Raw genomic sequence first — 144,179 nt, forward strand, 5'->3', positions numbered from 1 at the left:
GCAAATAAGGCCATTTTTTTAGTCCTTGTGTTAAAATGAATAAATGTCTACTAATATCTCTGATCAGACGTTATTTACAAGATATATGTCACAAGTTTTTCTTTGATTGTTTGAGATCAGATCCACTAATCTTCTAGATTACATTCACTTCATCATTTTCTTTGTCTATAAATATCATCCTTAAGCCAGATTTCTTTTAGAAGCATATTAGGTGTTTATAATTTAGTTTCTACTGAGACACATGAATGTTATGTTGTGTGGCTTTCTCAAACGAAAATATGCTTGACACTGATATTTTAACAGTAAAAACGCAGCATGCGGGGTGGCTTAAGTAATGTATTAAGTATATGTATATTTTAAAATATTATTCAAGGAGGTTTGACAGTATTGACATTTAAAAAGTCAGCACTTGGATTAAATGTAGCTGGTAGAATTAATTTGGATTTTAGTTAAGAGTCTGAGGACATCAAGAACACTGTTTATCAGTTTTGTAAGAGAAATGCACACATTCCTCAAAGGTCAGTCTTTGGTCCTCTGATTCACTGTATATGCTTTTCCTTAGCGATCTCATTCATTCTATTTCATATATCACCTCTCTGCCTTTGATTCCCAAATTCATCACCAAGCACTGTGTCTCTCCTAAGCTGTAGCATTAATTTCCATCTATCTGTCAAACATTGGATCTTCTGCAACTCCATGTCTGGAACTGGGTTCACATCTGCTCAGATCAGCTTCTTCCTCTTACATCCCTGTTCTGTTCATTGTACTACCTACCAGTTGCCCACACTCAAAATTCTGGTGTCATCCTTAATTCCTGGAGCTCCCTGGGTCCCCAGTCCAATCAGGCAGCAAACCCCATCCATTCTTTCTTAACAATGTCTCTTGCAGCTGTACCTTTCCATTTCTGCCACCACTATGCTCATTTACACCCCTATCAATCCACACAGGACTACCACGACAGCCTAATTAATCTCACAGCCTTCTAATTGTTGCCATGCTTCCAGATTTTCCAGTTGATCCTGCACATTCTCTTCAAATTCATCTTCCTAAAACACCTGTTTGATCATTTCATCCCCCTGATAAATTCCTTAGCCTGACATTTAAAGGCCTACACAATCTGGCCCCAACCTGGCCTCGTGCACCTAAACCCTTGGCTCCAGCCGGTCCAGGCTGTTCACTGCTTGCTGGGTTCTCTCTGCTACCTCCTGCCCGTCCTGATCACTCTCTGGGGATGCTCCCTCCCAATGTACTGTCTTCCCCTGCATTGAGACTTCACTCTAATTAAACCTGCTATTTGGAGCTAGTCCTGACCACTCCAGATGGCAGTCATTTCTCCTCGTGAGTGATTAGATCTATGCCCCTCCTCTGGCACAGACTCAGAAGTGACTTTGAGTCCAACAGTAGGTCCTCATATTGTCTCATTCTTGCACTAGAACTGAGTTTCTTACTAGTCTGAGCTGTGCCATTGTTCAAGTGTACTTGTCAATGGCTAAAACTACTTTTTGGGAAAGCCTCACATTCATCTCCAAAGGACACCTTTTGATCCCTGCAAGCACACTGGCTTTCCTTTTATGGCTAGACCTAAGAAGGAAGAAGCACTCCTGGGCCTGGACAGCTGCAGCAGGGGAACTGCTTGAAAAGTAAAGGTGTCAGGAAGATGATTTTACTCATTCCAGTGCTTCTGGGGGTCTTCCTTAGTAAGCTGGGGGTGAGGGCACTGCATTTATGTGCAGGAGCACAACGTTGCCCTAAATGCCACAGGGATCACTGGGGTCGGAAGGCAGGTAGGGCTAGCTGGCCTGTCTGTCCTGGGTGGCTTTAGTCACAGCTGTCCCTGGATGTGGTGAGGTCAAAAGTCTTCAAGGATAAGCAGCACACGGCTGAGCTCTCTGGCAGGAAGACCAGGGAAGGACCCATGTGGGGCTCTCTCTGCCCAGTTAGAATGAGAGTTTTGTACAATCAGCACCTACACCTCTTGGACCCCAGTGGCATTGCCATATCTCACTGGGTATACCAGTAGCTTTCTGCTGGGTGTGCAGGATTGTTAGGCATTAGCTCTGAGCCACATTATAATTTGATCCCTGTGTGTTCATCAATAATAACATTTTCCCACTGAATGAACTGCATTGATCTGGGATGGGACAAGTTACAGATTCTACAGAGGGCGGCACCTCAGTTGGAGTGAGGAAGGAGAGTCAACAGGTGGATGGGTGTGGAGAACAGCACTGCAGCCCTGCCTCGGACAGTGGCAACCCTGAGGATATTTCTTATCAAACTTGCATGCAGACAGTCCCAGGCACTACTGTGGATGAGATTTGTATGTAAATCCTTTTCTGCCTCAAACCAAAATGAGTATTTCAAAATCAGTCTGCTTAGAAAAGCCACTGGCCTCAATGCACTGAGCATTGTCATTAATTGGGAGCGGACAGCTAGTCTTTCACATTTATTTATTAAATTTTTATTTTTTTTGAGACACAGTCTTGCTCTGTCACCCAGGATGGAGTGCAGTGGCGTGATCTCAGCTCACTGCAAACTCTGCCTCCTGGGTTCAAGCGATTCTCATGCCTCCCGAGTAGCTGGGATTACAGATGCCTGCTACCACACCCAGCTAATTTTGTGGATTTTTTTTAATAGAGACGGGGTTTCACCATATTGGCCAGGCTGGTCTCAAACTCCTGACCTCAAGTGATCCACCTGCTGGGATTACTGGCATGAGCCACTGCACCCTACCCTACACTGATTTCTGATAAGATGGGCTGGATGTGGTGGTTCACCCCTGTAATCCCAGCACTTTGGGGGACTGAGGCAGAAGGATCACTTGAGCTCAGGAGTTGGAGACCAGCCTGGGCAACATAGTGAGACCCCGTCTCTTAAAAAATGATATGTGAAAAGATACTCTTTATACCTAGAGGTAATTGAGAAGCTCAAAGTGAAAATAGTGAATGGACTGCTTTTAGGTGAAGGAAAAAAGAGCAGATTAATATAAATCGGAAATGGCCCCTTTGGCACTGTAAAGCAGCTGTCTCATCCTTGGATCACGCTGAGCTGCAGATCTTCACGGCCTTGACACCCACTCCACCCCAACTGTGCTAGCCCAGCTTTCTCTGTCTCCTGCTCCCTCTGTCCTTCCCTTCCCGAGACCTGGCCATTCATTCCCCAGTCATAGACAGAAGCACCCTTGTATCCTGAAGGCTGGGCTTTCTGGCATACTAAGAAAACAGTCTCCTTCCTTTCCCGTTTCTAAATTAGAAGGAAAAAATAACACTCCCGAATCAGACTCTGCTTTCATGTGCTGCATCCCATAGGGGGAAAGGCAGAAGGTGGTGATCAGCTCCACTGGGGGCAAAGCTTGTTTTCTCAGGAGCAGCAGCCAGGAGTGATTCTTTCTCAAACACATGGTGTGTAGACTGGAATCAGGCAGCTCTGTGATAGTTTTGGCCCAGCATACAGGCACCAGCTTAATGAGCTCCAGCTCCAAAGAAAGGCCCCTTGTGTTCCTAGTGGGGAGGAGTGTGATCCACGGGACAGCCTGAGGAGTCCCCTGACTCGGGAAAGACTTGGCAGAAGGAAATCTGAACCTAAGCTGCCAGGCCTCAAACCTGGCAGTTTGAGAAGGTGTTACGTGGCTTCTATCTCAAAATTAAATTTAGTATGACACTCTCCTTCCAGTTAAATGGTCTACGTGAATTCTTTAAACGAAGCACCCCAAAACCACAATAACCATTTAGTACCTCTCTCCATGGGCCAGGAAGTCAGACAGGCCACAGTGGGGATGGCTCCTCTCTGCTCCACCATGTCTGCAAGTTCACATGTCTGGCAGTTGATGCTAGCTGCTGACTAGGAGCCTAACTGGAGATCTTGGCAGAACACCCACACTCAGCCTCCACTCACAGCCTGGGCTTCCTCACAACATGGTGTCTGAGTTCCAAGGGCCAGTGTCCTGAGAAAGTGAGAGAGGCAGAAGCATGTTGCCTTTTATTTATAGCTTAGCTTTGGAAGTACCATGTTTTGTTTTGTTTGATCGGAGTCTCGCTCTGTCGCCTGGGCTGGAGTGCAGTGGCACAATCTCAGTTCACTGCACCCTCTGCCTCCCAGATTCAAGCGATTCTCCTGCCTCAGCCTCCTGAGTAGCTGGGGTTTCAGGCACAAGCCGCCACGCCTGGCTAATTTTTTTATTTTTAGTAGAGATGGGGGTTTCACCATGTTGGTCAGGCTGGTCTCGAACGCCTAACCTTGTGATCCACCCACCTCAGCCCCCCAAGGTGCTGGGATTACAGGTGTGAGCCACCATGCCCGCTGGAAGTAACGTTTCTTCCACTGCATTCTCTTGGTCAAGGCAGCTACAAAGAACTGTCCAATGTCAAGGGGAAGGAACACAGACCTCTACCACTCAATGGAGGAATGTGCCATATCACAGCGTGTCAGATGGAACGTTTATTGGTGTGATCATTTTTGAAAAATACAATCTGCCATAATGTGCAGTGCCAAAAAAATATTAATGCCCTTTGACTCACTGATCTCAGGAAAATTTATCTTAGGAAAATATTCAACAGAAAAAAATAATTATGCCTAAAGGTATCCATCGTGAGCGCTTATTCATGTATTTACCCATACATCCAATACCTTTTTTTCTTTTTTTTGAGACAGAGTTTCACTCCGTTGCCCAGGCTGGAGTGCAGTGGTGTAATCTCAGCTCACTGCAACCTCCACTTCCTGGGTTCAAGTGATTCTCAAGCCTCAGCCTCCTGAGTAGCTGGGCTTATAGGCGCCCGCCACCACGCCCAGCTAATTTTTGTATTTTTAGTAGAGACACGATTTCACCACATTAGCCAGGCTGGTCTCAAACTTCTGACCTCAAGTGATCTGTCCACCTTGGCCTCCCAAAGTGCTGGGATTACAGGTGTGAGCCACCGTGCCTGGTCGATCCAATAAATATTGATTGAAGTATTTTGCTAGATGCTAGGAATACAAAGAAAACGCAAGATCTATTCTTCCTTTCAAACAGCTTCCAGTCTATGATAGCTAAAAATAAAACCTATCCAAATGTCCTGTGATAAGATGGTTAATAAATTCTATGTAAACTCGAGGAAATACAATCTCGAGATGCTATCATCACTTAAGGACTTTTATTTTGACCTCTTTTAAAAACTCTCTGCAGCTTTGAAAAGATTGTGGAAAGATGGGGGAAGTGTTGGCTAGAAGTGAAAACAAATCAAAGTCGTATGTCTACTGTGATTACAATTATGTAAAAATATGCATGCATGTCACCAAGGACTAGAAGAGAATATCCAAATGTGAACTCACTTGTTGAAATGGGAATATGCATGATTATCCTTACAGTTTTTTAAAAGTACTTTTCAGTGTTATATTGCTTTTATAATTGAAAAGTTACAGAAAAAAAATAATATGGTGCAAATTAAATTGTATAGGTCAAAGGGAGAGAAAGTGCTGCTGGGCGGGAAGCTGGTAGGAGGGACTTTATTAAAAAGGTGAAATTTGGGCTGGGTGTGGTGGTGGCGGCTCATGCCTATAATCTTAATCCTAGCACTTTGGGAGGCCCGAGGTCAGGAGTTTGAGACCAGCCTGGCTGGCCAACATGGTGAAACCCCGTCTCTACTAAAAAGACAAAAAAATTAGCTGGGCGTGGTGGCTTGTGCCTGTAGTCACTGCTACTCAGGAGGCCAAGGTAGGAGAATCACTTGAACCTGGGAGGTGAGGCTGCAGTGAGCCGAGGTTGTGCCACTGCACTCCAGCCTGGGCGACAGAGCAAGACTCCATCTCAAAAAGAAAAATTTAAAAAGGTGATATTTGGATTTCACTAGGAGGAAGAAGCAGGTGTACAGATGTAAGACAGGAAAGGAAGAAAGAAATGGGTTTCTTTTTTGGTGTTTTATTTTTTTTGAGACGCAGTCTTGCTCTGTCTCCCAGGCTAAAGTGGAATGGCGCGATCTTGGCTCACTGCAACCTTCACCTCCCAGGTTCAAGCAATTCTCCTGCCTCAGCTTCCTGAGTAGCTGGGATTACAGGCATGTGTCACCATGCCCAGCTAATTTTTTATATATGTATATTTTTAGTAGAGATGGGATTTTACCGTGTTGGTCGAGACTGGTCTCAAACTCCCAACCTCAGGTGATTCTGCCCTCCTGGGCCTTCCAAAGTGCTGGGATTACAGGCGTGAGCCACTGCGCCCAGCCTGGAAGGAAGAGATGTCTTTACAAAACCGCAAATAATCCAAACTGAGATGGGTTTAGAGGAGCACAGATAGGACTGGAAGGAAGAGGGGGCCTCAGATACTGGACACAGGATTTCAGACTGTATTCCGAGAGACTCCGAAGCTTTCTGAGCAGAGCATTAAAGAGTGCTAAAGGCAGATGAGCGACCACAGTCCTGAAGAAGGGCAGAGCTGGAGCTGCTGAAGTAGGGGAGACCCGTGAGGAGGCCCCTGCCTAGGCTGCAGAGGTGGCAAAAAAACCCAAAAAGACTGGAGAGCATTTGTGGAAGACAAATGGTCACAACTTGAGAGCTCAGTGCACACATCTAGGTGACTAGGAAGAGAATGGCACAAATACCAGCAATGGGGCAGTGAGGAAGAGGAACCGGTTTGCAGCAGAAGAGAAATTTTAAACGGGTTGCATTTGAGCAGCTTTGGAACATCAATGTGGAGATAGCAGAGAATTGGAAATGTGCGTCTTAACCTTAAGGAGGAAACCTCCACTTTTGGCAGAAAAACTGGAACATATCCCATCTTCCTGGAGTGCCCTTCCCTAGCTCTCTCCTTTTGGTCCTCAGCAAGGTCTCTGCTCAAGCACCCCTTCTTACCCTTTCTTGCCACCCTACAATGATGCCCCGTCGCACACGCACCACTGCCCTCGCCCTGCTCAGTTCTTCCTCTCAGCACCTACCTGAGATGTTGCTTCTTACCTGCTCCCCTCCTTGAGCATTGCCTTGAGAGTTGGGACACAAGTCTCAACTACCTGTTTGAAGAACTGAACATTAAAAGGCAACCATGTCAAGAATATTCAGAATGAAAGCCGGGCGCAGTGGCTCAGGTCTATAATCCCAACACTTTGGGAGGTGGAAGCAGACAGATCGCTTGCACCCAGGAGTTCGAGACCAGCCTGGGCAACATGGCAAGACCCCTTTGTGGTGGTGCATGCCTGTAGTCTCAGCTACCAGGGAGGCTGAGGTGGAAGGATTGCTTGAGCCTGGGAGGTGAGGCTGCAGTGAGCTGTGATGGTGCCACTGCACTCCAGCCTGGGTGACAGAGTGAGACTCTGTCCTCCCCCCACAACCAAAAAAAAGAAAAGAATATTCAGGATTAAAAAACAAACAAGTAAAAGGCAACCAATTCACTCTTAACAAAATTTATACTGTGAAACAATACAAGTAATACATTTTTCTGACTCCTTTAGTCTGAAGGTTTAAACATTCCTGCTAAGTTATAGATCAAATGTATGACTCGGAAGGAAGAATACAAACCAGCTCTTTCTTTAGAAAAAAATTTGGGCCGGGCCTGGTGGCTCACACCTGTAATCCCAGAACTTTGGGAGGCCGCGTTGGGCAGATCATGAGGTCAAGAGATTGAAACCATCCTGGCCAACATGGTGAAACCCCGTCTCTACTAAAAATACAAAAATGAGCCAGGCATGGCGGCACGCACCTGTGGTCCCAGCTACTTGGAAGGCTGAGGCAGAAGAATCACTTGAACCCAGGAGGTGGAGGTTGCAGTGAGCCGAGATTGCGCCACTGCACTCCACCTGGCGACAGAGCAAGACTGTCTCAAAAAAAAAAAAAAAAAATTTGGCCGGGTGCAGTGACTAACGCCTTTAATCCCAGCATTTAGGGAGGCCGAGGCTGGTGGATCACCTGAGGTCAGGAGTTCGAGACCAGCCTGGCCAACATGCTGAAACCCCATCTCTACTGAAAATACAAAAATTAGCTGGGTGTAGTGGTGGGTGCCTGTAATCCCAGCTACTCAGGAGGCTGAGGCATGAGAATGGCTTAAACCTGAGAGGCAGAGATTTCAGTTAGCCAAGATTGCACCATTGACCGATGACAAGTGTGAAACTCAATCTCAAAAAAATATTACATTTTATTTGTTTTTTGAGACAAGGTCTCATTCTGTCATCCAGGCTGGAGTGCAGTGGTGTAGTCATGACTCACTGCAGCCTCGACCTCCGGGGCTCAGGTGATACTCCTGCCTCAGCCTCCAGAGTACTTGGGACTATAGGCATATGCCACCATGTCCAGCTAATTTTTATATTTTTCATAGAGATGGGGTTCTTGCCCTATCATCCAGGCTAGTCTTGAACTCCTGGGCTTAAATAATCCTCCTGCCTCGGGCTCCCAAAGTATTGGGATCACAGGCATGAGCCACCTCACCCAGCCCACACCAGCTCTTTCTGAAGGAAGGTTCCAGAGTGGTGGCAGATGCTTCCACGTACATCCCGTGTGGCCTGCACTTGATCACGCAGATGCTTCTAGCAGCAGGGGAACCTGGGAAAAGTAATTTTGGTCTCTGTGGTCATGGCCAGCTAAGATTCTAACACAACAGAAGAAGAGGATGGATATGAGACAAGAGCCGCAGTCTGCCCCCTGCAGGAGATTCCTTTTTTTTTTTGAGACAGAGTCTCGATCCCTCGCCCAGACTGGAGTGCATTGGTGCAATCCTGGCTCACTGCAATCTGTGCCTTCCAGGTTCAAGCAATTCTTCTCCCTCAGCCTCCCGAGTAGCTGGGACTATAGGCACATGCCACCACACCCAGCTAATTTTTGAATTTTTAGTAGAGACAGAGTTTCACCATGTTGGTGAGGCTGGTCTTGAACTCCTGACCTTGTGATCTGCCCACCTTGGCCTCCCAAAGTGTTGGGATTACAGGCGTGAGCCACAGTGCCCGGCCCCTGCAGGAGATGTCTAAATAAACTCACAGAGCCTTGGCTACCCCTGAGTCCAAGGATGGTCACTGCTGCAGATGGAGGACTCATTCCTTAATTGGTTTATCTTCTGTCCCTTCCCCAAGCACTGGAAATGGAATGGTCAACATTTCCAAAATCCTGCACAGCAGAAACATTGCAGCCATGGCCACAGTGCTTCTGCTGCAACATTCCAAGTCTCTTTAGCCAGCACCAACCACATCATTTGTGAGAGACCCAGAGCAAAATGAAAATGCGGGACTTTTGTTCAAGAATTTCAAGACAGCCAGAGCAGGGCATGACGCCCAGCATGGGGCCCATGAGAGTGCCCAGGCTGCTGGCCTGTGAAGCCAGCTCAGTGGCCCACCCCACATGGACAGGTGCAATTATTACGGGCCGGGCGTGGTGGCTCACGCCTGTAATGCAAGCACTTTGGAGGCCAAGGCAGATGGATCACCTGAGGTTGGGAGTTGAAGACCAGCCTGACCAACATGGTGAAACCTCGTTTTATTATGAAGCACCTCATGCCAGCAGCATTGGCTTTTCTGGCTGCTTCAGGTTTTTGGTGAGATTTTGTCCTTGCCACAGCTCCGAAAGACTTAGAAGTGGTCTTGTCTTTCGGAGATCACACAGTTGGACCGTCTTGCTTTACACATGTCCCAGAAGCCCCGCATGGGCCTATGGGTGCCCGAGCCCTGCTGGGGCAAGGGTCCCAGGCCTTTCTAGAAGTACAGCGGTCAGGACGCTGCCACAACAGGGCCCGCTGGTGGTGCTGCAAGCCGGCTTGCTCCCTCCTCCGGGCTTTTCCTGCCTCTAAGCCTCCCTGCACCTCCTGCTGCCTACTTTGGTCAGACTCTTCTTCCAGCCTTTGGTCAAAGCAGAGACAAGAGGTCACCCTGTTGGGAGGGTCACAGGAAGGCCTGATGGTGGCCTGAAAAGGGAGAGCTGGGCCCCTGAGCTCTAATAATCCCCTCTGTGGCCACCTCCTCGCTGAGGGCTGTGGCCCTTGGCACTGAGCTGCATGGAGAACTTATAGGAGGACTTCCTGGCTGTACACAGCATGCCAGCCAGGTGCCAAGGACACCCTGATGGGCACACAGGACAGTCCTGGTGGAGGCTGGAACAAGAGGTGACAGGCTGGGACATGGGGGTTGCATGGAGCAGAGGCAGCAGTGAAGCCAGATGCCTGTGTCCCGGGGGGCAGGCAGGTGCCGAGGTGTCAGATAGGCACACTTGTCCCCGAGGGGAGGCAGGCACACAAAGCCAGGCCCAGGAGGAGGACAGAGGCAGGATGAGCACGTGGCCAGTCAGTCACACATGCTGTCCCCAGGCAACCGCAGGTGCTGTGGGCCCTCCTGGGCCTGGACTCCGGCCGGGCACACAGCTGGAGCTGGGAAAGCTGCCAGAGCCCCAGCGGGGCCCCCTGAGGAGGGGCTAGGAGCCTGGTTCCTCGTGGCCACCTGCTCCTGGCTGGAGCCCAAAGCTGGCTGGTGTCAGCCTTGGGCCTGGGTTGCCTCCGAACTTCTGACCAGGCCTAGCCTTCCCCACCACCCCCTACACCCCTGCCTGCCACCCCCCAACCCCACCACACAGAGTTCTAGCTTCTGAGGTGCTAAGCGCTGTGACCGAAGCAGAAGCAGTCAGGCCCCATGTCTCCTTCACGCCCTGGCCGCTCTGGCAGCACTGCCTGGCCTGGCTCCGTCTTGCTTTACAGATGGCCCAGAAGCCCAGCATGGGCCTATGGGTGCCCGAGCCCTGCTGGGGCAGGGGTCCCAGGCCTGGGGACAGCCCCTGGGCGCAGCACAAAGCCAGGCTAAACCTGTACCACATGGAACCTAGGAGCCCAGGCCGGGCGTGAGAAGGCACCTTTTTCTGTCTCACGCGGAGGCACTGTGGCCCTGCTAGGGAGGCCCTGAGGGCCTAGGGCCACACCACACAGCTGTCCTGCCTCTCTGAGGACATGGAGGCCGATAACCACTAGTTCCTGTAACATGGTGTGTTGTGAGCAAAAGAAACGCGACTGTTTCTCACCTGCTCCCTCGGCTCCAGAGCGGTGAGGGGTTTGCCAAGCAGCCAGGGCCCCTCAGCCCGCGGTGCCTGGATGCCCACGGCCCTACCCGAGGCCTCTGTGGCCTCTTTCTAAAAGATGCTTTGCAGAATTGACTGCCCCTCTCCCTCCTCTTCACAGCATCTCTCTGAGCTCTGGAGAAAGGGCCTGACAGGGCTCAGGAGGAGGGAGGCAGGGTGGCCGCGGCCAGAGAGAGGGCCTGAGGCCCAAGAGAAGATGGCAGGCTGAGGCAGCACCTCCCTGGAGCTGAGCGAGACCCTCGGGCCTGCAACAGGCTCTGTGCCTAAACCCTGCCCTCCACACGGCCACGGCTTTGTGCGTCTCGACCTGGGCAGGGAGATGAAGGAAAGGTAAAAAGCGGCCTCTCCTTCCTCCGTCCTCCTCCCGGGCCCATGGTTAGTCGGGCACTGGCTCCACTGCCTTCTCTGAGCTGCTCTTTGGAGCCAGGCGGTGCCCAGGTGCCAGTGCCAGGCCCAGCCTCTCCCAGCTGCGCCCACGGCCCCAGAGGCCAGAGAAGGTCGCACCCCAGTGGCGGTCACAAAAGTTGCCACTCTCCTGCCAGAAGCTTCTCTGCCCTGGCTGGGGTGGGGACAGAGGAGTCGGTGTGGTCTGGCTCCGGCCCGGGACTCTGCCCAAGAGCCCCCCAGGAGGACCCTGGCTACCAGCACGCCAGGCCTTTCCCCACAAGAGCCACTCAGTGCAGGCACCACAGAGTCTGCTCGGGGCCCAGTGGCTGCCACCTCTGGCTGATCTCTTTCCTTCCCCACATCCATGTTCTCCCTCTGCGAAATGAGATCAGTAAGTCCCAGCTGTGAGTCAGCGCCCCTGTCACCAAAAAGCCATTGCAGGGACTCAGCCAGGAGCCTCCACTTCTCCGCACGGCGTGGCTGAGGCTGAGGGAGGCAGGGACAGTTTGTCTCCAGTGGTGCAAACGGGCTGAGGGAGCCACTGTCATCCTGCCTGCACTGCCTGCCTGTGTGGGTGGCAAATGTGCCCTGCCTGGAGTCACAGTTCCTCAGTCCCAGTCACAGACTCCCACCCGTGCCAGGGGGCAATGGTCCTCTGGTGTATCTGGGGAATGTGAGTGCAGTGTGTGGGTGTGGTGTGCGGTGTGTGGTGCGCATGTGTGTTTGTGTGGGGTGTATGTGGTTTGTGGTGTATGTGGTTTGTGCAGGTGTGGGGTGTGTGGAGGGGTGTGAGGGTGTGTGTGGTGCATATGGTGTGTGCAATGCCTGTGTGGGACTGTGGAGTACATTGTGTATGTGTGTGTGTGTGTGTGTGTGTTTCTGGTTTGTGGTGTATGTGGTATGTGATGGTCTGATGTGTACAAATGGTATATGGTGTGTGGGGTTAGCAGGGTGTGTGGGTGAGTGTTGGGCGGTGTTTGTGTGATGTGATGTGTGTGGTTTGTGATATGTGTGGCTTGTATATGTGTGTTCTGCAGTGTGTGTGGCTTGTGGTGTGTGATGTGTGTGTGGTGTGTTTTCGTGTGTGATGTGTGGCTTGTGGTGTGTGTGGCTTGTGGTGTGTGATGTGTGTGTGGTGTGTTTTCGTGTGTGATGTGTGGCTTGTGGTGTGTGTGGCTTGTGGTGTGTGATGTGTGTGTGGTGTGTTTTCGTGTGTGATGTGTGGCTTGTGGTGTGTGTGGCTTGTGGTGTGTGATGTGTGTGTGGTGTGTTTTTGTGTGATGTGTGGCTTGTGGTGTGTGTGGCTTGTAGTGTGTGTTTGCGTGATGTGTGTGACTTGTGGTGTGTGTGGCTTGTAGTGTGTGGTAATGTGTGACCTGTGGTGTGCGTGACTCATAGTGTGTGTGTGATGTGTGTGTGGTTTGCGGTGTAGGTGCATGTGGCTTATGGTGTGTGTATGATGTGGTGTATGTGACTTGTGGTATGTGCTATGTGTGTGTGATGTGTGGTTTGTAGTCTGTGGTGTGTGTGGCTTATGATGTGTGTAATGTGGTCTTTGTGGCTTGTGTGTGTGATGTAGTGTGTGGCTTGTGTGTGTGTAATGTGTGTGTGATGCGTTTTTGTGATATGGTGTGTGTGCCTTGTGTGTGTGGTTTGTGTGGCTTATGGTGTGTGTGTGTGATGTGATGTGTGGGAGATGTGAGTGTGGCTTGTAGTATGTGTGATGTGGTGTCTGTGTGGCTTGTGGCATGTGTGGCTTGTGGTATGTGGTTTGTGGTTTGTGTGATGTGGTGTGTTTGTGTGATGTGGTGTGAGCATGGTTTGTAGTGTGTGTGGTGTGTTTGTGTGATATGTATGTGGCCTGTGATGTGTGATGTGGTGTGTGTGGCTTGTATGTGTGTATATGTGATGCATGTGTGGCCTGTGGTGTGTGTGGTTTGTGGTGTTGTGTGTGATGTGGTGTGTGGCTTGTGTTCTGTGTGATGCAGTGTGTGTGGTTTCTGGTGTGTGTGATGTGGCGTGTGTTTGTGTGATGTGTGATGTGGTGTGTGTGGTTTGTGGTGTTCTGTGTGTGATGTGGTTTGTGGTGTGTGTGATGTGATGTGTGTGTGGTTTGTGGTGTGTGTGGTTTGTCGTGCTGTGTGTGTGATGTGGTATGTGTGGTTTGTCGTGCTGTGTGTGTGATGTGGTATGTGTGATGTGTGATGTGGTATGTGTGGTTTGTGGTGCGTGTGATGTGTGTGTGGTTTGTGGTGAGTGTGTGATGTGGTATGTGTGGCCTGTGGCATGTGTTTGTGTGATATGACATGGTATGGCTTGTGCCTGGCATGGCCTTGCAGTGGAGTTCCCTAAGGGAAGCCTGAGGTACTGTACTTCCTAGGGTTGCTGCAGGGAAAGGCCTTGATGCCTTTCGAAGAGCAATTCTCTTATAAGTGTGGTTTCAAGGCCCGGCGCTGTGACTCTCACATGTAATCCCAGCTTTGGGAGACCAAGGTGAGTGGATCACCTGAGGTCAGGGGTTCGAGACCAGCCTGGCCAACATGGTGAAACCCTGTCTCTACTAAAAGTACAAAACTTAGCTGGGCGTGGGGGCACATGCCTGTAATCCCAGCTACTAGGGAGGCTGAGAGAGGAGAATTGCTTGAACCTGGGACGCAGAGGTTGCAGTGAGCCGAGATCGTGCCACTGCACTCCAGCCTGGGTGATGAGAGTGAAACTCTGTCTCAAAAAAAAAAAAAAAAGGTGTGGTTTTGGCCGAGCATGGTGGCTCACGCCTGTAATCCCAGCACTTTGGGAGGCTGAGGCAGGTGGATCACTTCAGGCCAGGAGTTCGAGACCAGCCTGGCAAACATGATGAAACCCCATCTCTACTAAAAATACAAAATTAGCCAGGCATGGTGGTGGGCGCCTGTTATCCCACCTACTCGAGAGACTGAGGCAGGAGAATCACTTGAACCTCAGAAGCAGAGGCTGCAGTGAGCCGAGATCATGCCATTGCCCTCCAGCCTGGGCAACAGAGGGAGACTCAAAAAAAAAAAAAAAAAAAAAAGAGAGAAAGTATGGTATGGTTTCAGCCCTTCCCACAGCACAGCTACCTGTGGCTCTTCCTTCTAATACAGATGTAGGCCCACCCTGATTTACTGAATCAGAAGCTGTAGACTTGGGGCCTCCTAACCTGCCTTTTTGGTTTTTTTTAGACGGCATCTCGCTCTCCTGTCATGAAGCTGGAGTGCAGTGGCACCATCTCTGCTCACTACCACCTCCGCCTCCTGGGTTCAAGTGATTCTCTTGCCTCGGCCTCCTGAGTAGCTGGGACTACAGTTGTGCGCGCCACCACACCCAGCTAATTTTTGTATTTTTAGTAGAGACGGGGTTTCACCATGTTGGCCAGGATGGTCTTGATCTCTTGACCTCATGATCCACCCCCCTCGACCTCCTAAAGTGCTGGGATTACAGGCGTGAGCCACCGCGCCCGGCCCTAAGCTGCCCTTTCTAACAAGCTTTCCTGGTAACTCTCCTGAGAGCCACTGCTACATCCAGTGGGTTCACACAGCGCCCACCTCGGAGAGCCAGCCCCGTCTTCCTCAGTACCTGCTGATGTGCCTTTCTGGGGTGGCAGGGCCCCACAGGATACTTGGAAGCAAATGTCTCCCTGGGTCACAGTTGTCCTTGAATGCTAGTGTTGTTGAGAATTTAATGTCACCTCTGATAATCCCCCCCTCACCCCACTGCCCCGTCCCTTCCGAAGCCTCCTGGTGTAAATAGTGTGAGTTTTGTGGCTACTGGGTGCGTTTTGTTTTCCGGCCATTTTGTGGGTAGATTTGTGTTTTCTCACCGTTTTAATAATATCCTTGAGAGCAGACGAATTTCCCGTTTTTGTTTCCTTTTCGCTCCCCAGGCTCTAATGTGTGTTCCGTACACAGCCGGTGCCTAACTGCGGGCGGAAATGAAACGGCGACAGCTCTGAGACCCTGGAGAGACTCTGAGAGCCTGTGGGAGTTCCTGGAGTTGGGGCAGGGCCCTCGCTGCAGCGGCCCCACATCTGTGGCCGCCTCTCCCACACCCACACCTGCCTGGGATGACTGCCTCCCCGCTTCACTAGATGAATGTGAGGATGAGGGCTGAGTGCCTCCTGGCAGACCCAGAGCAGAAATGGGCTCAGCAGAGGCCGAGGGGCAGGTGGCTGCAGGGGGCAGGGCCCCCACCCCTCCATCTGCTTGGCTGACAGTGAGGTGGAACAGGTACCAGCCTATGAGCCCGGTCACCTCCCCTGTCACCTTGCCAGGTCTCTGTGCCCAGCCCTTTGCCACCACTACTCCCGCTGCTGCCTCCACTAGCTCAGCAAGACTGAGAGCGGCCTTCTGCAGGGAGAGGGCCTCACTGTTGGTCCCCAGGTAGCAGGACTGGGAGGGGCAGCAGCACGTCTTCAACGCTGCTCTCCGCACGCCTGTGCCCAGCCACTGCTGGGGGAGCAGGGGGATTCGTAGACTCACAGGATCAAAATGTCTTGATAGGGCTTTAGTCTCTCCACCCACAAGCTAAGTCCAATTTTAATTAAAGCCTGTGAAGTACACGGTCCTACAGAAACCATTACAAGAATCTTCTGGAAAAATAGAGACAACACTCCCTGTAGGAAGGAGGATGAAAGTACTCACGGCTTGTCAAGCCCTCTGGGCAACAGGTACCAGGGTACCCAGCAGACGGCTCCACCAATTCTCTCCCAAAACTGGTCTCATGAAAAGAAAACCAAAAGGGCCATATTATTTGGCTCCCATCTGGCCTCTTGAAACTTCAAAACTTTAATCAGTAGAATGTTAAAAAAAAAAAAAAAAAAAAAGCCCGGGTGTAATGGCTCACACCTGTAATCCCAGCACTTTGGGAGGCCGAAGCAGGTGGATCACCTGAGGTCAGAAGTTCAAGACCAGCCTAGCCAACATGGTGAACCCTCTTCTCTACTAAAAATACAAAAAAAAAAAAAAATTAGCCAGGCACGATGTGCATGCCTGTAATCCCAGCTACTCAGGAGGCTGAGGCAGGAGAACTGCTTGAATCTGGGAGGCAGAGGTTGCAGTGATCTAAGATTGTGTAGCCTGGCCACAGAGTGAGACTCCTTCTCAAAAAAAAAATAAATAAATAAATAAGTGTGTGTGTGTGTGTGTGTGTGTGTGTGTGTATTATATAAAATAACTTTACAATAACAAGGAAGCCACCAGCTGGCCCTTACTATGACCTTGCCAGACTGGATGGGAAATGGATGACACCATCTGGGCCTGACTTTCCTCCCAGGGAAGAGTGAGCAATTCCATCATTCAACGACCCAAGTTTAAAAAAAAAAAAAAAAAGACTTTGCAAATGAAGAAGAGTTATACCCCTAAGCAGCTTAGGTTTAAAATATCATTGTCCCATTGCCAGCCCTCCTCTGTTCCCCATTCCAGGCCAAACATTTCAACACAGCATCTTCAGGAAGGGCTGGCAGGTCAAGGTACCACAGGAGGCCCCCAGTGCAGTAATGTGCAGACATCAGGAGCAGGAGATAAATTACACTAGTATAGTTGGGTGTGGTGGTGTGTGCCTGTAGTCCCAGATACTCGGGAGGCTGGGGCAGGAGAATCACTTGAACGCAGGAGGCGGAGGTTGCGGTGAGCCAAGATTGCACCACTGCACTGCACACCAGCCTGGATGACAGAGCGAGACTCCGTCTCAAGAAAAAAAAAATTACACTGGTAGAAAAGACAAACAATGGGTCTAATTCTTCCTCGAAGCCCCAGTCTACGATTTACACCTCTTGTTCCTGGAGCCACCTTGCTCTCACTAGGCAGAGCCTGAACCTAAGTCTGTATCAGGAAAGGCAGTGAAGAGGCACACCGTCCATGGTGACAGTCAAGCAGAGGAGAGAGCTTCCGTGGCTCGTGCTGGCTGGCCCTTTTTCAAGGAGCCGCGGCAAGGGAGCCTAGGTTTCTGGAGTTGGGAGGGCAATGCCTCCATGGAAGGTTCCCGTACATTCTTTTCTGGCAGTGGTGGAGGGGCCCCTGCCCCATCTGATGTGGCCCAGGAAACAAGAGGCCCCGGCAGGCGGGAAGACTGGACAGGACAGCAGAGTGGAAACCACAGCTGGGACTTGGGCTCTGCTCTCGGAAGCACAGCAAGGGAGCAGCTGGGCTCTTCTTCCCCAAGAGGGCTGTTGGGGAGGAGGCTGTTGGAGGTAGATCTCCCCTTTAAAGGCTCGCTGGCAGCCTGGAGCCACTAGGCTGGCCCCCCATACACCCCGCTTCCCCCTCAGACTCCTATGGAAGCTCCTCAGCCATGGAAGCTTCACCCTGGGCACTGGTTGTGTGTCACATGCAGGCCCCGGGGGTCGTCGGCCTCTTGGCCTCAAGTGCCCCTCCTGAAGGGGCCATCGTCATCCTCCCAGGGAGCACTCCAGGCTACAAAGGCAGGCGGGGGAGGCCAAACTGGTGGGAAGAGGTGGTTGTGAGGAGAGAGCCCGCTCCCCGAAGGGGGAGAAGCGCACCCTGGGAGAAGCCCCTGTAAGGCAGCGAGGGCTGAAGGCGCCCGAGTGGGTGGTACCGCTCAGGAGGCTGGGACCACGGCTCCTTTCAGGCTGTTCAGTGTGGCATCAGTGGCCCTGGGGAATCTAACCAGGCACCTACCATTGTTCTGGCACCCTCCTGCTCACCCTGACTTTAATCTGGGTGCTTGATTTGCACAGCCTTTTGAGGGTAGATTTTCTCTTTGGCAATAAGGTACGCCAAGCCCAGAATCTTTTTCTTTCCTTCTTTTTTTGAGACAGGGTCTCACTCTGAAGTGCAGTGGCGCTGTCTCGGCTCACCATTGCCTCTGTCTCCCAGGCTCAAGCAATCCTCCCACCTCAGCCCCTACTAGCTGGGATTACAGGAGCATACCACTGCACCCAGCTAATTTTTGTTTTTTTGTAGAAGTGGGTTTTTCGCCATGTTGCCCAGGCTTGTCTTGAAGTCCTGGGCTCAACTGATCCGCCTGCCTCAGCTTCCCAAAGTGCTGGGATGACAAGTGTGAGCCACCGCAATAGGCCAGAATATTACATTTCTAAGCAGAATTGCTGAGACCCCAATCCAAGTGCTGTTTAAAGCCAAAGAGGCTTTCCTGCAGAGCTCATGCCACTAGAACACCTGGCCAAGGGTGTGGGTCCAGGTGTGCGTGTGTCGTCAGAATCCGCTCTGCCTTGCCGGCTTGTTCTCTTCAGGGCAGGCTGTCCCCAAGCGGAGGTCACTCCTGTCAGCTCCAGGCTTAGAATCTTAGGTCAGCAACCCCAGGAAAAAGAACTGGAATCTTTTTTCTTTAGGTCTCGCTCATGTCACCCAGGCTGGTGTGCAGTGGCGTGATTTTGGCTTACTGCAGCCTTGACCTCTCAGGCTCAAGTGATCCTCCCACCTCAGCCTCCCAAGTAGCTGGGACTACAAGAGTGCACCACCAGGCCCAGCAAACTCTTTTGTATTTTTTTTACAGAGATGGGAAATCACCATGTTACCCAGGTTGGCTTCAAACTCCTGGGCTCAAGTGATCCACCAGCATGTCTCCTTAAGTGCTGGGTGTGAGTTGCCACACCCAGCCCTCTTTTAGTTCTTTAAGACACAGTACAGTGGGCCGAGCACAGTGGCTTACACCTGTAATCCCAGCACTTTGGAAGACTGAGGCGGGTAGATCACCTGAGGTCAGGGGTTTGAGACCAGCCTGGCCAACATGGCGAAACCCCATCTCTACTAAAAATATAAAAATTACCCAGGTGTGGTGGCGTGTGCCTGTAATCCCAGCTACTCAGGAGGCTGAGACAGGAGAATTGCTTGAACCTGGGAAAGCGGAGGTTGCAGAGAGCCAAGATCGCACCACTGCAGTGAGCTGAGATAGCGCCACTGCACTCCAGCCTGGGTGGACAGAGCAAGACTCCATCTCAAAAAAGAAAAAAAAATAGTGGGCTGGGCATGGTGGGTCATGCCTGTAATCCCAGCACTTTGGGAGGGCAAGGCAGGCAGATCCCCAGAGATCCGGAGTTCGAGACCAGCTTGGCCAACATAGTGAAAACTAAAAATACAAAATTAGCCAGGCGTGGTGGCAGGCACCTGTAATCACAGCTCCTCATGAGCCTGAGGCAGGAGAATTGCTTGAATCCAGGAGGGGGAGGTTGCAATGAGCTGAGATCCCACCACTGCACTCCAGCCCAGGCAACAGAGCAAAACTCTGTCTCGGAAAAACAAAACAAAAAAAAAAGTGACAAAAGTGATTAACATAGAGAATACTCTTGCACCTACTACAGAGATGCGTCATATCTTTACGTTCTGCCCCGAGCCTATGTTTAAAAAAAAGTTTAGAAAAACACAGGAACATTAGGAAGAAAGGCACCCAAGTTGCCTCTTTCCACAAGGCCCCACTGTGTGAGTTCCCCAGGGCTGCAAAATCAAAGTACCGCAAACTGAGCGGCTCATCCAAGAGAGTTGTATCCTTTCACGGTTCCGGGGCCTGGCAGTCACGGTCAAGGAGCCAGCAGCCTGGCTTCCCCTGAGGGCTGTGAGGGAGAATCTGCCATGCTTCTTTCCTGGCTCTGGTGGTCTAGTGGCAGCTTTAGTGTTTCTTGGTGTTTCTTTCTTTGGTATTTCTTTGGGTGACAGACCTGTTACCCAGATCTCTGCCTTCATCTTCATGCAATGGTGTATGAGTGTGTGTTCAAATTTTCCTTTTTCTTTTTGAGACGGAGTTTTGCTCTTGTTACCAGGCTGGAGTGCAATGGCACGATCTTGGCTTACCACAACCTCCACCTCCTGGGTTCAAGCAATTCTCCTGCCTCAGCCTCCCAAGTAGCTGGGACTACAGGCACACGCCACCATGCCTAGCTAACTTTTTTGTATTTTTAGTAGAGATGGGGTTTCACCATGTTGACCAGGATGGTCTTGATCTGTTGACTTCGTGATCCACCCGCCTCGGCCTCCCGAAATGCTGGGTGCTGGGATTACAGGCGTGAGCCACCAAGCCTGGCCTCAAATTTCCCTTTTCATAAGGATACCAGTTGTATCAAATTAAGGACCAGTCTAACAACCTCATTTTTTGTTTTGGGTCTTTTTTTTTTTTTTTTTTGAGAGCGTCTCACTCTGTTGCCCAGGCTGGAGTGCAGTGGCAACAATCTCAGCTCACTGCAACCTCTACCTCCTGGGTTCAAGAGATTCTCCCACCTCAGCTTTCAGAGTAGCTGAGATTACAGGCACACCCCACCACACCCGGCTAATTTTTGTATTTTTAGTAGAGACGGGGTTTCACCATGTTGGCCAGGTTGGTCTCAAATGCCTGAACTCAGGTGATATGCCCACCTAGGCTTTCCAAAGTGCTGGGACTACAGCCATGAACCTCATTTTAATTTACCTCCATAGAGACCCTATTTACAAACAAGGTTACATTCTGAGGTTCTGTGGGTTAGGATTCCAACATATATATTTTTGGGGGGGATAAGAGGGATACAATTCAATCCATAGCATCCATAAAGGACACAGCCCTGCCCTGCCATGTGGCAGCTGATTGGAGTGCGGTTGCTATGAAACAGTGAGGGGCTGTGTTTATAACCAGCCCAGGCGTTGATGGTATTCCACCTCAGAGCACCCACAGGTAATTTCACAAGCAGGCTGCAATTCACACGTGGATCTCCCATTAGAGCAACTTGTCAGCAGCTTGGTTGGTTAGACATATTTTCCAGATGTCACAGGACAATCCAACACGTGGCAGGTCAGCCTTTGCTCTGCGGGTACAGACAAGCCTCCAGCAGTCACGTCCCAAGGCTCTCTGGGAGACCTGGGCGCACCAAGAGCTTCTCACTTTCTGATTTTGTCTCTGTGCCAATGAGTGCACGCCTGACATTTCATCGGTGTAATTCCAAGAATTCTCTCAAGATCGATTGCCCAAAACATACTTACTGTCTGACACAGCCATTTGTATTCCTTTTAGAGTCCTTTTTTTGCATTGCTGACTTCAAGAAAGCTAATTAATTATTTGAGACACCACTATTAAATTGACATAGTGATTAATCTAATAATCCTTTTTATGAAATTACCTCTGAAATGCTAACTTTCCATCTTTTGAAACTCACTGTGTAAATTACTCTGCAGATTACATTGTACCAGCTTTCGGCTCTGTAAATCTTAATGGCAGTTTTTCGCCAAAAGCAGTAAAAGCTGTCCTGAATTTATCAGGTCAATCAGGAAAGAGGCAGGCCGGCAGGAAATTGAAGGTGACTCACACTGCAAGTGGGGGTTTCAAGGCACGGAACTGAAAAGCCTGTTGTTGCCGGTTACATACAGCGAGGAACAGGAAGCAGGGGGGCGCATGGAGCCCCTCCACATTCCCCCCCACCCCGTGGAGAAGTCAGGGCTGCCTGAGAGCTCGTGTGGTTCTAAGAGGGTCTTCTCCCCTCTTTCCTCTCCCCCCAACCCCTCCCAATGCGTTGCCAGGCTGAGCCTCTCGGTGGTGGTGGAGGCCTCTTGCACCTCCCACTTGGGCTAAACCCACAGAGAGCTGCCTTATTGCCACCGCCCCTGCACAATCCCCAAAAGTCCCGGGCGTGGAGTAGGGCTGGGCAATTGCCCTCCGCCCTGCTTGTCCCACCAGGCAGGGTCTTGGCCTCAGGATGAATTTAGTTTCTCCAATTGTGCTAGGGGTTGTCATGTAGAAGGACGTTTTTTTTTCTCTTTGAGATGGACTCTTGTTCTATTGCCCAGGCTGAAGTGCAGTGGCCCGATCTTGGTTCACTGCAACCTCCACCTCCCAGGTTCAAGCAATTCTCCTGCCTCAGCCTCCCGAGTAGCTGGGATTACAGGCGCCCACCACCATGCCTGGCTAATTTTTTTTTTTTGTATTTTTAGTAGAGATAGGTTTCGCCATGTTAGCCAGGCTGGTCTTGAACTCCTGACCTCAAGTGATCTGCCCACCTGGAAGTCCCAAAATGCTGGGATTATAGGCATGAGCCGCCTCGCCCGGTCGACAGAGAAGGAATCTTAAAGCCTGGCTGGAGCTACTAGACCTGGTGGAATTAGCAGCATCCACCTTTGCTAATTTTTTAAGGCCAGTCTGTTTTTCTTTTTAGTTGTAACCCCTGTGCCTCCCATGTGTGCCTCACCAGGAGTGTGTTAGCCGCTGTGTTAGCCACTCTGCCAGCTTCTTCTAAGGCCGCAGCACACATCCCACTTGTTTGAAGGGGAACCGATGAAGGACACAACCTACTGACCCCACATGGAGGGAGACTCCATGTATCCCTTCTTCCACCCTTCCACCTAACAGTGTACACTGAGCACCTTTTTTTTTTCTTTAATATTAAGATGGAGTTTCAACATGTTGGCCAGGCTGATCTCCACCTGCCTTGGCCTCCCGGAATGCTAGGATTACAGGAGTGAGCCACCCCGCCCGGCCTGAGGTCTGGGTTTTCTGGGCCTGGAAGCTCCATTGCCTGAAGCATTTGCCCCTTGGCCCAGAGAGACTGAGGTCAGAGGGCGCCTCCACCCAGGCTCCCCCAGGCGTTCCTGCTGCTTCTCTGGGCTGAAGCTACCCAACCCACGTTCACTCAGCTTTGCCAGGGCAGGGTGCTCCCTACGACCTCCCTCTGTGCCCAGTTTTCTCCTGTCCCTGGGCATGCAGGTGAAAGCTAAATGAGGAGAGACCCACCCCACACCCCAGTGCCGAGGCTGACTCCCGTCGTGGAATGAGTTCCTAATGAAATCAGAAGAGATATGCAGTCTCTTCACGCTGCTCCAGAGGGTGCTCCGGAGGGAAGACCCGAGTGTGACAGGGCTGTGGTCAGTGAGGGCTTCGGTCAGCAGCTGGAGAGTGCTGTAGTAACATGGTGACAGTCCTTCGCCCCTAGGAGGGGGAGGGGGCCACCCCTCTGGCACCCCCAGCCCTAGAATCCCATGCAGGAGTTACTCTGCTGTCTCATCACACCCACAGCCGCGGCAAGGACACCTTTCCAGCAGTCACACACACTCCCGCGCAGGAGTCAGCCCTCCTTCCAGGGGCGCAGGGCAGAGAGGGAGCCCATCCTCCCAGCACGCTGCAGCCGAACAGTCGTGCTTCAGAAGGCACCTGTCTTTGGGCAGCACCTGTCTTAGGTCCCACCTTTGTGGTTGTCCCCGGGCTGAGCTGCTCCCTGGAAGGGTTTTCTGGAAAGGACCAGCGACGCGTGGATTTGGGAAGCTCTGAGCGCTGTGGCACCTCTGTTTTCTGCTGCCTGGGTTGAGTGGCCAGAAGTGCGTGTGTGCTTGCATTTTCCATGTGGAAATGGCCCTTATGTGCCTGGCCCTTATGTGCCTCTGCGTCCCCAGGGGTCTGCTCAATTCTCCACTTCACCGAGGGGTGCCTGATCCCTCTCCTTCCCCCACAACCTCCCACTTCTGAACACACTCCACCGTGCGCATGAGAGGGTCCTTCCTCCCTGCGGCTTTTCCAGGGAGCCTTTTCTTCTACCCGAAGTCACTCGCACGTCCCGTCGCAGAGAGCCACACAGAGCCTGCCCTCTGGGTTGCCATGGAAACAGAGCCTTCATTCCTCCTCCCTCCTAAATTACCTTGGTCAGGGACTGCGGCAAAAACCAGCCTGTCGCTGAAGGAGAGGGAGGGCGGTGGGCGGGGGAGCAGGGAGGGGGCCAACCCGCTCCAAACCAGATCATTCCGGTCCTAGGAGCCTCTCTACCAAGGGGCACTGGGTTGCGCAGGGGGGCACTGGGTTGCGCAGGGAGGCCCTGGGCGGAGCGGGCGTTAGTGGGGAGGGTCTGAGACCACCCTGGCCAGCGCCCCCTCTCCAGTTCCGTCCTGCCTCCTTGCGTCCCTCCCGCGGGTGCTACTGCTGGCGGGACCTGGGGCGCTACCCCTGGTTGCTGGCTGTACCCCGCACAGGGGCGCCCTGCTGGGGCGGGGGTGATGGGAGCGAAGTGCCGCGGCCCCAAGGCTCTTTTGCCCTGCTAAAACCCCGCGCACACTCCTGCAGCAGATACAGGGATACTCTGCATGGCTCTGGCTTGAAGCTTCCCGCTGCTCTTAGAGAACCCAAACCCTTGGTCCCAGCCCCTAGAGATGCGCGAGGCCACCTCTTCTCGGGGTTTCCCCTGGCTCCCACCACACAGCTTCTTCCCCTTGCAGAAGACACCAGAAGCTGGTGAAGGACACAACCTACTGACTCCATACCCGCATGCATCCCTCCATCCTTCCCCCCTCCAGGGGCCAGGGCGGTCCGTGCTGCAGGTGGCTCCCCAAAGCCCCGAACACTGGTCACACTGGTCACACTTTCTAGCTCCCCGTGCACACCGGGCAGGTAGTCGGAGAGGCTTTCCCTGTTTCTAAGCCACACAGATCCTAGTCCCCCTCCCTGGGCCAGTCTGGTCACCCTGGTTTGCTGTGGTCTGATCAATCGCCTCCTCCCCTATGGAAGCTTCCCGAAGGCAAGGCCCGCTCCCGCTGCACCCCAGCAACTGCACGTGCCAGATGCTCGGCGAGCGACAGTGGACTGGAGGATGGGACGCGCGGTGGCGCCGGGCTGTGGGGGCCACCTCTCGGCACAGTCCCCTCCCTGATAGCTGGCGGCAGCTTTTTAGTTGTCTTGGCGCACACTAGGCAGTCTTGCTGCAGACTGAAATCCACAGCTCTTCCTCCCTTTGGAGGAAGCCAAGTGAGCCAAGTGCGCAGCAGGTGGCCAGGTGGGGACCAGTGGGGTAGGCAGCACAGCACACCAGGCTTGGGGGAGCCACCTGCAGCACGGACTGCCCTGGCCCCTGGCATCATCGCCCAGAATCCCAGGAAACCAGGGGTGACTTCACTTCTCCCAAAGCCCTTCTGAAAGAATCTCCTCTGTCACTAACCCAGGCTCCTGTGCCTGCCGCTGGTTCCCAAGTTGAAAGGCTTGCAGACTTGGACTCTCTTCTCTGAGCTTTGGCAAACCATGGAATTTGTCTTTTCTTGGCCTACCAGTCTGTGAAATGGGGATAAAACTTCTAGGCTTGTGATTCAGTACAGGCCTGCCGAGGAGAAAATGAACTGAAAATGCTTGGCTGACATGCCAGCAGGTGCAGAGGCTGGGCTCTGGGGTAGTGTGTGTGTCTGAGGTGCGGGGTTAGATGGGGTGTAAAGTGGCAGTTCTCGTCCACCCTCCTGCCCCCGCGCCTACTGTTCTTACAAACTGCATGGCTGTGGGCTCCAAGACTGGGCAGTGTAGGGTGAGCCCAGGCAGAGGCCAACATCCTGAACCATGACCTGACCTTAGCTGTTTCAAGGTGAGGTTTGGGCAGTAAATAACCCAGGTGCAGGAGATGCCAGGATGGTCTGGATGTATTTATTTTTCTCCTGGGGCTGGGAGAGTAACTAAGTTTGCTCCCTGACAGTGGGTTGGGGATCTTTAGTACACCCTTGGCCGTCACGGTGAGAGCCTCCTCAGCTCCCAGAGCCTGGTGGTTCTAGGTGGAAGGTTCGAGGATGAACTGGTCCTCTGACCTTCGCCTCTCAAGTAGCTTGGATCACAGGCATGCACCACCATGCCTGGCTCAGCTGTGATTTTATCCTGTTGCCCAAAGTCTATTCCCTCTAAGTCTGACCCCTCTAAGGTGACACAGGCAGCATGCCAGCTGCTTTCTCAAGAATGTCATCTGCAATACTCTAAAGCTCCTGGCCTGCTGTGGGGCCCAAAAATAGTAAGTGGCCACAGCTCCGGGCTGTCTCTACCTTCCTGCATGGGCTGCTGAGGGCCCCCTGCTGAGCTGGCTGCTGGAGAATCTGAGAAGCCTCTCGCTTTTACATTTGAGACGGCAAGGCCAGTGTAAGCCAAGCAGATTGGCTGGGTTGGCTTTGTATGTCACTCAAAACTTCCTCCTCTCACCTGGCTGTGGATGAAAGGAAAAAATCTCTGCCCTACAATAACGTTCTTGTTTGATTTTACGGACAGGATGGTAAGGAATAGGCTTTGGGTGACATGATGAAATCACAGGTAAGCCAGGCGTGGCAGTGCATGCCTGTGGTCCAAACTATTTGAGAGGCTGAGGGAAGAGGATCACTTGAGCCTGGGAGGTTGAGGCTGCAGTGAGCTGTGATCCAGCCACAGCACTCCAGCCTGGGTGGCACAACAAGACCCTATCGCAAATAAAAACAAACAAAAATCTCACACCTAATATTTGACAGAGTGTACTTTTTAAAAACCTCCTCCCTCCTCTCCATTTTTTCTTTCCACTAGCCTCTAGGATTGTCTTTTAAATCAAAGATTCCCAAGATTCCAGTCAGGCTGCATCTGAATCAGGGAGGACCTTGAAAATAGGAATACTCCAGCAGCACGCTTTGAATCACCCCTTCTTATGTGGTCAGAAGAGACCCAGGCTCGCAGTATTCTGAAGAAGAGTTCTGCTTTAAGAGCTGCAGAAGGTTCTGCTTTAAGAAGTGGGAAAAAGGCCGGACACGGTGGCTCATGCCTGTAATCCCAGCACTTTGGGAGGCAGAGGCGGGTGGATCACGAGGTCAAGAGATTGAGACTATCCTGGTCAACATGGTGAAACCCCGTCTCTACTAAAAATACAAAAATTAGCTGGGCACGGTGGCGTGCGCCTGTAGTCCCAGCTACTCGGGAGGCTGAGGCAGGAGAATTGCCTGAACCCAGGAGGTGGAGGTTGCGGTGAGCCGAGATCGTGCCATTGCACTCCAGCCTGGGTAACAAGAGCGAAACTCCGTCTCAAAAACAAACAAACAAACAAAAAAGAAGTGGGAAAAAGTAAAAAAAAAGACCAGGCACGGTGGCTCAGGCCTGTACAAATCCCAGGACTTTGGGAGGCTGAGGCGGGCGGATCACAAGTTCAAGAGATCAAGACCATCCTGGCCAACATGGTGAAACCTGTCTCTACTAAAATACAAAAATTAGCTGGGTGTGGTGGTGTGTGCCTGTAATCCCAGCTATTTGGGAGGCTAAGGCAGAAGAATTGCTTGAACCGGGGAGACGGAGGTTGCAGCGAGCCGAGATCACGCCACTGCACTCTAGCCTGGTGCCTAGCGACAGAGCGAGACTCTTGTCTAAAAATTAAAAACAAAAAACAAAAAAAACAGGTTCACACTCAAAAACCAGCAGTCCCTGCTGCAGCCCCTCTCTGCCTTGTGACTCTCACTACTGTGAGCTCTTGCAGCTTTTTTTTTAATACTCACTTTTTTTTTTTTGAGTCAGAATCTCGCTCTGTCACCCAGGCTGGAGTGTAGTGATATAATCTTGGCTCACTGCAACCTGTCTCCCGGGTTCAAGTGATTCTCCTGCCTCAGCCTCCCAAGTAGCTGGGACTACAATTGCACGCCACCAATGCCCGGCTAATTTTTTGAATTTTTAGTGCAGACGGGGTTTCACTGTGCTAGCCAGGATGGTCTCGATCTCCTGACCTTGTGATCCGCCCGCCTCAGCCTCCTAAAGTACTGGGATTACAGGCATCAGCCACCAAACCCGACCCTCTTTTTTGTTGTTGTTGGTGGGATGGAGTCTTGCTCTGTCGCCCAGGCTGGAGTGCAATGGTGCTGTCTCAGCTAACTGTAACCTCCAATTCCTGGGTTCAAGCAATTCTCCTGTCTCAGCCTCCCTGGGATTACAGGTGCTCACCACCATGCCTGGCTAATTTTTGTGTTTTTAATAGAGACAGGGTTTCACCATGTTGTCCAGGCTGGTTTCAAACTCCTGACCTCAAGTGATGTGCACGCCTTGGCCTCCCAAAGTGCTGGATTACAGGCGTGAGCCACCGTACCTGGTCAGATACCCACCTTTACCTCTCTGATCCACATGTGTTACCTGCTATTGCTTCGATCTGAGACATTCTGCGTATCCCCTTCCTGCTGTGGACAGCAGGACTCAGCTCACTTGCATCATCAGTCTCCCTCCCTGTCCTACATTTCATGTCTTCTTTATTGGTTAACTTTGTAATTTTTAGTAAAGATTTCACTTTTCTAATTCCACCAGCTAGACAGCAATCACAGTCAATCTCTCCATAATGCTTACTACATGCCAGGTGTCATTGGAAGCACTCTACCCATATCTGCTTATTTCAGCCACACAGTAGTATGGAGAGAGGTTACTATTATTAGCCCTATTTCAGAGAAAAGGAAACTCGGGCCATTTTGTTATTATTTTTAGTGGTTCTCCAAGAAGAAGCAGAGGAAACTTGTGTACTCAGTCTGTCGCTGAGTTCTAATGGGGCAAGGATTGGGAAATGTTCATTCTGGCCTTTGTGGTGAAGTCCCCTGCTGGACAATGAAATATGACAGTGAAAAGTAAGTAGCAAAGTCTCTCATCTTGGCCGGAACTGGCCAGTTAGGCCCAAATGTCTTAAACCAGCTGAATTGGAATCAATTAAAGAGTTTATTAAAATTGTACACCTAGATGGGGCGCAGTGGCTCATGCCTGTAATCCCCGCACTTTGAGAGGCTGAGGCGGGCAGAAGATCGAGACCATTCTGGCCAACATGATGAAACCCCATCTCCACTAAAAATACAAAAATTAACTGGGTGTGGCGGTGCACACCTGTAATCCCAGCTACTTGAGAGGCAGAGGCAGGAGAATTGCTTGAACATGGGAGGCAGAGGTTGCAGTGAGCTGAGATCACGCCACTGCACTCCAGCCTGACAGAGACTCCGTCTCAAAAAAAAAAAAAAAAAAATTACACACCTACTAAAGTTTAATCCTTGGGGTTTGGGCCCAGGAATCTGTATTTTTAACAAGTATGCATCATGGTTTTGAAACCAGTGATTACAGGTGGCCTGGCAGTGGCCTTGTTCTAGTCTCTCCTCCATTGTCAGTGCTTTTTCTTGAACCTTGCACTATGCAAGTGGAAATCCTGAGCGTGGCACTTGCTAAGGAACCACCTGGAGCAGGCAGCAGACCTCCCTCCACGGTGGGGTCAGTGATCTTCAGATCATGATCAAGTTGAGGGAGCTATAGTCCTAGTGCTGTGCACCTACGGTACTCAGCATTACGCTCCAGGCTTTTGGCCAAACATCCCAAATAAAAAATGTTAGATCTTGGGGATTATCTAGCCAACCTCCTCACATTTGATAGATGAGTAAACCAAGACCCAGAGAAAAGCAAGTTGCACACAGAACAGGGCCATTACGGACTGAGCCAAGAGCAGAGCCTCATCTCCTAACCCGCAGGTCATCTCTTCCTAGAACTGCACTAAGAGGCAGCCACTAGCCATGTGTGGCTATTTCTATATAAATATATGAAGATTAAATAAAAATTCAGTTCCTCAGCCATACTAGCCACATTTGAAGTACTTGAAAGCCCCATGTGACCTGTGGCTACCTACATATTGGACGGTGTAGATACAGAACATCTCCACCACTGCAGAAAGCTCTATTGGTCTAGCTCTGGGCTAGAACCTGGCCTTCATTTGAAGGCAGTAGGGAGAGTGGATGGTTTTACCAGTGCTTTCATTCCTCAAGCAATTGCTGCAGAAGATTAACTACAAGAGAATGTGGTTGTTCAGTTATAGTAGCCTAATAACATCATTTTTGATAAACTAGAATTTACACGTATAAACTGGAAGAACAAAACCATGCAAACCAACTAGGCCACTGAAGCCCGTCCCACTAGGCCAAGACGGCTCTCAGACGCCTTATCTAAGAACCAAATCAAATGCACAGACGAGTCCCTTTCAAAGCTCCGGCTGATCTAAAGACTAAAACGTATAGGGTCCATTCTCATTTCAGGTAAGTTGGAGGGGAGTACAGTTAAGAGGTAGGAGAAATAAACCCAAGGAAAGAAGACTACTCTGCATGATAAAAGTGTTAACGGTGGATGAACGGGTAGAAATTCTTTCTCTTCTTCCTCGTAGATGATTATTGTAATAGCTAATTTTTTTTTTTTTTTTTTTTTTTTTTTTGAGACAGAGTTTCGCTCGTTACCCAGGCTGGAGTGCAATGGCGCGATCTCGGCTCACCGCAACCTCCGCCTCCTGGGTTCAGGCAATTCTCCTGCCTCAGCCTCCTGAGTAGCTGGGATTACAGGCACGCGGCACCATGCCCAGCTAATTTTTTGTATTTTTAGTAGAGACGGGGTTTCACTGTGTTGACCAGGTTGGTCTCGATCTCTCGACCTCATGATCCACCCGCCTCGGCCTCCCAAAGTGCTGGGACTACAGGCTTGAGCCACCGCACCCGGCCAATAGCTAAGATTATTTGTCCATAGAGGATGTTTTCCATCCAACAGTTAACCAATGGAAACACTGAAAAATAAGAGGCATCTATGCAATTCTAGAAGGGAGACCTTAAAAGTGACCAGGCTTGGAGTATCCTTGCCTACCTACTCTGGACTAAACAGACGTGGAGAAAAGTCCTACAGGGAGAAGGGTTAGAGGATTAGAGATCACAGCATCATAAAACAGAGGTTTTGGTGAGGGAAGTATCTGGAAGACCAAGGGCAGAGCTAGGAAGTATAGTTTCATCCCCAAAGGACCCCTGCACAGGGCTCAGCTCCTCCTGGGGCTCTTCCCTCAGATCATAAAGTTAGTCCTATGACTGTACATACAGGTTCACATTTCCCCCTTGAACTCCCTGTAGCTCTTCCAGCCCTTCAGAAGAGTCTTGATATAACTATACAAACTTGTCTAGTTTTGGTTCGGGGAACAGGGGGGTGGGGTGGTAAGACGGAGTATGGGCTGCCCTACAGTTGCTCCCTTGTCCTTGTGGAGGGAGCAGTATGCTGGTGAGGGAACTCTTGTGTGTCCAGGAGTTCCAGATAGTGAGCGGATAAAGAACTCACAGTGGAATGGGGGTGGAAGGCAGATGACTCACAGATATTACAGAGAAAAGCTGAGCCTGGTGGGGGCGGTGGAGGCAGGGAGGACGGACGCTTCTATCATATAGGTGCACTCACGTACACACAAATTACCATCAGACAATCAAGGTGGCCGTGAACTGAATTGATTTGGATAAGATTTATTGATCAGATTGTTTTAGAAAACCAACAGCAAAACACTGACAAGGTACATAAATACAGATTGGACATTTTAGGGTAAATTCACTATATTTCCTACTTGTTTGTTTGTAGGAAACCGAGTAAAGTGGAAAAGCTGTCCTGATCATATGGCATGCACACCAGACTGCAAAAGGACATCCACACTATTTAACAAGACTGTGGCAAATAGCTTTAAAGTAAGGCGAGCATTGTGTGTGGCCCAAGCAAACCCTGTTGGAAGAGCAAAGCTAGGCTCGCCTCTCAAAGACGGTGTCTCAGAAAGAGGCTTCCTTTCTTGCCTAGGTTCTTCCAGGAAACTCGTCATTGGCAGGTGCTTTTCCAGGGAGATGCCTGTGCTCTCCCTGTGCAGACTGTGCACAAGGAAGTGGCTTTAGAGAGTGTTTTCTAATACCTCCTTTACATTCTAAATGTGTAACTGGTAAAACAACAATTACTACCGCTTGGTGAAATTTGTTTTTGTTTTTGTTTTTTCTGAAAACTGCCTCTGACTCACCTGTACACTGACTAAGCAGGGCCTTTAAAAAACTTACAAAAAGTTTTTTTTTTTCCAAATTAAAAACATGAAAATTACACTAGAAAGATGGAACTACCTTTGAAGCACAACTCAGAACTTCTGTTCATAATGCCACACTAGGGAAGAGGCCGCTTTTGGCTGAATCCAACGACCTTACAAGGGAAAGGCCATGGCTGGGCAGGATCTGGTGGCAATGCACACGGAGGTCCCAGAACTCTGTCGAGCCTACCTCAGGCCCTGCGAGTATGCCTGGTGTTCAAGGCATTTGGAGAACCAAAGCAATTTCAGCTAACAGGGACCAGTTTTTAGAGTGGAGCTTATGATCAGAGGACCATAAACCCTCATCCATCCTAGAGCTCAATGCCAGCAAAATTTTTAAAAAATACAAAAAATAAAGGAAAATGGGTTTTTGTGCTACATCAGAATGCTGGCAGGTAGACAGTTCAGTACCCTGTGCCACTTTCTAAACATCTGTAAGACCAAACAAAAAACAAATCGGTTTTACAGACTACTAAGACCAGCACAGTCTTAGAGGATCATTCAACCTTTCCTACAGGCCAAGCTGTGGAAAACGGCAGAGCCACGGCTCTTGCAAGATTAGAGGAAAAGCAAGTATTTGTTAAGAGCCAGATAAACATGTTCAAATAATGGAATTTCCTCTGTGTCGCACACAGCTTTCTCTTCCCATAGATACTAAGAGTTCTTTGGTAGTTAGAGAAGAGATGGCCTAGAGCTCAGGGCAGGAGATGATGCTGAAGAGTTACATCTAAACAGGATTACCACCTGTGGTTCCTAAGTTCAGCGTTCTAATTGTTCAGACTGACTGATTACAGGCAATCAGCTGCTTAAATGGTCACTGGTTGCCAGCTCCTCCCTGATTGTTCCTTTTCCTTTTCTAACTACTCATTAGCCCCATTCTAAGGAAAAAGAGGGAAATGATAGGGAGGAAAAAGAAATAAAAATGAATTGATTGTTTGATGGAAAAATGGATTCACTGATTATCTATGGAGTTCAATGATCTGTGCTTTACTCTTGATACTCTGGATAACCAGAGGTTACTCTTAAGATAATTTTTGCTTAAAAATGTTAATATGCTTATTATACTTTAAAATCTAGCTAAGTAAGAGCGTGAATGGCTTAAAGCAAATTTTTACATCATATCATTATGGACCTGATAAAAGGAGATTCTGCCAATGGAAAGCTTTTCTTCTAGCCTGGGAAGGATAGTTAAGATTTCAATCTATTCTGTATTGGTTTATAGTTTTTCCAAGATGTGGAAAGTATTAAATGTGGAAAGCATCATTTTCTTCATTTAAATTAGTGTATGCATGGGAGAACTAATCATATTGAATGCTAGGTTAAAATTCTCCATTTAGGAAATTCCTTACAGATGAACTTCCTTGTTCTTGGGCAACAAAATGTAAGACATGCAAACATGAGATAGTACAAAAATGACGGGAAAAAAAGTTCAGCTCTAACAAACTGAAGGAACAATGAGACTCTAAGAGCTGGAGTAAGAAAACATGGGCTTGAAAATCCAGCTTTACCATGAGTTGGCTTAAGCCAGCCGATCACACCTAAAATTCTTGGCATAATTTGACTCTAAAGTAATGAGCTAGCTTCCCCAGGACAGACACAAAAAAGTAGTCTACCTGCTTTATAGTTACACCCTATATATAATATGTATATATCCATATGTTTCTATATATTGCACTTAAATTTACAGGACTGTAGTAAGACGGCTGGGAGTACCTCAAAGAGGCAGAGAAGCAGCAGGCATAAACTTTCCTAAATCAAGTAAACAGTGTCAGGAATTCCGAGTGCTGGTTTTAGGTATACTGAATGCCTGATGACCCCTACCTAACTAGTTATCTACACTTCGTCATTCACACAGTCTCATTTGGCATCCAGAACATGTGCATGTGTGTGGTTCTATAGCACTCAGTGCTGGTCATACCACATCATTTTTACTAGTGTTATATTAAAAGAAGACACTTTAGACCAAGGATATATACTTTTTTGAAAATAACACACACAGGTCTTTGATGTCAGGCCTCCAAAGCCTACCTCAAAGACGACTACCCTCAGAAGGCTCAACAAAGGATGCCAGCAAGTGTGGCTGGAAGAGACCCCATCTCTCTTCACCTCTCTGGTGTAGCAGGGCTAGAGACTCACTTCTCTCCTGAGGACCATGAAAGTCTAAGCACAGAGGCTGAGCATTCAGTCTTTGGTCCCTGTATAAATCCGGGACAAGAATCCTCTTGCCACCCTAGACAGCCTGGCTAGTTCAATCTGGGATATATTTCCCGCAAATATCCAGAGGCAGGCTGACGTCATGCAGAAAAGCTCTGCTCTGGTCTGACGGAGTTGCTCAGGCTGACTTACCCTGGGAGAGCTCGGAGGAGCAAGCCAGGCAGTGGGTGCGGGAGGTTAGGTGCTACACAGACTGCTAATGGTGAGACGTGGGGGGATGGGCCCTAGAGGAGCTGCTCCTTCTCCTGCCTCTCTCCCACATCCCTCACTCCCCAGAAAGGACCCAAGTTCACAGATGCATGGCTATTGTAAGACTTTGCAGAATACAGGCTCCATCAACTCAACCCATCACAGAGGGGATGGTATGATAAGGCTTAGGAATTAGGAGCACACGTCTAGAGGCTGCGGTTTTCTCACTCCCAGAACTGAATACCAGATGGTAACTTTTTAACCATAGCTCAAAGGTAATTTCAAATCCACACAAAAGCTGAAGAGATCCCTTCTGAGATGAAGGAAAAAGAAGAACTTTAAAAGCTAGGTGAAAAAGAGGCACTTAAAGGAAAGATGTGTCCCCACTCTCCCACACGAGTCTCCTGCTGCCAGGCGGCCCCGGGAGGACGCTGCCCTTGCGCGCCTTCAGCACCTTGAATACACCTGCGGCTTACACATGCGCATGGCGAGCCTCTTGCTCAGCTCCCCTAGCAGCCTGATAGCGAAGCAAGTGAAAATGTATGTCATTCTTCTTTTTAGAATTAAAAAAAAAAAAAAAAAATCAAACCAGAATGAAAATTTCACACCAAAAAAAAAAAAAAAAAAAAAAAGAATGCTACTCAGTTTTATTCCTTCCTCGTGCTAGTTTTTAAATGATACTTGGTTCTTCAGGAAGGATGACCTGTGGCTTCACCCCCAAGACCTTTTATCCAATTACTAGACAATTATTCACAGCACCATGCACAATAAAGCAGACAGAAAAGAAGGCAACAAGCTAAGGGAAAAATCAAGGACCAGCTGCCTGAGAAAATGGCAGGTACCTACCTGGTCCAGAGATTAGAAAAGAAAATGGCCACGATGACAGCCAAAGACCAGCAGAAGCCAAGTTCACAAGCTCAGAGGATGCAGGCTTCCCCTGCCTGACTTTTCTCTGGCCTCTCTCCGGAGCTTGCGTTCACATTACACGGCATTTACACCACATGTTTAGGGTCTACAAGTCTTCGTGAAGAAGTCAAAGAGATATTTAAAACCGTTAATAAGCAGAAGAGTTTCAAAACTGCCAGAATGAAGAACTTTTGGCCACCACAGGTTTTTCTATTTGAAACATTCTTGGTGCCATAATTTCGAAGAGCAACAACGAACAGCACGACCACGACACACACACACAAGTCCTTTGACAAAGCCAGCTCTAACCAGTGCTGGCACCATGAAGATGAGAAAGAAACCACTAACCAAGAGTTGCTGGGCTGCTTAACCTTCCTTCAAAGCTAAAGGGTAGCTGTGAGTATCTATGCAACAAGATGGTAACCACTGCTGCCGTCAGATCCAGCTACTACTCAATTAGACACATCTTGAAAACACTCAGTGAAACATCTAGGTTCAAGTGTAACCTTCGAGATTCTCAAGGTTAGCCTTCTCAATCGATCCCCTAAACCTGTGGTTGTTGCTGTTGCTAGATGTAAAAATTCTTTAATTTCATGTTTGTTTATGTTGATGATGTTTTCATTTCTGGAAGATTGTATGACATGGAACTTCAGAATTCCTTTCAAAAGGAATCTGTCTTGATTGAAAATGTTGCTAAGGTACTTTCGGACTTTCCCTTAACTCCACCGAGAAGGAAGAGGGAATATGTGAGGTCATGTGCATGTAATAGGGCAGGAGAAATAGAAGCAAAGAAGAAGCACATGGGAAAGTGAGATGTCCATAAACTGAAAAACCAATTTACAGAAAGGCATCTGATGTATTTTCTAAATAAGGCCTTGATCAGGGTAACCAATCCTTTTTGTAGCACATTCTACACTGCTCATAAATAAAGGAGTCTTTTTAAATTAACATTTCCAGTATCAATGAACAGTCCAGAAATCCTCATTTCAAGCGTTCGATGAGTCCCTGTGTGAGTCCAAGGTGCAGAAGCTGTGTTCGGGAGAGGTTTGCAAGGTTAGGGAAGGCCGCAAGCAGCTTCTCCCATGCCAGTTCCAGCAGGCTAGGTACCACCAGCCAGATCTTAAACAGTGACCCAGTCCGTTTGTTTTCATGGATGTTCACCACTCCTCCATGAATGTACATGCAACCAGCCTATGAGTAGTCAAAAGAGGACAAATTCAAATGAGAGAGAAACAGACACAAGGCTGAAGACTCAGTGGGGAAAGAGTACAGTAGATGGAATCAAGAAGAAACAAGAATTCCTCACTGATTCCAATATCATGTGGAGATCAAGAGGGTTTAAATAATTAACGAATTACTAAGGGAAAAACTATATATATATGAATTTTTTTTACATCAACAAACAATTTCACTATTAACTAATATTAAACTAAGGCTATATTAAGTATCCAAGGTGCCAAATACTGGGAATACAAAGATGAAAATAAAGGCCTTCGCCTTCAAGAAACCAGTGGGATCTTCAATAATATGGTGTCAAGGAAGTAAAACTATTCCGCCCTTCCAGGAAACACCTTTGACGTCACGGTCAGGGCCAGAATGCCACAGGTACCATTTCTCTTACATTGATGTTATTCTCTCAAATTTGGGTGTGATGAATTTTCTCCTCTTTTCTCAGAGGAGGGCCTAGCTTTGGGAAGGAGGTTGGTGTGCCTATATCCGGGTTTTTTTCTTGCTAGTATCTCTAAAAAGATTTCCTTATCATCTGTAACTACATAAGGAAGGTATGAAAATCAAAACTTACTGGTGTAACAGCTGCACAGTGAAAATAAACTGGCTCGGGCATGGTAGCTGGGAGCTTCACCCACTGGAAAGTCTGCAGATTCAACTTCCAGATATCGCCCAGGATCACCTCTCCATTATAGCCCCCACAAATGAATACATCTATGAAGAAAAGAGAAAGCAAAGATCACATCAAGGAAAAGAGCCAAAGCTACGGAGTGTTTTATAGTAGATCACACAGCCAGCTGACATGTGACAGTGAAGTGGACTGCCCCATGACACAGAGGACTTCTGCTGTGCAGTCTCTCATGCTGTTGTCTTGCTCCTCAACAGAACTGAGACAGTATATCGGGGTCTTCAGTGGGACTAAGGATGCAAACCTCTAAGGAGTCTTCATGTCAAAGTTTCCAAATTCAAACACATACCTACAGATTCCAGGCACGGAAAGTGAATGAACAAGGGGGTCTAGGGAAGATAAACAGAAGTCTCAGGAAAACAGACAGGAATGCTCATGCTCTAAAAGTGGTGACAACTATGCAGCTCTAGCTGTTTGACACCATAAGAGACTTAAGGTTGGCAAGTGCCGGACTGTCTATTTTTTTCAAGGCAAGGTAGAAATCTGGGTATGTTTTTAAAGATGAAACATTTTGTGAGCCGGGCATGGTGGCTCATGCCTGCAATCCCAGCACTTTGGGAGGTTGGGGTAGGTGGATCACGAGGTCAGGAGTTCAAAACCAGCCTGACCAACATGGTGAAACCCCGTCTCTAAAAAAATACAAAAATTAGCTGGGCGAGTGGTGCACGCCTGTAGTCCCAGCTACTCAGGAAGCTGAGGCAGGAGAATCGCTTGAACCCAGGAAGCGGAGGTTGCAGCGAGCTGAGATCATACCACTGCACTCCAGCCTGGGTGACAGTGAGACTCTGTCTCAAAAAAAAGGGAAACATTTTGATTTTTTAGTTTTGGCTACTAATTTTTTTTTTTAAGACAAGGTCTCACTATGTTGTCCAGGCTGGTCTTGAACTCCTGGGCTCAAGTGATCCTCCCACTTCAGCCTCCCAAAGAGCTAGGATTATAGGCATGAGCCACCACAGCTGGCCTAAAAAAATTTTTTAATATACACATAAGCCAAACAAAACACATATGCAGGCCACCAGTTTGCAAACTCTTCTTTAAATAAGGTCCTGGAAAGAATAAACATTTATCTGCCCATAGAGACAAAAGTCTCCAGGTAGATTTAACCTGAGGAGGAACATTCACTGCAATGCTCAGTTTAGGAACACAAAAGAGGCTCTTCCAAGCTTTCAGAGAAAAGAGGACAAACTGAAGCTCTGTTTGAGCTGTACAGTTATTACGAATAACTTTCCCAAAATGAAAGGTGTGGGTTTTCTGGTAAAATCAGTTATAACTAATTAGACAACTTGTAACAAAGGCTACGCGAACCTTAAAATGAAATGTGGAGAACTAAGGTTGAATTCTATTTGTACGCTGCTTGGCCTTAAAGAAGTAAGTGAATAAATTTCCTAACTCAGGTCTAGACCAAGTTTAAGCCAATATGTAAGCTATAAAATGCACTGGCAACTTTTTTGGCTAGGATTCAAGGAAAACTTTAAAGTACAGTTCCATTCTCAGAGAGAGAAATGTGAACAATGTCGCTATCTATAAATCTCATTCAGAAAGCAAAGCATAATAGAAAATCCTTCTGTACTAGAGATGGCAGAACAATCCTAGTTATATCTGAACTAAGTTGCTGAAAGCTTACAGGCTATCTAACTCATACATACTTTCCTTTCAGAAAGAAATTTCAGAGCTATAGCAAACAATGAAGTAAGTTATAAATTAAAAGACAGGAAGGTTACCCAGAGAGGAGTCACTTATCACATTTAGTTAAAGTGGCTGCAGCTGCTTTCTGAAGCTATACAATGCTTTAGTTGTAATATGGCCAAAGAATGAGCTAAGAGTTCCATTTGGCATCAGAGAGAGAACAGAATCAACTCTATGAAATACCACTCTAAAGGAGTTATTACAATTTTAATACAATGTTCGCTGAGGTCTCCACAGTATAAACAGTGGAGATTATTAGTATTAGCTACCATAACCACAGACATCTGCTGAGGTGTGGGGTGCTGAAGTGGTACAATAAAACTTATTTATCACCATTTTTTGAGTTCTCTTATAACTGAGGGACCCAAACATCATACTAGTTTACATTATGAAAATGGCTGAGAGAGGCATAACTATGAATTTCCCTATAACTTTCTCAAAGTTATGAGCCTCTTTGAGGGGCTATCATTAGGAAATAAGATGTTTTCAGAAGACACAATTACAGAAATGGAAGCAACATGTTATTTAGAATCCTTACCATTTTTTATTTGAACACAACTGTGACACCTTCGGGCTGCAGGAAAGCCTGCCAAACACACAAACACAGAAGTCCCATTATTTACAGAAGGACTGGGAATCACACTGATATAACACAGTGAAAGAGACACTATCCGAAACTCAAAACAATCCCTTTGTTACATGGGATCAAGCTAACATTAACTAGTCCTTCCACTCCCTCCTTAATTCAAAAGCCTTCAGAAATCTCATCATAACAGTACAATGCTAAGGTGCCAGAAACAAAAGGTAAAGGACAGGAGTTGCTAGTGGCTTTCCCAAGCCATTTTACCCACAAGGAGGTAGGTAGATCTTTATTATTTTTTTATTTAATTTAGACAGAGTCTCACTCTGTTGCCCAGGCTGGAGTGCAGCGACACAATCTCGGCTCACTGCAGCCTCTGCTTCCTGGGCTCAAGTGATCCTCCCACTTCAGCCTCCTCAATATCTGGGACTACAGGTGCACGCCACCACACCCAGCTAATTTTTTGTAATGTTAGTGGAGACAGGGTTTTGCCATGTTGCCCAGGCTGATGTCTAACTCCTGGGCTCAAATGATCCGCCTGCCTTAGACTCCCAAAGTGCTGGGATTATAGGCATGAGCCACCACACTCAGCTGGTAGGTCTTTATTTAAGCTCCAATTTCTTATATCACCCATACTTCCCAGCTTCTGCCAAATAATTCAACAATCCCATTAAAAGCCTCTTTGTTCAATTGCTAAGGAAAAATTATTGTGTTTTTATTATTATTATTTGAGATGGAGTCTTGCTCTCTGTCTCTCAGGCAGGACTGCAGTGGTGCAATCTTGGCTCACTGCAATCTCCGCCTCCTGGGTTCAAATGATTCTCCTGCCTCAGCCTCCCAAGTAGCTGGGATTACAGGTACATGCCACCACCCCCAGCTAATTTTTACATTTTTAGTAGAGATGCAGTTTCACCATGATGGCCAGTTGGTCTCGAACTCCTGACCTCAAATGATCCACCTGCCTCGGCCTCCAAAAGTGCTGAGATTACAGGTGTGAGACACCATGCCCAGGGCTAAGGAAAAATTATAATTGGGCTAAGGAATACAAGTATTTTCTAATACCAGTTCAACAGATTTTTCTTTTTTTTTTTTGAGATAGGGTCTCATTCAGGTGCCCAAGCTGGAGTGTAGTGGCTCAATCATGGCTAACTATGGCCTCTATTTCCCAGGCTCAGGTGATTCTCCCACCTCCACCTCCTGAGTAGCTGGGACTATAGGTGCACACCACCACACTCAGCATATTTTTTTGTATTTTTTATAGAGACAGGCTCTCATGATGTTGCCCAGGTTGGTCTCAAACTCTTGGGCTTAAGTAATCTGCCCACCTTGGTCTCCCAAAGTGCTGAGATTATAGGCATGAGCCACTGCGCCCAGCCCAACAGATATTTTACTTGACACATAACTCAGTAAAATTACTTTTTCCTTCCAAAATGAGTAAAAGTGTAATATACATTTGTTAAAGATAAATTAATCAATACTTTAAATTTACCTATTTTTTCATGGGGTTTTGTTGCAATTTCCTCCCATGCATTCGTTTCAAGGTTGTATGCATGGATCTTGGAGAAAAAAAAGAACATATACACATACATAAATAATTATAATTTTAGCTAGCCTGAAAATGGATTTTTAAAAAATAGACTTTGTTTTTTAGAGCAGTTTTAGGTTCACAGCAAAACTGAGCAGAAGGTACAGTGATTTTCCATACAGAAAACTGGACTTTTAACAGCAGCAGCCTGTGTAAACATATATTCTTAGTTGAAAAGTCTTTCTTCTTTTCCTTTTTTCTGGTCTTTCCAAATATAAAGGAAAACATTAAATGAGGCAGTTGAAAATTAAATACATATGTGATTTCACTTCTTATTTTTATTTTTTATTTTGAGATGGAGTTTCACTCTATCACCCAGGCTGGAGTATAGTGACACCATCTCGGCTCACTGTGGCCTCCATCTCCCAGGTTCAAGCAATTCTCCTGCCTCAGCCTCCCAAGTAGCTGAGACTATAGGTGCCCGCCACCATGCCCAGCTAATTTTTTGTGTTTTTAATAGAGACGGGGTTTCACCATGTTGGCCACGCTGGTCTTGAACTCCTGACCTCAGGTGATCTACCTGCCTTGGCCTCCCAGAGTGCTGGGATTACAGGGATGAGCTACCACACCTGGCCTACTTTTTAAAATTCACAGAAAAAGTGAAAAAAGGGTTGGAATGAGAAGCTGCCATGCATGTGATTCTTGATTTTCTTCTGTATGTTGTAAGTGTTTGTAAGGGAATGTGGGAATTCAGTTTTGACAAAGCTCAAAGAAGACCATTAAGGTTTCAAGGCAGTCCAGGAGCTCTACAGCCTAATCTAGGTTTCCCCTGAGATATGTGACTATGACATTTTAGAAATGCCACAGGAATGGATGAATAACAGCCCTTCAGAGCTCAGCTTTCTGAAGTTCGTGACGTGCAGCTCTAAACAAGTCTGTTCTTTTTAGATACACAGCAAAGATAATGATAGGGATGTGACATTCTGAGAATGCTGGTTCCAATTCTAATTAGTTGCTCCATTCAAGCTACTATGCCTTCCTTTTAGTCACTTTCCTCATCCAACATAAGGGGATAATTTTCATAAAGTATTTTCAGTGTGTGATAAATAACACCTGTCAACTGAGAGCATATTGGGGCAGAGTTCAACCTTATAAAGCGCATCCAACACAAAATAGGTGTTAATGAGGAAAATGCTCAAAAAATTAAAATATCTAAAGTCACAGAATTATCTTGCTTAGTTGACATATGCCTCTTTCTGTCCTTCTGCCTCTCCCTTTTTTTCTTTTTTAAATACATACCTTGTTTAAGGAATATGCTGTCCAGGAAGTACCACCTCCCAAGATGTAAATCCTCTGCCCATCATGTGCAATTTCATGTCGGTATCTGAAAATACACAATAAAATTAGTTTATAATTAAGTGAAAATGATCTACCTAAGATTTAGCTGTAAGGTTTTTATTACATCATTATTTATAATAATAAATTATTGGAAATAACCCAAGTGCTTAACAATAGTGAATTGGTTATATGACTTACAGAATATACATAAAAGGCTTAGTAAGCAACCAATAACAATGTTGGCACCAGAGGGTGGTTAAGGTATCAAGAACTTTTTGTGTGTTATTACTATTTTTATTATTATTATTTTTTTGAGATGAAGTCTCCCTCTGTCACCAGGCTGCAGTGCAGTGGCAAGATCTCGGCTCACTGCAACCTCCAATCCCTGGTTCAAAGGATTCTCCTGCCTCAAGTAGCTGGGACTACAGGCACGCACCACTACACCCAGCTAATTTTTGTATTTTTAGTAGAGATGGGGTTTCACCATGTTGGCCAGGATGGTCTTGATCTCCTGACCTCATGATCCACTCACCTCAGCCTCCCAAAGTGCTGAGATTACAGGTGTGAGCCACCATGCCCAGCTGTGTCATTATTTTTTTAATCAATTGCATTAAAAATTTATAGATATATAAATATATACAAAAAATAACTATTAGGATATAATCTAAAACATTAAACCTGGTTATTTTTGAATTTAGAATTGGTTTTTTATTTTCTTCATTTTGCTTACTATTTTCTAAATTTTTCTATAATCTTTTGTGGTTATGTAAGTTATTACATAGTTTTAAAAAGTCATCTGCCTACATTTAGAGGCCTTAGACTATGAGTTTGCAAATTAAGATACTTATTTAGCAGAAAATTATGCTACATAGAACTGTAAATATAATATAAAACACCTACCAGAATTTTAGCCAAGCAGTCTAGCTAAAAGCTAAAATAATTTATAATATGTCCATAAAATGTCTCAAAGAAAGCAACCATGTGAAAATACTTTGAAAACTTAATCTATTTCCTTCTTTACCTAAAGGTCTTGTTGCTCAAAAAATGAATTATGTCAAAATCAGTGCAGTAAGAAGCCATCTCTCAAGTCCTCTCATGGTAGTTTTACAATGATCAGTCCACTAACATACTACAATTAAGAAAAATTCTTCCTTAGCACCTATACACTATTTTGTTTAAAGAGGCAACAAAGAGACACAGGGTTAGTCTAAACAGAGTTAATAAAAATGGTTTACTGTCTTTGCTTTCAAATTGGAAGAGAAAAAAAATCTCTTCGGGTCGGGCGCGGTGGCTCAAGCCTGTAATCCCAGCGCTTTGAAAGGCTGACGCGGGTGGATCACGAGGTCTAGAAATCGAGATCATCCTGGTCAACATGGTGAAACCCCATCTATACTAAAAATACAAAAAATTGGCTGGGCATGGTGGCGTGTGCCTGTAATCCCAGCTACTCGGGAGGCTGAGGCAGGAGAATTGCCTGAACCCAGGAGGCGGAGGTTGCGGTGAGCTGAGATTGCGCCATTGCCTGGGTAACAAAAGCAAAACTCCGTCTCAAAAAAAAAAGAAAAAAGAAAAAAAATCTCTTCAAGTGTTTCAGTGAGATTAATTCCAAGAGGCAACTGCTACTAGAAGGCAACTAGAGAGAATCATGTGATGTTTGAGTGTTTAACAGAACATTCATTTAAAATGAATGACCTTTCCATCATTCATCCACCCATCTATCCACATAACCTTCCTTCCATCTATCCAATCATCATTTACTGGGCATCACTGTGGGTATGGCCCTGTGTCCTATACTGAGGATATGTCGGTGAGTGAATGAGCCAAAGAATTCCAATATGCAAGTTAGGAAGGGAAATCAGGTTCAGCATGGTGGCTCACGCCTGTAATCCCAACACCCTGGGAAGCCAAGGTGGGCAGATCGCTTGAGCCTAGGAGTTTGAGAAGTAGCCTGGGCAACATGGTGAGACCTCAACTATATAAAAAAAATTTTTTTTTAAATTAGCTGGACATGGTGGCACAGGTCTGTAGTCCCAGCTACTTGGGGGACTGAGATGGGAGAATGGCTTGAGCCTAGGAGGTCGAGGTTGCAGTGAGCCATGATGATGTCACTGTGCTCCAGCCTAGGTGACAGAGTGAGACCCTTTCTCGGAAAAAAAAAAAAAAAAGGTGAAATCAAAAAGTAACTGGAAAGTAATTGTTTTGCCTGTAATATGAAATCTAGTTATAAATGCTACCACTGGTTTCTTCTTCAAAGTGTTACTATCTTAATGCAGAAAGACTAAGGTATAAGAGGAAATGCCATGGAAAAAATTGTATAGTTTAGAAGGAAGTACTATTTCCTCACCAGAAGAACTTTTTGTACTATAGCCCTTTCTTTACAACCTACCTGAGATCTAACATCCAGCAGCCAGTTAGTTATCCTAACTAGGGCTAAAGGGTTCTTCATATTGCCAGTGCTTTGAAAGAGTCAAATGCTAGCACGAAAGAATGAACCTGCCTTAACCCTAGATCCCCACCTCTCTTCCGGCAGATCACAGGATAGGTTGTTCGGTTTCAGCTGTGTCCACTCTCTGGTATTGAGATCTAACTTGTGCAGGTCTGTGCTGTAAATATAGCCGGTTGTCCCTCCAAAGACATAAAGGGAGCCGTTGATGATGGCCATAGCCTGGATAACAAGGAAAGGTGAGTAAGACTGACTTGTTAACACTTGATTAAAGAATGTAAACTTACCAGGTACCTCCAACTCAGGTTTTATGAAATTCTCTTGTACTTTTTAATCTTTTTAATATATCAGACTCTTAAAGGACTAAAGATTTTAGAGAACCCAGAGATCATTTTAAGAACCTGGAAAACACCTTTAGAAAGGTAAAGCTTTACTCAACTGGAAAGCGAGTCCTACCTGCCAAGATGTTTCTTAAGGGTCCTGGCCAATCAAATAATTTCTAGCCCATGCGCATAAGCATTTCCATTGAAAGCTGCTTCTCTCTATAAGCAGTCTGAAGAAAAATGCTCTCAAGAAGTAGCAGATATGAAAATAGGTCACTACAATCTCCTAAGTAAAAAGCCTAGTCAGGAGTTCAAGGAACTTGACCTTTTCCACTGGACTCTTTTCAGTGTAAGTTTCGGCTATTGTTATATCCACTTCTCAAAATTTACAGGCCTCGCCGGGCGCGGTGGCTCATGCCTGTAATCCCAGCACTTTGGGAGGCTGAGACGGGTGGATCATGAGGTCAAGAGATCAAGACCATCCTGGTCAACACAGTGAAACCCCGTCTCTACTAAAAATATAAAAAATTAGCTGGGCATGGTGGTGTGTGCCTATAATCCCAGCTACTCAGGAGGCTGAGGCAGGAGAATTGCCTGAACCCAGGAGGCGGAAGGTTGCGGTGAGCCGAGATCGCGCCATTGCACTCCAGCCTGGGTAACAAGAGCGAAACTCCATCTCAAAACAAAAACAAAAACACAAATTTACAGGCCTCTAGTGGAAGCAACAGAGTTATCTAGTGTGTGCTCCTTTAAAGTTAGGCTCAGAAGCTGTTTATCAGTACTAATGCCAGCGAGTCAAGACAGGAGCCAAAGCTTGGTTGTTTTAAGCTTAGACTCTCAGAGTCTCTGATGTGTGGTGGGTTGCTCCCTATCTTTCTGGATATAACTTTTCAGACCTAAAGTTTGAAGCACTGGAACCTAAACTAATCTCTGCATAATATATGTTTAGCTCAGACCCACATAAAAATTTCTTAACCAAGTGCTTTCTCATCTACTCAAGAATCACTCTAAAAGTTACCAGGACTCAAATCACAGTGGAGCCCAATCTCTTATTGGGAGTGAGGGTAGGGGTGGAGGTTGGGTTTTAACATTTAAAATAACTTCCATACATATCTATATCCTGAGCTAAATTGAATTAGAAACAGAAAGTTAAAAAAAAAAAAAAGAAAGAAAGAAGAGAAAAGAAGAAAAGAACATGGTAAGTAACCAGATTTAGAAATTATAATTTCACATCAGAACTAAAAATCAAGTACTAATCACAAAGAACACTTCTCCATTAAAATAAAATGGTAACAACTACAAATATTCTAACACCATCCCCAGGCTAGAAAAATATGAACAAATACACCATGATTGGCCATAGATTAGTACCTGTCCATATATACGACTGGGTTTCTTCCCCCGACAGCTGAGTAAAGCCCATCTCTTATACTTCACGTTACACACATGGACGTCATTGCCGTTGCTCTCTCCAAATGGGATGCCGGTACCTCCAAACACTAACAGGTTGTTTCCATGCAGCACAACTGAGGAAGGAGAAGCACAAATTCCATTCACATGATGGCTACCTGCAATGTGTTCCCACATAAACCCATAATATCTGAGAAGCTAACACGTATCTACCTTAATGATCTTATAAGATAGCTCAAACCACTGACATCTAACTACTAGCTGAGCATACCAAATCTAAAAATCTGAAATCTAAAATCCTTCAAAATCCAAAACTTTCTGTGTATCAACAATGATGCTTAAAGGAAATGCTCACTGGAACATGTTGGATTTCAAAGTTTTGGATTTGGGATACTAAGTACAATGCAAATATTTCAAAATAAAAAAAAATTATGAAATGTGAAATACTTTTGGTCCCAAATATTTCAGAGAAGGGATACATAGCCTATACTAGAAAGTTCTGCAGAAAAAGATCTAACTCCACTATACAGGATATATCATATAGTTCACTGCTAGTTACATATGACATTTTCAACACATGTTTATGGAATTCACTAAACACTGTGTACAACAATATTGAGTTCTATGAACTACAGTCTACCCAGTATACCACTGTTGCTAAAGACAGTTAAGTATGCAGCAAAGCAGAGAAAAATGAAGTATCATCTTTGATCTCAGCTTACCGCAGTCTTGATCTCTGGGGCTCAAGTGATCCTCCTGCCTCAGTTTCCCAAGTGGCTGGGACTACAGGTGTGTGCCACCATGCCTAGCTAACTTTTGTATTTTTTTGTAGAGACAAGGTTTTGCTATGTTGACCAGGCTGGTCTTGAACTCCTCTGCTCAAGCAATCTACCCACCTTGGCCTCCCAAAGTGCTGGGATTACAGGTGAGGCACCACATGGTGGTTTGGAACTAAACCCATGATATCTCTGAGGTGTGCCTGTACTTTGCTCAGCAGCTATTAACTGTCATCATCATGAGCCCCATTTGTTGACCTTATACTACATTTTGCCTAGCATATACATGATACTTTATGTTGAACCCTCTAAGATTTTATTAATCCCATTTTACAAGTTAGAAAATTAAAACTAAAACTCACCTGACAAGCAAATCATATACAGCTGAATTCAAACTCTGGACCTAAATAATTTGGAATCACCATGCTATATTATTGCCCTAGTAAAAGCCTATCCAACCGCAGAGCTAAATCACATTACAGTATTATAAATTATTAATGAGGAATATGGGACATTGAACCTGGCTTCTCAGATATTCCATAAAGTCTAGAGTTAAGAACTGCTTGCACTCACGTGACATAGATGCCAGTTCCCGGGGCATGTAGCCATCTGTCCCCATCTGGTGCCATACTCCTGTAGCAAAATGATACCTCCAGAGTTCCCTGAAGAGAGGATAGTCTTCATTATCAGGCCCTCCCGATTCATCATAATCTGGGTTATAACCTCCAAACACATATAGGTTGGTATTATCTGCCACGCAACGATGTCCACTTCGTGCTGGGGGAGGTCTGTGGCCTAGGAGAGAAGAGGACAGTTTTCCACCGGTTGTCCTGCCAGTTAAAAAGTCCAAACAAAATTAGGTAACAACCATTTTAGCCTTAAAAGGGGATCAGGAAAGAATTATAACATGGATATGCTTCTTATTTGTTTAGATTTATAACATGGATATACTTCTTAATAATATTTCTTCACATATAGCACTTAAGATTTTAAGGAGCTAGTCTCTACTATTTCATATGACTACCTTCAGATTTTGATAACTGTAAAAAGCATGATAAATTCAAGAAAATGGCTGACAACTTGAAATTTTCAAGAAAAATAGGAGGAAGTTTTAATAATCCAAAAGCTAACAGGACAAATTTTCTTATTTCCTTAGAGGAGAAAAAACACAGGCCAACTAAATCAAACTGTGAATTAGAGAACTAAATAAATATAATCACGAATATGAATGAGTCATGTATAAATAAAAATACACACACATAAAATCTTTGATTTTTCTGCAAGATATAATTATATACTTAAAGTGAAAACTGGCTGTTAAAGAGTTACAGCAAAATTTTGAATTTAAATAACATTCCAGATATTATGGTGGTTAACAAAGAATCTCCTTATATTTATCTCAGAGAGCGTCTTTCATCCTATTAAGAGGTTTACTAAGAAAAGTTATTTCTACAATTTATATTTGAGTGTTCTGAAGTCTAAATTATGTCAACTAGTTTACTAAAAATTACTTCAAGATTATTTTAGAGTAAAAAAAAAACAAACTCTATAATAATTTTTATCTTTAAAATTTTCATACCAATCTATACAAACCCTTGCCTAACTTCAGAACCAGAGATGCTTAAATATATAATGGGTGGAGTAAGAAGCTACTGTAGTTGTGACCCTACAGAGCAACCCACTTTTACGTGTTGGTAATAGATACTAGTATCAAGATAATACTAGGACAACACTAGACACCTAATAATCATGTTATACGTTTATTACCCACCTAATACAGGCCTTCTATATTTACTTTTTAACATCAAAATCCCACTTTCTAAGGTTATGTTTTTAAACAAGAACTGAAATTGTGCACAGATGGAGAGCAACTAAAAAAGAGTGAATCACTGAGTCACTCAGGTCCAACTCCTCGCCACTCAAGTACCAAGTCATCTGCTCAGCATGTTAGAGCTGTTCTCCTGCTAACCTTGTCCTACCATCAGTTTCTCACACTTCTCTCTGCTAGGAAAGCCCAGAGTCCCTCCCTTACCCCTTGGCCTAGTCTACCTACCTACCCTTCAATCTAGTTGGAAACAGACTTAGGAAATACCTAAGTCTAGTGCAAACAGCCCTTCTCATCAATAAAACCCTGGGACCCTTCCAGTTTAGTACCATACTACTCATATATTAGTGTATACATGTATAATTAATAAGATGATCACACATAACTATGTAAATACACGAATATCAGGCAAACTATAATCAGTTGGCAAATTTACTGAGCTATGATTTACCTTAAATGAAGAACTCAACTTCTCTTTCTAGGACTCTTGAAACAGGAAGTGTGGTGTGGAAGTAAAAATAAAAGCTCCTATAAATGTCTAAGTTTGAATCCCGGTTCTAATTGCTACTTTGAGCCAGTCACTGACCCTTGCATAGTCTCAGATTTCTCATTTGCATATTTGGATACTATTAATGTGCTTCAAACATTTGTTGTTTGTCATGTTGAAATGTTATTGGTTTACACATGTAACTTTCTAGGAGGCTGTGAGCTATCTGAGGGAGGGGGAATACATTTGTATTCACCTATAACCAAGCCTGGGGCACACATTAGACACTAACCAAACTGGGAACCAACTCATTTGGCATTTAATTTTCTCTACCCATTTTGCCAGTTTGTTTTTCTTCTCCAAATAGATGATAAGTTCCTTGAGGGTAAAGATCATGTATGATAATTATCCCGTATCACCTACAACACCTGAAACAGGTGGAGCTCCTAACAGGTACTAGAAGTTGGGCTGACTTTAAGGTCAGGTCAAAGTAAACAGTGACAGGGATGATTAAAACAGTGTTCAACTCTCAGTGGACTTTGATATTACTATGCCTAACAGATATATGGTTTAGGGAATGAGTGTTGCATTATGCAGTGTTCTCAAGACACAAATCCCTCTTTCTAAGAATTAGCAAGACAAATTTAAAGAAGAAATCTAACAGAGTTACTATGGTCAGCAGACAGGAACTCTAAAAATCTCTGTCATTTGCTGTATTGCTTAAAGCAAATAGATAATTTTTAAAGCCGCTTTTGGCCAAATATGAAAAGAAATACAGTCTATTCTACATTTTCTCTAAATGGCTATATAGTAGGTTAAAAGTGTATTGCCAACTATTTCTGTGACAAATATAATTCACAGATTACACAGTTGAGGAGTCTGTGAAATGGTAGTTTCATATTTCTCTACTCACTCATTCAGGTCAAAAATATTGGGCCAGACATGGTGGCTCACACATGTAATCCCAGCAGGTTGGGAGGCTGAGGCAGTTGGATCATCTGAGGTCAGGAGTTCAAGACCAGCCTGGCCAACATGGTGAAAACCCATCTCTTCTAAAAATATAAAAACTAGCTGGCATGGTGGCTGGGAGCTGTAATCCCAGCTACTCGGGAAGCTTAGGCAGGACAATTGCTTGAACCTGGGAGGCAGAGGTTGCAGTGAGCCGAGATTGCGTCACTGCATTCCAGCCTGCGTGACAACAGCAAAACTCCATCTCAAAAAAAAAAAAAGAAAAATTATTATTGGATGATGCCTATGTACTCAGTACCACGTACTGTGGTAGGTGCTGGGACACAATGATAAGGCAATGACTACCTCTGTCCTCAGGAGCTTACAGTATAGCCTGCACAGCACAAGTCAGTAGCCATTCCGTAACACGTGGCTCCTAAGCACTAGAAATGTGAGTGATCCAAACTGAGCTGTGCTTTACATGTAAAATACCCCCTGGATTTCAAAGACTTAGTACCCAAAAGTGAATGTAAAATTATTAGTTTTTATATTGATTAGATGTTGAAATGGTATTTTTTTAAATACTGGGTTAACTAAAAATATTAAAATTAATGTTACCTATTTGTTTTACTTTTTCAAATGTGGGTACTAGAAACATTTTAATTTTGTGGTTCACCTATTTCTGACACAGTGCTGATCCAGCCCAACTGTTGGCTTCTGTTAATAATTTCACAATCTCTGCAAATCACACTGTTGGGTAAAGAGCATCTAATCAATATTTGATAAATATTAAACATCCTGTCAAGGAATCTTATAGCTGGGAGTAAAAAGGCAACTCCTCTTCTCTGTCACCAGTAACTACAGATTTCTTTCTCATATTTATAGCCCAAGAGTGACTAACATATTAAAAAGCCATGTCATTTTGGATAAACCATGGGAATTTGTCTGGGTTAATGCCATGAAGACCAAGTATTAATTTTTATTAGGTGAAATATAGCATAGGCTCCTCGACCTTGACAAAACCGAAATTGGGTTTCAGAGTCTAAAGTAGTTCTTTAAATCCTCCCCCAAATTCTCCATGTGCAAATCCCATTTTCCTAAAAATTACTTACTGCTAATAAAATCTACCATAGAATTGGTTTACCTGATTCAGGAACTCCTACTGGAAAATGTAAAGTAAAAAATTAAAACAGAACCTGTATTCACAGATGAACACTTAATACCCAGAAGGGAACATGAAGCTAAAGGATTATGTACCTATGATGTCTGACCCATCTTCTCTTCCATGTCACAAGGACTTGCTCTTTACCCCAGGGAGCAAGCAAGAACTTACAGTAACCAGAGAAACGGGTTTTAATGTCTAGCCCAAAGGCAGAAAGAAGCTAGCTGTCTGAGATAATGTGACATAAGATTAGGTTGTTTCCAGTGTTTTCACTATTATAAATAATATTGTAATGAAGCTTCCTCTATATATATTTGTAAGCAAATGTATGAGAATTTCTGGGTCAAAGAAATATGCATTTAACATTTTTATAGAAAAAATGATAAATGCAAAAATACAAAACAAAAAAATTTTTATAGATATAATACTGTTATAGGGCCATATTGCTCTCCAAATAGAATGGACCAATTTATACTCCCAGCAATGTATATGCAAGTGCCCACTTCTTCATGCTTTCTTTAAACTTCTCACATTTGTGCCAATCTCATGGTACAAACTGGTGTCAGGTTAATTTCCATTTTCTTGATTTTACCAGTTCACATGTTTATCCGCCCATTTGTATTTCTTCTTTTTGGAACTGCCCGATTGTATCCTTTGTCTATTTTGGATCTATTAAGTTGTCTTCTCACCATTTTGTAATTTTTTTTTTTTCTTTTTCCTTTGAGACAGGGTCTTACTCTGTCACCCAGGCTGAGTGAGACCCTGCAGTAGCATAATCACAGAGCACTGAAGCTTGACCTCTCTTCCTCAAGAGATCCTCCCCCCTCAGCCTCTGGAGTAGCTGGGTCTATAGGCATCAGCCACCACACCAAGCTAATTTTTAAATTTTTTGTAAAGATGAGGTATTACTATGTTGCCCAGGCTGGTCTTGAACTTCTAAGCTCAAATGATCATGCTTCCCCAGCCTTCCAAAGTGCTGGGATCACAGGCATAAGCCACTGAGCCAGACCCCAAATGAATTATGTTTGTTTTTTCCAGGCTGCTCCTTGTCTTTTGTTTATGGCATCTATTAACATACAAAGGTGTTTATGTAACTGAGTCTGTCAATCTTGTCTTTTACAGCTCCCTTGTTCCATAACTCATTCACCTCTGAATTATAAAATGGTTAAAATATTCTCATTTATCCTGAATAATTTCATGTTTCGATTTTTTATATTCAGAATTTGAATACATCAGAATTTATATTTTTGTGTGTTGTATGCAGTAACGCTCTAATTTTTCCTCCCAAAATAGACAGGCTACTGTTCCCAAATCACTTAAAGAAAGCCACCCCTCCTATAATTATTTAAAATGACACCTTTATCATATACTAAATTGACATGTTCTAAACTGGCATTAGGAAAATCCCAATATTCGGGTCTAATCACCTTGGATACAAAATGTATTGCTCTTTAAGGATATATAAATATTAAAATATGTAAATAATATGCAAATATATAAAAGAACACAGAAGCTTAAATGCAAAAGCTTGCAAATCAAGTAGCATATAATATTTATTGCTTAATAAATCTATTACTCACAAGATGTAGCCATCTCCAGATGTGCTAATGAACATTTGTAGTGAGGCCATTTTTTAAAATAAAAACTTATTGCTAAAAGTATTTATTGGTTATAAATATCAAACAGGCTAAATGATAAATCAATTTAACTGGTTACTTCTTTCCAAAAATAAAGGCCACAACTACCTCTACCACAAAAGACAGGCTTCTGTTGGACCTAGAAGTCTTAAGGAAAGCCAAGGAAGTCTGATCCAGTTAGCTCCTCCATATCCCCCAAATGGCAGGTAAAACTTTTTACTACTCCCAGAGGCCAAGTTGCTCAGACCAAACAATCCATTCACACCAGCCCACAATATTACTTGTTGGTTATATAAGCATCTCCTACCACAGGGCTTCCCAAAGTGCTGGGATTACAGGTGTGAATTACCATGCCTGGCCCTCATTATCACATTGTTTTAATTATTATAGCTTTGAACTATCTTTCGATATCTAGAACAAATTTTTGTATTACTTTTTCCCAAAAACTTCTAGCTATTTTTCTCCACTTACTTTTGCAATGAATTTTAGAATGAGTCCGTTAAGTCTATAAAAAGTCCTGTGGACAGAGAGCATCTTAACCAGGTGATCAAAATTAAAATAACCAGTAACAGGACAAATCAATCAACATAATGTGCAATGTTATTTCAGTGGTAGTCCTGCCAAAAATACATAAGCTGAATATAATTATGAGACAACAGAGAAAAACCAAAACTAAGGGATGTTTTACAACATAACTAGTCTGCAACTGTTCAAAAATATCAATGTCAAAAAAGACAAATGCTGAGAAACTGTTCAACACTGAAAGAGGATAAAAACACATGAAAACAGAACGCAACACACAATCTCGGATTTTCTACTGCTATTAAAGAACATTATTAGCTGGGTGCAGTGGCTCACACCCAGCACTTTGGAAGGTCAAGGCAGAAAGATCGCCTGAGGTCAGGAGTTCCAGACCAGCCTGGCCAACATGGTGAAACCCCATCTCTACTAAAAATACAAAAATTAACCAGGTGTGGTGGTGGGCACCTGTGAACCCAGCTACTTGGGAGGCTGAGGCAGGTGAATCATTTGAACCCAAGAGGCAGAGGTTACAGTGAGCTGACACTGCACCATTGCACTCCACCCTGGTGATCGAACAAGACTCCGTCGCAAAACAAGCAAAACATTATTAGGATAGTGGCAAAATAATAATGGCAAAATCTGAAACAAGGTCTGTAACTTACATACTAGTATTAATTTTACCCATTATTTATGGGGTTAATAATCAGTGTTGATGCCTAATTTTGATACATGTTCTGCAGTTACTGAAGAGAATGTCTGTTTTACAGGAGCAAACACTTTAGTACTTAGACATGAAGAGATACGGCAAAATAATGAAACCCTAATTCTACCAACCCCGCCAAAAAAATTACCTGGGCATGGTGGTGTATTTCTGTAGTCCCAGCTACGTGGGTGGCTGAGGTGGGTGGGAGGATCACTTGAGTGCAGTAAGCTATGATTGCACCCCTGCACTTCAGCCTGGGTGATAGAACAAAATTTCATCTCTAAAATTTCTAATTTTTGAATTTTTTTTTTTTTAAAGAGACATCAGCTGGGCGCGGTGGCTCACATCTGTAATCCCAGCACTGCGGGAGGTCAAGGCAGGTGAATCACTTGAGGTCAGGAGCTCAAGACCAGCCTGGTCAACATGGTGAAACCCCGACCCTACTAAAAAAATACAGAGCATGGTGGCGCATAACAGCAGTCCTAGCAATTCAGGAGGTTGAGGCGGGAGAATCGCTTGAACCTGGGAGGCAGAGGTTGCGTGAGCCCAGATTGCGCCACTGCACTCCAGCCTGGGCGACAGGGTGAGACCCCGTCTCAAAAAAAAAAAAAGAGAGAGACATGTCTGCAATTTTCAAATGGTTGAAACAGAAAAATATGCATATATGTATTGTGTACAAAGTGGGGAAGGAGACAGGAGAGGGAGCAGGATAAAGCGAAAGAGAAAATAACATTTGGGGAATCTGGGTAAAAGATATAGGAGAATTTTTCTTTCTTTCTTTTTTTTTTTTTTTGAGATGGAGTCTCGCTCTGTCGCCCAGGCTGGAGTGCAGCGCCTCAATCTCAGCTCACTGCAACCTCCACCTCCAGCACTCAAGCAATCCTCCCACCACCTCAGCATTCCGAGTAGCTGGTACCACCGGCGCTCACCACCACGCCCAGCTATTATTTTGTATTTTTGGTAGAGACGGCGTTTCGCCTGGTTGCCCAGGCTGGTCTCGAGGCTGGTAACTCATGAGCCCAAATGATCCACCCATCTCAGCCTCCCAAAGTGCTGACATTACTGGCGTGACTCACCATGCCCAGACAGGATACAGGAGAATGTCTACCATTTTTGCTTTTTTTTTTAAATGGAGTTTCGCTCATTGCCCAGGCTGGAGTGCAATGGCGCCATCTCGGCTCATCGCAACCTCCGCCTCCAGGGTTCCAGCGCTTCTCCTGCCTTAGCCTCCCGATTAGCTGGGATTACAGGCATGCACCACCACGCCCGGCTAATTTTTGTATTTTTAGTAGAGACGGGGTATCACTATGTTGGTCAGGTTGGTCTCAAACTCCTGATGTTGTGATCTGCCATCCTCAGCCTCCCAAAGTGCTGGGAATCCAGGCGTGAGCATTTTTGCAATTTTTGTCAAACCGGAAGTTACGTGGAAATTAAAATGCAATTCTTAAAAAGTCCCTTGAGGATTTTATCGGAATAGCCCATTAAGGAACATAATCCCTAGCCACTTATTCTTTTTGCTTTTTTTTAATATCCATGAGTATAGCATTTTGTTTTTTTGTTTGTTGAGGCGCAGTCTCGCTCGGTCGCCTAGGCTGGTGCGCGATCTCAGCTCACTGCAACTTCCGCCCTCGGGTTCAGGCGATTCTCCCACCTGAGTGGCTGGAACTACGGGCACACGTGACCTCAACCCGCTAGTTTTTTCTTTTCTTTTCTTTTTTGAGTAGTCTTTCTTTGTCGCCCCAGATGGAGTGCAGTGGCGCGATCTAAACTCACCGCTACCTCCGCCTCCCGGTTCCAGTGATTCTACAACCTCAGCCTCCTGAGTAAGTAGAGACTATAGGCGCGGCCCACTGGGTCTGGGATTTTATCTTTTTGAGACGGGAGTCTCACTCCGTCGCCCAGGCTGGAGTACAGCGGCGCGATCTTGGCCAACCTCGGCCTCCTGGGTTTCAGCAATTCTCCTGCCTCAGCCTTCCGAGTAGCTGGGATTACAGGTGTGCGCGATGATGTTTGCCTAATTTTTGTATTTTTAATAGAGAGGGGGTTTGGGTTTCGCCATGTTGGCCAGGCTGGTCTTGAACTCCTAACCTCTCAGGTTATCCACCCACGTTGGCCTCTCAAAGAGCTGGGATTACAGGCGTAAGCTACCACACCCGGCCAATTTTTGTACTTTTCGTAGAAATGGAGTTTCACCATGTTGGCCAGGGTGGTCTTGAACTCCTGACCTCAGGCCATCCACCCACCTCGGCCTCCCAAGGTGTTCGGATTTCAGGCATGAGCCATAGCGCCTGGCTGTCCAGCTAGTTTCTGTATTTGATAAGTATAGTTTCATTTTCTTCTCTTTTCTAAATACTCTATAAATTTCCATACAATTTTAAATAGATAACCTCTTTTATCTTCTAACTGGTTGCTGTTAATATGTAGGAAGGTGATTTATTTTTGCACGTTTAAATTTTGTCCACCCAATTTTCTGAACTCTAGTGTTAGTTTATCATGTATTATCTTGAATTTTATAGGTACACAATCAGATCGTCTGTTGTTAATGCCAACTTTAACTCTTCCTTTCCAATATGTGTACCTCTTTTTCTTTTTTCTTTTCCTTGTCTTCTACTGTATTGGCTGAAAACTCCTGAACAAGGTTGAATAGTGGAAATGACAGTGGGCATCTTTATCTTGCTTTTTATTTATTTTTAATTCTTTGGCATGCACCTGCATGTCTTTTTTTTTTTTTTTTTTTTTTTTTTTACTTTCATGAGGATACTGTGATACCTCATATACAATGTTTACTACTGTTTTGTTTTTTGAGACGGAGTCCACTCTTGTTACCCAGGCGGGAGTGCAATGGGGCGATCTCGGCTCACCGCAACCCACTACTGTTTTTCTTTTTGTGTAGAGACGGGGTTTTCACGGTGTTAGCAAGTATGATCTCGATCTTCTGACGTCATGATCCGCCCACTCTGACCTCCCAAAGTGCTGGGATTACAGGCGTGAGCCACCGCACCCAGCCCTACAACTGATTTCTTTTTTTTCTGAGATGGAGTTTTGCTCTTGTTGCCCAGGCTGGAGTGCAATGGGGCGATCTCGGCTCACCACAACCTCCGCCTCCTGGGTTCAGGCAATTCTCCTGCCTCAGTCTCCTGAGTAGCCGGGATTACAGGCATGCGCCACCATGCCCAGCTAATTTTTTGTATTTTTAGTAGAGACGGGGTTTCACCATGTTGACCAGGATGGTCTCGATCTCTTGACCTCGTGATCCACCTGCCTCGGCCTCCCAAAGTGCTGGGATTACAGCTGTGAGCTACTGCGCCCGGCCCTACTGGTTTCTTATAGTATTCTGTCACAAAATAAATCTTTTATCCCTGGATGCTTAAGAATGTTTTCCCTTACCAGGAATGGATGTGGGGTACTTATCTATTTATACAATCACTGCTCACTGCAGCCTTGACCTCTCAGGCTTAAGCAATCCTCTATCTCAGTCTCCCAAGTAGCTGGGACCACAGGTGCGTACCACCACACCTGGCTAATTTAAAAAAATTTTTTTCCTCTTTTCCATCCGAGTCTGCTTGCCAGGGAAATTTTTAAATTTTTTTAAGAGACAAAGTGTTGCCTAGGCTGGTTTCCAACTCCTGGGCTCAAGAGATCCTCCTGCCTCAGCCTCCCAAAGTGCTGGGATTACAGGCATGAGCCACTGTGTGCCCAGCACAAAGTTTGTATTCAAATGTAACATACTGAAAAGCACATGTCATGTGGGCACTAGATACATTTTAACAAAACGAACACATTAAATATCAAAGTTTATTAAATGTTTTATTTAATACAGCAAAGTCACACTTTTTCTTTAAGCCTATTAAAATAGTAAACTAAATACATTCCAGAGATAAGGCCCATTTGATGATTTTATTTAGATTTGCCCCTGCAATCTTATGTTTTTTATTTACTTTATTGCTTTATTTTCCCACTTTTCTGATCTTATTGAAATAAGGTCTCTTTTCTCCCACAAAGATCTACATCTTATTACTCCTAATATTTTCTGAAAAACAAACTTTTATTTTTTTAACACTCTTCAGAATAAACCACATCTGGAAAGAAACTCGCCTGTTAATGGTGGTTGAGTGAAGATGTGAGGCAGGATCTTTGCTTTTAAAATTTAACTCCTTTTACTGTTAAATATGGTATGCATTAGAATTTACATAAATATAAATGCACAGTTTAACAAATTATTAAAAAGAGAAACCTAACTATCATCCAGCTCAAGAAACTGAATACTGCATCAAGACCTTAACAAATTACTAAAATAGGAACATATAATCATCATCCAGGTTAAGAAACAAAACAGCGCCAGCACCCAGATACTGGCAGCACTCCGCCTGCCCGTCTTGGTCACACCCTCCAGCCTTCACTTCTGGAGTATCCTACTTCCTAATTTTTAGGGCAATGATAAAATCTGTGTCTTTTTATAGCTTTATTATATCTAGGTATGCATCCCTAAACAATACTGTTTATTTTGACCTAGTTTTTTTTTTTTTTTTGTACTTTAGGTTCTGGGGTACATGTGCAGCTCATGCAGGATTGTTGCATAGGTACACACATGGCAATGTGGTTTGCTGCCTCCATCCCTGTCACCTACATCTGGCATTTCTCCCCATGTTATTCCTCCCTGACCTCCCCATGCCCCCACTGTCCTTCCCTTGGCCCTCCACCAACAGACCCCACTGTGTGCTGCTCCCCTCCCTGTGTCCATGCATTCTCATTGTTCAACACCCACCTATGACTGAGAACATGTGGTGTTTGATTTTCGGTTCTTGTGTCAGTTTGCTGAGAATGATGGTTTCCAGATTCATCCATGTCCCTACAAAGGACACGAACTCATCGTTTTTGTTTATGGCTGCTCAGTATCCCATGGTGTATATGTGCCACATTTTCCTTGTCCAGTCTATCATCGATGGGCATTTGGATTGGTTCCAAGCCTTTGCTATTGTAAACAGTGCCCCTGTGAACACACATGTGCATGTGTCTTTATAATAGAATGATTTATATTCCTTTGGGTATATACCCAGTAATGGGATTGCTGGGTCAAATGGAATTTCTCTTTCTAGGTCCTTGAGGAAACGCCACACTGTCTTCCACAATGGTTGAATTAACTTACACTCCCACTAACAGTGTAACAGTGTTCCTATTTCTCCACATCCTCTCCAGCATCTGTTGTCTCCAGACTTTTTTAATCATCACCATTCTAACTGGTGTGAGGTGGCATCTCAATGTGGTTTTGATTTGCATTTCTCTAATAATCAGTGATGATGAGCATTTTTTCCATATGTTTGTTGGCCTCATATATGTCTTCTTTTGAAAAGTGTCTGTTCATATCCTTCTCCCACTTTTGGATGAGTTTGTTTTTTTTCTTGTAAATCTGTTTTGGTTCTTTGTAGATTCTGGATATTAGCCCTTTGTCAGATGGGTAAATTGCAAAAATTTTTTCCCATTCTGTTGGTTGCTGGTTCACTCTAATGATTGTTTCTTTGGCTGTACAGAAGCTCTGGAGTTTAATTAGGTCCCATTTGTCTATTTTGGCTTTTGGTGTTTTAGTCATGTTTTAAAGCGTATTTGAATAGAATAATATAGTATGTAGCATAATATAGTATGTATTCTTCCCGGGCTCTTTTATTCGCAATTATGTTTTTGAGATTCATCCATGTTCTAGGGGAGCAGAGGTGGTCTTTTCATTTCCCTTGCCAAATACTATTTATTCGTATGACTATATACCACAATGTATCCAGTCTAAGTTGCATGAATAGGCATTTGGGGTTGTTTCAAATTTGTGGTTCTTAATGTTGCCATGAACATTTTTGCACACATTGCAAGCGCACAGGGGCTTGTATTTCTGTTGGCTATAAATCTAAACATGGTATTTCTGAATCTTAATGTAAACATTCACCTTCATTTGACAAAGCCAAAATGTTTTTCAAAATGGTTGTACCAATTTATACATCCAACAGCAGCATGTGAGAATTTGTTGCTCCACATCCTTGCCAATATTTTGTATTGCCATTGTCAGTCTTTTTAATTTGGCAATTCCTGCGAGTCTGTAAAGCTGTCTCGTCTCGTAGTTTTAATATTCATTTCTCTCATCACAATGAGGGTGAGCACCTTTTCGTGTTTATTGGCCATTTGAATGTTTCTTTTGGGAAACGTCTGCTGATACAGTTTGGATCTGTGGCCCCGCCCAAATCTAATGTTCAGTTGTCATCCCCAGTGTTGGAGATGGGGCATGGGCATGGTGGGAGGTGACTGGATCATGGCGCCGAAGTTCTCATGAATGGATTAGCACTATCTCTTCTTGGTACTGTAACGAGAATGAGTTCTCACAAGATCTGGTTGTTTAAAAAGCGCTTGGTACCTTCCCCTACCCCCTCTTGATCCAGCTCCTGCCATGTAAGACACCTGGTTCCACTTGTCTCCTGCCATGAGAAAAAGCTCTTTGGGGCCTCTCCAGAAGCAGATGCCACCATGTTTCCTATACAGCATGCAGAACCGTGAGTCAATTGAATTTCTTTATAAAGTACACAGTCTCAGGTATTTCTTTATGGCAGTGCAAGAACAGACTAATGCACCTGCTCCAGCCTCTTATATACATTCTCTCACTGAATTGTCGTTTTTGTTTTTGCGATGGAGTTTCGCTGTTGCCCAAGCTGGAGTGCAGTGGCTCGATCTTGACTTACTGGGTTCATTCTCCTGCCTCAGCCTCCCGAATAGCTGGGATTATAGGCACTCTCCTGCCTCAGCCTCCCGAATAGCTGGGATTATAGGCACTCTCCTGCCTCAGCCTCCCAAGTAGCTGGAATTACAGTTGCTTGCCACCACACCCGGCTAATAGTTTTGCATTTTTAGTAGAGATGGGGTTTCGTTATGTTGGCCAGGCTGGTCTTGATCTCCTGACCTCATGATCCACCCGCCTCAGCCTCCCAAAGTGCTGGGATTATAGACGTAAGCCACAGTGCCTGGCCTTCACCCTATGCATTTCTATATTATTTGAATTTCAATGAGGATGAAGACTTTTATGATGATCCACCTCCACTTAATGAATAGTAAATATATTTTATTTTTACTTTTTTTTTTGAGACAGTGTCTTGCTCTGTTGCCCAGGCTGGAGTGCAGTGGCATGATCCTGGCTCCCAGGTTAAAGTGATTCTCCTGCCTCAGCCTCCTCAGTAGCTGGGATTACAGGCGCCCGCCACCACACCCAACCAATTTTTTTGTATTTTTAGTAGAGATGGGATTTCATCATGTTGGCCAGGCTGGTTTTGAACTACTGACCTCAAGTGATCCGCCTGCCTCAGCCTCCCAGAGTGTTGGATTACAGGCATAAGCCGCTGAGCCTGGCCTATAATTTTCTTATCCTTCTTGGATAACGTTGAAAGATAATAAATAATAATAATATTTTCCTTGCCATGACAAGGATTATTGTCTTTCTTAAATTTTTTAGAATTAAAATGGAGGCAGGGTTTTGCCATGTTGCCCAGGCTGATCTCAAAATGGGCAACATGGCAGTTTGGACTCAAGCAATCCACCCACCTCAGCTTCCCAATGTGCTAGAATTACAGGTGTGAGCCACCATGACTGGCCACAAGGATATTGTTAAAAATATTTGTTTCCTTCCTCCAGTTTCCTTTATTGTAAGAATATAATATATAATATATATACAAAATATGTGTTAGCTTACTATGTTATCAGTAAGACTTCTGGTCAACCATAAACTATTAGTAGTCTAAAGCTATGCCCAGATTTTTTATTACATGGAGGTCAGCGTCTTTAACACCTGAATTGTTCAAGGGTCAAGTATATACATATATTCACACCTATGTGCATAATTTTACTTCTCTATATTTTAGCAATATCAACACTTACACTAGCCTTCCTGAATTTCTTGGCATACTCCACTTCTTATATTCAAATCTTCCTCTATTTTGGATTTTTCATTTTACCAGGAGTACATCTTCAAGTAATTTTATCAAAATGGGATGGCACAAACTTTCAGAGATCTTCCTCATTTTTACCCCCCACTTAAACATGATCCAGGCTGGATATAGAATTCTGTCTTGAGAATAATTTCCCCTCAGAACATTGAAGGCACTTATCTTCCAGCAAACCATACTATCTTTCATTACCTGCCCAGATAGTCCTCCAAAACTGCTCCATCTTCCTATCCTTGCTGCCTCTAGGCTTCGAGTTTAAGAAAAGAGCCCTGCTACATTCTCTGACCTCCATCGTGCAGCAGGACCATCTATTCTGGGTTGCATTTTACTCTGTGCTGGTTCCTCCATCAATGTAATTCCAATTGTTTTCTAGTACCCTAACATTTCTAAAAACTTCTGGTACCATAACAGTAACAATGATAGCTAACATTAATTCAGCATTTGCTACATGTAAAGAAACTCTCCTAAGTGCTCTGTACATATTGTCTCTCCTGATTTCACAGTAACTCCAGAAGGTAGGTCCTATTATCAACATTCTCATTTTACAGATGAGGCAGCTGAGGCCAAAAAAGAAAAAGCAACTTGCTCAAGGTCATGCAGTTGGTAAATGGCAGAGCTTGGATTCAGATCCAAGTCACCTCGTTTCAAAGTCTCCCTTTTCTGTTCTTCTTCTTCTTTTTATAATGACAATGATTTATTCTTTGTCTTATGTCTGTTTTGTCATCTCCAGTGATATCTGAGAAGCAGGGGAAGGGTATGTTAAGTCTGCCAATTTTTTTTTTTTTTTTTTGAGACGGAGTTTCACTCTTGTTTCCCAGGCTGGAGTGCAATGGTGCGATCTCGGCTCACCGCAACCTCTGCCTCCTGGGTTCAGGCAATTCTCCTGCCTCAGCCTCTTGGGTAGCTGGAATTATAGGCGTGTGCCACCATGCCCAGCTAATTTTTTGTATTTTTAGTAGAGACGGGGTTTCACCATGTTAACCAGGATGGTCTCGATCTCTTGACCTCGTGATCCACCGCACCCAGCAAGTCTGCCATTTTATAATAAAAACCAGTTTTCATTACACCATTACTGTTTTCACTACACCACAGTTCTAATTGGCAGAACTATGTTTTAGAGAGGATGCAGGATCTGGTGAAGGAATCTAGTGACCGAAAATGGGCCCTATGAAACTGTCTACAACCTGAACCAAGAGAGGTGATATAAAGAATTCCAAAATAAGAGGCCTGGAAGTGGCTATTTCAAAAGTATAGATAAGTTTAAAAATAAAACAAAAAACCTATTGAAGCATTAAACAATAGCATCTTCATGTTCTCAACAATTCATTAGTTCACTGTCACCAACACCAAAGAGAAGTTGAGAACATAATAAAATATTAGTCTCATCCTGTTTCCTGACTGGCCTTTATAATACTTTAATACATATGATATACCTGCTACATTCACTATGGGTAAGTGATATGAAAGGCATTGCCCTGCTGTCCCTGCCCTTACAGAGCTTACAGTCTAGTGGGAGGCACGGACAAGTACACAACTACAATTCAGTACAACAGTAAGTGCTATGATACAGGTAGGTACATGGAAGGTGCCATCAGAACAAAGAGGGGAGAGACCTGCCAAGGAAGTTTCCCTGGAAATAATCTTGAACTGAGTGTTAAAGGATATGCTATTATTGGCTTGGAGAGATTAAACTGAATTTATTATCCTTGGCCTAAAATCTACATCTAATTCCATTTCCACTTCCTGATATGTCAAATTAATTCTCTATTTTTTTTTTCTTATGAGACAGGGCCTCACTTTTTCACCCAGGCTGGAATGCAGTGGCATGATTATAGCTTACTGCAGCCTCAAACTCCTAGGTGCAAGTAATCTTCCTGCCTCAGCCTCCTGAGTAGCTGGGACTACAGGCATACCCCACCACACCTGGCTAATTGTACGTGTGTGTGTGTGTGTGTGTGTGTGTGTAAAGGGTTTCACTCTGCTAGGATTACAGGTATAAGCAACCATGCCCAGCCCCTACTCTCCATTCCTATTACAACTACCTCATTTCTGTCTTCATCATTTTGCACACTGATAACAGTAGTCATCTTATAATTCACCTTTAATTAAATCTCTTCACTATTGAAAAATCCAAATGTGATCCTGAGAACTCCACTTGGGCGATATCCACTTGATCTGTGCCCTCTCCAGCCTCTTTTGTCCACCCCGTTTCCCACTGTGCTGAACTTTCTCTAGATCTCTAAAAACACCATGTTCTGTTTTGCCTAAATGCCTTTACTCAAGCTGCCTAATCACCAGTTTGTGAGGATCCAACCTTCCTTTGCTGACACCTACTCAGCCTTTATCCACAACCCTTCTGATGTCATCCTCATGGCCACTCCTTGTCACCCTCCTCCAGCCAAGCTGAGTCAGGAACCTCTCCTTTGTGCTACCATAGCATGCTACTTCATCATAACACTTACCACAAAGAATTATGCTCAAATTATTCTGTGATTGTCTGTTTACCGGATTCTCTATTACTTAGATCATCAGGCTAGTACAATACAAAGGAAGCAATCAAGAAATACTGAAAGAATGAAAGAATGAAGGAACGAACAAACGAAGAGAGTTAAGCCTGTGAAAGTTGATGAGACAACCAAAGGAGATAATGGAGAAGACAGAACACTGGAGCAATACCCACCTTGAGGGGGTAGGAAGAAAGAAGCTAGAGAAGGAAACGGAATGAACAATCAAAAGAGGTAGGAAGAAAACATCTAGAACTATACAGTAAAGCAACCCAAAAAAAGAGAGAAATTTAAGAAGGGCAAGTAGTCAACAGCATCAAACACTACATAGAGGTTAAAGAAGGTGAGAACTAGTGAGAAGAAGGCCACTAGTGATCCTCATGTTGCTGATGCTGAGTTAATGCCCCCCTCAATTCCAGCACTATCAGGGGCCACCTTTCTCAACCACTGATTGAGGCTACTGAGGGCTTACAAATAACCAATGGTATAAAACTTACCTGTGCAATCTTTCTTTTTTACTATCAAAAAATTGAAAAACAGACACCATACAAAAGAAAATAAAATCCCCACCATTCAGATACAACCTGTTATGTCACTATTTCCTTTGTTTTTTATGTTTATATGTTTTATATCATTATGTTGAATTATATATCCTAAACAATTCCTTAATTAGTATACATAAAATTATTAATATAATTTAAAATGAAGCTTAATTTATGCTTTATTCAGCACAAGTTAGATTTCTCATTGGAAACTGGTAAATTAGTACTCCAATTTATAAATAGAATAAAGAAAAAATGCTATAGAATTAGACATGCCTGCTTGGCCATGTGTGTACAATGGGTTTCCTGTCATATAATACTACAATAACCTAATTTTTTTTTTTTTTTTTTTTTGAGACAAAGTTTCACTCTCTCGCTCAGGCTGGAATGCAGTGCTACAATCATGGCTTACTGCAACCTGTGCCTCCTGGGCTCAGGTGATCCTCCCACCTCAACCTCCTGAGTAGCTGGGACTATAAGTGTGCACCACCATGCCCGGCTAATTTTTGTATTTTTTGTGGAGACAGGGTTTCACTGTGTTGTCCAGGCTGGTCTTGAACTCCTGGACTCAAGCAATCTGCCCACCTTGGCCTCCTAAAGAGTGGGGATTACACGTATGAGCCACCCAGCCTGGCCTTTAGTTTTTACCAACAAAATTTACTCATGCTAAAAGGTGGTACACCATCTCAAGGATCTTATCTTGACCCATTTTACAGTTGATTTTATGCATGCTCTGCAGCTTGGCTGCCAAAAATAGGTTAGGAACTAGCTAGAGAAATATCTATAGCAGTTGCAGGAATTTTTCTTAGGTTACAAAAAAACAAACTCCAGTTAAAATTAGATATACTGGGTTGTAAATAATTTAATACAGCCTAAATTACATGAAGTACACTTGTGTGACAATTTGTTGTATCTAGAAAAATAGTGTGAACCAGAGTTTTCAACCTTCCTCTGAGATTTTCTTTTTTTCAGTATGGAGTATGTTTTAGTAGAAAAAATAAAAAGTAGAAGGAATGCAACATTTCTACAAGTAAAAAGTACTAGGTCAACGGGTATGAACATTTCTAAGGTTTTTAATACATATCACCAAACTAGTTTCAGAATAGCTATATAAAATTTACACTTTCTTCAATATATGAGGTTTATTTTCCCATACCCTTGCCAACACTGGGTATTCTTATTTTTATTTCTTTATTTTTTTCCTGAGAATATTCCAAGTAAGGTATTCTTATTTTTGGTCTTTGCTGATCTAATAGGTAAAAACACCTTATTGTTTTAATTGTGTTTATAATAATAGAAAAATAAATATTTGTTCATATTTATTGGTACTTCTTTTTAACAAATTGATAATTCTATATCTTTTACCTATTTTTCCAGTGGACATTTGTTTTTAACCTATCTTTTAATATGCGACATTTATAAGAACTCTTTATATAGTCATATTACCCCTTTGTTACAAATAACTTTTTTATCTTTTAATATGTGACATTTGACATAAAAGGTTTTTAATTTTATACCATCACATAATCTTTTATTTCTTCCTTAGAATCATATTTAGAAAATTCTTTCCCACATACATATTTTATAGATTTTCACTCAAAATTCTTTCTAATATGGCTACAGTGGAATACCATTTATATCAGCGAGATAATTTATCTCTACCATCTAATAACAAACTAAGTTACAATTACAATCCCAATAGTAGCCAATAAGAAACAGGTTTAAAATTAAGTTCTAGATTTTTCTTACTCCAATTGTTTCATTAGCTGTTTAGGTGACTTTTAAAAACCAGAGTTTTGAGTTTAGAAAATTCATTCAAAGTTCCCTTTAAATACGAAGCACAGATCTCTTGCTAGTTATCACCCACCTCTCAAAAACCTGTTAGGGATCCTTATGATGGGACAGGACTGAATGAAGCGCCTCCTAACTGGGTCCCATCGTATTTTCTTCTTACCTGTTACCACAATTATCAGCAATAAGTCAGACACATACAACACATGGCAAATAATACATAGTTACTGTAGTTATAAAGACAGAAAAACAGGAAACAAAACAATACCTGAATACAGAAAGAAAGTGATATAAAGTAGCATTTAACCCTGTTTTGGAAGTCAAAATTAAATTAATATATAAGCAGTGATGAAGGTTTTCAACTCTTACCCCCAAAAGAATACAATTTTGTGCACCGTTTTTCGGAATTCTGGTTCAATAGTATGTGCACTCAATAATCACCAATGCCATCTTGTGGCAAAAATTCACCAGGAGCTTTATGAATAGATTAGAAACGACATTTTAAAGTCAGTTAGTTTCAAAATGGAGCTCTGAAATAACTGGACATAACATAAGCTCCTGTTCTCTTCAAGGTTATAATAATTATATGGTTAAGAAGATAAAGCAATGGGCACCATTCCTTAAATATTAAATAAGCTGATTCTACTGTAATTAAATTTTAAAACGGCAACCAAATAAAACAAACATTTAATATCTTGGCACTTCCATGGAAGAAGGGAGGGAAGGAGCTCATCTGCCTTCCCAGGAAGCAAATCAGCTCCATGTTAACCCCAATTAAAATTTTTTGTCTTATAAAATAGAAGAAAAACCTAATAAATTAATAGTTAAATGGGGTAATTTAAATAACTGTTAAATGGGGTAATTTTCTCTTTTCCCAAAGTTTTGATAACTCCCAAAGATAACTCTTGACAATAAAAACAATTAACACTCGTGTAATGTTTAAGGTTTACAAACAGCTTTCACATATATTACCTCATGTAATTCTCACAACAATCCTGTATTGATTCAACAATCATTTTATTAAGCATCTGCTGTGTCTGGAGCCCTATTCTAGGACCGAGAGTTGCAAGGGTTGCAAAACAAGGACTGACTCCTGCTCTTCAGAACCCTTGGTCTCACGAGGAAGGCAGATGTGTAAACAAATAATTACATTACAGTGAAGAAACTGCTGTAACAGGAGCAATAAAAATACTTTGAAGAAAGTATCATCATCATTTTACAAATAAGCTAGGATTCAAGCTAGGCCTTCTGACTCTAAAAATTTGCCTTCTTTCCACTACACCATATTTATCCTGTCTTAAATTCCCTAGAAAAAGAACAGTTTTTGTTTTTGGCAACTGGAAATATATTCAGATGTCCATCAACAAGGTCTAGTTTGCTTGCTACAGAACATGTACATAGAGATATACAAATTCTGTATAATGAAATGACATCACCTGCACATATGCACTTAATTTTGTAGAGAATACAGACTCATGGGCAAGGGGAATAATTATTTATTCTGCAAAAGGGTTTATTTTTTAACATTCTAAGTCTTTTAAACCAGTGATTCCCAAATGTTGGTCTACAGACCACTACTAGGCTAAGGTGAAGATTCACTGATCCAACAAAAACATGATAAAAATATGGACAAGGCAATAAGTTTTTCAAAAAGCTAAAAGGTTCCATTTAAAGGCCTACCCTTTTTTCAGAGATTAGAACCTTTTTTGTTCTTAAATATTCTTTACCTTATGAAATGATGCTGCTAAGAAGTAGTTGGCTTTGTTTTTAATATTCTTTCGTGGAAAAACTGAAAATTTGCAAGTCCATATCTACTCTAAATATGCATACATAAATAAATCTAAGTGCATATAAATATATTTTAATGTACAGGTTTATGACATTCAACAGTCTAGAGAAACATTGTTTCAAATCAATACAGTATGTGTTGATGACTCCAGAGTCCAAAGCTGTAAACCACACTGTCAAAGGATACATAAGATGTGTAAGAAACCTCCCTTGCCCTTAAGAAGTTTATATTCTAATTAGGGAGACAAGACAGAGACATAAAACAATTAGCAATACAAGACAGAATATAACAAGTGATTAGCTCAAAATTTGACATTTTTATGTATCAAAAGTGTTAAAATGTACATACCCTTTGACCCAGCTATTCCACTTCTAGGAATCTATTCCTAAAGAAACAATCATAGATGCATGGAAAGATGTATGGACAAAGATATTAACTATGGTATTATTTGTAATGGTAAAAAAATTAGAAACACTTTCAATGTCCAATGATAGGGAGATGGTTAAAAGTATGCTAAATGAACATACTTAAATATGCTCATATTCAACACACCACTAAAGATATATACAAAATTATTCATTAACATGACAAAACATTCACAATATATTGCAAATGAAAAATACAATGTACAAAACAGTATTAAAGCATGATACCATTTTAGTAAAGAAAAAAGTATTTTTATGTTTTCATAAAAAATATAGGAAAGATTACATCAAATTAATGTATTTGGCTATAGTTATCTTTGGATGGTTATAAGGAATTATTATTATTTTTTTTTTTTTGAGACGGAGTTTCGCTCTTGTTACCCAGGCTGGAGTGCAATGGCGCGATCTCGGCTCACCGCAACCTCCGCCTCCTGGGTTCAGGCAATTCTCCTGCCTCAGCCTCCTGAGTAGCTGGGATTACAGGCACGCGCCACCGTGCCCAGCTAATTTTTTGTATTTTTAGTAGAGACGGGGTTTCACCATGTTGACCAGGATGGTCTCGATATCTTGACCTGGTAATCCACCCGCCTCGGCCTCCCAAAGTGCTGGGATTACAGGCTTGAGCCACCGCGCCCGGCCAGGAATTATTTTTGTTTTTTCCCTTTATGATGGTCTTTGTTTTCCAAGCTCTCTGAGTAGGCATGACTTTTAGACTGGAAGAAAAACAATACTGCATTTTTTTTTATTTTTAAAAAACTCATTACAAAAAAAAATGGAAAGAAACATACCAAAGTCTTAACACTGGTTATGACTGGGCCTGAGGTTTTATTACCCCTTTTATGTTATCCATAAATTCTATTATATATGATTTTATAAAGGAAAAATATTAAAAACTACTTTGGAGTAACACTGAGGGAATAACATTAAAAATTACCAAACCCGGACTGGTGTGGTGGCTTATGCCTGTAATCCCAGCATTCTGGGAGGCCAAGGCACGTGGATAACTTGAGGCCAGGAGTTTGAGACCAGCCTGGGCAACGTGGCAAAACTCCATCTCTACTAAAAATATACAAAAATTAGTCAGACGTGGTGGAAGGTGCCTGTAAACCCAGCAACTCAGAAGGCTGAGACAGGAAAATGCTGGAACCCAAAAGGCAGAGTTTGCAGTGAGTAGAGATAGTGCCACTGCACTCCAGCCTGGGCAACAGAGTGAAGCTCTGTCTCAAAAACAAAAACAAACAAAAATAATTAACAAACCCAAATTGTAATTAACAAAACCCCTTTTATGTTTTCTTAGAGCTTCTGTCAAACGTCTTTGTCATGTCTCTCTCTCAGCAACCAGCATAAGTCTATGCACAGACTCCTGTGGACTCTATGGAAGTTATTCAATTAAGGCAGGCACTGACTTCAGAACCCATGTTTTAATCTCTCACCCAAAGAGTAGAAAAAAGAGAAACCAGCAACATAGCAGTGTAATATCAATACAAATATACTTCTTAAAATTTTAAATAAATATATGCCTCTCCAGTTTCATATAAATATATTCCTGGTCTGAACTTTTATTTCGTTGATGTTTTAGTTTTTATATTATTCAAAGTGCCAATCTTCATAAGTGATAGCTTCAACTCTTCAAAACAAAAACATAGGCCAGGCATGGTGGCTCACACCTGTAATCACAGCACTTTTTGGAAGGCTGAGATGGGTGGATCACCTAAGGTCAGGAGTTCGAGACCAGCCTAGTCAATATGGTAAAACCCCATCTCTACTAACATACAAAAAAAAAAATTGCTGGGTATGGTGGCGGGCACCTGTAGTCCCAGCTACTCAGGAGGCTGAGGCAGGAGAACTGCCTGAGCCTCGGAGGTAGAGGTTGCAGTGAGCCGAGATAATCCACGGCACTCCAGTGTGGGCAACAGTGAGACTCCGTCTCAAAAAAAAAACAAAACACACACACACAAATCCATAATTTCTTCAATGATTTCATCAATATTTTGTTTTTTGCTAGGTTTTAAATTATTTTTCTCTTTTTTACTATGTTTACTTCACTATAAATACAACATAGTCATTGGCTAAATTAAGATGATAGGCTGAGCACACTGAGCAAGCTTACCTTCCCCTAAAATCTCCCAAATAACAGATCAGTTATTTAAAAAAAAAAAATCCCCTTTGCTGACTTTTTTGGAAAAACAAACAAACCCATAATCAAAAGAAAACAAGAAATGCCCTTAGTGGACTAATACTATGAGAAATCACTGGAAGATGAAAAGCTGATAGAAACGCCTAAAGGAAGAGACCACAGTCCTACACACCAAAAGAGGACCAGGGCAAGTGAAGGGATCAGCTTGCAGGGTAAACTAAGTCCAAGACAACAGGAAGAAGTGAAAACAGTCTGAAACACTTGCAGCCTAAGTGACTGAAGTGTAGCACAGAAGTTACATAGCAGGTGAACCCCTCCCAGACATTTACCGTTTTGAGTCAAGCATTATAGAAGAGAGGTATTTGCTCCCAGATGGGAACAGTAGCAAAAGCAACAAAGGTGTCACTTTCTAGCTAGAACAATGAATGTGGACCCTGGGATCAGAGAAGATAGAACCCTGCAGGGATATTAACACCCAGGCAGAAGAGGGGACAGTCACTGAAGAAGACTGGCAACTAGCACACTTCATCTCATTGCCACACATTCCATCCCTATCCACAATCCGTGGAGACCTGCTATGACAAACAGATGCAACACTCACCGGAAGGCTAACTAGGACTCACAGATAAAGATGAACGTGCATGAAACTAAAACCCAAGCATGAAGAAGTATTATAGAAAAGTATATTAAAAAGTTAAGACAAAAGAGAATCGAACAATACTAAAATTTCAACTATCTTTTTGTTTGTTTTGCCAAAATGAACAAGCTAATCCAATACTTCAGATGGAAAAAAGCAAGAAACCCAGAATACCAAAACAATCTTGAAAAAGAACTGAAAGTTAGAGGACTCACGCTTCCTAATTCCAAAACTTTCTGCAAAGATATAGTATTCAAAAACTGTGGTACTGCCACATGGATGGACACACAGATTAAATGAATGGAATTGAGAGTCCAAAAGTAAATCCTAACATCCACAGTCAATTGATTTTTTGACAAGGGTGACAAGACTATTCAGTGGGGAATAAACAGTCTTTTCAACAAATCGTCCTGGGACACTGGGATATACTTTTACATGTAGAAATCTATACCTACTCCAACTCTTGCTCAAGAAGTAGAGTGAAATAAAGAAAATTTTTTGAAAGATATTTATTAATTTATTTATTTTGAGATGGAGTCTCGCCCATCACTACACCTGGCTAATTTTTTGTATCTTTAGTAGAGATGGGTTTTCACCATGTTGGCCAGGCTGGTCTCAAACTCCTGACCTCGTGATCCACCTGCCTCGGCCTCCCAAAATGCTAGGATTACAGATGTGAGCCACTGTGTCTGGCCCAATAAAGACATTTTTTTTATATGCAAGGACCCAAAAAGTTTATTTCCTTCAGAATTCTGATGAAAGAATTACTCAAAGACATGTATCTGGATTTTCTTTAAAAAGTTAATGCAAGAAAAACAAAAAAAAAAAGAAAAACAAAGTTAATGCAAGAATAACAAGGCACAAGAAAAGAGTGAGCAGAGAAACCAGTAAAACCTTTAAGTCTAAATATGCACTGATTGGGGAAAAAAACGTTACTAATATTCTAAACTATAATCTCAGATGCTATCAACAGGAATATTAATAAGGGTAGAAAGGGAGGTTGAGAGAAAAAAACGAGAAGCACATTAAAGTATCTGTCTTATTCAGATGAAGGATACGAAAAATGACTAACATGGATACTGATAGAAACATATAAATGAAGTATTACGTAAAAGATCTAAGAAAACCAGATGGCTTCACTAGTGAATTCCTCCAAATATTTAAGGACCAATTGCCAAGTCAAATTGATAAAAGTAACCAAAGGTCTCATTCTAGGGAACCTGAAGACACATCTAAGAAGTCAGTTCTGATTTCCTTAAAATAAGAAAGACTAGTTAACTGTAGTTGCCAAAGTGTTTTATCAAATCTGATCATGTTGGTAAGGATGCAGAGGAACTGGATGAGTTATACTTTGCTTGTAGGAATGTAAAATAATACACACATACTCTGAGAGACAGTATGGTAGTTTCCTACAAAACTAAACATATGCTTACCATACAACTCAACAATTACATTCTTGGGCATTTATCCCAGAGAAATGAAAACTTATGTCCACACAAAGACCTGTACACAAACGTTCATAACACCTTTATTCACAATAGCCAAAACATGGAACCAATCTCAACATCCTTCAGTGAATGAATGGTTAAGCAAATGTGGTACAACCATGAACCATTGATTCATCCAACCAACAGAAAAAAAAGTGTCAAAAGGTTACATACTATATGATTTTACTCATATAACATTGTTGAAGTGACAAAATTTTAGAGAACAGATTAGTTGTCACCAGGGGTTTGCCAGGGAAGGTGGGTGTGGCTGTATCAGGGTACCACCAGAGATCCTTGTGATGAAATTGCTCTGTATCTTGACTGTGGTAGTCACATGAATCTTAATATATAATAAAACTATACAGAATATGATACACACACAGAGACACACACATACACGAGTACATGTAAAACTGATGAAATCTGAGTAAGGGCACTGGATTGTATCAATGTCAATTTCTTAGTTGTGTTACTGTACAATATTAACAGGATGTTATCATTCCAAGAAATTGCCTGGGGAAGGGTATATAAATCTCTCAATATTATTTCTTTCCTTTTTTTTAATTTTAATTTTTTGAGATAGGATCTTGCTCTGTCACCCAGTCTGGAGTACAGTGGCATGATCTCAGATCACTGCAACCTCCACCTCCTGGGCTCAAGTTATCCTCCCACCTCAGCCTCCCAAGTAGCTGGGATTACAGGTGTGTGCCACCATGCCTGGCTAATTTTTGTATTTTTTGTAGAGATGGCATTGTCTCACCAAGTCAGGCTGGTCTCAAACTCCTGAGCTCAAATGATCCACCTGCCTCAGTCTTCCGAGTACTGGGATCACATGCGTGAGCCACCACACCCAGCCAATATTATTTCTTAACACTACACGTCTCAAAGTAAAAGGTATAAAACTTAAATAAAAACCAAAATGAAGAAAAAACATAATATGGAACAGATTACATTCAAAAATCATATATCTAAACAATTATGAATATTTGACAATTCGAACTACTGAATCAGAGAAAATGATCCAAGAATTCTGGCTTAGGTGGCTACAACATGTGCTATGGTCCTACTGCTATATGTAATTCAGGATCTAGACAGATTTCAAAAGAGAAGCAAATTAATACTGCATCTGGAATCACCGCACGGCTGTACAGACTGCTTACTGCACAAGAGCTCCAGGCAAAGTGCTAAAGTGGAGGCTAAATTCAGCCTTCACTCTGTTCCCCAATATACCCATGGGATATGTCTACCTGGAAGAGGAATCCTTTCAAAATTTCACAGTGGCACACTTTGAGATAACAGTGATCTACTTGTTAAGTAAATGACTTACTTTTAAATTTAGGATAATCAACATTTATTATCTACTCCATGCCAAGCACCTTTATATACTGAGTATCTACTCTATGCTTACCCATTATAAATACTCTTTTTTGGAGGGGAGCAGGGGAAGTAGTCACAGGGTCTAGCTATGTTGCCCAAGGTGGTCTTGAACTCCTGGACTCAAGCATTCCACCTGCATCTGTCTCCCACGAGGAAGACAACAGGCATGCGCCATCACACCCGGCTAATTTTTGTTTATTTTGTAGATATGGGGCTGGGGTTTCATCATGTTACCCAGGCTAGTCTCAAACTCCTGGGATTACAGACATGAGCCACCATGCCCAGCAATCTTCTTCAGTTTCAACATTTTATGATTCTAAGAAGTTTCAGACAAGGAGAAAATATGAAAAAGATAAAAGTTCATTTTAAAATAGTTTTTTTTACTGTTCATGGCTTTCTTTTCTGTGTAAGATTTACCAAAAATCCTGCCTGTATTTGTACTTTACATGTACCTGTATGAACGTGCCTATCTTGAAATATTAACTATCACCAGAGAATGTTTTTCTTAATTGAGTATCACCTCCTTCCTTTTTATCTCCAGCAAAACTTCACTTAGAAAAATAGACTGAGGCCAGGCATAGTGGCTCAGGCCTGTAATCCCAACATTTGGGGAGACCGGGCAGGCCGATCACTTGAGGTCAGGAGTCAAGGCCAACCTGGCCAACATGGTGAAACCTCGTTTCTTCTAAAAGAGCTGAGCGTGGCAGTGGGCGCCTGTAATCCTAGCTACTCGGGAGGCTGAGGCAGGAGAGTCACTTGAACCTGGGAGGCGGAGGTTGCAGGGAGCCGAGATTGTGCCACTGCACTCCAGTGTGGGTCACAGAGTGCCACTCTGTCTCAAAAAAAAAAAAAAAAGAAAGAAAAACAACCAAATTAGAGAAGTAACCAATTTTGAAAGTGAAGACATGGCCAGGACTGGTGACTTCTGGCCTGTTATCCTAGCACTTTGGGAGGCTGAGGTAGGTGGGTCACTTGAGGTCAGGAGTTGGAGACCAGCCTGGCCAACATGGTAAAAACCCGTCTCTACTAAAAATACAGAAACTAGCTGGGTGTGGTGGTGGACACCTGTAATCCCAGCTACTCAGGAGGCTTGCCTTGAACCCACGAGGCAGAGGCTGCAGTGAGCTGTAATCATACCACTGCACTCCAGCCTGGGGACAGACCCAGACCAAGTCTCAGAAAGAAAACAAAAAAGAGGTTGGGCATGGTGGCTCAAGCCTGTAATGCCAGCACTTTGGGAGGCCAAGGCAGGCGGATCACGAGGTCTGGAGTTCAAGACCAGCCTGCCCAAAATAGTGAAACCCCGTCTCTACTAAAAATACAAAAAATTAGCAGGGCGTGGTGGTGGGCGCCTGTAATCCCAGTTTCTTGGGAGGCTGAGGCAGGAGAATCGCTTGAACTCGGGAGGCAGAGGCTGCAGTGAGCTGAGATCATGCCATTGCACTTCAGGCCAGGGAACACGGTGAGACTCTGGGAAAAAAAAGAGAAAAAAAAGACACAACTTCTCTCTATGAACTCACTTTCCCTTCTCTCGGGTCATTGTCTGCTGGCAAATGCAATGCCTTTCAAGAAAATACCTAGATCTGACTGAAGGACATAAAAACTTATACTGGACTAAATCCAGCAAAAAGTAATAGTCACTAATTAGCAAATTTTTAATATCTGATATTTTTAGAGCTGCTTTAAAAAGTATAATATGGGCTGAGTGTGGTGGCTCACGTCTGTAATCCCAGCACTTTGGGAGGCCAAGGCAGGCAAATCACGAGATAGAGACCATCCTGACTAACACAATGAAACCCTATATCTACTAAAAATACAAATAATTAGTCGAGCGTGGTGGCATGCACCAGTAGTCCCAGCTACTTGGGAGGCTAAGGCAGGAGAATCACTTGAACCTGGGAGGTGGAAGTTGAGTGAGCCAAGATCACACCACTGCACTCCAGCCTGGGTGACAGAATGAGACTCCGTCTCAAAAAAAAAAAAAAAAAAGAAAAGAAATTCCATATTTCTGTATTAGGTTAGTGTCTACGTGTGTGTTTTAAGGAATGTGTTTTATGTGACACCAAAGTATTTGTGGTTAGCATTTGATCAATTACACATCTGATTCAAATCAAATGAGTTGACAGTTCGTTGATGAAACCATATGGCAGGAGCTACTATGGGTAAAAAGGAAAACAACTCAAAGAAAAAACACCATTCAACTCCAAAGATCACTTACCTCATTTTTTTGCTAGTCAAAATACTTCTAATTTCACTTCACTATCTAGCCTTATTATGTCTTATGACACTTAATGCTTACATCCTAAAGATTGGAGCAAATTCAGGGACATATAGCAAATATAAAAGCACATGAGATTGGGCTGGATTCTAAATGCAGCAGGAAGCTACTGAAGATTCTTATCTGGGAAGCAACATAGCCATAGCCGTGCATTAGGATGATGAATCTTGTTTCAGTATACAGCATGGGTTAGGAAAGGAAGACGAGGAATAGCAAAGAAAAATTTTAGTATAGTCCAGTTCACAGCAGTGAAGGCCTGAATTACAGTACTAGTAACAAAAAAAAACTCGGAAGGACAGGAAGCAGAGGGGAGTGCAGTGCGGTACACTGCCTGGGTCTAAATCCTAGCTCTGTCCCTTGCTAGCTATATGCCCTTGGACAAGGTCTTATCCTGGTACCTGAGCTTCCTTAACTATAAAAAAAAGGGACAGCAATAGTATCTCTCCCCTTACTGGGTTATGAGTAAATGTTTATATAACTACCTAGCTAATATTATCACAGGGATAAAACATAAGGATGTAAAAGACTAGCTGAATGAGAAAGCTGAGTAAAATAAAGGGATGAGTTTTTAACTTCTATAACTTGAAGAAGACTTTAAAAACACAGATTTTAAAGGAAAGTTAGCAATATGTATCACTGTGTATTGCAGTGATGTTCTGAGGTAACAGAAACCAGAAACAAGCCAAACAGCCATCAGGCGGGTGGCTGGTAAATTACAGCACCTTGACACAACACAATACTTTCAGCCATGAGGAAGCATGAGATAGGTCTAAATGTGCTATATAGGATGATCCCCAAAGTATATTTTTAAGTTAAAAAAAAAAAGATAGATGCAGAAATGATACTTTGCTGTTGCACTCTGTTTTAATATAAAGATAACACATACCTATATGCATATATATGCAAATTCTATTTCTGGAAAAACACACCCGAAACTCTAGGGAGATGCTACTGCTAGGCAGACAGACTGGAAAATGAGGGATCTCAAGAGGAAGGGACACTTTGTCCTCCTGCATACTGTTTGAATCATATCAAGTTTATGAAATGTTCTTCCACTAAGAAAAAATTAGTGACAAAAAGACTTTTAGGAGAAAAGCTGGATGCATTCAATCACAGAAAATCATACTTACATATTTCAAGTAAGCGTAACGTTTATGTGTTCTACAAGCTTGCCCAGTATAGATACTAGTGAAAGTCTAATGATGCTGAGTGTTCAAAACCACTTAAAAATGGGCAGACTATAGAACTCTTGAGAGTGAGAAAGAAAGGAGAGGCAAAGGTGAATAAAGTAGAAGGAAGACAAGGAACTGCTTACTTTAAGAAGTGAGGGGATGGGCCAGGCACAGTGGCTCAGGCCTGTAATCTCAGCACTTTGGGAGGCCGAGGCGGGCGGATCATGAGGTCAGGAGTTCAAGACCAGACTGGCCAACATGGCAAAACCCCATCTCTACTTAAAAAAATAACAAAAATTAGCTGGGCGTGGTGGCTCGTGCCTGTAATCCCAACTACTTGGGAGGCTAAGGTAGGAGAATTGCTTGAACTGGGACCCGGGAGGTGGAGGTTGCAGTGAGCCGAGATCGTGCAACTGCACTCCAGCCGGGGCTATGGAGCGAGACTCCATCTCAAAAAAAAAAGGAGGGACGGCCTTAAAAATCATTTGGGGAAAATAAATCCTTAAAAAAGATGTAGGCTAATAAAAATTAGGCTGTAGCTCAAAATTCTAAGTGATTATGTCAATTTGTGATCTAAAATTCTTAACATATTTTCCAATGTTATACATAATTAATAGGTCAGTGCCTATTCAGTCCACAAAGGCCAACTATACCCTCAGTGATTACTTATAGTACTGTACTAATGGTAGTACAGAGTACACCATTTTTGTTGTTGCTGTTAATTTTTTTTTTCTTTTTTTTTTTTGGAGACAGAGTTTTACTCTGTCACCTCAGCTGGAGTGCAGTGGTGCAATGTCAGCTCACTGCAACCTCCATCTCCTGGGTTCAAGTAATTCTCATGTCTCAGCCTCCGGAGTAGCTGGGACTACAGGCAAGAGCCACCGTGCCCAGCTAATCTGTTGAATTTTTAGTAGAGATGGAGTTTCACCATGTTGACCAGGCTGGTCTCAAACTTCTGACCTCAGGTGACCCACCTGCCTCAGCCTCCCAAAGTGCGGGGATTATAGGCATGATCCACTGCACCCGGCTGAGTCCACCATTTTAAAACCCTATCCTACTCAAGCTCTCAGGTACATTTGACAAGGTAACCTCTCTCTCCTTCTTGAAACATGTTCTTCTCTTGACTGCTTGTGAAACCAAGCAGTGGTCTTCCTCCTATCTCACTGAACTTCTTTGCTTGTTTCTCCTTTCCTTCTCACTTTCAAGAGTTACATACTCTTCTGCCCAATTTTTAAAAATATTTGGTGAACTCATCCAGTCCAATGGCTTTAGATATCATCTGCATGCTGTTAATTCCAAAATATACTTTGTGAGCCTCACCATCTCCCTTGAGTTTGATTTTTATGTAAAGATTACTTACTCTGTATCCTTATTTGGAGGTCAAATAGGTGTCTCAAGCTTAACACTGTCAAAACAAAACTCTTGATTTGCCCCCTACAATCCTGCTGCTTCAGATCTGTTCCATCACATCTGATGAGCCCATCATCTGTCCAGTTGCTCAAGACAGTAACTTAGGAGCCATCTTTTTTTTTTTTTTTTTCCAGAGTCTCACTCTGTCACCTAGACTGGAGTGCAATGGTGCATAATGACTCACTGCAAGCTCCGCCTTCTGGGTTCAAGCAATTCTTGTGCCTCAGCCTCCTGAATGGCTGGGACTAAAGGCACACGCCACCACGCCGAGCTAATTTTTGTATTTTTAGTAGAGACTGGGTTTTACCATGTTGGCCAGGCTAGCCTCAAACTCCTGGCCTCAAGTGATCTGCCCACCTTGGCCTCCCAAAGTGCTCGATTACGGCGTGAACACCACATCTAGCCTTGTTAGGAATCATCCTGACTCCTCTCTTTCCTTCACACCTCACAGCAAATTCTATTAATGCTACTTTCAAAATATATCTCATATTTAACCACTTCCAACAACCAATATACCACCATATCCTAGTCCAAGCCACGGTCTTTTTAGGAAAGTACTTCTATAGTTTTCTAAATGACCTCCATGCTTCCTTGTCACCATGTCCCACTATCCATTCTCCAACCAGCAGTAAAGGGAGCTTTAGAAAAGTAAATCATATCACATCACTCCTCTGCTTAAAACTGCCCAATAGTTACCGTTCAAATTTATAATAAAGATTGCAAATTCAGTTTCGACTTGTTGAGCTTGAGGAATATAAAGCATGTAATTGTAGATAGGAGAAAGCAAGGAAATGACTCTCAAAAGAGATTTGGGCTGAAATTACAGTAAGTGGCATGACTTACTGGCATATGGATAGATACTGAAAATCACAGATTTGGAAGAGAACACCTCAAGTAAGTTGAAAAGAGAAGGGAGGGACACAGAACCAAGAATTGGGAACTCCCACACATAAAGTCCAGGTAGAAGGGAAAGAGCTGACAAAGATGAGACTAAGGATGAGGCCAAACACTTAAATGAAAAACGAGACCTGACTTCCAGGAAACCAAAAGGGAAAAGGATTTTTCAAAATGAAGAGAGATCAAGGCAGATGGAGATTTTAAAATGTCTATTGACTTCATACACATAAGTCATTTGCGGGTTTTTCTGTTTGTTTGTTTTTGAGATGGAGTCTGTCGCCCAGGCAGGAGTGCAGTGACTGCAATCTCAGCTCACTACAATCTCCGCCTCCTGGGTTCAAGCAATTGTCCTGCCTTGGCCTCCCAAAGTGCTGGGATTAAGAGAGAATAGGAAAAAAATGCTATGTAGATTAAAGTATGCATGGGTGGGTCTTAGAAGAAGACTAGGAGAATGGCACTTTAGAAAGAAGAAATGGTACACAGCTAACTACAATCACCATGTCAAGAAAAAAATAGAAAGAAAAATATGTACAGAATCAAGAACAATGTAGCACAGGAAATTCCAGGTTTTTTTTTTTTTTTTAAATCTCTCCTCTCAACCTACCTTGTTCCAAGAATTTAAGGCAACTAACTTAAATTTCAACTATACAGGCTGGGCGCGGTGGCTCATGCCTGTAATCCCAGCACTTTGGGAGGCCGAGGCAGGTGGATCATGAGGTCAAGAGATCGAGACCATCCTAGTCAACATGGTGAAACCCCATCTCTACTAAAAATACAAAAAATTAGCTGGGCATGGTGGCACGTGCCTGTAATCCCAGCTACTCAGGAGGCTGAGGCAGGAGAATTGCCTGAACCCAGGAGGCAGAGGTTGCGGTGAGCCGAGATTGCGCCACTGCACTCCAGCCTGGGTAACAAGAGTAAAACTCCATCTCAAAAAAAAAAAGAAAAAATTTCAACTATACAGAGAATACTTCTGTATAGCTGAAATATAAAATGCAAGGCATAAATGGGGAGGGTAGAGAGGTAGAAAGGGACAAACAGAGTGAGAGTAAGGAAGAAGAATCAACAACACAATTCCTTATCGAATTGTAACCAATTCAACAGAACTGTGGACAATTCTAAAAGGAATAAGGAAAAGAAAGGAATCTAATGTGTTTCCCACATTTCTGGCCTGACTCACTAAACTGATGATATAGTCATTACATTAGTCAGGATAAGGAGCACAGGATGAAGTAACAGGTTTGGCAGGAAATGATAAAATTGTTTTTTTGAAAATGTTGTATTTAAGGTACTCATCAGTCAGTTGGTACAAACATCTAGAGGCTGTTGGCAAACAGGCCAGAAAGAGAGGTGTGGGTTGGACAGAGATATAGGTTTGACCAGGGCATTGATATCTTACTAAGGGTAAAAAGGGAAAACAAACAAAGATATATTCTTGGATACCAATATTAAGCGGCAGATAAAGGAAACCTCTAGAAAGGCAGACAATAGAAGGAAATATCAACAAAGAACAGAAAAGAAATAGAAGGGAAAAATAAAACCAATACAAAAATGAAATCTTCATTGAAAGTAGCATAAAGGAGTACCGACACTGCTAAAAACATAACAAGGGACATATTAATACATGACAGAATTGAGAAAGGCAAGCGAAACATAAATGACCTCTGAAAACCACAAAACATTGTTAACATAAATAGAAGATCTAAATAAATGGAAATACATCTCATGTTCACAGACTGGAAGACTTAACATTATCAAAATGTCAATACTGTCCAAACTGATCTACAGACTCAAAGCAATCCCTATCAGAACTCTAGCTGACAAAACGACAATCCCTTGTACAAACTGAATCCTCTGTACAAAATGACAAGCTGACACTCAAATTTATATGGCATTGCAAGGGACCTAGAATAGCCGAAATAACCCTAAAAGGGAGGAATAAATTGGGGGACTCAAACTGTCCTGTCAAAACTTACTGCAAAGCAGCAATAACTGAGGCAGCATGGTGTTGGCACACGAACAGACATACAGATCAATGCAATGGAACTAAGAGTCCAGAAATCAACCCTTACATTTATGGTTAATCGAGGTTTGACAGGAGTGCCAAAACCCGTTCAGCGGGGAAAGAACAGTCTTTCAAATTGGATGGGCCGTTGAGATAACCCTTATCTCACACCAAATACACAAGTTAAAATGGATCAAAGACATAAGTAAGAGCAAAACTATGAAGCTCTTAGAGAAAACCAGGAACAAGTCTTCACGATCTTGGATTTGGCAAAAGATTCTAAGATATGACACCAAAATGAAAGCAACAAAATAATATTAGACTTCATCAACATTAAAAAGTCTTGTGCCTTAAAGTGAACAATCAAGAAAATGAAAAGACAACAAGAAGGGAGAAAATATATGCAAATCATACATAGGACAACGGTGTATCTAGAATATATAAAGAACTCCTATAACAACAATGAAAAGACAACCCAATTAAAAATTGGGCAAAGGATCTGAATAAATACTTCAAATCCAAATCCAAAGAAGAGATGGCCAATACATACAAATGAGCAGCAAGCACATAAAATGATGCTCGGCATCATTAGTCATCAGGAAAATACAAAGCAATGAGGTACTGATACCTCTTACAACATGCATGAACCTTGAAAACATTATCCAAAGTAAAAGAAGCCAGACACAAAAGGCCACATACTATTATTATACGTTTCCATTCATATGAGAAAGTTTGTAACAGGGAAATCTATAGAGACAAAAAATAGATGAATAGTTGCTTAGGACTAACTAGGGTAAGGGGACAGGGGAAGGGAACAGGAGGATAAAGGGATGATGGCTAAAGGATAAAAAGAGGTTGCTCTTGAGGAGATGAACTGTTCTAGAATTGACTACAGGGATGGTTGGGCATATCTGCGAATATACTAGAAACCACTGATGTTCACACTTCCAAAGTATGAATTGCATGACATGTGAATTACATAAAGCTGTTAAAATACATACAAATAGAATTTTTTTTTTTTTTTTTTTTTTTTTTAAGGGCCAGGCATAGTGGCTCACCTCTGTAATCCCAGTATTTTGGGAGGCTGAAGCAGAAGGATGGCTTGAGGCCAGGAGTTCAAAACCAGCCTGGGTAACACAGCAAGACCCCAATCTCTACAAAAAGTTAAAAAATTAGCTAGGCATGGTGGCATGTACCTGTCATCCCAGCTACTTGGAAGACTGAGGTGGGAGGATTGCTTCAGTCCAGGAGACTGAGGCTGCTGTAAGTCATGACTGCACCACTGCACTCAAGCCTGGGCTAGAGAATGAGATCTTGTTTCTAAACAAAACAAAAAATAGAACAAAACACAAAACAAAACAAAAAACACTTGAAAAGGATAAATTAGTCTGTGTTTAAAAAAAAAAAAAAATCAGCCAGGCACAGTGGCTCACACCTATAATCCCAGCATTGTGGGAGGCTAAGGAAGGCGGATCACTTGAGGTCAGGAGTTCAAGACCAGCCTGACCAACATGGAGAAGCCCTCTCTCTACTAAAACTCCAAAATTAGCCGGGTATGGTGGTGCATGCCTGTAGTCCCAGCTACTAGGGAGGCTGAGGCAAGAGAATCACTTGAACCCAGGAGGCAGAGGTTGCGGTGAGCCGAGATCACGCCACCGCACTCCAGCCTAGGCAACAAGATCGAAACTCCATCTCAAAAAAAAAAAGTCAAAATGAAATGACAAAATATTTAGAAAATAATTACAACGAGAAGCCTACAACTAACAGGAAACAGTTAAAGCAGGGCTCAGAAGAAATCACGTTTAAACATATGGAAAGAAATATTAAGCATCCAATATTAGAAGACAGAAATACAAACAATGAAATAGAGCTGTGTGTGGAAAGCTAAAGGGAGGATTTAAAACTGAAAGAAAAAAAATAATAAAAAGAGAAAACAGGGCTGGGCGTAGTGGCTCACGTCTGTAATCCCAGCACTTTGGGAGGCAGAGGTGGACAGATCACAAGGTCAAGAAATCGAGACCATCCCGGCCAACATGGTGAAATCCCATCTCTACTAAAAATACAAAAATTAGCTGGGCATGGTGGCACAAGCCTGTAGTCCCAATTACTCGGGAGGCTGAGGCAGGAGAATAGCTTGAACCAGGAGGCAGAGGCTGCAGTGAGCTGAGTTCAAACCACTGCACTCCAGGCTGGTGACACAGCAAGACTCCGCCTCAAAAAAAAAAAAAAAGAAAGAAAGAAAAGAAAAGAAAATAGTGAAACTAATTTTTAAAAATCCAAGAGCTGGTTATGAACAAAAAAGGGCAAAGCCTCACATATACAAGATAAGAAATGATAATGAGTAGTCACAGACCCAAGAAATAATTCTTTAATCATAAAAGAATACCTTGCTCAATTCACACAAATAATTTTGAAAATCTGGATGAATAGGATAATTTTCTAGGGTAACATAAATTATCAAAGCTACCCCCAAAGGATATAAATTGTAAGCAGCCAAACTATCAGAGAATAATGATATAATTGGGCTGGATGCAGTAGCTCACACCTATAATCCCAGCATTTCGGGAGGTTGAGGCAGGAGGATTGCTTGAGCTTGGGAAGTTAAGACCAGTCTGGACAACATAGTGAGACCCTGTTGCTACAAAAAAATTTTTTTTAATTAGCCAGGTGTGGTGGTGTACACCTGTAGTCCCAGCTACTCAGGTGGCTGGGGCAGGAGAATCAAGCCGAGGAGGTTGAGGCAGCAGTGAGCCATGATCATGTCACTACACTCCAGCCTGGGCAACAGAGACGCTGTCTCAAAAAAACTAAGAAGTATGATATAACTGGACAATATAATTGAGAGCTACTTCTACCCCCTAAAAAAGAGGAGGTCCAAATGACTTCATGGGGAATTCAACAAAATCTTTTAACTTCAATCTTTAACCACATAGGGGAAAAAATACATATAAAAATAAAGTAAGGGCCAGGTACAGTGGCTCATGCCTGTAATGCCAGCACTTTGAGAGGCTGAGGTGGGAGGATGGCTTGAGGCCAGGAGTTTGCAACCAGCCTAGGCAACATAGCAAGACCTTATCTCTACAAAAAATTTAAAAATAAGCTGGTTGTAGTGGTGCTCGCCTGTACTCCTAGCTACTTGGGAGGCTAAAGCAAGAGGTTGGCTTGTGTCCTGCAGTTTGATGCTGTAGTGAGCTATGACTGCACCACTGCACTACAACCTGGGTGACAGAGGGAGGAAGGGAGGGAGGAATAAAAGGAGGAAGGGAGGGAGGAATAAAGGGAGGAAGGGAGGGAGGAAGGGAAGGAAGGAGGAAGGAACGCAGGGAGCAAGGGAGGGAGGAGGAGTGGGGAGGGGGGATGGAGGAAGAGAGGAAGGGAGAGAGGGAAGGGGAAAGGAGGTGAGGGAGGAAGGAAGGAAGGCAGCAGACAGGCAGGCAAGCTTTGAAGTAGTTTTATAAAAGTGGAATAATCAAACAAAAATAACATGATAAAAAAATAACCTGAGGGATATAAAATTTCTAAGTAAAGTTCAGCAAACAGAACCCAGCATTACATTTAAAATAATAATAACCATGACAAAGTAAGTTAATTCAGGAACACAAGAACGGTTCAGTAACAATAAATCCATTACTACAATCTACCACATAATCGACCAAAGGACAAAAATCACATTATAATTCCCATAGATGCTGAAAAGGCATTAACAATATTACTTCCATTTATTTAAAAAAAAAAAAACTTTAGGCCTGGTGTGGTGGCTCACACCTGTAATCCCACCATTTTGGGAGGCCGAGGCAAGTGGATCACTTGAGGTCAGGAGTTTGAGACCAGCCTGGCCAACACTGTGAAACCCGTCTCTACTAAAAATACAAAAGTTAGCCAGATGTGGTGGTGGGTACCTGTAATCCCAGTCAGCTGGGAGGCTGAGCCAGGAGAATCACTTGAACCCAGGAGGCAGACATTGCAGTGAACCAAGATGGAGCCACTGCACTCCAGCCTGGGCAACAGAGTGAGACTCTGCCTTGAAGGAAAAAAAAAACAACTTTAAAAATGGTAACAGCTGAATACTTTAACATGTACGCTTCAATCTAAAGACAGATCTAATCTTAAAAGGAAAGCATTAAAAATACCTGTTGAAGTAAGGAATAGGACAAAGCTCCACTACTATCTTATTGTTTGATATTTTTGGAAAGTACTAACCAAAGCAACTGAGCAAAATAAAGAACTAAGTATAAAAAGTGGAAAGGAGGGCAGGCCATGGAGGCTTACTCCTGTAATCCCAGCACTTTGGGAGGCCAAGACAGAATGATCACTTGAGCCTAGGAGTTTGAGATCAGCCTGGGCAACATAGCAAGATTCCAGCTCTATTTTATTTATTTATTTACATATATATATATATTTTTTTTTTGTTGTTTGTTTGTTTTTCTTTGGAGACAGAGTCTTGTTCTGTCACCCAGGATGAAGTGCAGTAACACAATCTTGTCTCACTGCAACCCCTCTGCCTCCGGTATTCAAGCAATTCTCCTGTCTCAGCCTCCTGAGCAGCTGGGACTAAGGCATGTACCAACAAGCCCTAATTTTTGTTTGTATGTGTTTTCAGTAGAGATGGGGTTTCACCATATCGGCCAGTCTGGCCTCGAACTCCTGACCTCAAGTGATTCGCCCGCCTCGGCCTCCCAAAGTGCAAGGATTACAGGCATGAGCCAACATGCCTGGCCTATTTTTAAAAAAGAAAAAAAATGAAAAGGAGAAGATAAAATTATCCTTATTCCATAATGATATGATTATTTAGCTATACCTGTTATTCTCTAGAAAAACAACTGAGAAACTATTACAGATATTATTAGAATTCTTAAGGTGGCTAGGTACAAAATTAACACTCAAAATTTAATAGCATTCCCATATTCAAACAACAACATAAAAGTTGTAAAAGAAGTAGAAACCCCATTTACAATAGCAACAACAAAAATAAGCACCAAGGAATAAACATAATGAGAAATGTGAGAGGCCTACATAAAAAAACCCTTTAAAATGTTGATAGATGCAAAACAAGACTTGAACAACAATAAATACATAAACTGTTTTTTTGTTTTTTTTTTTTTTCTTGAGACCGAGTCTTGCTCTGTCGTCCAGGCTGGAGTGCAGTGGTGCAATCTTGGCTCATTGCAATCTCTGCCTCCAGGATTCAAGCAATTTTCCTGCCTCAGCCTCCTGAGTAGCTGGGATTACAGGTACCTGCAACCACTGCTAGTTTTTATATTTTTAGCAGAGACGGGGTTTCCCCATGTTGGCCAGGCTGGTCTCGAACTCCTGGCCTCAAGTGATCTGCCCGCCTCAACATCCCAAAGTGCTAGAATTATAGGCATGAGCCACAGTGCCTGGCCACATATACTGTTCTTGAACATAAGGAAATGAATATAGACCCTGTTCCTGAACCTCAAAAAGATGTCAATTATCTCTAAATTAATCTATAAATATACTACAATACCAACAAAAATACCAACAGGACAGAGGAATGGGACTTGGCTGGCTAATTCTAAGTCAGATAGAAAAATAAACAAGGAAAACTTTCCAGGAAAACTCTGGGAAGTGGAATGAGGGAAGATTATAACCAAAGTATGGAGTCATTAGGTATAAATGGGTAATCTGATCAATGAAACAGAATAAAAGTCCAGTAATAACCTCAAATTATATGTAGGAACTAAGTACACCTGGAGACAGGGCAAAGCTGAACTAAACGAAGGACACTGTGATAACTGGGCAGCCACCTGGAAGGAAAGTAAAGCTGGATTCCTACCTCAACACTTTATTCAACTTAAATTTGTGTAGGTAGGCGCATTTAACTTAAGAATAAAAGTATAGAAGTACCCGGAGAAAACACAAGAATATTTCATTCTAATTAGAAATAATATTGAAATAGGAAAGGCCTTTATTATGACATAAAACCTAGAGTCTGAAAATACTGATAAATTTGACAACGAAACATTCAATCTCTGCTGAAAAAATAGATCATAAACAAAGTCAAAAGACATATGAAAAACTGTGAAAAATATCTGCAACATATGTCAAAGGCTAAGAACTGATTTCATTAAAATACAGAGTTCTGGGCCGTGCGCGGTGGCTCATGCCTGTAATCCCAGCAATTTGGGAGGCCGAGGCAGGCAGATCACCTGAGGTTTGGAGTCCGAGACCGGCCTGACTAATATGGTGAAACCCTGTCTCAAAAACAAACAAACAAGCAAAAAACAGAGTTCCTATAAACTAGGGGTCTTCAACCCCCAGGCCACCGACCCTTGGTACTGGTCCATGGCCTGTTAGGAATCTGACAATACAGCAGGAGGTGAGTGGTGGACGAGTGAGCATTCTTGCCCTGGCTCTGCCTCCTGTCAGATCAGGCATTAGATTCTCACAGGAGTGCAAACTCTATGGTGAAGTGTGCATGCAAGGGATCTAGGCTGTGTGCTCCTTATGAGTCTCTAGTGCCTGATGGCCTGAGGTAGAACAGTTTCATCCCAAAAGAATTCCCCCTACTCTTCCACCCCGCCATCCCCATCCATGGAAAAATTGTCTTTCATGAAACCGGTCCCTGGTGCCAAAAAGGTTGGGGACCGCCTTTATAAACAATAAGAACCATCCCAATAGAAAAATGAACAAAAAATATAAACAGGTCTATAGATAAAGGAAACAAATAAATGGCTCTTACATCTACCTATTGAAAAGATGCTTAAGAAAAATATTCCTATTAAACTGACAATTTAAATAACGTTTGATAACCCACTCTGTTACCAAGAGAACAAGGAGGACAGCACTCTAACACCAAGAGAGAAACATAAACTCGTAATTTGACAGTATCTATCAGTTTAAACAGTACATACCCTTTGACCCAGAAACTGTACTTCTACAAATGTATCCTAAAGAGAGAGTCTCTCTTGTGCAAAAATTATATATGTATAGGGATATTCATTGTATCACTATTTGCATTAGCAAGACTGTAAACATCTTAAATACCCATCCAAACAAAGGAATGTTACCATCTCCACAAAGTCCTTCCCATCCCCTATACCAGGAAAAAATACACAAAAAATGTTTCACTGGTTGCTTCTAGGGAAGGAAGTCAATTAGCTGGGGTCTAAGATAGAAGAAAAACTTCATTTTACCATATTTTTTTTGGCACTATTTGAATTTTATACACCTTACTTATTTAAAAATTTTAAGTTAAGACTACCATATTATTTTTACCCAGCTTTACCAACTGTTACATTTTTCCTTCTTTTCCTTTGTCCCTTTTCCAGTTCCCACGTTAGCAACAATTTTTAGCTGTTTCCCTAGCTAATCACAGCATTTAATCAAACTCACACAGTTAAATCACAACAGCTACTTGGTTCCATTGCCCGTGATCCCCTTGCTCCTGGGGGGCTCTATCTGCATACTTATTCTACAAACAGCACAATTCCCTGTTCGTTACTGGGTGTAGAGAAATTATGAATTAGTAAAAATCCAGGAGTAAAAAGCTATTAATTTCTTGGCAAACTCATAATCACTACTGAACTTTAGAATACAGCAGAAAGGCAAGTGCTCAACAAAAGGCTTCACAAACTTATCGTTTGTGCTGTCACAATGGATGCAGAGTCTAATCCACTACTTTACATTAATTTTGGCCAGGCACAGTGGCTTGTCTGTAATCACAGCACTTTGGGAGGCCAAGGTGAGTAGATCACAAGGTCAGGAGTTTGAGACCAGCCCAGCCAACATGATGAAACCCTGTCTCTACTAAAAATACAAAAATTAGCTGGGAGCAGTGGCACGTGCCTGTAATCCCAGCTACTCAGAAGGCTGAAGCAGAAGAACTGCTTGAACCTGGTAGGCGGAGGTCACAGTGAGCCAAGATCGTGCCACTGCACTCCAGCCTGGGCAACGGAGCTCGACTCCATCTTAGGAAAAGAGCCAAAATAAAAACCCGATTTTAACCATCTGTCCAGAGTCAGTGGGGCTAGAAAGGATTGAACCACACAAGGAATCACACATAAATGATAAAGTATGCTCAAGGAGACCCACCTGATCCTATGAGTGTTACAGAGAGAAGAGACCAAGTCAGAAACATCAGGGAAGGCTTCCCTGCAAAAAATTGTAATCAAACTGAGCTCTAATGGAAGAGAAGTTAACACAAGAGAATGGAATGAGGAGTATTTAAGAAAGTTCTTGGATGATGAAAAAGTTTGTGCAATGGCCCTGGGGCAGGAAGAAGCAAGATACATCTGAGGAGGCAGAAAAAGATCAATGAGCAAGATAACATAACACAGGGTTAACTGGAGACTTACAGAGGAGTCAGATGACACAGTGCCTTTTAGGCCATGTTAAAGATTTTTGCCTTATCCTAAGAGCAATAAAGAGACTGTGAGTGGGGATGAGAATGCATTTGTCCTTGCAAAGACTGGTGTGATATATCAATCGGAAGGCAAGAGCAGAAGCAGGAATACTGCTTAAAAAGCTCCTACAGGAGACCTAAGTCAGGGATGGTGGCCCCATGGATTAGAGTTATGGCAGGAGTAAAAGAAATAGGACTTGGTAAATGATTACACCTGAAGCACAAGGGAGAAGACAATATTGAGGAGGATGCCCAAGTTGCAGGTTTGCACAACTGGATGGATAAAGAAGCTAACACCGAAAGAGACTGAGAACACTCCAAGAAGACTAGATCGTTTTGTTTGGTTTCATTGGGGGCTGGATGAAGGGTTGAGACGTAAAAAGTAAGAAAAGGTTCTAGGTATCAGTAACTGGAAGTCTTGGTAGAGAAGGATGAAAAATGGAACATGGGGCTGGCTGGGCACCATGGCTCATGCCTACAATCCCAACACTTTGGGAGGCCAAGGGCCTCACTTTGGGAGGATCACTTGAGGCCAGGAGTTCAAGCCCAGCCTGGCCAACGTGGCAAAACCCTATCTCTACCAAAATACAAAAAATTAGCGAGGCTTGGTGGCCTAAGCCTCTAATCCTAGTAACTTGGGAGACTGAGACAGAATTGCTTGAGCTCCGGAGGCAGAGATTGCAGTAAACTGAGATTGTGCCAGTGTACTCCAGCCTGGGCCACAGAGTGAGACTCTGTCTCAAAAATAATAATAATAATAATAAAGAAAGAAAGAAAGAAAAAGACAAATGGGGATTAGAGGTCAAAAGAGAGAAAATTAGCTATAGTACATTTTTTTTTTTTGAGACGGAGTTTCACTCTTGTTACCCAGGCTGGAGTGCAATGGCGTGATCTCGGCTCACTGCAACCTCCACCTCCTGGGTTCAGGCAGTTTCCCTGCCTCAGCCTCCTGAGTAGCTGGGATTACAGGCACGCGCCACCATGCCCAGCTAATTTGTTGTAGTTTTAGTAGAGACGGAGTTTCACCACGTTGACCAGGATGGTCTCGATCTCTTGACCTTGTGATCCACCCGCCTCGGCCTCTCAAAGTGCTGGGATTACAGGCTTGAGCCACCGCGCCCGGCCCACATTTTTTTTTTTTTTAATATTTAACTTGAGATTTGGTATTGCTTTGTTGCTCAGGCTGGTCTTGAACTCCTAGGCTCAAGCGATCCTCCCACCTTGACCTTCGAAAGTGCTGGGGTTACAGGCATGAGCCACCTCAACCAACCGCCATAATACACTAAAAAAAAAAAAATGTTTGGCTGAGTGAGGTGGCTAACACCTCAAATCTCAGCACTTTGAAAGGCCGAGGCAGGCAGATCACCTGAGGTCAGGAGTTCAAGACCAGCCTGGCCAACACGGTGAAACCCCGACCCTACTAAAAATACAAAAACTAAGGGTGGGAGTGGGCACCTGTAATCCCAGCTACTCAGGAGGTTGAGGCAGGAGAATCAGTTGAACCCGGGAGGTGGAGGTTGCAGTGAGCCAAGATCACGCCACTGCACTCCAGCCCGGGGGACAGAGCAAGATTCCATCTCAAAAAATGAATAAAATTTTTTTTAAAAAAGTTTTATCTCCAGGGCCCATCAAAAAGCAAGCCTAGACATTCCATGCCTCCCCATCACCTAAAATCTTTAAAAATCTATCAAAATACAAGAGAAAGGGAAAGGCTAAGAATGCAGTACGTGGGAGAATAAAGAATTGGTAGCAAAGAATTTCAAACTATATAATATATTGAGATATCAGATGTGTTCCAATTTTGAGAATGAGTAAAGGGACAATGAAGAGTCAGTCAAGAGAAAAGGGAAGCAGAAAAAAGAGACTGATGACCCTACTTTACAAATTTTCACAGTTTAGACACGTTTATCTTTACCTCCGGATAAATGTCTGTTCTCGGCCTTATGTGCTAAGGGAATGCAGAAATAGCTCCACATTGAAGCCCCTTAACAGAAATCATGGTTTCCACTGCCATCACGTGGTCACAGCTAGGAAGTGCACCAACCAGGTTCTAAGAACCCAGGAATGACTACATGAATAATTAATCCGTGATCAAAGACCTAAAGATTGTGGTGGCAGAAGGCAAAGTGGTGACAGTGCTTGCTAAGAGACTCATTTTCTAAGCTATCAATACACAAAAATCTAAGTTTTTATCATTAATTGGGAGTAAGAAAAATGATTGCTCCTTTATGTTAAAGATCATATATTTAGCAATTCTAGGGTGCACAGCCTAATACTAACATCTCAAACTCAACTGCTGGTATATTATATGACTACTTACAAATGCCTCGATTTAATTTTAATGGTGCATATAAATGGAGTAATGTACATTTCCAGCACACATCAATTACCTCATCACAAACACAAGCAATTGTCTCATTAAATGTGCTAAATTCCCTTTGTCATCTTCAATTTAATCAAATAATAATTGACTACTTACAAGTATAAGGTACAGTCATAAACACAATTCAAAACAATTCATCATGTTCTCAAAACTCATCAGCTAAATAAATATATCACTAATATAATCAGGATTATTCACAAAAAAACACGGTGAATAATTAACACATAATTCCTGATAGTTCTTTTCATAGTAAAAATAAGCTTGCCCAGTGGAATATTTGACATTCTGTGCATTCCTTGATTCCCTATCTTTCTTCTACTAGATTGAACATTCGATTACAAATGTATCTCTTTAAAACTGTCTACACACCCATATCCAGTTGATTTTTGTTTTCAAAAACATCTTAACTCAAGGCTAGGGCACTGTAGACCAAAATGTGAAATAATTGTGTTGGGTACATTTTTCCAATTCTCAATTGTTTTTATATCGTAAACACAGCATAATTTTGTCACTGAATATATTTTTGAGATTCACTCGCTCCTCTTAAAACCTAGACACCATTATCTATTCTGTCTCTGGACATTCCAAAATATTAATAATCCAACTAGTTTTCCGTAATCCCCTCGGTTCTCTTTCCCATACACTCCCCAGCCAACACTCCCCCACTCCCTTCTTCCCTTTCAGAATGCCTAACTCTTACACACACACCCGGGGTGGTTTTTTACAAAATCACTCCTTGGAATGCGCTTCCCTCTTCTCTCCTTAACTTGGCACCCTTTTTGAAATAATTTCCCACAGCTAGGCGTCAATGTCTTTCATTTACGAGTTCAAACTGCGGAAGGGGAAGAGACTGGGAATCGAGTAAGTGAAACATTTGGAAATGTCAATGAGACAGTGGCCTCTCCTTTGAAAAGAAAACACAACTCTCGGCACAAAGCTTTCAACAGAGCAAAGATACTTTTCTTCGCTGTGCTCCTGTTCTCTCCCTGACCTCAAAGGCACCTTCCCTTTTCTCTGTTCCCCAATCCCTCTGCTACGCGTGGGGCCTGCCTTTCCTCCTCCCAAGGAAAAGAAAGGCAGGGAGAAAAAGAAAAGGTAGCAGTCACCTTCCCGCCCGCCGCGCCCGCAAGCGGTCAGAACCCTGTCCCACGACTCACCTGGCAGGTGCGGCCGCCCGGAGAGTTGCACGAACCGATTGAGCTGGCCAGTCCCCCGACCCCCGCTGCCCCCACTGCCCCCGCCGGCCCCGCTACCTCCGCCACCAGCGCCGGCAGCGCCTCCTCCCCTCCGGCGGTTCCTGTCCCAGCCCTGGGCGGCCGACATGACCCGCTAACGATTGCCGCAGCCCGGTCCCGGCAGCGCCTGACCCGGCGGCACCAGCGAAGCCTCCTTCCTGGGCTCCTCCGGAGACCCAGGAGACAGGGGAAAGGGGCAGCGCCCGGTCCTACCAGAGACCAATGACTGACCGCATTGGTGAAAGGCAACCAATGGACAATTGTTTTCTTGGCAGGTGGAGGGAGGCGGAGAGAAACGTGGTAACCATAGCTATGGCTAAAAAAAAAAAAAAAAAAAAAAAAAAGTCGGGGGAGAGAAAGCCAGAAGCAGACACTCCTCGCTCGCATCGTCCGCGCTGGGCAGGCCGGCGATTCCGGACTCCGGCGGGACCAGGAGGGCCAATCGAAGGCCGAGTGGCAGAGGCCGCGCCTGCTGAAAGACACCCGGTACCGCCAGTGCCCCAGGCTTGGTTAGGATTCAGGATCTCTTTCCCATAAACATTACAATCAGACACAGGATATACGCATAACACACATATTTGGGGGCAATACGGCATTCTACCAGCTTTTCGGTCTAAGATCCCATTCCCTGACGGTTGATACACACAAAGGGCTTGCTTGGGGTGGCGGTGGGTGAGGGGACCCGGGGCGGAGTCAAAGCTAAAATGTGAGAACTATATATTCCTGGATATCATTTGTCTTTCAGTCAGGTTAGCAGCACTCGTCTCTGAATAAGTCACACCCCAAGCAAACAGTTTTAAACCTGGTTAACAAATATGGGAAAATGTTCACTCTCACCAGTAATCTTAGAAATACAAATTAAAACCTCAATGAGAAACCATTTCTGGCTTACTACATCAGTAAAGATTTTTCAAATAACACCCGGCAGTGTGTGGAATGCCAAGAAAAGGTACTCTCTTAGATGGCTGATGGCTCTGTAAATGTTTTTGTCACTCAAACTCCTTTTTGCTAGTGGAATATATATAATCAAACGGAAACATAAAATTAAATAAAAGGCAGCAACGAGTATGGAAGATCGAGATAGAAGAAAACTTTAGATGTGCCGATCAGGAGTTCCTATTGTTCCAAAATTAAACAGAAATTTTGGCTTGAAATTTATAGGGCGCAGTGCAAACTGGGAAAACAGACTGTTTCTGAATGATAAGGAAAAAGCATATCAAATTTCTCAAGGGAAACAAAACTTTGCAACGTCCTTAGATATGACGGATTTTTTCTTTTTCTTTTTTTCTCTTTTGCATAAGAAGAACGTTTCACGGTTGCAGAGAAAAAAGGTGAGAAACTCTGCTGGAGCTAAGGACAAATACCCTTTGCTCCTGCTGTGAAAATTTCTGGTCACCACTGGCCCTGCCGCCTTGTTTTTCTACTTCCAGTCTCTGTAGGCAGAGATGTTTTAGCTACTAGCACTGTAGCACACTGCTTATGAAAATGTTTGAGACTTCAAAAAAAAAAAAAAAAAAAACCTGGGCCGGGTGTGGTGGCTCAAGCCTGTAATCCCAGCACTTTGGGAGGCCGAGGTGGGTGGATCACGAGGTCAAGAGATCAAGACCATCCTGGTCAACATGGTGAAACCCCGTCTGTACTAAAAATACAAAAAATTAGCTGGGCATGGTGGCGCGTGCCTGTAATCCCAGCTACTCAGGAGGCTGAGGCAGGAGAATTGCCTGAACCCAGGAGACGGAGGTTGCGGTGAGCCAAGATCACGCCTTTGCACTCCAGCCTGGGTAACAAGAGCGAAACTCCATCTCTGAAAAGGAAAAAAAAAAAAAAAGCCTATAGTTCAAAGTATAAAAACCAAAATTAATGTATGTTAACTTTTCTTTTTTGAGATGGAGTCTCACTCTGTCGCCCAGGCTGGAGTGCAAAAGCGTGATCTTGGTTCACTGCAACCTCCACCCCTCTCAGGTTCAAGCAATTCTCCTGCCTCAGCCTCCCAAGTAGCTGGGATTATAGGCACAAGCCACCACACCCAGCTAATTTTAATATTTTTAGTAGAGACAGGGTTTCGCCTTGTTGGCCAGGCTGGTCTTGAACTCCCAACCTCAGGTGATCTACCTGCCTCTGCCTCCCAAAGTGCTGGGATTACAGGCATGAGCCACCGAGTCCAGCCTGTGTTAACTTTTCTAAGGAATCTATACCTTTAAGTACCCAAAGAGTAAATGAGGGAAATTTTCTTTTATAAGAGTATTCCGGGCTGGGCACGGTGGCTCATGCCTATAATCCCAGCACTTTGGGAGGCCGAGGCGGGTGGATCACGAGGTCAAGAGATCGAGACCATCCTGGTCAACGAGGTGAAACACCGTCTCTACTAAAAATACAAAAATTAGCTGGGCATGGTGGCACACGCCTGTAGTCCCAGCTACTCAGGAGGCTGAGGCAGGAGAATTGCTTGAACCCAGGAGGCAGAGGTTGCGGTGAGCCAAGATCGGGCCATTGCACTCCAGCCTGGGTAACAAGAGCGAAACTCTGTTTCGGAAAAAACAACAACAACAACAACAACAAAAAAGAGTATTCCAGCCGGGCATGGTAGATCATGCCTGTAATCCCAGAACTTCGGGAGGCCGAAGGGGACAGATCACAAGGTCAGGAGTTCAAGACCAGACTGGCCAACATGGTGAAACCCCGTCTCTACTAAAAAATACCAAAATTAGATGGGCATGATGGCTCATGCCTGTAATCCCAGCTACTTTGGAGGCTAAGGTAGAATTGCTTGAACCGGGACCCTGGAGGCAGAGGTTTCCGTGAGCTGAGATCGACCCACTGCATTCCAGCCTGGGCTACAGAGCCAGACTCCATCTCCAAAAAAAAAAAAAAAAAAAAAGAGTATTCCAAGAAACAAATAAATAAGGAATGATAGAATGTCACCATTTTGCAACCTCTAATGAATTAAGAGATCTACCCACTGAGCATCATCCACTGCTAGCACCACAAAATAAGAGGTGAGACATAATGTGCCATTCTAGAGTGGGGAAGCAGTTGAACAATTCTCCTCAAGATGACACTGAAAAGGTAAACCTCATCAAGGAGCTGAGATTGAATTCTAACGAAGTGAGGAGCATTGAAGGCTTCAAGCAGAGACGTGACATGATCAGATTGTTTTCAAAGATCTCTCCAGCTACAGTGAATTGAGTTGGGTGTTTATAATGGAGAATGGAGGTGCCTATAAGCAGCAGCCTGAGGAAAAAAACCTCTGCTCCCAAATATCTTCTAACTGCCACATTAAGATCTATCTATCACAGGCCTAGCACGGTGGCTCACACCTGCAATCCCAGCACTTCGGGAGGCTGAGGCAGGCGGATCAGGAGGTCAGGAGATTGAGACCATCCTGGCTAACATGGTGAAACCCCATCTCTTAAAAAACAACAACAAAAAAAGATCTATCACATTGAGTGTGTTTGAGAGCAATGTAACTAAAAATTAAAATTCTTGTTTAGACTATGATTTAATTGCCATACAATTCTACCACTAAGTCACGTGGTTTTATAATCATCAATTATAATGGCAATGCTCTTGTTTTGTAACACAAAGACCGAAACAGAGTAACAGAATTAAACTTTAGTTTTTTAAGTTATTAGATTTGTTTTTCTTTGTTTTCCTTTCTTTCTTTCTTTTTTCTTTTTTTTCAGAGATGGAGTCTCGCTCTGTCACCCAGGCTGGAGTGCAGTGGCACAATCTCAGCTCACTGCAACCTCTGCCTTCCAGGATCAAGCAATTCTCATGCCTCAGCCTCCCAGGAAGCTGGGAATACAGGTGCCCATCACCACACGCAGCTAATTTTTGTATTTTTAGTAGAGTTGAGTCTTGACCACGTTGCCCAGGCTGGTTCCAAACTCCTGACCTGAGGTGATTTGCCTGCCTCAGCCTCCCAAAGTGCTGAGATTACAGGTGTGAGCTACTGCTATTTATTTATTGCCGGGACAGGGTCGCCCTCTTCAAACTTCTAGGCTCAAGGGATCCTCCTACCTCAGCCTCCCAAGTAGCTGGGTCTGCAGGTGCATGCCATCATGCCCGGCTAATTTTTTTTTTTCCGTAGAGATGGGGTTTCACCATATTGCCCAAGCTGGTCCTGAACTCCTAGGCTCAAGCAATCCACCTGCCTCAGCCTCCCAAAGTCCTGGGATTACTTTGAGCCACTGAGCCCAATCTGAATTTAGTTTTGTACTCAGCATCATGAAAATGACATAAGGTAATGCAGCACTATATTACTTTAGCTGTTGTAGGCTAATGAGAAGAGCAGAGGTCCCCAACCCCCTCCCCCCCTCACTGGGGGCCAGTCCCAAGGCCTATTAGGAACTGGGCTGCGCAGCAGGAGGTGAGCAGCTGGTGGGCAAGAAAGATTCATCTGTATTTACAGGCACTCCACCTAAGCTCCGCCTCCTGTCAGATCAGCAGCAGCACTAGATTCTCATAGGAGCAGGAATTCTGTGAGCTGTGCATGTGAGGGATCTAGGCTGTCAGATCCTTGAGAATCTAATGCATGATGATCTGTCACTGGGACCATCTAGTTGCAGAAAAACAAGCTCAGGGCTCCCACTGATTCTAAATTATGGTGAGTCGTACAATTATTTCATTATATATTATGATGTAATAATAATAGAAATAAAGTGCACAATAAATATAATCCGCTTGAATCATCCAAAAACCATATCCACCCCACCACCCCTTCCACTAAGCTGGTCCCTGGTGCCAACAAGGTTGGGGCCACTGGAGAAGAGGATACACACAGGCAGGAATGAAGCCTGCATGGCATCACAGTGGAAAGTATAAAATCAAGCTTAGCACTAGTCCCAGTGTTCCAAGTCCAATAAAAACCGGACGTTTGAAGAAAAAAAAAAAAAAACTGGGCTCACGCCTGTAATCCCAGCACTTTGGGAGGCCGAGGTGCGTGGATCACTTGAGGTCAGGAGTTCAAGACCAGCCTGGCCAACATGGTGAAACCCCATCTCTACTAAACATACAAAAATTAGCTGGGTGTGGCGTCAGGCATCTGTAATCCTCGCTACTTGGGGCAGGGCGGAGGGCAAGGTGGGAAAATCCCTGGAACTGGTGAGGTAGAGGCTGCAGTGAGCCATGATCATGCCACTGCCCTCCATCCTGGGCAGTAGAGAGAGACTCTGTCTCAAAAAAGAAAAAAGAAAACTGATTAATAGCCAATCATTTAAAAAAATTATGTGAATGTGTCATTGGAGTACTCACCTCCTTCAACAATCTAATAGTAACTTCCAGGCTAACCCTAGACATTTTTTCAACATCTGCAGTAATTGAACTTGAAGTCCAGATATTATTTCCTGTTCCCTATGCCAACAATAATTCATTTAGATATTCATTTAATGCAGATTTAAGTAACACTAACTTAACTATGAGGGAACAAGACTGTTTTTATGAAGACAAAAGTCACATCTCATTAAATTGACATTTAAAAAATGCTTTCTTGCAAAGTTTTTTTTAAAAACAGAGTCTCACTCTGTCAACAGGCTGGAGTGCAGTGGTGCAATCTCAGCTCACTGCAACCTCCGCCTCCTGGGTTCAAGCAACTCTTCTGCCTTAGTCTTCTGAGTAGCTGGGATTACAGGTGCCCACCACCATGCCTGGCTAATTTTTGTATTTTTAATAAAGTCAGGGTTTCTTTATGTAGGCCAGGATGGTCTCCAACTCCTGGGCTCAAGTGATCCACTCACTTTGGACTCCCAGAGTGTTGGGATTACAGGTGTGAGCCACTGTGCCCAGACTATTTAATTTATAAATTTGTTCTGATTTCAAATTTCAAATTTACTTATATGCATAAATTATTTATAAGCTCCTTATGCTTATTGAGAAAGGGGTTTTTCTGTAGAACAGGAAGAACAAAATTAAAAGGTGGAGTGAACATTTCTCAATTTTAAGAAACACTGTTCTACTAAGTTTTCCTTCTTCCGTAGGCTAGATTAAATTGGATTTGTTACCTGAAGGCAATAAAATTATAATTAATACACTATCTCTAGAGTTGTGAGAAGTAGATGCAAACCATAAAGAACAATGGATCGAGATTGTTTGTTCACAGAGGTGTGTGTGTGTGTGTGCGCGTGTGCGTGTGTGTTGTGAGATAAGGTCTCCTCTGTCACGCAGCCTGGAGTGCAGTGGCCCCATCATAGCTCACTGCAACCTCGAACTCTGGGCTCAAAGGATCCTCCTGCCTCGCTCCTAAGTACAAGTACCTGGCTAATTTTTTACTTTTTTGTAGAGATGGGGCAGTGTTGGTGAATGAGAGGGTGGTCTTACCTTGTTGCTCCAACTGGTCTAGAACTTCTGGCCTCAAGCCATCCTCCTGCCTTGGCTTCTAAAGCACTGGGTTACAGGCATGAGCCACCATACCCAGCCAAAGTAGATTCTTAAGCAGTGCTTTTTAATTAATCAACTGGGAGAGATGAAATAAGACAATAACATATAACATTTTCATAGTCCCAAGATTTGGCTCCATAGCTATATGGGTAACTGCTATGATTCGAATGTGTCCCCCACAGTTCATGTGTTGGAAACTTAATCCCCAATCTGTAAAATTGGGAATTTTTTTTGAGGCAGAGTCTCACTCTGTCACCCCAGCTTGAAGAGCAGTGCTACGATCTTGGCTCACTGCAACCTTCATCACCTGGGTTCAAGTGATTCTCTTGCCTTAGGCTCCCTAGTAGCTGGGATTACAGTAGCCCGCTACCACGCACAACTAATTTTTTGTATTACTATTACTTTTTTAGTAGAGACAGGGTTTCACCATGTTGGCCAGGTTGGTCTTGAACTCCTGACCTCACGTGATCCACCCACCTTGGCCTCTCAAAGTGCTGGGATTACTGGTGTGAGCCACTGCACCCAGCTGAAGTGGGACCTTTAAGAGTGATTAGGACCTAAGGGTTCTGCCCTCATGAATGGATTAATGCTGTTATTGCAGGAATGGCTTAGTTATCTCAGGAGTGGGTTCCCAGTAAAAGGATAACTTTGGCGCCTCTCTCTCTCTCTCTCTCTCTCTCTCTCTCTCTCTTCCTCCTTTCCTCTGCCTTTCCCCCTCACTTTCTTTCACCCAATGTGATGCTTTCTACCATGTTAAGATGCAGCCAGAAGGCCCTATCCAGATGTGGCTTCGGGTTCTCAGGCTTCTGGGCCTCCAGAACCATGAGCCTAATAGATTTCTGTTCATTATAAATTATTCAGTCTGTGGTATTCTCTTACAGAAGCATAAAATGGACTAAGACAGTAACTCTACTGTCTTTAAATTCAATTCTAATGTTAAAAATAATGAGTACAGGCCAGGCATGGTGGCTCACCCCTGTAATCCAAGCACTTTGGAGGCCAAGGTGGGTGGATCACCTGAGGTCGGGAGTTCAAGACCAGCCTGACCAACATGGTGAAACTCCGTCTTTAAAAAAAAGAAAAAAATTGGAAAAAGAAAAAATAATGAGCCAGGCACAGTGGCTCATAATCTCAGCACTTTGGGAGGCCAAGGCGGGTGGATCACAATGTCAGGAGTTCGAGACCAGTCTGGCCAATATGGTGAAACCCCATGTCTACTTCAAATTTAAAAATTAGCCGGGAGTGGTGGTATGCACCTGTAGTTCCAGCTACTCAGGAGGCTGAGGCAGAAGAATCACTTGAACCCAGGAGGCAGAGATTGAGGTGAGCCAAGATCATGCCACTGTACTCTAGCCTGGGTGACAGAGCAAGACTCTGTCTCAAAAAAAAAAAAAAAAAAAGGGCCGGGCGCGGTGGCTCACGCCTGTAATCCCAGCACTTTGGGAGGCCGAGGTGGGTGGATCATGAGGTCAAGAGATCGAGACCATCCTGATCAACATAGTGAAACCCCATCTCTACTAAACATACAAAAAATTAGCTGGGCATGATGGCGCATGCCTGTAATCCCAGCTACTCAGGAGGCTGAGGCAGGAGAATTGCCTGAACCCAGGAGGCGGAGGTTGCGGTGAGCCGAGATCGCGCCATTGCACTCCAGTCTGGGTAACAAGAGCGAAACTCCGTCTCAAAAAAAAAAAAAAAAAAAAAAGAAGAAGAATGAGTACTTCTTTACTGTATAATCTTAGAGGAATATAAAGAAAAAGTGAAATTTTTCACTTCACCCTTCCCCCAATCTTATTCTCCTCTTCAAAAGACTATTAGCAGTTTGATGGCTAGGCTCAGTGGCTCATGCCAGTAATCCCAGCACTTTGGGAGGCTGAGGCAGACAGAATGCTTGAGGTCAAAAGTTCCAGACCAGCCTGGGGAATGTGGTGAAATCCCACCTCTACAAAAACACAAAAATGGCTGGGCGCTGTGGCTCATGCCTATAATCCCAGCACTTTGGGAGGCTGAGGCGGCTGGATCAGCTGAGGTCAGTAGTTTGAGACCAGCCTGACCAAAATGGAGAAACTCCATCTCTACTAAAAATACAAAATAAGCAGGGCGTGGTGGCAAGTGACTATAATCCCAGCTACTTGGAAGGCTGAGGCAGGAGAATCACTTGAACCCAAGAGGCGGAGCTTGTGGCTAGTGGAGATGGAGCCATTGCACTCCAGCCTGGGCAACAAGAGCAAAACTCCATCACACACACACACACACACACACACACACACACACACACCAGCCAGGCGTGGTGGCACATGCCTGTGGTCCCAGCAACTCAGGAGGCAGAGGTAGGAGGATTGCTTGAGTCAAGGAAGTCTAGGCTGCAGTGAACCAAGATCACACCACTGCACTCCAGCCTGAGTGTCAAAATGAGACCCTGTCTCAGAAAAAAAAAAAAAAGACTATTAACAGTTTGATATAGGCTGGGCATGGTGGCTCACATCTACCCTGCCCCAGCTTTGAACTCAATAAAAGTCAAAGCATCCAAGCACTCAGGGCCACTGCCAGACTCCATGCTTTGGTTGGCAGTAGACCCCCAGGCCCAAACTCTATTTCTGTGTCTTGTGTCTTATATTTCTACAGTTTCTTGTCTCCACACCAGCAGAAAGGGGCTCACAAGTTTCTGAGCCTCCAGAACCATGAGCCTAATAAATGTCTGTTCATTATAAATTATCCAGTCTGTGGTATTCTCTTACAGAAGCATAAAATGGACTAAGGCAGTAACTCTACTGTCTTTAAATTCAATTCTAATGTAAATAATAATGAGTACAGCCAGGTGCAGTGGCTCATGCCTGTAATCCCAGCACTTCGGGAGTTCAAGGTGGGTCACTCACCTGAGGTCAGGAGTTTGAGACCAGCTTGGACAACATGATGAAAACCTGTCTCTACTAAAAACAGAAAAATTAGCTGGGCATGGTGGCAGGTGCCTGTAATCCTAGCTACTTGAGAAGCTGAGGCAGAAGAATTGCTTGAACTCAGGAGGCAGAGGTTGCAGTGGGCCAAGAAGACACCATTGTACTCCAGCCTGGGCAACAAGAGTGAAATTCCGACTCAAACACACACGCACACACACATAGGCACATGTGTGCCTGCGCATGCTCGTGCACGCGCTCACACACACACACACAGAATTTGATATAGTTTTAGTTCTCTTTCTATGTATACATGCACACATTTGTAGACCTATGCAGGTACTCTGTTTTTGCTTATTACATGAATGTGATTCGGGATTGTCAGGCCTCCACGTGCAAGTCTGGACCCAGAAAGTCTGAAGTCCTGCCTGCCTCAGCTGATCACCCCTCACCCCTGGCCTTCATTCACCATTATCCCTCATAGCCCAGCAGAGCTTCCCGCAACCCCCCCTTAAGATGGCTCACCCCACCCTGCCATCTTAACTGTTCTTGCTCTGTGAATATCCCTCCTCCCCATCCTACCATCTTAGGCTTTTACTACTCTTATTCTTTACCCCACCCGCCACTGTAACTGATCTTACTCTGTAACACCCCTGCCCCCTCCCCAAAAACTTTGCCCCAACCTATAAAACCAACTCCTATCCCACACGCTTTGCTAAGGCCCTTTTTGGCCTCAGCCCACCTGCACCCAGGTGAATAAAGAGCCATGTTGCTCACCCAAAGCCTGTTTAGGGGATCTCTTCAAAGCGTGCATTTTAACAGGGATTGTACTCAATCAGGAGATAGTTTTTGTTCTTTTATACAATATGTATTCAGCAGATACTTTTCTGTTGTTTAATACAGTATGTCTTAGCTCTATACATTGTTTTTTGAGGGTTTTGTTTTGTTTTGCTTTGTTTGTAAGGTCCAGCACTACAGGGTCCTGTGAGCCCCTTTCTGCTGTTGTGGAGACAAGAAACTGTAGAAATAAAAGACACAAGACACAGAGATAGAGAAAAGAGAGTTTGGGCCCGGGGGGTCTACTGCCAACCAAAGCACAGAGTCTGGCAGTGGCCCCAAGTGCCTGGACACTCTGACTTTTATTGAGTACAAAGCGAGGGGCAGGGTAGGTAGGGCGTGGCATTGGTGGTCAGTGATAGGGTGAAGTACATCACGTGTCATAAGGGCAGTGGCTCAAGAATTTCAGGTAGCTGAGATGAGGTAAGAAGCATAATGCATCAGCACTTTTCCATACTTGTCAAGAAAGAACAAAAACATTAAGATTTATATTACTTTCACTGATTATCTCTTCTAAGAAAAAGGGAACCAGGTGAGAAGCGGAACATGAGAGTGGACATAGAATGTGACCACGGAAGTACAGCGTCACACAGAGACAATTAAGCCCCGGGATGTCTGCGGGCCTACCTGACAGCATCAGGCCCACCACAAGAGCTGGGAGGAGCAGAGTTTTCTCTTACCTTCTCAGGGGAGGGAGATGTCTCGGCCATCTTGGACTTCTCCTTCCCTAGCTGGCCAAACAGCAGGCGCTTTCCCAGACCTGGTGCTGCTGCTCAGCCAAGGCGCCCTCCAGCAGCCCTTACACGGGGGTGACAGAGGGCTTAAAGCGTGTTGCCTTAGGGTCCTTTCACAATGTCACCCCATGTTCACACTTCACGACCCAAAAGGCATTAATAAAAGAACTAAGATCACCTATTAATAACTAAGATCACATATGAATAACTAAGATCACCTATGAAAAACTGCTATGGTTATATCTCTAGTTATTTTCTTCTTCATTATTTATATGGGAATAGGCTGAGGCTTCTGACTCACAGTTTTTTTTCCCCCCACAGTTTTTTTTTTTTTTTTTTTTGAGACGGAGTTTCGCTCTTGTTACCCTGACTGGAGTGCAATGGCACCATCTCGGCTCACTGCAACCTCCGCCTCCTGGGTTCAAGCAATTCTCCTGCCTCAGCCTCCTGAGTAGCTGGGACTACAGGCACGCACCACCATGCCCAGGCAATTTTTGTATTTTTAGTAGAGACGGGGTTTCATCTTGTTGACCAGGATGGTCTCGATCTCTTGACCTCATGATCCACCCGCCTCAGCCTCCCAAAGTGCTGGGATTATAGGCGTGAGCCACTGTGCCTGGCCTTGTTTGTTTTTTGAGACAGTGTCTCATCTGTCATCCAGGCTGGAGTGCAGTGGTGCAATCTTGACTCACTGCAGCATTGACCTCGTGGGCTCAAGCCATCCTCCCACCTCAACCTCCCAAAAGCTGGTCACAGGCCTGCATCACCACACCCAGCTAATTTTGCTTATTTTTTGTACAGACAGAGTTCCACTCTGTGTTTCTTTCTCTTTTTGAGATGGAGTCTCATTGTGTTGCCCAGGTTGGAGTGCAGTGGCACAATCTCGTAATTCTTCTGCCTCAGTTTCTCGAGTAGCTGGAATTACAGGCATGCACCACCACACCTGGCTGACAGTTTTGTACTTTTAGTAAAGGCAAGGTTTCACCATGTTTGCCAGGCTTGTCTTGGACTCCTGACCTCAAGTGCTCCGCCCACTTTAGCCTCCCAAAGTGCTGGGATTACAGGGGTGAGCCATCACATCTGGAGTACATTGCTATTCCTTTATTTTTGAAACCTGCAATGAGGGCCGGGTTCGGTGGCTCACGCCTGTAATCACAGCACTTTGGGATGCCAAGGCAGGTGGATCACCTGAGGCCAGGAGTTGGGAGACCAGCCTCGCCAACGTGGTGAGATCCTATCTCCACTAAAAGTACAAAAAAAGTTAGCCAGATGTGGTGGTACATGCCTGTAATCCTGGCTACTCAGAAGGCTGAGGCAGGAGAATCACCTGAACTTGGGAAGCAGAAGTTGCAGTGATCTGAGAACACGCCACTGCACTCCAGCCTGGGTGACAGAGCAACACTCTATCTCCAAAAAAAACTAAAAAATAAGAAATAAATAATTTTAAAAAATAGAGTAAGTAAATACCTGCAATCATTCTTCTGTCACCATTGGTGAAAACAACTACTAAAGATTTCTCAGCCCCAAATCAGCAAATTGGAAGTTTAAAATGTAAGTTTAAGGCCAGGTGTGCTGACTCATGTCTGCAATCCCAGTCTTTTGGGAGGCTGAGGTAGGAGGATGGCTTGAGCACAGTTCAAGATCAGCCTGGGCAACATAGTGAGACCTCCGTTTCTAAAAAAAAAATATATATATATATATATATATGCCAGGCATGATAGCCTGTGCCTATAGTCCCAGCTACTTGGGAGGTGGAGGTAGGAGGATCCCTTGAACTAAAGAGTTCGAGGCTGCAGTGAGCTATGATCTCATGGCTGCACTCCAGCCTGGGTGACAGAGCAAGACACTGTCTCAAAACTAAGTTAATTAAAGTTGTTTTAAAAACAGCAAAACTTAAGCAAAAGATGTTAAAATCACTCAAAGACTCCAAACAAAAGCTAAGTTGAAGTTGTCTTCAGCGTATGATCACTCTTTCCTTAAAAAAAAAAAAAAAATTAAAGGTGGAAGGGGGATTTCTCTAAACAGGAAAGATAATTTGTCAAGATCTGAGTGAATCTGAGGATATCCTTATACAGTAGGTTAAAATGTTTGACAGTGTGGGGCAGCCCATGCCTGTAATCCCAGCACTTTAGGAGGTAAAGGTGGGCAGAATACTTGAACCCAGGAGTTTGGGACCAGCCTAGGCAACAGGTGAAACCCCATCACTACAAAAAATACAAAAAGTAGTAGGGCCTGGTGGTGCCCGCCTGTGGTCCCAGACATTGCTCTGGAGGCTGAGATGGGAGGATCAGCTGTGGGGAAGTTGAGGCTGTAGTGAGCTGTGTTCATACCACTGCGCTCCAGCCTTGGCGACAGAGTGAGATCCTGTCTCAAAAAAAAAAAAGGCCGGGTGCGGTGGCTCAAGCCTGTAATCCCAGCACTTTGGGAGGCTGAGGCGGGTGGATCACGAGGTCAAGAAATCGAGACCATCCTGGTCAACATGGTGAAACCCCGTCTCTACTAAAAAAATACAAAAAATTAGCTGGGCATGGTGGCGCATGCCTGTAATCCCAGCTACTCAGGAGGCTGAGGCAGGAGAATTGCCTGAACCCAGGGGGCGGAGGTTGCAGTGAGCCGAGATCACGCCATTGCACTCCAGCCTGGGTAACAAGAGCGAAACTCCGTCTCAAAAAAAAAAAAAAAAAAAAAAAGGAAAAAGAGAAAAAGGGACCGGGCATGGTGGCTCACACTGGTAATTCCAGCACTTTAGGAGACCGAGGTGGGTGGATCACTAGAAGTCTATAGAGACTATCCTGGCCAACATGGTGAAACCCTGTCTCTGATAAAAATTTAAAAAATTAGCCAGGTGTGGTGATGGGCGCCTGTAATCCCAGCTACTTGGGAGGGTGAGGCATGAGGATCGCATGAACCCAGAAGGTGGAGGTTGCAGTGAGCCGAGATCCCGCCACTGTACTCCAGGCTCAGCAACAGAGGGAGGAAGGGAAGGAGCGAGGGAGGGAGGAAGGGAGGGAGGAAGGAAGGCAGGCAGGAAGGGAGGGAGGGAGGAGAAGGGAAGGAAGGGAGGGGAGGGAAGGAGGGAAGGAAAGAAGGAAGGGGTCCACTGATTTTAATCTCCCTGAGGAATTCTGTTTTCTCCATGCAGATATTGCTCCTTACAATCAGGAGTTCTTGGCTGGGTGAAAGGCTCACTCCTGTAATCCCAGCACTTCGGCAGGCTGAGACACGAAGATTGCTTGAGGCCAAGACTGCAAGACCCCGTCGCTACTAAAAATTTAAAAATTAGTAGTGTGGTGGCGCCACCTTGTGGTCCCAGCTACTCAGCCAGGAGGTCTTTCCAGCTTGAGACAGAGGCGGAGGTTGCGGGGAGCCAAGATCTTGCCATTGCACTCCAGCCTGGGTAACAAGAGCGAAACTCCGTCTCAAAAAAAAAAAAAAACCCTGTTTTTTGTTTTTTTTTTTTAGCTTCTATCGACCTGGTGGAGCCTATGGACACTTTTTCAGAATAATGTTTTGTTTTTGCTTTGAGACTCGGAGTGTCACTGCGTCGCCCAGGCTGGAGTGCAGTGGCGCCATCTTGACTCACTGCCTCCTGTGCCTACCAGGTTCAAGCAATTCCCTGCCTCAGCCTCCCAAGTAGCTGGGATTATAGGCGCCCCCCACTATACCTGGCTATTTTTTGTTTTGTTTTGTTTCTTTTGAGACAGAGTCTCGCTCTGTTGCCAGGTGCCAGGCTGGAGTGCAGTGGCACAATCTCGGCTCACTGCAACCTCCGCCTCTGGGTTCAAGCAATTCTCCTGCCTCAGCCTCCCAAGTAGCTGGGACTACAGGCGCACACCACCACACCCAGCTAATTTTTGTATTTTTAGTAGAGACAGGGTTTCGCCATGTTGGCCAGGCTGGTCTTGAATTCCTGACCTTGTGATCCACCTGCCTCAGCCTCCCAAAGTGCTGGAATTACAGGCGTGAGACACCGTGCCCAGCCTCAAGAATAATGTTTTTAATGCATAAAATAAAATGTGTAGGATTACAAAGGAAATGAATTATATTGAAATATAGATATCAAAATATTAAAATAATTAAATTTGTAATCTAGTAAATTTTTTTTTGAGTCAGGGTCTCTTGTCTAGGCTGGAGTGCAGCGCAGCAATCACGGTTGACTGCAGCCTCAACCTCCTGGGCTCAGGTTATGCTCCCACCTCAGCCGCCTCAGCTTGTAGCCACGACAACTCGTTAATTTCTGTGATTTTTTTTTTTTTTTTTTGAGACGGAGTTTCGCTGTTGTTACCCAGACTGGAGTGCAATGGCACAATCTCGGCTTACCGCAACCTCCACCTTCTGGGTTCAAGCAATTCTCCTGCCTCAGCCTCCCTAATTTCTGTGATTTTTATTGAGACAGGGTTTCGTCGTGTTGTCCAAGCTGGTCTCAAACTCCTGAGCTCAAGAAAATCTGCACACCTCAGCCTTCCAAAGTGCTGGCATTACAGGAGTGAGCCACCGCACCCAGCTGTGATATAGTAATTAATGTGCCTCTGTAACACATTAAATAACAACTCAAGCCCAGGCACAGTGGCTTATGCCTGTAATCCCACCACTTTGGGAGGCCTAGGCGGGCGGATCACCTGAGGTCAGGAGTTCGAGAGTAGCCTGGCCAAGAGAACAATAACCCGTCTCTACTAAAATACAAAAATTACCTGGACATGGGGGCACACACGTGTAATCCCAGCTACTCGGAAGGCTGAGGCAGCAGAATTGCTTGAGCCTGAGAGGCGGAGGTTGCAGTGAGCCAAGATCGCACCATTGCACTCTAGTCTGGACAACAAGAGCAAAACTTGGTCTCAGAGGATGAGTTCCTGGAAAATCTAAACTGGAAGACCATGAAAAGAGGAAGAAATGATCAACCCCTGTGGGGCCTACTTAACTTTGAGACATTCTCTATTGTTCCTTATTCCCGCCCTAATTGATAAGGCCATTGGAATTTGTAACTGACCTTGGTCAACCTCCTGACTCCACACCCTATGACCCCTCCCAGGTTGCAAACCTACGACCACTTCTCAGCTTGCAAAAAAACGCCCTAAACTATAACTTTCTACTGCCCACCCCAAACGTATAAAACCAACTCCGATCCCACTGCCCTTTTCTGACTCCCTTTTTGGACTCAGCCCCAGGTGAATAAACAGCCATGTTGCTCACACAAAGCCTGTTTGGGGGGTCTTTCCATTCAGGGCGCACATGTTTTAACAGGAGGATTCTGTACAGATTTCTTCCCTATAATCTCATCCATCTCAGTTCCAGCACCTCACTGTCTCAGGAGAATGTGCAAACTAAATTAGGTTCTCCTATTACAATGTTGGTGCATCCTTGGAGCACTTGTAATCATAATTTTGAAACAATAGGAAAATGTATTTGATATCTAACTCCACCAAGACCTACAGCTCCTTTGCTCACTACTGTCATTGCCAGTGCCTATAATCAATAGGACACTTTTGGTTGGGCACAGTGACGTATGCCTGTAATCCTAGCACTTTGGGGGGCTGAGGAAGCGGATCACCTGAGGTCAGGAGTTTGAGACCAGCCTGGCCAACATGGTGAAATACCGTCTCTACTAAAAATACAAAAAAAGATTGCTGGGCGTGGTGGCACGTGCTTGTAATCCCAGCTACTTGGGAGGCCGAGGTAGGAGAATCATTTGAACCCGGGAGGGGGAGGTTGCAGTGAACCAAGGAGATCGTGCCACTGCACCCCAGCCTGGGCGAAAGGAGACAAGAGCGAAACTCTGCCAAAAAGAAAGAAGAAAAGACACTTTCAATAAACATTTGTTGGACAAAGGAAGGAAGGTCAATAGTGTCAAATGCCACAGACTTCTAAATCCACCCATAACACAGTTTCCAATAAGGATTCTAAATTATTTGCTCTCAATTACCGTTTCCTTGCCTGTAAAAAAAAATGCAACTAGTTTAAGTTAGTATTACTTGAAAACTAAGTTGGGCCCCTCATCCCTGCTGAATTTGGAGAGACAGCGTTCTAAATATGTCTTAACCTAGATACGCTAGTTGATAAAGGAAACGACTAATTAAGAGTGTCCTAAACCCTACAGCCCTCCTTAAACAAGGTAGCTCTAAGATTCCAACGCGGTCAGGGAGGCGGGGGTCCGGCGATTACACTTCCCCCGCCGCGCAGCCTCCAGAGGCGGATATTAGCCGCCCAGGACGGAAGTTCCGGAGCCTTCAAACCCTCGGGGAAGCAACTCGGCAGCGGACCAAGATGGCGGCGCCCAGTGAGGGATTAGCGTTTGCCATGGGGGTTGAAAAGAATTGGGGTGCAGTAGTTCGCTCCCCAGAAGGAACCCCCCAGAAAATCCGGCAGCTGATAGATGAGGGGATCGCCCCGGAAGAGGGAGGCGTGGACGCGTGAGTTAATGAGTTAACCCTGGGTCCAGCGTTGGAAAAGTGGAGAAGGCTTGGGAAACACAGGCCTGGAGAGGGGGTAGCGGGTAGGGAAGGTCCCCCTCGGTCGGCGACTCGGGCAGTGGAGGCTGGCTTCTCAGGATCTGAAAGATACTGGGATTACTATGTTTGATTGGCTTTGATCTTCCCCTCGGGATGTACTGGATTCATAATCATAACCGAAATTTTGTCATCGGACATTATTTTTGGAAGGAAAAAACGAGGACCGTTAACTGAATGAGTGCGCCTGACTTCTTTTACTTGGGGATTCTTAACCTTTTTCTTGTGCCGTGGACCTCTTTGGCTGTCTGGAGAAGTTTATGAACTCAGAATTTTTGTAAATGCTTAAAGTAAATTACATAGGACTGTAAAGGAAACCAGTTAGATTGGAATGTTATTATCAAGATAGTAAAAGAAAAAAGTTATTGCAGTAACATATTAAAGAGTTCATAATATCTAGTAGTATGTCTAGTCAACCATAATTTTGAAGTAGTGTTGAGCACAAAGCTATTTGAAAATGTGCAACCACCATAATGTTGGGAACATTATTTCCATTGGTGACAAATTAACTGGTACTGCTAATACTAATATGGTATTTTTACTTTCGTTCACAATTGAAGAAAATGCTAAATCTTGTCATTTAGAGAGAAATAAGTGTCATTTTTACCCATCCAAGTTTATGGATGCTGTAATTTTTTTCCCCCTAAGAACCACACCCCCTTGAGGCTCTCTGATTCTCTGAGAGTCTTAGAAAGAATTTCTTTTTTTTTTTCTTGAGATGGAGTTTCACTCATGTTTACTAGGCTGGAGTGTAATGGCGCAATCTCGGCTCACCACAACCTCTGCCTCCCAGGTTCAAGGGATTCTCCAGCCTCAGCCTCCCGAGTAGCTGGGATTACAGGCATGTGCCACCATGCCTGGGTAATTATGTATATTTAGTAGAGACAGGATTTCACCATGTTGGTCAGGCTGACCTCTCCAATTCCTGACCTGAGGTGATCCGCCCTTGTTGGCCTCACAAAATTCTGGGATTATAGGCGTGAGCCACCGCGCCCGGCTAGAATTTATGTCTTTGGAGCTATGATAGTTGATGTAATCCTATTTTTATTAAAATAATGCTGGTCTTTCAGCACTTCCCCAGGCACTGCTGAAATGCCTTCCACTGAAAATGAGATAATTGCTTTGCTGACTTTTTTCTCCCTAGTTTTTTTTTTTTCATGAAATCTCCTGAAGATCTTTCCTTTATTTGAATTTTTCTAATTGGTACTTTTTTTTTTGGAAGGAGTGGGTATCAAAGGTCTTTCCAGGTAGAAATATCAAAATTGTTTTTTCTGCTGTTAACAGATTTCTGAAGAGATTCAAATTGTATAATGCGTATCTGAAGCCTTGAGTCTTATTTTCTGTTCACTAAAGTTATGCAAAATGCTTGTGGAGAACAGTGAGTGAGTGAGGAGAATAGTTTGCTAGGATGAGTGGAGCCCTGTCGAGGTAGAACTTGGTTGAAGTTAGGTATGGCTAAACTGTAGAGTTCTGAATGCCAGACTGAAAATTTGGGGTTTATTTATTAAGTATTATAAAACCATTGCAAATAATAAGCCGAGGAATGACATGAGTAAAATGATTTTTAGGAAGCTTAAAATCCAGTATTGGTATGATTTATGATACGACGCATAGAGAACCTACATGGATAATATTTAAGCAGAGGGATACTATGAAAGGCTTACCAATAGTTTTGCCACTTTGCGTTAGGAAGGACATGTCTGCCACATCCCAGTCAGTTAATGAATCACCCCAAGTGGAACAGTCTTCATTGGAATCTACAAGCAAAGAAGCCTTCTTTAGCAGAGTGGAAACATTTTCTATATCCTTTTTTAGTTCATGTGAATTGCACTTTCTGCCTGCTTCTAGAATTCCTCCAAGGTATTACTCCAAGGTATTTAAAATTCTTCAAGGTTTAAATTTAAGAATCAAATCCTTATTTCTGGTGGTCCTGGTATAAGAAGAATCAAATCATGCTAAGAAATTGTATAGGAAACTCAGCATCCTAATATGTTATCCCTCAAAGGGACAATTGAGATTATCTAACCTTTTCTTTTTACTGAAGAAAACACTAAGAGCCTGAGAAAAGAAGAAATAACAACTAATACTTGTACATAGTATGTTTTCACATATATTATCACATTTGATCTTGACCTTAAACCTATGAAAAAAGCATTATTATACTTGTTTTACAGAAGAGGAAACAGTTTGGGGCAGGTTATATGACTTTCCCAAGATGAACCTTTAGCAAATGACAGATCCAAGATTATAACCTAATGTTTTTTAGATTATTAGAGACTATACTACTATACTGTCTCTTTCTAGATTTTCCTTTGTGTATTAGCTACCCTTTGCTGCATAACAAATTGCCCTAAAACTTAGTGATCCTAAAACAACAAGCATCACCATTGCACTCCAGCCTGGGTAACAAGAGCGAAACTCCATCTCAAAAACAAAACAAAACAAAACATTTTTTATCTCATAATTTCTATGGCTTAGCTGAGTCTTCTGGCTCAGGATCTTTCACAGGCTGCAATTAAGGTTGGTCAGGGCACTGTCATTTCAAGGCTCAACTAGGAAATGGTCTACTTCCAAACTGTCATGTGATTGTTGGCAGGATTAATTTACTAGTGTCTGTTGAACTGAGGGCTTCAGTTCTATACTGGTCATTGACCAGAAATGCCCCTCCTCACTTGGTTTCTTGCTATATGGGCCTCTCTAAAGGAAAGTTCACAGCTTGGAAGTCGGCTTCCATCAGAGTGAGCAAGCGAGAGAACAAGATAGAAGACCAGCCTCATTTTGTAACCTAATCTCAGAAGTGACATCCCATCACTTTTGTCATATTTTATGCATTAGAAGCAAGTCGCTAGGCCAGCCTATACGCAAGAGGAGCAGATAACACGAGGGCATGAATATAAGGAGGCAGGGATCTTTGGAGCCACCTTAAAAGCTGCCTGCATCACCTTGCTTTGACAGAAGTCTTACTTTATATATATGTGTGTGTATATATATATATTTTTTTTTTTTTTTTTTAGTAGAGGTGGAGTTTCACCATATTGGCCAGCTGGTCTTGAACTCTTGACCTCATGATCTGCCCACCTCAGCCTCCCAAAGTGCTGGGATTACAGACATGAGCTGCCAAACCTGACCCTGAATTTCTGTCTTATAAACTATTGACAAGGTCTTGACCTAGGAATCAAAAATCAACAAAATTTCAGAACTTAAGACCATGAAATAAGCCAAATCACACAACATTTTTTGATAAAGAGACTAAAAACTGGCCGGCGCAGTAGCTCACACCTATAATCCTAGCACTTTGGGTGGCCAAGGTGGGTGAATCACCTGAGGTCAGGAGTTTGAGACCAGCCTGGCCAGCATGGTGAGACCCCGTCTCTACTAAAAATACAAAATTAGCTGTGTGTGGTGATGTGCACCTGTAATCCCAGCTACTTGGGAGGCTAAAGCAGGAGAATCACTAGAACCTGGGAGGCAGATGTTGCAGTGAGCACTCCAACCTGGGCAGCAGAGCAAGACACTGTCTCAAAAAAAAAAAAGAAAGAAACTGGGCTGGGCACAGTGGCCCACGCCTGCAATCCTAGCACTTTGGGAGGCCGAGGTAGGCAGATCACGAGGTCAGGAGATTGAGACCATCCTGGCTAAGACAGTGAATTTTAGTCTCTACTAAAAATACAAAAAATTAGCTGGGCATAGTGGCATGTGCCTGTAGTCCCAGCTACTCGGGAGGCTGAGGCAGGAGACTCACTTGAACCCGGGAGGCAGAAGTTGCAATGAGTCAAGATCGTGCCACTGTACTCCAGCCTGGGCAATAGAGCGAGACTCCATCTGAAAAAAAAAAAAAAAACAAAAAACAAAACAGAAACTAATACTGGAATGTTAGTCAAATGGAAAAGTAAGCACATGCTAGTTATCACATTGCATATTTCAAGAAGAGACATTAAGCATTAGGTCATAAGTTTATTTACAAACATACCCAGTGTGCTCTATGCCTGAGTTCAAGAATTTAATCCATTGTTTTGTTTTGTTTTTCTTCAACTTTTATTTTTAGTTCTGGGGTCATGTGTAGGACGTGCAGCTCTGTTATATAGGTGAACATGTGCCACAGTGCTTTGCTACACAGATCAATCCATCGCCTAGGTATTAAGCCCAGCATCCATCAGCTATTCTTCCTCATGCTCTTCCCTCCCCTATCCCCACCCCACCAGTCCCCAGTGTATGTTGTTTCCCCATGTGTCCATCTGTTCTCATCATTCAGCTCCTACTTATAAGTGAGAACATGTGTTTGATTTTCTGTTTCTGTGTGTGTTTGCTGAACTAGCTTCTAGCTCTATTCATGTCCCTGCAAAGGACATGATCTAATTCCTTTTATGGCTGCATAGTATCAAAGAAATTGTGAACTCAAACATCCATCTTAAACAGTTGATGTCTTATTTTTTTTTTGAGATGGAGTTTCACTCTTGTCACCCAGGCTACAGTGCACTGGTGTGATCTTGGTTCACTGCAACCTCTGCCTCCTGGGTTCAAGCGATTTTCCTGCCTCAGCCTCCCGAGTAGCTGGGATTACAGGCTCCCACCACTACACCTGGCTAGTTTTTATATTTTTAGTAGGGACAGGATTTCACCATGTTGGCCAGACTGGTCTCCAACTCCTGACCTCAGGTGATCCACCAGCCTCGATCTCCCCAAAGTGTTGGGATTACAGACATGAGCCACCACACCTGGCCCAGTTGATGACTTTTTTTTTTTATAAGAGATGGGGTCTTGCTATGTTGCCCAGGCTGGAGTGCAGTGGCTATTCACAGGCACGATCCCACTACTGCTCAGTGAGGCAATTTTGACCTACTCTGTTTCCAACCTGGGCTGGTTAACCCCTCCTTAGGCAATCTGGTGGTCCCCCGCTCCCAGGAGGTCACCATATTGATGCTGAACTTAGTCGGACACCCAATCGGCATAGCGCACTACAGCCTGGAACTCTTGGGCTCAAGTGATCCTCCCACCTCAGCCTTCCGAGTAGCTGGGACTACAGGCACCCCCCACCATGCCTGGCAGTTGATATCTTATAAAGAAAAGTACAGCAAATCAGATCCAAAGTACAAGTCATCATAATTAGTAAATGCCAGTTGTTTTCACTGAAAATGTCAAATTCTCTGGGCTGTCATTTTGGCTCCTATAGACTATAGAGGTTGTGAATCTGAGGATACTCTAGCCCAGCATGGCCAACATAGTACTGATGGGTAGCTCTGTGAAAGGAGCAGAGACTGAAGGCAGAAGACATGTGGTACCACACCAAGCCCTCTGTTTTTCACTACTTTGTCCCCTGTATGCAAGGACAGAAAGACCTAGATGGTAGTTTTTTTACAGTGATTTAAAAATTTTTTTTAATTACAGACTTACAGAAAGGTTGCAGAGGTTACAGAGGACCTTTTTTCCCTGAGCTATTTGAAAGTAAGCCACCAAAGTGATGTCTTCTTATTCCCAAATACTTCCTCTTAACAAGAACTTTGTCCTACATAACCAGAATGAAACCATCTAAATCAGGAAATTGACATTGATAAGTTCCTACCCTCTAATCCTCAGACGCTAGTTTTTTCATCAATTGTACTAATAACATTCTTTATAGCTAAAGGATCCAGTTGAGAATCACATACTACGTTTAGTTGTCATGTTGCTATAGTCTCCTTTGATCTGGAACATTTCCTCAGTTTTTCCTTGAATTTCATGATCTTAATACAACAGACCAGTTATGTTGTAGAATGTACGTCAATGACGTTTGATGTTTCTTAGTGATTAGATTCATGTTATGCAGGAGTGTCATGAAGCGATGCTGTGTTCTCATTGCTCCTGTCAGACGACACATGATTTCTATTTATCCATTTATGGTGATGATCACTTTGATTACTTGATTAAGGGGAGGTCTGGCATTTCCATTGTAAAATAACTCGTTCCTCCTTTGTGAATAAAAAGTGCTTTGTGGGGAGGTTCTTTGAAACTATGTAAATATTCCATTCCTTGTCAGACTTTAGGTAATTGATTTATTTGTAGCAACATAGACTCATGATTTGCTTTTTTATTCAATAGGTTATAATTCATAACTATTATTACATATTTTGATGCTCCAGTTGTTCCTTATTTAGTCAGTGACATCCCCCTCAGGTTGGCCTTTTGACATATCCCATAACCCATGACCTCTTTATTGCTTTCAGGAACAAGTTGTTCTAGGCTTATCTTCTTGTCCCATCCCTGGAATCAGCCAATTCTACAAGGATCCTTGGCTCATTTTCAGTGGAGAATGTTATTTGAAAGATAAGATCTGAACTGGGCTTGGTGGCACAGCTGTAATCCCAGCACTTTGGGAAGCCTAGGTGGGAGAATTGCTTGAGCCCAGGAGAGAGACCACCCTGGGCAACATAGCAAGATCCTGTCTCTATATGAATGAATGAATGAATGAATGAATGCCAAGAGCTGGGTGCCGGGAGAACTCACAGCTACTGGGATACCACTGTTCTCAGGCCCTCTCAGAGGAAAAAGCTAGAGAATATATATGTTTATGTACACACATACACACACACATTCACATATGTACACACATATATCAAAATTTACATCCATTTATCTCTATATTTTAGAAAACAGTGAGTTCCTTCTGGCATCTCCAGTTGCAATTGTACATCACAGGATTCATTCTAGTTTTCTCCTTTTCCATATTTGTCCCTCCCTTATTCATAATTTCTATTATCCTTAATATATTTACTGCTTTACTACTTGGATCAATCTCCCTATATGTGCTTCATCTCCCATTTCTGCCATGCTGCCATCCTTTCTTGCGTGGATCTCTCGTCACCCCGTTGAGGCCCTAGCACTCCGCACTTGGCTTCCGTAAGCGAATGCCTGTTACATACCACTTGGGTTCTGACACCCTGTGCTGAGCTGCCTCTTCCCAGCCTCCTGACTCAGACATCTTCCTTGTTCACCACCTAATGGCTTTAAAACCAAATTGCCCAGGAAAGGGAAGGTTTTTAACCATCTTTCTACCTTTGTTTCTTGCATTAAATCTTGATTTTGATACAGTATTTAGATCAACTTCCTTTTTGCTCATTGGCTATCAATTGATCATCATTTTGGTTATGATGATTATTTAACTGTTACTTTTATTCTACATAATCATGGCTCCTTTAATATTTATATGTAAATTTTGTTTTAACGGTCTTCATACTTCCTTTGCTGATATTGGAATGTTTTTCAGATTCCTATATCCCTTTATAAAAATGTAAAACTTTCCTGCATCTTCTTTCATATTTTATCCTTTTTTATTTTTAACTGTGCTTTGTAAAATAAGAGCTCTTCAGGTAGAATTTTTTTTTCGAGACAGAATCTTGCTATGTTGTCCAGGCTAGAGTGCAGGGGCACCATCTCAGCTCACTACAATCTCTACCTCCTGAGTTAAAACATTTCTCCTGCCTCAGCCTCCCAAATAGCTGGGATTACAGACACATCCCACCATGCCCAGCTAATTTTTATATTTTTAGTAGAAATGGGGTTTCACCATTGTTAGCCAGGCTGGTCTCAAACTCCTAACATCAAGTAATCTGCCTGTCTTGGCCTCCCAAAGTCCTGGGGTCACCGTGTCCGGCCCAGGTAGAATATTAAAAACTGAGGCTTGGCGAGGTGGCTCTCGCCTGTAATCCCAGCACTGTGGGAGGCCAAGGAGGGCCTCAGGCATTCGAGTTCAGTCGCTCAAGACCAGCCTGGCCAACATGGTAAAATCATTCCTCTATTAAAAATACAAAAATTAGCAGGGCATGGTGGCCCATGCCTGTAAGCCTACCTCAGAGGCTGAGGCAAGAGAATCGCTTGAACCCAGGAGGTGAAGGTTGCAGTGGGCCGAGATTGTACCATTTGTACTCTAGCCTGGGCTACAGAGCAAGACTCTGTCTCAAAACAAAACAAAACAAAATTGAGCATTTACTATTAAGGAGCAATAAATGTTTTAGGATACCTTTCCAATTATATATTTACAGATGCTTTTAGCTATTTGAAACACATTCTAGCACATCCCCATTGATACTAGTAATCAAAAAATTAGCAGGATGTGGTGGTGCACACCTGTAGTCTTAGCTAATTGAGAGGCTGAGGGAGGAGGATGGCTTGAGCCCGGGAGATCGAGGCCACAGTAAGCTATGACCACACCACTGCCTTCTAGCCTGGACAACAGAGTAAGATCCTGTCTCAAAAACAAAAAAAGTTTGTTACTGGTCGTCTGGTAGAATATAGGATCCATTAATTTTCACTGAATCTGAGACACTACGAACTTAATGACATTAGTGAAAGTACTGGGATAGGCCTAAACAGGAAGAGATGGCAAAGTCAAACACAGAAATATTTTCTGCCACTCGCCTATGCTCTGCTACTATAACACATCCATTTTTACTTCCCAAAGAATAAAGGCAAATCAATTTTTTGATTTTCAGTAGAGATGTCTCACTGTATTGCCCAGGCTGATCTTGAACTCCTGAGCTCAAGCAATCCTCCCACTTCAGTTTCCCAGTGTGCTGAGATTACAGGCATTTGCCACTATGCCTGGCCAATAAACATTTTAAACACACAAAATACATAGGGCTTCTTCAAGAATAAGTTAATAACTTTTCCCCTCCACTTACTACTTAAATGACCTTCATCATTCTGTAAAGTATGTGCCTGTGCATTAAAAATAGTTTTTCTGGGGAGGGAGGGGAGGCACAAAGAAAAAAAAGAAAAAAAATAGTTTTTCTTGATTTGGTGTAATGGCTTATGCCTTTAATCCCAGCACTTTGGGAGGCCGAGGTGGGCAGATCATGAAGTTGGGAGATTGAGACCATCCTGGCCAATATGGTGAAACCCCGTCTGTACTGAAAATGCAAACCTTAGCTGGATGTGGTGGCTCGTTCCTGTAATTCCAGCTATTCAGGAGGCTGAAGCAGGAGAATCGCTTGAACCTGGGAATCGGAAGTTGCAGTGAGCTGAGATCACACCATTGCATTCCAGCCTGGCAACAGAGTGAGAGTCTGTCTCAAAAAAAAAGTTTTTCTCATTGCCTTTCTCCTTAATGTTTATTCCTATATACATTAAGAATGAGTTAAGATTGTAATTTTTTTAAAAATTTAAGCCCTAGAAGCTAAGAGATATTGTAATTTATGACTTACTCATTACTTGCAGTGTTCACTTGTGATTCCAGCACTTTGGGGGGCCAAGGTGGGTGGATCACCTGAAGTCTGGAGTTCAAGACCAGCCTGAGCAACATGGTGAAACCCTGTCTCTACCAAAAAATAAAAAAATTAGCCAGGTGGTCCCAGCTACTTGGGAGGCTGAAGTGGGAGAACTGCTTGAACCTGAGAGGGTGAGGTTGCATTAAGCTGAGGTCGTGTCACTGCACTCCAGCCTGGGCAACAGAGGGAGAACTTTTCCCAAAAAAAAAAGGGTATATATACACACACACACACGCGCGCACACACGCACACTTATATATACGTTTGTGGTGTTGTTTTTCTTAACATGGATACTCTTTGAAATGGGCAGGTAAGCCCTCCGAGCTGTCTCCCCTCGTCTGTGCAAAATATGGCTGGGTCACAGTTGAATGTGATATGCTCAAGTGCTCTAGCTGTCAAGCTTTTCTCTGTGCCAGTTTACAACCAGCTTTTGACTTTGACAGATGTAAGTATAAGGTACAAATTACATTTTTCTCCATACTGAAATAGATACTATCCTGGTTTTCTGGAAAAAAGAGACATTTTAGTTTGATCAGAAAGTGTGTACTATTACATATGACAAGGTGAATTTGTGATTTTTTTCACCCTGTTGGCTTTAATCATTTTTTAAAAATCTTTTTGAGATGGGGTCTCATTCTGTTGCCCAGGCTGAGTAAGATATGGACTGCAGCCTCGACCTCCTGGGCTCAAGTGATCCTCCCACCTCAGCCTTCCAAGTAGCTGGGACTACAGGCACAGTGCCGCTACACCTGGCTGATTTTTGTATTTTTTGTAGAGGTAGGGTTTTACCATGTTGCCCAGGCTAGTCTTGAACTCCTGAGCTCAAGTGATCTGCCCATATTGGCCTCCCAAAGTACAGAAATTACAGGGGTGAGCCATAGTGCCTGGCCTGTCTTTTTTCTTCTTCTTCTTTTTTTAATTTAAACCAAGCTAGCTACTACAGCATGGACTTTATGGAAGGTAATCTAGCTAACAGCAACATGTTTACTTTATTATTCCAAAATGTACACTTTTAGACAAAGAGTGACAAAGGACTTTTGTGAAGGCTCACACCTTGGAATGCTCTGCCTCATAAGATGTATGGGGCTGGATGCAGTGGCTTACGCCTGTAATCCCAGCACTTTGGGAGGCTTAGGCAGGTGGGTCACATGAGGTTAGGAGTTTGAGACCAGGCTGGCCAACATGGTGAAACCCTGTCTCTTAAAAATATAAAAAAGCTACTCAGAAGGCTGAGGCAGGAGAATCTCTTGAGCCTGGGAGGTGGAGGTTGCAGTGAGCTGAGATTGCACCACTGAACTCCAGCCTCAGCAACAGAGGAAGACTTTGTCTCAAAAACTAGAAAGTGAAAATAAGATACGTGGTATCTCCTTTGTCGACCTTAGGGTCTCAGTTTAGAAGCTGTTTTGTGGAAAATATTAAGATGATGTACTTGCTAATATTTTCACATTTTAAAATTCTCTTATTTTTATTTTTAGTTAAATCTCTACTCTTAGAGGCCATTCATTGGATTCTGAATCTATAGAGTGTTTGTTAAGGTGTTGCTGTTTGTGTGGATTTCAGATAAGCAACGATGTGCTGAGCTAAAGAAAGCCTTGTGTACTGCCCATGAGAAGTTCTGTTTCTGGCCAGACAGCCCATCTCCAGGTACTTATTTCTAATAATTCCTGTTCACCATTTCTCTTTTGTCATTGCATTTCTAATATTGTCTACTTGTTTGTGAGAACTTAGTCTCTGAAGTTTCTTCTTCTTTCTATTTGCATTTTTCCAGAAGAACTTATATTCACTTGTGTTATTTCTTACCTTTATTAAGTGCATTTGACGTACTTAAGGCTTTAGCCATAGATATGCATTATCCCATGTAATCCTTACAAGGTCCCTGGGAAGTAGATGTTACCTTTTTTTTTTAATTATCTTTTTTTCTTTAAAGACGGGCTTTGACCATGCTGGTCAGGCTGGTCTTGAACTCCTGACCTCAGGTGATCCGCCCTCCTTGGCCTCCAAAGTGCTTGGATTACAGGCGTGAGCCACCACACCCTGCCTATCGGAGGTCGATATTATCAAACCAGTTCTTTTTTTTTGAGATGGAACCCTGCTTTGTTGCGTAGGCTAGAGTGCAGTGGCACTATCACGGCTCACTGCAACCTCCCCCTCCCAGGTTCAAGTGATTCTCCTGCCTCACCTCCCAAGTAGCTGTGATTATAGGCACCTGCCATCATGCCTGGCTCATTTTTTTATATTTTTGGTAGAGACAAGGTTTCACCATGTTGGCCAGGCTGGTCTCGAACTCCTGACCTCAAGTCATCCACCTGCCTCAGCCTCCCAAAGTGCTGGGATTACAGGCGTGAGCCACCACCATGCCTGGCCACAACCTAGTTCATTTAGGTGAAGGAACTAAGAATCAGAGGTCTTAAAACCAACTAGAGAGAAGCTATAACTAAGTTTAATCTGATTTCAAACCCTCTGCTTTTCCCACCACACCAAGCAACACCATATTCTACATAGGCTTCCTGTAGAGGGAGTACTAATAGCAATAATGGTGGAAGTTAAACAGGGTTCATTTGCTAAAGAAGACTCACAGGACCCCAAGGGAGAGTGATCACAAATCTGCAGTTTGTTACAGTAAAACAGTACACTATCACAACAGCACTGGAGTAAGGGTGTCATCACAGCCACAGGCTGTCTATCTGGGGAGGCCAGGTCCACCCTCCTGTTTCCTCTTTATATAAGGGCCATGACAGGACATACTCTCCCTTGAATCAGGAACTACTGATATGTGCACAGAACACTTTGGAATAAGAGACCCCAAAATGTAATCTCAACTGGGTGTTTTTTTTTTTTTTTTTTAATTATTATTATTTTTATTTTTTTGAGACAGTCTCACTCTGTAACCCAAGCTGAAGTGCAATGGTGTGGTCTCAGCTCACTGCAACCCCTGCCTCCCTGGTTCAAGCGATTCTTCTGCCTCAGCCTCCCAAGTAGCTGGGACTACAAGTGCATGCCACCGTATCTGGCTAATTTTTGTATTTTTAGTAGAGATGGAGTTTCACTATGTTGGCCAGGCTGGTCTTGAATTCCTAACCTCGTGATCTGCCTGCCTTGGCCTCCCGAAGCTGGGATTACAGGTGTGAGCCACCACACCCAGCCTCAATGGGGTTTTTGAAAATAATTTTGTTCATCATTTAAAAAAAATATTTTGTTTTAAAAAATATTTTGTTTGTCCATAATCCTAACACTGGGACGCCAAGTCAGGAGGATTACTTGAGTTCAGGAGTTTGAGACCAGCCTGAGCAATAAATATAGTAAGACCTCATCTCTATTAAAAATAAAAATAAATAAATATTCTGTTGATCATGTAGGCATGTTCCTGCTAACTAAACAGCTTCAACAGCAGAGCCCTCTGGTGGGGAATCTAAGAGCAGGTATAAAAAGTTCTTTAGACCCATAGTTAAAAAGCAACACTGTTCATCTCTATATTTCATGCCTTGACCAGGAATCAGTGCCATATAGGTATATTTTTTATTTCAGTAGGATAGCAGGCTACTTCCAGGGTCATTGACGGCTAGGGATATTCCATGATTTGTCACTAAAAGGAAAAAGTAGATTGAAAATAACCAGAGATTGCTCTTTACCTTTGATCAATGAAGATATAGTAGAAAAGGGTTTATTAAAATTGTTAAAATGAAGATGATAATGTAATACGGATTTCCTGCTGTTGAAATAGCTAGGATTTACTAATTATTTAACTGTAGAGTATAACAAAACTTGGTCCTCTAGGGATTTGAATCCATCCCTGTCTAGTGCCCTCAGTCCCAGTTTTTTTTTTTTTGAGATGGAGTCTTGCTCTGTCACCCAGACTGGAATTCAGTGGTGCAGTCTAGGCTTACTGCATCCTCTGCCTCCCAGGTTCATGTGTTTCTCCTGCCTCAGTCTCCCCAACAGCTGGAACTACAGGCATGTGCCACCACACCCGGCCAATTTTTGTATTTTTAGTAGAGACGGGGTTTCACCATGTTGGCCAGGCTGGTCTCAAACCCCTGACCTCATGATCTGCCCGCCTTGGCCTCCCAAAGTGCTGGGATTACAGGCGTGAGCCCCCATGCCCAGCTGTGTAAGTTTTTAAGGTCTGCCAGGGCTCTATTGGTGGTTCCCAGCTCTTGTTACTATATATTCTGCTTTCTAGACCTCATTCACAACTTCAGCTACCACTTGGAGACCTCTAATTCTTATCCAGACCTCTCCTCTGAGCTTGACTCATATTTTCATCTACCTTCTGAACATTTCCAGTTAATATTATAGGTAGCTGGAACTCAACGTGTATAAAACTGAACTGAACTCTTCATCTTATACCTAAAACTTTCTCAATCTTGGCAAATGGCACTAAATTTCCCATCCAGTTGTCCTAGCCAGAAACCTGGAAGTCACTTGAGATGCTCTTCTCTATCATCACCCGCTTTGACCTATCCATTCTGTCTCCTAAAAGGGTCTTAGATACGACCTTTCAAGTATACGGTCCCTTGGTTTGGTTCTTTAACGTTCAAAGGACGTATATGTGGAAAAAAGAACACTCACAATTATTTACACTTTATGGTTAAATTTATTAAGCAAGACTAATAAATATAATTTTGAAGGTAATTTTCTTCTAACATTTACCAATAATTTTAAACTAAATTGAATTTCTTTAAACATTTTAAATTACAATGATTAGTTTACTAGGACTGCTTATTTTAAACACGTCACTTTAAACAGTAAAATGTACAAATACATTAATTACAAAATATATCGTTAAACTTATCTTAAATATATATTTTCATGTTGGGTTTAGTTTCTTCTCGGTTTACTTTTTTTTTTTTTTGAGACGGAGTTTCGCTCTTGTTACCCAGCCTGGAGTGCAATGGCGCGATCTCGGCTCACCGCAACCTCCGCTTCCTGGGTTAAGGCAATTTTCCTGCCTCAGCCTCCTGAGTAGCTGGGATTACAGGCACGTGCCACCATGCCCAGCTAATTTTTTGTATTTTTAGTACAGATGGGGTTTCACCATGTTGACCAGGATGGTCTCGATCTGTTGACCTCGTGATCCACCCGCCTCGGCCTCCCAAAGCTGGGATTACAGGCTTGAGCCACCGTTCCTGGCCACCTTTTTTTTTTTTTCTTCTGAGACAGGGTCTTGTTCTGTCATCCAGACTGGAATGCAGTGGCCTGATCTTGGCTCACTGCAGCCTTGACCTCCTGGGCTCGAGCAGTCCTCTCACATCAGCCTTCCAAATAGCTGGGACTACAGGCATGAGCCACCATACACAGCTACTTTTTCTATTTTTTTGTTTCTATCTTTTTTTTGAGATGGAGTCTCCCTGTATTACCTAGGCTAAAGTGCAGTGTTGCAATCTCGGCTCACTGCAACCACCACCTCCCAGGTTCAAGTGATTCTCCTGTCTTAGCCTCCTGAGTAGCTGGGATTATGGGTACATGCCACCACCTCCAGCTAATTTTTATATTTTTAGTAGAGATGGGGTTTCATCTTAGTGGTCAGGCTCATCTTGAACTCCTGACCTCAACTGATCCATCCACCTCAGCCTTCAGAAGTGCTGGGATTGTAGGCGTGAGCCCCCACTCCTGGCCATTGCCAGAGATAATTATACTGTAGTATATAATCAGTTGTCACACTGCTTAGATTTCAGAAAGATTCTTTCTTTTCCAATGTAGATATTACCAGTATAATTCCTAATTGTATGCTTTATATACTCTGGTACCCAGTTATGCTTCACCTTATAATGTAAGCCTTTTTGTGCCTCTTGTGTAGACTTTAGGAACATGCCATGTTTTTCATTCTTAGCTCACAGTAAGTTATACCTTGGGAGTTGTTATAAAATGTTTGTTCTTTAAGCTCTTTCACCTATTTAAGCCTCCACCTCCACTAACTCTTTTTTGTCTTCTCTTTCTTGATGTAACAATTTCAGTCATACACAGACGAACACAGAATAGGATAAATGATGAAACTCCATCACTCAGCTTCAACAGTTATCACCTCCTGGCTGGTCTTGTTTCTTCTAGATTCCTAACCCTAACAAACACCTTGCACCTCTGCATTGTTTTCAAGCCCAATCCCATGTACTTTGCTATTTTATCTGTAAATATTTTAAGATATACAAGATATGGATTCTACTTCTCTTTTTTTTTGAGATGGAGTCTCACTCTATTGCCAGGCTGGGGTACAGTGGCACGATCTTGGCTCACTGAAACCTCTACCTCCCGGGTTCAAGCCATTCTCCTGCCTCAGCCTCCCGAGTAGCTGGGACTACAGGCGTGCACCACCATGCCCAGCTAATTTTTATATTTTTAGTAGAGATGGAGTTTCACCATGTTAGCCAGAATGGTCTCCATCTCTTGACCTCATGATCTGCCCACCTTGGCCTCCCAAAGTGCTGGGATTATAGGTGTGAGCCACTGTGCCCAGCCAGATTCTACTTTTTAAACATAGTCACAGTAGTATTATTATAGCCCCATCAAAATGAAAATCAGTAATTTCCTGATATCATTAAGTTTCCTCAGTCGTTCAATATGTGTTTTTTATTTTTGACAGTTTACACCAGTATAATCTTTTAGTTTACTTTTTCCACAGACCGATTTGGGATGTTGCCCCTGGATGAGCCTGCTGTTCTTGTTAGTGAATTCCTAGATCGTTTTCAAAGCCTTTGTCACTTGGATCTCCAGCTTCCTTCCCTAAGGCCGGAGGACTTGAAAAGCATGGTGAGTTTTTCCTGACTATGCTGCAGTGGCCTCCAGTTATTGCCAGCATTTATACCTGAAGCGTTTCTTTTTTTGGAGACAGAATCTCGCTCTGTTGCCCAGGCTGGAGTGCAGTGGTGTGACCTCGGTTCATGCAACCTCTGCCCCCCTGGGTTCAAACAGTCCTCCTGTCTTAGCCTCCCCAGTAGCTGGGACTACAGGCGCAGGCTATCATGCCTGGCTAATTTTTTCTATTTCAGTAGAGACGGGGTCTCCCCATGTTGCCCAGGCTGGTCAGGAACTCCTGAGCTCAGGCAGTCTATCCACCTCAGCTTCCCAAAGTGCTAGGATTACAGGTGTGAGCCACTGCTCCCGGCCTGAAGCATTTCTTTCTTTCTTTCTTTTTTTTTTAACACTGATCGAAATTTATTGAACAGAAACATGTAATGAAACCGCAGAAGAGAAGGGAGTCTTAACACAGAGAGAAACTGCAAACAGCTGCCACAGGTCCCGAGTCCCAGGCCCCCTCCCTCAATGTGGCCCCGGCACATCCCTCCTTCCAAGGACTGTGGACTCTGGCTAGGTCTGCTTGCTGAAGCATTTCTTTTAATGACAAGATGCAATTACCATGAAGAAAACTGCTTGTCTGTTTCTCAGCTGACCTTTTCAGTCTCCACCAGGAAGGTGACTGTTGAGAGTTCCATTTGAATATTTAGGTATAATTTTTTTTTCGAGATAGAATTTTGCTCTTGTCCCCCAGGCTGGAGTGCAATGGCATGATCTCAGCTCACTGCAACCTCCTCCTCCCGGGTTCAGATGAGTCTCCTCCTTCAACCTCCCTAGTAGCTGGGATTACAGGTGCCTGTCACCACACATGGCTAATTTTTGTGTTTTTGGTAGAGATGGGGTTTCATGTTGGCCAGGCTGGTCTCGAACTCCTGACCTGAGGTGATCCACCCGCTTTGGCCTCCCAAAGTGCGGGCATTACAGGCATGAGCCACCATGCCTTGCAGGTATGGTTTTTTAAATGGCATAGATTCAATTTAAAATATATGTGTATAAGTAGAGAGTTTATTTGAGCCAAGTTTTAGGGCTATAACCTGGAAGCATAGATTCAAGTTTTCCCTGAATATATGCTTCCCACAAATTCAATTCTATCTTGCTTTATAAACTATGTAACAGAAAATACTGAAATACAGGCTGGGCATGGTGGCTCACGCCTGTAATCCTAGTACTTTGGAAGGCTGAGGCATGCGGATCATGAGGTCAGGAGATGGAGACCATCCTGGCTAATACTGTGAAACCCCATCTCTGATAAAAATACAAAAAGCTAGCCAGGTGTGGTGGCAGTGCCTGTAGTCCCAGCTACTCAGGAGGCCGAGGCAGGAGAATTGCTTGAACCCGGGAGGCGGAGGTTGCAGTGAGCTGAGGTTGTGCCACTGCACTCCAGCCTGGGTGACAGAACTAGACTCTGTCTCAAAATAATAATAATAATAGTAATAATGAAATATGACTACATATGGTTTATTGCATATCATTTTCCAAAGAAAGTAACAAACTCCCTTCACCTTGTGAGTAGAAATGTCTAAATGCTCTAGTCAGGCCGCGTGTGGTGGCTAATACCTGTAATCCCAGCACTTTGGGAGGCTAAGGCAGGTGGATCACCCTAGGTCAGGAGTTCAGGACCAGCCTGGCCAACACGGTGAAAACTGGTCTTTACTAAAAATACAAAAAATTATTCTGAAGCCATTTCAGTTGCTAAAAAATAAGAAAAAAAAGAATTTTTTAAAAATACAAAAAATGAGTCAGGCATGGTGGTATGTGCCTCTAGTCCCAGCTACTCAGGGAGCTGAGGCAGGAAGATTGCCTGAACCTGGGAGACAGAGGTTGCAGTGAGCCAAGATCATACCATTACACTCCAGCCTGGGCAATAAAAGCGAAACTCCGTCTCAATAAATAAATAAATAAATAAATGCTCTAGTCAATCTGTACTTTGAAACTGATTATTTACTGTCCCATTTCATCACCATATGGGTACTCCATGAAGACAAGACATGAAGACAAGCTTTACTGTAGGAAATAGTAGCCTCTTAAAATTAAGAGAGTGATATGGGTTTTAGCATCAAACTATTAATCTCTTGTTCTTCTGTACAAGTACTAACCAGGCCTGACCCTGCTTAGCTTCCAAGATCAGACGAGATCCGGTGCATTTGGGGTGTTATGGCCATAGACACAAACTGTTAACCTCTGATGCTTATTATGAATATTACCCTGTCTCTAGCCAAGGCAATTTTTTTCACCCGATCATAGTTCCTTGTTTTTGTTTTTGAGACGGAGTCTTGCTCTGTTGCCCAGGCTGGAGTGCAGTGGAATGTTCTTAGCTCATTGCAACCTCCATTTCCCAGTTTCAACCAGTTCTCTGCCTCAGCTTCCCAGGTAGCTGGAATTACAGACACCTGCCACAATGCCTGGCTGATTTTTGTATTTTTAGTAGAGATGGAGTTTCACCATCTTGGCCAGGCTGGTCTTGAAGTCCTGACCTTGTGATCCACTCACCTTGACCTCCCAGAATGCTGGGATTACAGGTGTGAGCCACCTTGCCCAGCCAGTTCCTGATTTTTCTTAGAACAAAAATAAAGTCTAACGAGCTCTGTCATTCTGTCAAAAAGTAATTTCAGAGCGAGGGGCACAGTCATGCACACCTGTAGTCCCAGCTACTCAGGAGGCTGAGGTGGGAGGATTGCTTGAGCTCAGGAGTTCAAGACCAGCATGGCCAACATAGTGAGACCCCAACTCTAAATTTTTTTTTTTAATGTTTAAGTAAATTTAGCGTTAGGCTAAGACATAAGCAGTAATCTGTTTTCACTCTTTGAGTTTGAAGTTTGCATGTTTCAGGGAAAATCTGCAACTGGTAAATTGAAAACAATTTAGTAGTAACACGAGTTTTGGCAGTTCCAGGGAGACTCTGTCTTTCTCAGTCAGGAGATCCAGGGCAATTCAGAAAGCTTCTGTGTGGGTTTGGGCATGGTGACTCACACTCTGTAATCCCAGCACTTTGGGAAGCTGAGGCGAGTGGATTATCTGAGGTCAGGAATTTAAGACCAGCCTGGCCAACATGGTGAAACCCCATCTCTACTACAAAAATAAAAACATTAGCCAGGTATGGTGGCATCCACCTGTAATCCCAGCTACTCAGGAGGCTGAGGCAGGAGAATCTCTTGAACCTGGGAGGCAGAGGTATGCAGTGAGCTGAGATTGTGCCTCTGCACTCCAACCTGGGCAACAAGAGTGAAATTCTGTCTCAAAAAAAAAAAAAAAAAGAAACCTTCTGAAACCTTCTGTGTGATACCATAGCCCTGTCCTGGAAGTATTTGTTCTCTGTGAACTGTCTTCATGTTTGTAATTTCCTTCCTGATTTTTGACTTGTACCAACTAGGTATGTTTTAATGTATAATTTTCTTTTTATGGTGGTTGAAACTTAAAGTTTTTTACTTGGCTCCCCTGTAGTGCTTGACAGAAGACAAGATCAGTCTTCTCCTACACCTACTTGAAGATGAACTCGATCACCAAACTGATGAAAGGAAAAGTACAACCAAATTAGGCTCAGACATCCAAGTCCACGTCACTGCCTGTATTCTCTCTGTGTGTGGCTGGGCATGTAGGTGAGTCAGCGAATTTTGCCCGGAGACAGGAACTATGACAACAGCATTACACCCATATATATCAGTCCCTAATCATATTTAGAAATCACATGGTGTTTCCCGTGAGAAAAAGAGACAAAGAGAAACTGATTGGGGGGTGGCAGCAGGGAGAATGGGTAATAATAATTAGTAACAAAACCAGAATTGGAATTCAGGAATTCTTGGTGTCACAGCTGAACTTTTTTTCTTGTGCTGTTGCTTCTCAACTGGGAATTTGTATTCTATAAACAGTGAAGCTCCTTTCTAAAAATAGAAAATAAGCTCTTTTCTATTTTTAAGAAGGAAAAATAGGAAGTTCTTTTCTATTTTTAGAAAGGAAGAAAAATCCGCTTAATTGGTAAAAACTACCATAGGAAACACCAGCTGGAGTCCTTAAGGCCCCCCATGTTGCTATTTCCATTCCAGCTGCTCAATTTGGCAGAGACTTCCACTATCCTTAATCTACCAAAGAGAGCATATTTAAAATAAGTCAAGATTGGTTCTGACAGTAAATAAATCTTGATTTATTTTAAATATGCTCTCTTTGGTAGATTAAGGAATGTTTTTCATGTAAAGGGAAAAGGTTTAAGGAGGGACAGGAGAAATTTTTAAAACATGCCTGCAAAACAGTCTCACCATAGAGAGCACACTAAGAACCCCAGGTCCTTCTATGGGAAATACATGAGAGATGATGAAGCATGAAGCTGGGGTCCTGAGATTGGAACACAAAGGCTCTGACAGGACATGGTTCCCGTCCACTGGACTGTTCCAGAAATTGGATGAGATGAAACATACTCACAAGACATTACACTTAGTCATTTGGAAATATGACACTTTGAGAAAACTCTCTTTTTCATTTCTGTCTAGTTCCTCTTTGGAACCCATGCAGCTCTGCCTGATAACATGTTCGCAGTGTATGAGGAAGGTGGGGCTCTGGGGCTTCCAGCAGATTGAGTCGTCCATAGCTGATCTGGACACATCATTTGGCCTGACCAGCTCCCCTATCCCAGGGCTTGAGGGGCGGCCAGAGCGCTTCCCTCTGGTGCCTGAATCTCCTCGGAGGATGATGACCCGGAGCCAGGATGCCACTTTCTCCCCAGGCTCAGAGCAGGTATGCACTTAGCTTGTTTGGGGTGGACTTTTTTTTTTTAACTGTCTTCTGAAGTGAATGAATTGAACTGGGGTGGACTTTGAAACAACATTCTTGGCAAAAATGTTGTTGCTAGAAAGTTGGAAATTAATTTAGGGAGATAGGCTTCACTTTGCACTACACTGGTTACAATGCCACGTGGTGTTTCTGTTCACTAATGGAGAAGCTAAATTCAGCCAGATGTGGTGGCTCATGGTGTAATCCCAGCACTTTAGGAGGCTGAAGCAGGCGGACCACTTGAGGTCAGGAGTTTGAGACCACACTGGCCAGTATGGTGAAACCCCATCTCTATGAAAAATACAGAAATTAGCCAGGCATGATGTGGGGCCTGTAGTCCCAGCCCTTGGTAGACTGAGGCAGGAGAATCACTTAAACCTGGGAGGCAGAGGTTGCAGTGAGCAGAAATCACCCCGCTGCACTCCAGCCTTGGTGACAGAGCAAGACTCTGTCTCAAAAAAAAAAAAAAAAGATTAAATAAAGAAGTATCTCTGACCATGATCATTAATATCATTTTCGTACTTCCATTATCTCCCCTTTCCTTCAGGCTGAAAAGAGCCCTGGTCCCATTGTCTCTCGAACTCGGAGCTGGGACTCCTCCAGTCCTGTTGACCGTCCTGAGCCAGAGGCTGCTAGCCCCACCACCAGAACCCGCCCAGTGACCCGAAGCATGGGAACAGGAGACACCCCTGGCCTGGAGGTACCATCTAGCCCTCTTCGGAAGGCCAAGCGAGCTCGCCTCTGCTCCTCCAGCAGTTCGGTGAGTCCACCTCGCATCTAGCAGTGGCTGAACATAGACAGCATGTTGGGATTTCCCTGGGCAGCTTGGAGAAGCAGGCATGAGCCCTTCCATGGTCCAGTGCAAAAAGTAGACCATGTGACTAAGTTTAAAGTTGGGTGACCAAAGGGAAAAAATGTCAGTCATTTGCTCCTTTGGGGTAGCTTCTGGAGAAATAATAGATATCTCAGGCAAATGGAGCAGCAGTGTGATACGGGGACAAACCTGATAAGGCAGTGGTCTCCAACCTTTTTGGCACCAGGGACCGTTTTTGTGAAGACCATTTTTCCACGTACCGGAGTTTAGAGGATGGTTTGGGGATGATACAAGCACATTACATGTATTGTGTACTTTTTATGTAATGAAATAGTTATACAACTCACCATAATATAGAATCAGTGGAAACCCTGAGCTTGTTTTCCTGCAACTAGATGATCTCCTCTGGGGTTGATGGGAGACAGTGACAGATCATCAGGTGTCAGACTCTCATAAGGAGCCAGCAGCCTAGATCCCTCAAGTGTGCAATTCACAGTAGGGTTCCTGCTCCTATGAGAATCTAATGCCGCTGCTGATCTGACAGGAGGTGGAGCTTAGGCAGTAATAAAGGATGCGGAGTGGCTGTAAATACAGATGAAGCTTTCCTTGCCTGGCTGCTGCTCACCTCCTGCTGTATGGCCTGGTCCCCGTCCATGGCCTGGGGGTGGGGTATCCCCTATCCCTTGTGATAAGGTATAGTTTGTTTAACACGAAAGGAGTGAAAAAATAAGGAAAATATCTTGGCAGAGTTTAAAGGAGAGCATAAACACTTGAAGTATGGGTAGTTGTGAGATTCTGGATTTGATGACTAATAGCAGTGCCTCCCTGAACTTACATAGCATCTGCCCATGAATGCTATTTCTTTTTCTCCTTCCTCAGGACACATCTTCCCGAAGCTTCTTTGATCCCACCTCTCAGCATAGAGACTGGTGCCCTTGGGTGAATATCACACTTGACAAAGAAGGCAGGGAGAATGGTGGAACTGAACCAGATGCTAGCGCCCCAGCAGAGCCAGGCTGGAAGACAGTGCTGACCATCCTGTTGGCCCACAAACAGTCTAGCCAGCCAGCTGAAACAGACTCTGTGGTGAGATAAGCTATTACCTTGTGCGTGGACAGCCCTTGCTGTTTATGGGAGGAGGAGCAGAGGCTGGTCCTATAATTAGCACCCTGCCTGCCCTCAGCTTTCATATGTCAAGTTATTTCAGTTTTTTTGTTTGTTTGTTTGTGAGACGGAGTTTTGCTCTTACTGCCCAGGCTGGCATGCACTGACGTGATCTCTATCACTGCAACCTCTGCCTCCTGGGTTCAAGTGAGTCTCCCGCCTCAGCCTCCCAAGTAGCTGGGACTACAGGCACCACACCCAGCTAATTTTTTTTTTCCTTTTTTTTCTTTTTCCTACAAACTACACAAAGACGTTTTTGTTTTTTTGAGACGGAGTTTTGCTCTTTTGCCCAGGCTAGAGTACAGTGGCACAATCTCAGCTGACTACAACCTCCACCTTCTGGTTCCAAGCGATTCTCTTGCATTAGCCTCCTGACTAGCTGGGATTACAGGTGCCCGTCACCATGCCCAGCTAATTTTTGTATTTTTAGTAGAGATGGGGTTTCACCGTGTTGTCCAGGCTGTTCTCAAACTTCTGACCTCATGATCCACCGACCTCAGCCTCCTAAAGTGCTGGGATTACAGGCGTGAGCCACTGTGCCCGGCTAATAGGTCAAGTTAGACTCATTTTGCTTTCATCCTTGGGAATAGGCGTAGAACTGGTTTGTCTTTCTGCACTTTAGCATATGGCATTCCATCAAGTTCTGATAAATTCTTTTGTTCTCTTAAATAAAATGACTCCAAGTAGAAAAGGAGTACAGAAACAGAAATAGATGAATAGGCAGCTGCTCCAGCCTCATGTTGCAGACAGTTGCTTTTTCTTTCAGTTGCCATCACTTGCACCTGGCCAGTTAACTTAGCTGTTTGGAGCACTGGACTCTGTCACCAAGATGATGGCTTCATTCTGCACGCTGGCCACATTACTTTACTCTGTTCCACAGCCCAGACTGTGACTCTACTAGCCATTGCAGCCATGACTGCTGTGGGTTACAAATGTGGGTGTCGACTGAGAAGAAAAGTCAAGTGTTTGCTGTGTGTAAAGATTGGAAGTGATAGGCTGGGCAATATGGAACCCTAAACACTGGGTCTCTCCTTGGCTGGCTCACTCCCAGCTTTTCCTTGTAGCTGGTAACAATTGCTGACCTCTATAACTTTCAAGGACAAAGTAAAATAATGCTTGTCATCAGATATTTATGAGCAGCATTTGTAGATTCATGGTTTTCTAGGGTTACAGGATTCCACTGGAGGAAACTATAGTAATGCTAAAAGTCCAAAAGTATGTATTAGTACGCTTAGTAAATATACAGGTGAAGGTTTTCCAAGTTTGCACAGAAAACTTGGCAGTTTTTAGTAAGACTCCTCTGTCACTGCCATACTAAAAAGAAAGCCCATGGGGTTTTGCTTTTGTTTTTGGGTGGGAAGTTGGCCTCATAACTGGCTGTGGATTCCAGGACTTCCTTTTTATATATATATATATATTTACTATATTTATTATATATATATATATACTAATATCCTGTTTAAAGGACTTTTAAGATCTTTTTTCTTTTTTTTTTTTGATAGTGTGTCTTTTAACCTTCTGACAGCTGCTGCGACTGGAAGCTAGAAAGCTTAATGAGGTTGTGTGGTAAAGGATCCTGATGTTCGAGAAAACGTGTATACTGAGGCTGGGCATAGTGGCTCACGCCTGTGATCCCAAAACTGGGATGCCGAGGCAGGCGGATCACCTAAGGTCAGCAGTTCGAGACCAGCCTGGCCAACATGGTGAATCCCCGTTTCTACTAAAAATCCAAAAATCATTAGTCGGGTGTGGTGGCGCATGCCTGTAATGCCAGCCACTCAGGAGGCTGAGGCAGGAGAATCTCTTGAACCCAGGAGGTGGAGTTTGTGGTGTGCCGTCGCACTCCAGTCTGGTCAACAAGAGCAAAATTCCATCTCAGAAAAGAAAAGAAAAAAATTAGCCAGCCTGGTGGTGTGTACTTGTAATCCCTACTCCAGAGGCTGAGGCAGGAGAATCACTTCAGCCCAGGAGGCAGAGTTTGCAGTGAGCCAAGATCGTGCCACACTATACATCAGCCTGGGCAGCAGAGTGAGACTCCCTTTCAAAAAAGGAAGAGGATAGATTTTTTAAAAACTATGAAAGTTTTTCATATGAGAAACTGAAGGTAACCGTGGATCATCTTGCTAGACATTCTTTGTACTCTTATGGAGACCCTTCCTGTATGGAGTATTTGCTCTTTATTTTGATTCTCAAAGGCAGACATGGTATGTGCCTGTAGTCCCAGCTACTGGAGAGACTGAGGCAGGAGAATCATTTGAACCCAGGAGGTGGAGGGTGCAGTGAGCCAAGATTGTGCCATAACCTGGTCAACAGAGTGAGACTTCCAAGTGTTCTGATTCACCAAGAGCTTTTATCTCCTAATGAATTACTTTGTCTCCCTTCACCACCATTTCTCAGAATCTCAGAGCATTTCACAGGCATGATCAGATGGCAGTGAGATTCTTCCTATTATTAGCACTACCGGCTAAAACAAAGCTGTGAAGACAAAGGCCAAGGCTTAAACTCATAGGGGTCATTCAACTGTTTTTATTACTTGGCCTTGGTTTATACTGTTCGCTTCAGCTAGGCCTCACATTAGTATAAATACTTATTCACGGGAATAAGTATTTATAATGAACTAGGGCCAATTCGGCATCATGAGTGAAAAACCAGCGCTAAACGTGATGCACCAACAGTGAGTCAGAAGTGTCATCCTCAAGTACAAAGAGGAAGACAGATACAGATGCCTGAAGGGAGGATATGAGCCGAGTCTTAGAGATTCACAGTGTGTTAACAGGAGTCTGACAGTAGAACCCTGGCCCCTTGATCTTTAGTCTGACTTTAGGTATATGTTATGTATGGCACACTACAAAGTTAATTTTTATTCAGTCCTAGACATGTCTAGATCATGTGGGAGAAATGATCTATCCTTTGTCTCTATAAAAGAATATAATCACTAATAATAAGCTTTTCTACCTACAGAGTCTCTCTGAGAAATCAAGGAAAGTATTCCGAATATTTCGGCAGTGGGAATCTCTATGCTCGTCCTGAAGATATTCCAGCCCCTTCTGGAGACAGCTGGAATGAGAGTGACTCTGAAAAATGAAGGCCGAGTTCCTTTTGGTCAGCTGACACTAAGTTTTCCTGTTCTGGGTTAATCACAAGGACCGCCTGTTGTTGCAAAGGCAGTGAGTGTTAACCATCTGCATCTGGCTGAGGGAGACCAGATGTCATCGCTTTCAGGATGTGGCGGGATAAAGGTAGCAAGCCTGGTTGTGTTGAAGGAGTGTGGGGTTATCTGACTAGCGGGAGGACCGAGGACCTGACCACCTATTTCAGCATCTTCAATGTGGGGCAGTTTTCTGAGGACTCTTCTATCCCAGGAGTATGACAGCGTGTGTTAATAAAATACTTGCTAAGACTCTCATTGTTGGAGAACTGTTTTCCCCCTTACCTTGTGGGCTGGTTTTCAGATTTGCTATAAAGCCTAAAATTTATTTGTGATTCCAGTCAAGGAAGTATAATCTTTCTTTTTTCTTTTTGTTTTTGTGATGGAGTCTTGCTCTGTTGCCCAGGCTGGAGTGCTTTGGTGCTGTCTTGGCTCACTGCAACCTCCGTCTCCTGGGTTCAAGCAATTCTCTGCCTCAGCCTCCCGAATAGCTGGAATTACAGGTGCCTACCACCATGCCGAGCTCATTTTTTTTGTGTGTTTTTAGTACAAAAAATTTTTATAGACAGGGTTTCATCATCTTGTCCAGGCTGGTCTTGAACCCCTGACCTCATGATCCACCCACCTCAGCCTCCCAAAGTGCTGGGATTACAGCTGTGAGCCACCTTGCCCAGCAGTATAATCTTTCTTAAATCTAAAGCAAGGTGATTTTCATTATGCCACCAGGAAATTTCCTGATGTGTTACAGTGAATGGTAAGCCAATAATTTCCTCTTTGCTTTGATAATAGCAGAATAAAAGAATGTAGTGGGGAGGAAGGCACTTCAGAAGAGACCCCTCTCCATGTGTCATTGAATGCATGACTCCCCCAGTTGGGCTTCCCCAAGACTCACTGCTTTTGGTGGATCATCAGTTTTAGTGGTAGAGAAGGTTGACCCTGAACCTGACCCATCTAAATAAGACTGCCCACTGATAAAGTAACCATGATGTAGCAAAGGCTACAAAGTGATTTTTCTCTGATATGCCATGTTTTTAGTCACTGTGATTGTTTTGTTTTATACTTTTGTACTGAAGTATTTTAAAGAAAATAACAGATATAATATTTTACTCATAGTTTAATCTCTAAAAAATAGAACTTAGGTCAGGTGCGGTAGCTCACGCCCTGTAATCTAGCATTTTGGGAGGCCAAGGCAGGTGGATCACCTGAGGTCAGGAGTGAGACCAATGTGGCCAACATGGTGAAACCCTGTCTCTACTAAAAATATAAAAATTAGCTGGGCATGGTGGTATGTGCCTGTAGTCCCAGCTACTGGAGAGACTGAGGCAGGAGAATCATTTGAACCCAGGAGGTGGAGGCTGCAGTGAGCCAAGATTGTGCCACAACCTGGGCAACAGAGCCAGACTTTGTCTCAAAAATAAATAAATAAATAAATAATATAACTTTTTCCCTACATATTACAGCCAACAAAAATTAATAATCTGGCCAGGCGTGGTGGCATGTGCCTGTAGTCCCAGCTACTCGGGAGGCTGGGGCAGGAGAATTGCTTGAACCTGACAGGCAGAGGTTGCAGTGAACTGAGATCACGCCACTGCACCCCCGCTGGAGAGACAGCGAAACTCCATCTCAAAAAAAAAAAAAAAATCCCTCAATATCATCTAATACCACCTATTCTATATTCAAAATTTCTGATTATTCCAAATATATTGTTTATATGTGAATCGTCCAAACCAGGACATGATCATGAGTTGCATAACTCATTTTATGCAGTTAAAGAAAAGAAGGGCAGTCATTTCTTTCATGCATGTCAGATTTTAAATTTGTGATTTTCTTTTTTTTTTTTTTGACAGAGTTTTGCTCTTGTTACCCAGACTGGAGTGCAATGGCACGATCTCGGCTCACCACAACCTCCACCTCCTGGGTTCAAGCAATTCTCCTGCCTCAGCCTCCTGAGTAGCTGGGATTACAGGCACGCACCACGATGCCCAGCTAATTTTTTGTATTTTTAGTAGAGATGGGGTTTCACCATGTTGACCAGGATGGTCTTGATCTCTTGACCTCGTGATCCACCCGTCTCGGCCTCCCAAAGTGCTGGGATTATAGGCGTGAGCCACCGTGCCCGGCCAAATTTGTCATTTTCAGTCTGAACTTTTAAAAGGTAAAATATCTCCTAAACCAATCTTTTATCAATGAATGAAGCCAGGTAGAGGCTGTCCAGGTTTTCTTTCTTTCCTTCTCTTTTTGTTTTTTGAGATGGAGTCTCACTCTGTCACCAGGCTGGAATACAGTGGCTCGGTCTTGGCTTACTGCTACCTCTGCCTTCTGGGTGCAAGTGATTTTCCTGCCCCACCCTCCCGAGTAGCTAGGACTACAGGTACAGGCCACCATGTCCAGCTAATTTTTATATTTTTAGTAGAGCTAGAGTCTCACCATGTTGGCCAGGATGGTCTCCATCTCTTGACCTTGTGATCCGCCCTCCTCGGCCTCCCAAAGTGCTGGGATTACAGGCATGAGCCACCATGCCCAGCCCCAAGTTGTTTTCTAAGGGTGTTTTCTTACCTTATGCCTTAAGGTAAGTGCCTTAATTGTTTATTATTGGTCTCCAGGTCTCCGTTGGGGGGGAGACTAGTGGATACCTCTCTAATGTTTATAGAAAGGAGACCTCAAGTTTTTCCACTACAGTTTTTAATTTTAATTTTTATTTATTTATTTTTTTGGGATAGAGTCTCGCTCTGTCACCAGGCTGGAGTGCAGTAGTGTGATCCTGGCTCACTACAACCCCCACCTCTTGGGTTCAAATGATTCTCCTGCCTCAGCCTCCAGAGTAGCTGCGAAAACAGGCACGTGCCACCACACCCGGCTAATTTTTGTATTTTTAGTAGAGACAGGGTTTTACCATGTTGGCCAGGATGGTCTCAATCTCTTGACCTTGTGAGCCACCTGCCTTGGCCTCCCAAAGTGCTGGGATTACAGGCATGAGCCACCGTGCCTGGGCTAGTTTTTAATTTATACTCCCCCCAAAAGTATTTATACTTACTTAAAATAGACAAGACTCCACATTTTTGGTTTTTATATGTATTTTAAAATCTTAGGCTGGGAAGGTGGCTCACACCTGTAATCCCAGCACTTTGGGAGGCTGAGGGGGGCAGATTACATGAGGTCAGGAGTTGGAGACCAGTCTGACCAACATGGCAAAACCCCATCTCTACTAAAAATACAAAAATTAGCTGGGCGTGGTGGTATGCGCCTGTAATACCAGCTACTTGGGAGGCAGAGGCAGGAGAATCTCTGGAACCCGGGAGGTGAGGCTGCGGTAAACCAAGATCACACCATTGCACTCCAGCCTCAGTGTCAGAGCAAGAGTTCATATCAAAAAATAAAATCATAAATGGAAGCAGAGGTCTATAATGCCAACACTTTGGGAGACTGGGGCAGGAGGATCACTAGAGTCTAGGAATTCAAGACCAGCCTGGGTAACACAGAGAAACCCTGTCTTACAAAAAAATACGAATAAATTAGTGAGGCGTGGTGACTTTCGCCTGTAGTCTCAGCTACTCAGGAAGCTGAGCTGGGAGGATCTCTTGAGCCCAGAAATGCAGACTGCAGTGAGCTGAGATGACGCCACTGCATTCACTCCAGTCTGGGCAACAGAGTAAGACCCTGTCTCAAAAATAAATGCATAAATAGAAATAAAAATAAATGGAAGCAGATTGAGATAGACTTTGTGTAATTCAAGAAATATTATTTTCCATGTGTGAGGCACTGTGCTATAGATGAATGACTACCTAGTTTCTACCCCTAAAAAGTTTATAGTCCAGGCCAGAAGACACACCGGCATATAAACATCGCACAGGGCAAACTGTTGAATGCTGTAGTCTAGGAGAGGAATAAAACAGGAAGAAGTTAATGCTCATGTATCATTGGGAAGAACTTTGAGGAAGGTGTAGATTTGAACTGGACCTTGGAGATGAGTGGGAGATGTAGGCTTCATGAGAACAGGGACTTTGTCCTGGTTTTTGTTTTTAAACAGTTTCCCTCTGTCACCCAGGCCGGAGTTGCACCATTTTGGCTCACTGCAGCCTCCACCTTCTGGGGTCAAGCAGTTCTCCTGCCTCAGCCTCTGGAGCAGCTGGGATTACAGGCACCTGCTACCACACCCGGCTAATTTTTGTATTTTTAGTAGAGATGGGGTTTCACCACGTTGGCCAGGTTGGTCACAAACTCCTGACCTCAGGTGATCCGCCCACCTCGGCTTTCAAAATGCTGGGATTACAGGCATGAGCCACCATGCTTGGCCTTGTCCTGGTTTTAATCTCAACACTTGAAATAGTGCCTGACATGTCATAGACCCTCAGTTAAAAGTATGCACATCTGAGTTGGAGGGAGCGTTGTAAGGAAATGAGCAGCATGTAGCATATGTTCTAGAAAGAGCAGGTGTTCTGTTTTGGCTAGAAGTTTGCATTGAGTAGAAAAGAAAGGAAAACAAAATGGAAGTTGGGCCAGGTTAGAGTCTTGTATGTTATACTAAGGAGTCTGGACTAGATTTTGTAGGGAAAGAGAAACTCTTAAAGAATATTTGGGCCGGGTGCGGTGGCTCACGCCTATAATCCCAGCACTTGGGAGGCTGAGGTGGGTGGATCACGAGGTCAAGAGATCGAGACCATCCTGGTCAACAAGGTGAAACCCCGTCTCTACTAAAAATACAAAAATTAGCTGGGCGTGGTGGTGCGTGCCTGTAATCCCAGCTACTCGGGAGGCTGAGGCAGGAGAATTGCTTGAACCCAGAAGGCGGAGGTTGTGGTGAGCCGAGATTGTGCCATTGCACTCCAGTCTGGGTAACAACAGCAAAACTCCGTCTTAGGAAAAAAAAAAAGAATATTTGAGCAGGAGAGTGACATTTGTGCTTAGGAAGAGAATTCTGGTGTCTGAATAGCCTGCATTAGGGAAGACAAGGCTTTAAGGGAGGTGTGAGGGCAGTGGCCATGGCCATTGCAATGGGGCAGAATTGGATAGAAATGTCAGCAATGACTTCATGAATGGTTTCGGGCATGAGGAACAGGGAAGAATCAGAGATAACCTTGAGGTTGAGGCCTAACCAAGACAGAGAACCCCTCAGATATTGACGGATGATAATAGTTTTTTACTCTTTTTTTTTTTTTTTTTTTTTGAGGCGGGGTTTTGCTCTAGTTTCCCAGGCTGGAGTGCAATGGCGCGATCTCGGCTCACCGCAACCTCCGCCTCCTGGGTTCAGGCAATTCTCCTGCCTCAGCCTCCTGAGTAGCTGGGATTACAGACACGCGCCACCATGCCCAGCTAATTTTTTGTATCTTTAGTAGAGACGGGTTTCACCATGTTGACCTGGATGGTCTCGATCTCTTGACCTCGTGATCCACCTGCCTCGGCCTCCCAAAGTGCTGGGATTACAGGCTTGAGCCACCGCGCCTGGCCTCGTTTTTTACTCTTAACTTATGAATTCAGTTACATATGAAGACATCTGTCTAGAAATAGAGTTCAGGAGAGGATTTGTTGTGTTGGAGAAATCGAAGATCGTTGTTTCAAATGCTTAAAATCAGCTGGGAGTGGTGGCACACCCCTGTAGTTTCAGCTACTTACGAGGCTGAAGCGGGAGGATTGCTTGAGCCCAGGAGTTTAAGACTAGCCTAGGTGGCACAGAGGACCTCATCTTCAAAAGAAAAAAGCGTAGGATCTATACAGCCATGTAGAGTGAAGCTTTCAACCTTGTCTTCTCACAAGAAATCTTAATGCTCTCCTCTTTAACAGCATGAGTTCAAGTCTACATGTCAGCGTTTCTGGAGAATATGCTTCTAAACTGGAATGAGTGTGCTTTCAAGCATGGGGTGTTCTCAGATGGGACTGACCACATGAGCTTCCTTCCCAAAACATCTGTTCTCTTCCACAGCCCAGGACATGCCTCTAACCCCAGGCTCTTACTCATCCGTCTCGTGGTTTGTTCCCACAGAAGTTTTAGTTTCACCTTTCTAGGAACCCA

At 43.9% G+C, this 144,179-nt stretch overlaps 2 protein-coding genes and 1 long non-coding RNA gene across 8 annotated transcripts; 2 read left to right on the plus strand and 1 right to left on the minus strand.

Moving 5' to 3' along the window:
- Nucleotides 1-31,312: 31,312 nt before the first annotated feature.
- KLHDC10 (kelch domain containing 10) lies at nucleotides 31,313-95,099 on the minus strand. 5 transcript variants are annotated; one of them, XM_009003096.5, is made up of 10 exons: nucleotides 94,933-95,099; nucleotides 67,394-67,480; nucleotides 47,800-48,021; nucleotides 46,412-46,566; nucleotides 44,791-44,939; nucleotides 42,236-42,320; nucleotides 40,901-40,967; nucleotides 39,370-39,417; nucleotides 37,032-37,171; nucleotides 31,313-36,421 (listed from the first exon to the last, which is right to left on the minus strand). In XM_009003096.5, exons 1-10 carry the CDS (start codon nucleotides 95,000-95,002, stop codon nucleotides 36,212-36,214), a joined length of 1,233 nt encoding a protein of 410 aa, XP_009001344.1. In that variant the 5' UTR covers nucleotides 95,003-95,099; the 3' UTR covers nucleotides 31,313-36,211. The 5 variants fall into 5 exon arrangements, with proteins under 5 accessions (XP_009001344.1, XP_002752056.1, XP_054093679.1 ...); XM_002752010.7 differs by having other exon boundaries at nucleotides 94,837-95,099; XM_054237704.2 differs by lacking the exons at nucleotides 67,394-67,480; nucleotides 94,933-95,099 and adding exons at nucleotides 54,659-54,764; nucleotides 55,587-55,878.
- On the plus strand, nucleotides 56,233-65,620 carry LOC128928464 (uncharacterized). The gene is made up of 3 exons (XR_008473483.2): nucleotides 56,233-56,333; nucleotides 60,930-61,040; nucleotides 65,005-65,620. It is a non-coding gene; the product is annotated as an uncharacterized LOC128928464 (long non-coding RNA).
- A 16,908-nt stretch (nucleotides 95,100-112,007) lies between the features above and the next one.
- Nucleotides 112,008-138,424, plus strand: ZC3HC1 (zinc finger C3HC-type containing 1). Of its 2 annotated transcripts, XM_002752011.6 has the most exons (10): nucleotides 112,008-112,161; nucleotides 113,947-114,058; nucleotides 121,791-121,941; nucleotides 123,057-123,140; nucleotides 128,113-128,240; nucleotides 131,727-131,881; nucleotides 132,767-133,010; nucleotides 133,594-133,806; nucleotides 134,740-134,946; nucleotides 137,986-138,424. In XM_002752011.6, the coding sequence occupies exons 1-10, from the start codon at nucleotides 112,016-112,018 to the stop codon at nucleotides 138,052-138,054; spliced, it is 1,509 nt and encodes a 502-aa protein (XP_002752057.1). In that variant the 5' UTR covers nucleotides 112,008-112,015; the 3' UTR covers nucleotides 138,055-138,424. The 2 variants fall into 2 exon arrangements, with proteins under 2 accessions (XP_002752057.1, XP_078199892.1); XM_078343766.1 differs by lacking the exons at nucleotides 113,947-114,058; nucleotides 121,791-121,941.
- Nucleotides 138,425-144,179: the final 5,755 nt, after the last annotated feature.

Source organism: Callithrix jacchus, chromosome 11, assembly GCF_049354715.1.
Source record: "Callithrix jacchus isolate 240 chromosome 11, calJac240_pri, whole genome shotgun sequence".
In the NCBI taxonomy this organism is placed as follows: domain Eukaryota; kingdom Metazoa; phylum Chordata; class Mammalia; order Primates; family Cebidae; genus Callithrix; species Callithrix jacchus.

Excerpts from the sequence above, each read along its gene's own strand:
- KLHDC10 (XM_002752010.7), bottom strand. The coding sequence starts at position 95,002 with ATGTCGGCCGCCCAGGGCTGGGACAGGAACCGCCGGAGGGGAGGAGGC. Across the intron at positions 40,968-42,235 it reads CAGCATATTCCTTAAACAAG|ATCCATGCATACAACCTTGA; the intron begins GTATGTATTTAA and ends TTTTTCTCCAAG. Across the intron at positions 36,422-37,031 it reads ACTGTGCAGCTGTTACACCA|GCTGGTTGCATGTACATTCA; the intron begins GTAAGTTTTGAT and ends GACTACTCATAG.
- ZC3HC1 (XM_002752011.6), top strand. The coding sequence starts at position 112,016 with ATGGCGGCGCCCAGTGAGGGATTAGCGTTTGCCATGGGGGTTGAAAAG. Across the intron at positions 114,059-121,790 it reads GCAGAGTGGAAACATTTTCT|TCTTTGAAATGGGCAGGTAA; the intron begins ATATCCTTTTTT and ends TAACATGGATAC. Across the intron at positions 131,882-132,766 it reads GTGTGTGGCTGGGCATGTAG|TTCCTCTTTGGAACCCATGC; the intron begins GTGAGTCAGCGA and ends ATTTCTGTCTAG.